This window comes from Protomyctophum bolini (genome assembly GCF_963924005.1).
Source record: "Protomyctophum bolini genome assembly, chromosome: 2".
Lineage (NCBI taxonomy): Eukaryota > Metazoa > Chordata > Actinopteri > Myctophiformes > Myctophidae > Protomyctophum > Protomyctophum bolini.
This window is the reverse complement of record NC_137863.1, coordinates 16,554,229-16,673,306: the sequence shown is the minus strand read 5'-3', so window position 1 is coordinate 16,673,306 and position 119,078 is coordinate 16,554,229. Positions and strand designations below refer to the sequence as shown.

Below are 119,078 nucleotides of genomic sequence, written 5' to 3'. Positions count from 1 at the left end.
ACAATACATGGAAACTGGAAAGAAAGGGACAATTCGCACTGGGTTTAAACAAACAATCACATTCACACGACCTCCTGACGTATACTAGGCTGAAAGTTAACGTGTAACACGGCTATATCTACATAGATAACGTATAGATAATGTAGACTGTATGCACATGTCATCACAGGTAGTCTGGGGGCGGACCAGCTTTTTTCTTTTTTGCTGACAAGCAACATATTTTTCTGACTATCTCACTCTATGACTTTCTGTCGGTCAATCTCTCTCTCTCTCTCTCTCCACCGCCACCATACCACACCACTTCTCGGAGTTCTCGCTGTAAGTAAGGCCCTGCTGCTAATCCTTATTCAATCAACCCAACACAAGGAAATGAAGTTTGAGCAAAAGTTTTAACTTAGAACAGAAATACTCGATCTGTTACTCGTAATAATCAAGCAAGTTCATCAAGGAGGAGGCCAGGATCGAGGGATTTACCTCAATCTTGAGCTAAATAGTAAATATGTCAATAGACCTACACAGCAGCAGTAGGCTACTAAATCCTGAGTGCTAATTTAGCTTCAACATTTGGCAGAGTTACAAATGGATAAATAAATTCAGAGGATATATTTGAGTAATTTAGAATGCAAGATATATCCATATGCCGCACAGCACAAAAAAAACCCTGTCTCTTTGACAAAATTATATAAAATCAATGTCATTCATCTGACCTCCATTGCGTTGTTTGGGTGTCTTTAGCCTACTAGTCCACTCCACACTATCCCCATGTCATTGTTGCCTTTCAGTGGTAATATGACATCACATAGAATATTATACAATTATTCACAAGACAGTGACAATCCACAGGATCAGATACTAAACTGACTATTATGATATCCTCCTTGCTGTAGGCTGGGGTGATATCATATATCCATTATATAGTTTAAATTATGCATTACCTAACTGTTACATAATTGTAGTCTAGGTAGAAGATACAAGAATAAGGTCAACAATGCACTAAGGGCTATGTCTGTTGACCTAAATCACAGATCTGTGGAAACTCAAATGTCTAGGTATGATGATGGGGTGTGAAAGGCATTTTTATTTTTAAGAATTGTCTGGGATTACTAATTTAATTTGTTTCAGATACTATATTAAATTGTGTTCACTAAAATGATGAACATTTTAATTAAGTAATGACGTTAGTCACACGATGGGATTTTTTTTTTTTTAATTCAGTGGATAAGGAGATAAAGCTGTTCTTGCTGAACTACATTTCCCAGTAGCTTGTGGGTTAGCTAAGATTCACTGCTTTCAGAATGATGTAAGCTATAGTTTTTTAAATAGTTCAACTTTGTTTTACCATGTGGCACAGACAGGGCAGATTGACAAAGGCTACCTCACTGATTTATGTTGCACGTCAACTGCAATGACGTGATCGAGTTTTGATGAGTTTTCCACATTCAGCTTTTACACAATGGTATATGTCTTATTCAGTCACTCACTCCCTGTCAAAACAACATGGCCAAACATGTCATAACATGCCCTCCGACACATGTTGTCAGCTGTAAAAGCTGTCTACTTTTACCAAGGAACTTGTGTTGTGTTGTGTTGTGTTGTGTAGCTTGCTTCTTATTTTGAAAGAGTCATTTTACTCTAGATATAAGTTTATGCAGTGGTGGAAAAATAAACTACGCTAAGCACATTTACTCAATTACTGTACTTACTGTACATCTCAAAGACAAATATTGTACTTTTACTATTTGTTGCACAGCAACACGTACGTTGTAAGCCTGTAAGATCTGCTATTTTAGTAGGATTTTTATACATTTGAAAACATGTGAAACTTGTGGACATTCTTGCATAATAAGAGTACTTTTTACTTTTGGTATAGGCCTACTTAAGTACATTTTGAATACCAAACTTGTAGAGACTTGTCTTGTACTATATATATATATATATATATATATATATATATATATATATATATATATACATGTATATATATATATATATATATATATATATATATATATATATATATATATATATATATATATACACTGGTAACTAGTAGCTTAGCTAGCGGCATGTTTAAAGTAGCTTGCTCAACACTGGATGAAGTGTATAGTATTTTCCCTCAGGCGGTAGGGGTCAGAGGTCAGGGAGCTGGCCTCTGCTAGCCTATATTTATACAGCCTTACTCAAAACTTAGCTCTGGCTCAAAAGGGGAAATGGAAACTCCTTTATCATGCATGACATGTATGGACATAACTTACCGATCAAAGGTCATCACTGCACATGGCATGCTGAAGAACTTCTGGTGATCTTTTTTTTCCTCTCCAAATGACATCATCATCAAACCCGGACGTTATGCAGGAATGCCTACTGACTGAGTGGCAAAAAAAATACTTATGGCTTTGACATCCCCATATACATCTAAACAGAAATGTCCTATATATATGATTGCATTAAACAACGTTAAACAATGTTAAACTCACTTTTCCACTCACTTTGCCATTCACTTTATGCATGCGCATACCCTCTACCTGATGTAGCCTACCTGGTGTAGCCTACCTGATGTAGCCTCCCTGGTGTAGCCTTCCTGATGTAGCCTCCCTGATGTAGCCTCCCTGGTGTAGCCTTCCTGGTGTAGCCTCCCTGGTGTAGCCTACCTGGTGTAGGCTACCTGATGTAGCCTACCTGGTGTAGGCTACCTGGTGTAGCCTCCCTGATGAAGCCTACCTGATGTAGCCTACCTGATGTAGGCTACCTGGTGTAGCCTACCTGGTGTAGGCTACCTGGTGTAGCCTATATGGCTGGGAAATGGCAAAGGCTGCATACATATAGGAGTTATTAACTATTGCTCACACGTGGGACAGTTGGTCTCAGTTAGTTTAACGCTATAGGAGGGCCTAATCCCTAAGGTTTGTCTGTACCAGGATCATTTTAAATTTAATTGTTCTGGGTAAATGTTGTAAAAAAGTGTTTTCAAATGCTTTCCTTTGATGGGCACTCAATGTATTGTTTTATGGTGATTTGTTTAACAATTCAAGTCATGAAAAAACATGAATTTAAATGCAGTCAAACATGTTTAAAATATAATCAAGCAACTAGTTATATATCATATAATATATCAAATAATATTATATTGTATATTGCATTATTACTCTTGTGTGATGTTCCTCAATAGTTTATTTATGTTCTGTAGGCCTGTTAAAGGATGAAAAGGCGTCAATAATGACAAGCCAATGGAAGTATTAGCCTGGTTTACCATCTAGTGGTTATAATAGGTATTGCATTCATGGTCCATGATGGAGGGACGCTCCAACAGCCCAAGAAGGCATAACCTGAGAATGGAATGAGCTCCCTCTCACACTGAGGGAGATCCCCACTTTCACAGCTTTTAAAGGACAATTGACAATTGAAACAATGGTTACGTCTTTATTACTTTTGAAATGTACTAGTTATTTATTTGTATGCTATGTCCTGTATGTCATTGTCAGTCCTGTTTGTATTGTTTGATGTTTGATGTCTGGGGACTGCAGATGGAAATGATCATGTTTTTCTAAATCTGGTATATTTACACTGCATTTTAAATGTAATGTTCATCAATATACAGTATACACTGTCCCGACTAAATAAACGAATAAAGTAAAGTAAAGAGTAATGCTAATGAGCATTATATTAATTAATACAGTACACATTTTACAAACAGCTACAGGCACGTAAGACACAAAAGGATGTGTGAGAAGTATGGTCAATACAACCGGGCAGATAAGAGCAGACAATCAGACATTATCTCCACTTGGGATTCTCATCTTTGTTTTGTTTTGTTCTCTTGTTGTGCTCTGTTTTTTGTTTGTTTTCTCTCCTTTTTATTTGATGTAATCATGGTGAAGTAAAATTAAGGTTGGTAGCAGAGCATCAAATTAGTTGATTTTTAATGATAGATAGGGGCAGGTATCAGTAAGATTTATCTTGTATTTTCTTTTAATAATAATTAATGAATATAATCATGTAAAACCCTAACTGAAATGAAATAAAAAAATAAAAAAATATATTATTACCACATCTATCTGCACCTGTGTGTGTCCGTACCTATGTCTTTGCAGGGCATGCCTGACACAGAACTCCATGTGTACGTACGTCTGTAATCCACGTAACTCGAGAACCGTTCGCCCCATTCGACACAAACGCGTTCCACACCCCCACAGGGAGTGCAGTGCCCGGTGTCGAGTCCGTCGGATAGCCGGTTGTCCAGAACCAGCACTAAAGCCTCTGCCCGGGCTCTGGACCTGATCACCCCTATACTGTATATGGAGCTGGCCTGTTCTGACATCACAATGCTTGTTCTGAAAACACAATGTGTTCTGACATCTGCATAGACTCCATATTTGAGTACGAGAGAAACAATAAATGATGTTTTCTAATGTGATGCATCCATAGGGGATGTATTTCAGTGGTAGAGCGCATGCTTAGCATGTATGTGGTCCTGCGTTCAATCCCCAGCATCTCCATTTTTTTTGAGTGGTGCAACCACTCCTACAATCAGCAATGTCCATGTACCTACCTGTGTGTGTGTGTACCTGTGCACATGAGCCTGAGTATGTTACTGATTTATACCAGTAGGGGGCGGCAGAAACAGAGGGAGGGGTAGTGCTGTGTAATGAGAGAGAGAGAGAGAGAGAGAGGGGGGGGGAGGGGGGGGGGGGGAAATTGCACCACTCAGTTCACACGTGTGTGATTTTTTATAGATGATAGAATACTGTGTGTGTACCCTGTGGATGGACAATCCTTCTTGCTGTGTTGAGGTCAACGGGCCCACCGGCTGAATGTGCTTGTGCATCTATTTATAACAGTGAATCTGTACGTTGCTCTTTAGTTGCCCTTGAGCTGGGAACTCCTGGGACATGTGAGAATGGTCCAGTGAAGGCACAGTCTAATTGCATTAACTACTAGTATGGGATTTGGTTTGTACCCTGTATCACTAATATTGGGGGAAATTCACCTGAACGCCTGAAAAAAACAAACAGGGGTGTGGGCAGGGAAACACCTACCTTAATCTATGATGTCACTGAGCATCCTGAAGGTACCCAAGGACCCACCCACCTCAGACACTATAGCAACATTGTGAAAATCACACAAACATGCGTTAGTGTTCTAGGGTTAAAAAAACAATGTTAACTCCAGTTGCAGAATGGCACCCTCTGCTGAAAGACCTTTGGCATACCATCTACTACTGTTTTTGAGCGGTGCATACCGGTCCAATGACTGGCCGCTTGTGTCCGTATGTCCGCATATCTGTCCGTTTGGGGTATGAACAGCTGCAATACCGCTGGGTGACCTAAAGTGGCACTGTTGAGCAGCCTAAAGGGCCACTAGCACTGAGCACCACAAGTATAACAATAAAAGTATAACTAACAATAAAACTCTACAGTACAGTTACGGTACAGTAACTATCACAATAAAAGTATAGCCACACAGGTGTGGATTTTTGCTTAAAGGGTGACTTCATCTTCTATATGACGTGACACACAAAGACAAACACATCCAACTCGTACTTCAGTATCTGGTGATTAATTACACACGTCGACTCTGACTACACCCACACTGTTTTATGTCATTATTTACAATGTTGGAAAGTAACTAAGTAGGCCTACTTTTACTCAATCCACTCAATTTTGAATACCGGCCTTGTACTTGGACTATTTCTACAATACCTTTACTTTTACTATAGTAAAACATGCAAGTACTTTTTCCATCATTTTATTTGTGGATGAATGAATCTACTCTCCTGAAACTGTTTGTCTGTTACTTTTGCCTCTCTGAGGTATTACCAGACAGGTATACTGTTCTATTCTGGGCGGAGCAATGTTCCAGCAATATTTACCCCTCAAGGCTTGAGGTCCCTGGGGTCAGAAAGAGTTCCGCCTTTCGGTTTGTCTTTGCAAACATTAAGAAGTCACTCCTGAACTTGTTTTATGGCATGAAACCCGCTCTGACATTGTCAGTAGTCGTGTTCGGAAATATGTTTATTTTAAAATAATATTTTAATAGAATCGTGACAGCATTGTCATTAGGACTACACGACGCAGGGGATATAAGCTTCCACGGTGTGACTTTGCTCGGATCTAGTTGCTACAGTTCATTTTTGTGGAATAAGGTTTCCGAACGCACATCTCCTTTTTCCTTTATCTTGGATTCAAGGATTTTTGGATAAAGTATATCAACCCCAATCTCTTGTTTATAGGCGATAGCACAAACATAATATGTTTAAAAGGCTGCACACAAACATGTTCAGCAGCTTCAGCCTTTTACCTTCGAATCTCTGTGGATGTTTTGGAGGCCGCAAAAGGAGGAAGAAACCCGGCACTAATATGAAAGAGGTGCACCAGTCTGGATCGCTCGCACCGCTTTCTAAACCTGACGAAGTCAAAGCGAGAAAAGGAGTGATAGTCAAGGTCAGTTTTCCAAGAGCATTGCAGATCTCATGAACACGAATGTCCCAGTAGTTATTTCTGCAGACAAAGCCAATCCAGAGCTCTGCGATGCTTAATGTCTCAAATAAGTGGATTGCAATAACTACAACATTGATGTTGACTGTATAGACACATTATGGCCTTTGGCCCCAGCATGGGACAGGCCGGTGCAGAAGCATCCTTATGTTTTTTTTCAGGATGGTTTAAACTGGCTGTGCAGATAAGTGCAGATAAGTCCAATCCAGGTTAGTTTGAGAGTACATCATCTTTCTTGGTAGAAAGCTGCAGACTATTTGTTTTTATATTGGCAGCCAAGGATGGTCGTTATAGGGTTCCAACAACTTGGGATGCCCAAAAAGTCTGGAGTATTGTGCTGTCTCAGCTATAATAGGCAGCCGCCACATATGGCGGAGATGCTGTTACTCATACTCATACAGCCAGGCACACCTTAGCATCATGAAGATGCCTAAAGCCGCTCGTGGCCGGCGTCTCTTCTTGGTTTTTAGACAGCTGGTGGATGGAAATGAAGCTCCACCCACACGGCAGAATGCCGCGGGGGCAAGCTTTTCCGGGAATCTGTCCGACGCGGGAATCTGTCCGACGTGGGAATCTGGTCGATGCGGCAATCTGCCTCGTGGGTGGAGCTTCATTTCCATCCACCAGCTGTCTAAAAACCCGGAAGAGACGCCGGCCACGAGCGTGTGTGTATATGTGTGATACATAGGTTGTGTGAAAATGTGGTTTGGATTCAGTTTTGGATTCAGCAGCCCTTAATACCCCTAAAAACATGTATGTCATAAATTAACACTTTAAATAAGCACATTTTCTGAAATCCTGCCTAGACTATGAGATTCAACGAAGATACGCCCGACTGCGACTCTGGACTCAAACCTGACCAAGACGTTGAACTGAACGAAGAAGAAGTAGCCAACATCGACCAAGGAGTCGAGGCCAACATCGACCAAGGAGTCGAGGCCAACATCGTCGTTGTGGAGGGAGTTAAATGTAGGTGATTACATTTCAGGATTCAAATTTAAGACAACAGCAACACAATGCAAGTCCAGGCCCCAGGGATCCCTGGGGTGTGTGACTATCTAATCACACATAGTCATGTGTGGAAGAATCACACTATTTTTAGATGCAAGTGTGTGTGTGTGTGTGTGTGTGTGTGTGTGTGTGTTTGTGTGCGTGTCAATCAAGTGCAGGTGTGAATATTAGCACAGGTGCTCTTGATGAGAGCTTGTCTTTCGGTTCAGAACAAGGACTAAGGAGAGAAAAACACCAGAAACACAGCTTAGAATGTGTATTTATTTTACGGACTTTTATAAGTTATAAGTTCACTACCTACCTAGTATTTAAGTTGTATGTGTCACAGTGTCACTGACCCAAAGTAAGTCACCCTAAAATATGTTTTCTGTTTCATTCATAGACTAATTATCACTATCAGCTTAATTTTTCCTTTGAAAATGTGGCAAACATGTGCTAAATATACTGTATTCCATTTTATTGTGATTCGAGTGAGATTGTGAGATTTGTTAGTAATGAGAATTCCTGTAGCCTACTGTGCTGTGTTACTATTAACAGAGACTTTGCCTTTGTGCAATACTACTGTTCTACCTAGCCCCTTTGGGGACCATCGGTTACCTTTTCTGAATTTTGGACAGCGGTACCCTTATCCTCTCAAACAACATTAGTTCAGTGCACATGCAGCCATGGGGAACACAATCAACCACTCATATGGGGTTATGTGGACTGTCTGATTCATTATTAAAGGTCTGACATTGTCTTGCAGTGTCGGGAGGGGCCATGATCCTTGTGAATCAACCAGATGATCCAGTGAGTATTGTAATTTTATGACACCTGTCACCACTCGGTCAACAATATAGGCTATAAATCCCACTGTTCTTTTGAATGTGCAGGTGGAGGGCATTTTTGAAGAGGATGCAGAGGCAGTACTGTATCATGTCAGTCATCATCTTTAAATAGGCTATTCTACTTATATGCTATACTACTTATTTAAAAAAATCGTCTACTCAGGCTTATGTGAACAACCCAGACAGTTTCTAAGTTGCTTGATTCAGTATTTATGTATTTGATATTCATTTTAGCTGCCCTTCTCCCTTCCTATACGAACCCATTGTAACTTCAAACTCCATTTTAACTATGATGGATTCATAATTTCTTCTGGTGACTGATACTGCCCTTCTAATACATGAGGGGCCGTGTTTATTATGATTGACTGTTTTCATTTATTTTTTTAAATCTTTTAGTCTCCTCTGGCCTCCTCCTGGAGGCGGTTCTTCTTTCAAAACAATTATTTAAAATAAATGAAAAATGTAAATGAAAAATCACGGCCCCCTCACGTATTAGATAATATCAGTCACCAGAAAACATGTGTGTTTTCAATTAATCTATCATGGTTAAAATTGAGTTTGATGTTACAATGGGTTTGTATAGGAAGGGGGCTGGGCAGCTAAAATGAATATCAAATATCTAAATACTGAAACAAAACTGTCTGGAATGTTCACATAAGCCTGAGTAGACGATAAAAGGACAAAGTTTTTTTTTTTAAGTGAAATATCCCGTAAGTCCATAATGGCTAAGGAGTCATGATGTGGTTGTCAAAGAAAACATAATTTCCTAACAGGAACCAACAGATGCAGAAGCTGGACAGATCCAACTTCGCAAAGCAGTGAGTATCAACATTAACATTTACCCCCAATGCACAATTGCTCCTGCTGTGCATATGCTAATTTATTTGATGTGTTTAACAGGATTCACAAACGATCAGCAGTCTGTACACCACACACTTAAAACAACAGATTGAGTTGGCTGATCTCCAACTAGAAAATGACAAGAGGAAGAGCCGAAAGTTGGACCTTGAAATCCAAATACTGGAAAAACAAGTATGATCGTCATTTCAATACACGCACTGTAAGCATGACTGTAATTTCTGTGTAGTAATAATATTTCTCCCCCCCCCCCCCCCCTCTCTCTCTCTCTCTCCCAAGGTTTTGGTGCAGCAGGGAAACGGCCTTAAACGGCGTCTGACATTCATATAGGGGTGAGGCTTCCCTCTCACTTGTTCTGACAGAATTACCAGTCTGGTAACTGCCTTTCTTGGATTGAAAGTCAAGTCCCTATAGCCAGCTATGGCTCGCAGAATGCTGGCTCGCAGAATGGGTTTTCAGACGATAGTAGAACATGACAACGCCCAAGAAAATCCCCACCAAGTAGGGGAGGGCTATAGGGGAGGAAAACCTCGCCCCTACGAGGGGTAAATTAAAGATTTGTATTATTACTTTTTCGTAATGTTTTGTCAGTTGTGAGATTCAAATAGGTCACAAGTGTTGTTTATTTTTGTTCCATTATAGCAGGGGTTTTCAACTGATTGTGAACGAGGGAGCACCACTCTGACTTAGGATCAACCTGGGGACCACTGTTTTGTTGGGTGGGGATATGGGCTAAAAGATTAGTGCTTTTGTATTACTTGCTATGCATCCCATGTGTATACCTGTACATCCCATTGTTTCTCAACCAATGGTCCATTGACTACTAATGTCCTAATAATAATGACTGACAATCCAGTGCACTTCCCCCTTTTGAGATTCTAACTGATACTGTATAGGTCACCAGGTCATTCAGTACATGGTTTCTCAAGTAGTGGAAAGACAGACAAATCCTAATATAATATGTATTAAATACATAATACTAAATGTATGGTCAGGGACCACATGAATTACCACCACGGACCACCTGTTGAAAACCCCTGCTTTATAGAGCTATAGTGGCCACCATTAGTTAGTTGTGAAGGATTATATAAATATTAAACCTTAAATGTTGTGCTTGTTCTTCCTTGTTCTGGCTTACTGTAAATCGCTCTGGATTAAGATTGTTGTCTGCTAAATGCCTGAATTGTAAATTGCTTCAATGCCAAATAAGAGACATTAAAGACTTCGTAACAGAAATGATGGTTTACTGTGTGGTCATAGATCTAGAAACCTAGATACCTCATTCGCCGCTGCAGTTCATTGTGAGCAACCATATCGCGGCCGCCATATTTGTGGAGCCTTACTGCCACTCAAAGTGATTACTTTTACAGCGTGTCTTCTCTGGGACTTGTCAGAATCTATAGGGTGCATACCGTGCATTTGAATAAACGAACGGCCAGAGGGCCCATCAGTGAGCTTAGTGACTATATCAGAACGCACCCTGGGTTACAAATAAACCGGCCCCCACCTGCCTCTGATTGGCCTGCCGAATGTCCCCTTCTGTGACGCACGCGGAAGCTTGCCTTCCCTAAAATGCCTGAGATACAGACACCCCAGAGCCTGAGGAGTCGTCTAGCTTTTTATGTCTGTGTGTAACTCTGAGTGTACAAGTGGAACAAAATGGACCCGTTATGTGGGTCCTTGAAATTAAAAAGTTTGAGAACCACTGTGGTAAGAAATGGAACAGAGCCTTTGTTATAGGTAAGACCTATAGGAAGTAAAGAAAAGGCCCAATTTCTTTCCAACACATCTGTCGTACCAAAATCCGTGCCACAAGATTGCATCCGTTGTCGTGACTCGAGAACACAACTCCTGAAACCCCTTGTCAATATGGACCACGCTGATGGGCAGGATATATTTTTGGACCACCATACAGATTTTCTGGGTTATTTCCTCTGCCCTCCGTGCATCACACAGTCTTCCCGATTTCATGGAGGGCAAAGTTTATTGTAGGGGCAGCAGTGCATGGCTAAGGGGTAGTGTGGCCGGTAGAGCACCATTTTGGCCTACTCCGGGGCCTGACGATTGCCTGTTTAGTGCAGGTGTTGCTGATGTACTAGACTAGAGCAATATTAATTTCATAATTTCATTGCACAAGTTACCTCATTATTTTCCTAATAACAACTATCCAAAACACCACTTCTCTTTGCGTGCTTCATTTTGTGTGTACTAGTTGACAAAGAGAATATAGTTTTAGTGGAAGTCACATGTGGTTGCAAGTGTAATGGGGCGGCTGTGTGGCACAGCTAGGAAGTATTATATAACAGGTCGTCCAATGATTCGAATCCCAGCTCCTTCTGTCCACATGTCGAAGTGTCGATCCCCACATTGCCTCCAGTGGTTGCCACCATTGGTGTGTGAATGTGGGAAGTGAGGACGCTGGTGATGGCTGTTCACCATTCACCTCCCAATGTATGAATGAATGGACCATTGTTAAAGCACTTTGAGTAACCACTCAAAATAAAATTCATATTAAAACGGCCATCCCTAATATACACTATGTATGTATTGACCTTTTTTGTGTCACACCAACAGACATCGGAAATAGGTACAGAAGTTGTCCGATACCAAAACCAAGTTCGCTGAACACACAAAGAAGCAATTAGGTTCAAAACATTATCATAGTGTAATTCCCTGTGCTTTAGTTCAGTTCACTGTGCTCCAAACCTGCAGTCCCTTGAGCCAAAAGTCCATGTGTAAACATTCACCGGGTTAATTAGGTCTCTGATGATACCTGATGTTTGTCCCCTTTGCATTAAAGCTTCAACAAAATGACAACAATAATCTTTGACTTAGTTTCTAATCATTTCAGTTTGTGAACTGTTTGTTCAGTTTCACTATTTCAGTCAGTTTGTCCCCTTGAACTTGAACTTTAACTTTTACTTGTCATTTTAAGTTAATTTAATTTGAACAATAATATTTGTGTGACATCACGATCATCACCTGATCTGCATACAGTATATGGAGCCGGCCAGCAACTCTACATTTGACCTCAAACTCTTAGATCTCCATATATGGAGCTGACCTGTTCTGACATTCCATTATGTTGATGATCCTTCCCCACTCGTCCTTCCTCTTCGATGTCTCCCTTTCGACTTGTCGATTCAAACTCTAGATGGACCCACCCCAAAGTTATTAGTGCAGCCGCGCTCGGCAACCGGAGTCGAAAAGTAGAGTTCTCAACAGGCCCCAAAATTAAGGCCCAGCCCTACCTGGGCCCTCATCAAACCCTGTACACTCAAGACACTGCCCCCGCTGCCACCCTTAGATCTCCATATATGAAGCTGACCTGTTGTAACATTCCATATGTTGATCTACCTCATCAAACCCTGTACACTCAAGACATGCTCCATATATGGCCAGTACAGAATTCATTCCATATGTTGATCTGACCCCCCCCATGCCAAAAGCGCCAGCACTCGCCCTGCAGTCTGCCGTCACCCAGGCGGATGCGTGCACACGACCTCACCCACAGTGTGTCTTCCTTTTTTTATGATGTTTTTTTTGCCTTTATTGATAGGTTGAAAGTAATCTGACCGGAAATGGGGAGAGAGACTGGGGGGAAGACACGCGGCAAAGGCCATCGGGATCGGGAGTCGAACCCACAACACGCCGCGAGGATGGCTCAGCAGCCAAGGTGCCCAGACGGTTGAGCTAACCGTCTGGGCCTCTGCAGCTCTTTCTTAAACAGAAAATGCAATTTCAGGTCAGGATACCAAATTTTATCGGGTGCGTAGCAATACATTACTAACCCTAACCGCACGCGGAAGCCACGGGTGAGTCTTAACCGGCCGAGTTTGTCATACTTACGAGACGTCGTACTAACGTATGCCCCCCAATTTATCCAATCAGGACAGAGAACTCAGACAGGATACAGATTAAACAAGTTAAATTGGAAGTGATGACACAAAGAAATGAGCAGACAAAACTGGAACATGATAAACAATGAAGCTGATATAAATGGGTACTCTCTCCTGATTCGCTGAAAGTTTGCAATGCACCTGCAAATGTATTTTCTTTTTATTGAAGAGATGGAGAGACTCCTGCTACTGAACACTCTATACTAGCAATGATTACTATCAGAACATTGTGCTTTAACAAAAACACATCACTTACCCTAGCTTTAAAATGTAGATTATATTTTTTACTTTTAGAATTATATTTTCCTAATATGAATTTGAGAAAATGAATGAGGGCTACTTTGACGTCATTCACTCTGACGCCCTGATCTTGTGGGAGCATGATTGCATCAATGAATACGTCAGAGAAAGGGGGACTGTGCTCTCAGTTTGAAGGCAATATAAACATTGATGATCGGGTGGCTGCTTCAGAGGAAGGACAGGAACTCAACAAACACGTAGAAGAGGACCACCCAACTACAAAAGACTTCACTAGGCTAATAAGGCTATATAATATTGACTAGGAATGGGTGCAGTGGACCCATTCAACTGTGCTCTTGGGAAAAACATCTCAAATTTAATTCATCCAAAATATTTCACAGTTTGTGGCTTTTCTGGTGTACCCAATGCAAAGTATTACTATGTCTTCTTGTTTTTTGTTTACATCGTCTCGGTGATGGGAAATTGTATAGTGATGGCTGTGATATATTTAGATTCCAATCTTAAAACTCCTAAATATATTGCGGTCTTTAGCTTGGCATTGTCAGATTTATGTGGTATGTCAACCTTGGTGCCAAAGGTTATTGACATTTTCCTATTTGAAAACCAACAGATCTCCTACAATAGTGGTTGGACGTACTACTTTTTCTTTTCCATCTTTCTGTGCATGCAGTCTCTTAATCTGGTTGCACTCTCCTATGACAGACTGGTGGCTATCACGTTCCCTCTGCATTACCACATGATCGTGAACCACCGGTCTATGTATGCAATGGTTGCCTCTTTCTGGTTCTTCAGCGTTGCTCTTATGCTTACAGCAACTGCCCTCCATTCCAGACTGTCCTTTTGTAAGCCCCTGGTTTTGAACAGCTTCTTTATAGATATCGCGCCCGTAATGCAAAAGGCCTGCAGAGACAACTACACATACATCAACTATATCTTTGGTAATTTCATACCGGTTTTAATACTCTGGCTTCCACTGCTGTTTATCTTGGCTACGTACTGCTGTATCGGCTATGCTCTGTCTAGAATAGCCACCGCTCAGGAGAGATTTAAGGCCATGAAGACCTGCACAAGTCACTTGTTATTAGTGGGTGTTAACTACTTACCATATATCATCACAATGAGCTTGAACCAACATATCCATCACAATGCTAGGATGATTAACTTGTCTCTCAACTCCACCCTCCCTTCCATGTTGAATCCGATCATATATGTCCTGCAGACAGAAGAGGTCAAGGAATCTGTGAAGAAGTTGCTAAGATTTAAAAGACTATCCAAAATCACAATGAAGTGAAGACATGAATCATAATGGGACAATCCAGCCATGTACTCATGTAGACCAATGGTTCTCTCTTTTTTCTTTTTTTCAGTGGTTATTTATTTTTATGTGCCTCTAAAGTTTGTCTCTCAAATTTGACAATTTGGCTAATGTTTTATAGTATAGTTTGCTTTTGCTGCAGTAATGGTCCTTCCATAATTCTGCTGCTTTGTTTTCCTATTTTGTATACTGAAATCACTAACAAATTGGCTTTGTTTTGACAATCTACTGTGTATTCCTGAGACGGGTTTCCTGAGAGAAACAGTGAATTTCATGTGATGTACAGTACACATGGAAAGAAGTGGTTTTGAGCTCCCTTAGCACCAGATCAATTTAGCATAGTTGTCTTTGTACTGATCAAGGTAACTATTGTTTATTCAGTTTACAATTACAATTTGTTCACTTTTATCACTGATGTACTGATGTCTAATACTTATTGTGTTAGTATAGATCACAATGTTTGCAAACAAACATGTAGAGTGGTGTTTGTCTAGAATATCTACTCTACAGACACAGATATTTACACAATATAAAATAAAGTATCCAGAACAGTCTAGTAGTTATCATCAATATCATAAGCGTCCTTCTTCCAGAAATATGTTTTAATTTATAATATTTTCTTTAAATCATTATTTTTCATATCTTGTTGCAATGCTCTGCTATATAATTGTGAAAGGATTCCTTTCTTCTGTTCTGTTCTTCTTTGCATAATAAACAACTGTTCAATATTGGATGGTTCCCTTAGCTTAGTATATTTTCCCACTCTCACCATTTGTCACTTTCCCTATGTACTCATAAAAGATATGAAATATTGTTTCCCCTCAGTCACTTGCGGTGCAACATAAAACATCAAGCCTATGCCTATCTAAGAAACATGAGAAGACCAAAGATAAAACGCAGCATAAAGAAACATTTTAAAAAGAGCCCCAAGTACAGTATGTGATATCATATGACGTGCAATTCATATAAAAGCTAGGTTACCAACACGCACATATAAAAAGTGCCATGGTGCATTCCTTTAAAAAAAACGTTACCTGCACAGTTTTAGTAAAGTGCTGTTGTGCACTTCAAAAGTGCAATTATATCATGTCCAGGCAAACAAGATAATGCCCGACTTGTAGATATTTGTATTGATCATGAGCAGATAAATGTAATTCTTGTTTCTGTTTTTATGTAATTATTTTAATACTTGTCCTTCAGAAATAGTTGACCAATATATAATATGCCAGCCCTCCATTTCCTAAAGCCTCTATCAATTCTAGCTGGGTGAAATTCTGGATTTATTAATATTTCTGTGGCTCTTGATATTGATTTAGAGATTTTTATGCCAGATTTGCATTCTGGCAGAATTAAATATTGTCCAGCAGGGGGAGTGGGTTTACCCAGGCTAGCTCTGAGTCCCTATAGAGTCCCTATAAAGCTACTTTGAAGTACAGTGTCTGGGAGTGTATACTGCCTAGTACAACTGCTGGTCTAAATCCTCTGTAAATCCTCTCTACTTTGAGTGCTACTAAAAGTGCTCTATAAAGTGCTCTAAACAAACATTGTATTACGGTATGCTCCAAGTCCATAGACTTGGCTGGCAAACGATTTACATCATGTAAGTGCTCTAAACAAACCCCCCCAAAAAATCACATAGGCGGCTTCCATATGATGTAATCTTCAAACGCCATGCATTGGCTTGCGCCCCTCCAAAAGAATAGAAATCTGTTCAGATCTTCATTGAAGTGTTGACGACGCAATGAAATACAGAAGAGCTTTTTCAGCATCATCAGTGTGCACACTATTCGTTTTTATGATACTTTTGCTTGTCTTGAACATGAGCAACTGGTGTGCATGCAGCACTACCCTCCTCAGGAGTGACTTCGTACTATAGTTCATACTCATTTTCAGGCCTGTTTTGAAGGAAGCCAGTGATCCACATTTTTTGAGGGATGGTGTCAGGGTATTCCATACTTTGGTGACTGAAGCTGAAGTCGTTAAATTGTGATAATTAGCACATAATAGACAACAAACCCATAGATTCAATATGGATAGTTGACCAGAGTTTCCATATTTGGACATGGTAGATTCAGGAATCCATATCTGGGCTTTGGATGACATATCATGACCTCATGACATGTATGAAGGCGGTGCAGAGATAGAAAAGAGACAAATGCAAACAAGTGAAAATGTCAATATGTGCCAATGATGGGCTTAAGAGAGCAGTTTGGAAGCGGTTAAAGGACACAATCATTACAGATTGCAAACGATCATCATCATGGAAGATATTGATGCTGGATCCGTTCACCACCAAGCTCCTGTCATTGTGCTGCAAAATGTCCCTGCTCATTTCAGAGAGAATCATAATTGTGGAGGATCTGCACAAAAACAGAGAACCTGCTCCAGGATTGGAGGCTATCTATTTCATGTCACCAACTACCAGGTCTGTGGGAGCCCTCATTGATGACTTCAAGGTCAAACCCAAGTACAAAGCATCCTACGTTTATTTCACTGACTACTGCCCCGACGACCTGTTCAAACACATGAAGCTGTACTGTGCAAAGTTTATACGAGTGTGTAAGGAAATAAACATCTCATTTCTGCCACTGGAAGCACAAGTTTTCACTTGTGATATTCCAGGGGCTTTCCAGAGCATCTATAGCCTCCACAATCAACACAAACAGAAGACGCTGGAGACCGTGGCAGACCAGATTGTGACACTCTGTGCTACACTGGACGAGCACCCGGTGGTCAGATACAAGAACAGCAACATAGAAAATGCCAAACAACTGGCAGAGATAGTGGACAACAAGCTGACCAGATACTTTGAGTCTGGTGGCAACAAGAATGGAAAGACCCAAGCTCAGCTTCTGATAGTGGAGAGAGGCTTTGACCCCATCAGCCCAATCCTACATGAGCTGACCTACCAGGCCATGGCCTATGACCTCATTCCTATCCAGAACAACACCTACAAGTATATGGCTGATGTTGGCTCAGTGAAAGAAGCCTTGCTGAATGAGGAAGATAGTCTCTGGGTTAAACTGAGACATATGCACATTGCCGAAGTCTCAAAAGAAATGTCCAAACTATGGAAGGAAGTACAGGTATCTGCAAAAAGCTTACAGCCGGGAGATGTAAAGATCCCAATAAGTGGTTTATCTCGGATGGTGGAGAAATTGGCATCCCGTAAAGAGGTGTCCCAGATAACAGATCACGTGCACCTGACTGAGGACTGCGTGAACCACTTCCATGATGTGGAGAAGCTCTGCAAGGTTGAGCAGGACCTGGCAGTGGGCTTAGATGTTTATGGTGCGAAGGTAAAGGACCCCATGAGGCGCATACTCCCAGTGCTTCTCCACCCATACAGCACTTATGACAAGATTAGAGCCGTGCTGCTCTACATTTTCAACTGCAACGGAACAACCGAGGAGAACTTAAGGAAACTCATCCAGCATGTAAACATCGACAGAGATTTGATCCTGAACTGGAAACAACTGGGTGTCCCCATCATCTCATCGTCGCCAACCTTGTCTCCACACAAGTCAACCCGGAGGGACCGCTCCCGTGAGCAGATCTATGATCTCTCCAGGTGGACACCGGTCATCAAAGACATTATGGAGGACGCCGTGGAGAACAAGTTGGACGCCAATACATGGCCGTATCAATCGGGATGTCCCAGTATGGCTTGGTATGGCTCAGGTGCCGTCAGTGCTCGACTAAAGCACAAGGCCAGCATACAGGACGAACGCCACGGGGGCTCACGCCTCATCATCTTCATCCTGGGAGGGATGTGCTATTCCGAGATGCGTTGTGCCTACCAGGTCACTCAGAAAGTGAAATCCTGTGAAGTCATCATAGGTTCTACCCACATTGTTACCCCCATCAGTTTCCTGGAGGACATTCAGGCTCTTAATAAAGGCCCCAGTGAGACCTACAATATAGAAGAGGGGAAAAAAGGTTTGGATTGTACAACCAACGGTTCAAAAGTTACAGGCCCCTGTTATAGCACCACCATGAAACCTACTAGAAACATTGGGGGAAAAGGTTCTTCCATGGCCTACCGTGTCAGAAAGGTTTCACGTCGATTGGTTCACCAGTGCCAGAGATTAGCTGCTCACAGAACAACGCGAAGAAATGACGACAAGGTGAAAACATAGTCTTCAGCTTTTGGCCTGACGGAGATAACTATAATTTATGTGTCGTCTGTCACTATCCCAGGTGAAAGTCGGAAAGGTTCTGACCATTTCGTACCATTCCACCCTTCTCTCTCATTTTCATTCATCAGCTCCTCAAAGTACTTACACCTTAACCTGTTGCCAACTTTGGCAGAGTTAGCTAAAGCCACTATTTTGGGATATAGCATTGGGCAAGAGGGGCCCTATCTTGTGCCACCCTTATCCCTTATCCCTAAACTTATTTGCCATTTTTTACTATTTTGAAAAACATTTGAAATAGTTCAACTAGCTGACCTATGTGAGCTTGTACATTAGAACATGCGTTGTCAACAAGCAGGTGATATAAGCGTAGTCAGTGTGCATTACCAGTGTATTCACAAAAGTGTCAAATTACTACATCCGGGCGTGCATGCATGCGTGTGTGCGTGCGTGCGTACGTATTGTTAGCACAAGATTACATGCATGGATAATTTGCATCCAGGGACTGAAGGAGGGAGTAATGCAAACAATTCCCCATTTGGAAATAAGTCTCTGTGGGAACATGCATGTAAACAGGTGTAATATACCCAGGGAGATATTAATTCAATGATCATGTTAATAACAGCCCCACAGACATGGCTGTATTTCTAGTAAATTGAGGCCTCAGATGATGTGGCTCTATAGGGTTATTGCCTATAGGATTTTAGGCACAGCACACAGAGACAAATTTAAACTATATAGCTTGACGAACCGAGTATAACATGGCACCGCTTCTCCATTGAACATTATGAATGTGTCCCACTCCCTCCTGTTCTATTGGGTTTTGAATGCCGTTCTCGGGCTTAAATGCAACATTAGAGCTTAACCCATTAAAACAGGGATTTTAGCGTTTGCTATAAAATCTTGAAGCTGCAAGCGTGTAAATCTGCAATTTCAAATATTTTAAAAACATCTTAAAGTGTTTGAAATATTTCAAAATTTTTTGAATTCTCTTCCGGGGGTCCCTGGTACAAAAGCATCTTCAGATGGGGTGTCCGTGGCCAAATGCATATCATTTTGGGGAGTCCCAAAATGATTGTCCAACAAGTTAGTTAGTGTCATAGTGTCCTTGGGCAAGACTCTGAACTCCTAATTGCTCCCGATGTGCAGGTTGGTTCCTTGCATAGTTAAATATGTCATCGGTGTGTGAATGTGTTAATGCTAATGCACAATCTATAAGCGCTGCTTTATAAATGCACCATTTACATCATGTACTTGAAACATACATGGTATCCTTTTATGACTATAATGCTACAGTATGCTCCAAAACGTTCTTTACACTGACAAAAGTATGACCTGAAAAATTATATATATACGTGTGTATATACTGTAGTAACTTCCATTTTAAAGTATAACACCTGAAAGACATACTGAAGTTGATATCAAAACAAAGAGTTGATCAACAAGTGATCACGGTGCTCCAAACCAGTCCCTTGCTAAATGTTCATGTCTAAACATCCACTTGCTACCAGCGTTAATTAGGTCTCTGATGACAGCTGATGTTTGTCACCTTAAATTTGCATTACACGTTCAACATAATGATGTAACAATTAAGAAAGTAAAAACGGGTCAGGTAGCAGTCCAGGCACCTTGGCTGGTAATCCAGCATGACAGTGTGTCGCGGGTTCGAGTCCCAATCACGAACTTTACTGTGTGTCTCCCCCCCATCTCTCTCCCCGTTTCCTGTCTACCTATACTATACATCTATCAATAAAGGCAAAAAGCCCCAAAAATATCCTTGAAAAAGAAGGTAAAAACGGTCAAGGGTCAAAAGGGCTGCCATGGACACACACACACACACACACACACACACACACACACACACACACACACACACACACACACACACACACACACACACACACACACTTTGACTTTGTTTACTTTCTAATCATTGCAGTTAGTGAAATGATTCACACTTAAGTGTCCAACATAACATCTTTATGTTACTTTACTTCTTAGGGGCCAGGGACAGTCCACACCAAATGTACCCTGAATCAGCCTATAAACTGTAATTCATACTTCAGCTCAGAATTGAGCATAAACCATTTATTGCAAAGCTATTGCATGCTAGTATGGCGGTGTGGCTCTGCTCATGTGATATCAGATAATCTGCGTATACCGAGACACAGGTCTGATATCACATTTGATATCTCCGATTATCGGTATACCGAGACACAGCTCTGATATCAACGACCCCCCAGAGCAGAGCCAAAGATGCAATAATCCATGAACAACAAAACACAGTAATAACACATGATTCAACACAATTAATCTACAAATGGAACATTCTGTCGGATTCTTTAGCTAAACGGCCCACCCACCCCATTTTCCCCTCACTGTATATGTTTTTTCCCCCTTTTTACCTCCTCTAGGATGATTTCCTGTTTTTGTCTATATATAAGAGTATATTTGTACGTCTCTAATTGTTATGATGAATTGAACATGGTGGGCCCTATTGTAAACAAGTGTAATACTTTATGGTGTCATCCACAGTTAACAGTTTTTGTATTGAGTTGTGCTTGAAATTTACTGTAATTCTGCAATCTGTTCGGCGCGCGACACCGCTGTACGAATGAAGGTCATTCATGTTGCCATGTCCGCTTATTATAAGCTACTGTGGGCTTGTTTTTCTAGATCCTATCTGGAGGGGAGAGAACAGGTGGTTGTGGTGGTCGAGGTGAAGAACAAGCCCCCAGTAAGGCTATCCATAGTATCCAACGTCGAAGCTGCCACTACTAGTACCTACTAGTGAAAAGTGGAACTGCAGCACGTTCATGGGATGGACGGACGTTCAGTGATGTAACGTGCATCATCCCGGACCTCAAATTTGAGGTCCGGGCTGCTCTTCTGCTTGCTCGAGCCATTGAGTTATAATGGCACTTCCGGCAGTCTTCTGGGTGCTTCAAATATAAAGGAACTTATATTGAAATATTTTTTTGTCACTCTGGTCCTCCCTCTATCCTTTATAACTCTACTATGGTGAAGAACAGAGCGAAATTACCTATCTGGGTTGCATTTTAGAGGCAAATATTTCCAGTGAAAGAATGGCCGCTAAAAAAAGTCAACCAAAGAACACTGGTCGACAAAAACACCTTGAAGACCCTAACAAGGTTTCTTCGACTAAATTAATTTCGCTCCTCCTATGCCACCAAAATGTGGAACGCCCTACCAACGGTCATTAAGACATGCAAATCCCTTGACTCCTTCAAATCCGCTCTCAAAGGGCACCTACGGATGGCTGAAATTCGAAACTGGCCCCCGTAAAATCTGAATCCCCCACCCACCCCTTTTCCCCTCACTGTATATGTTTTCTTTCCCCTTTTTACCTCCTTTATGATGATGATTTCCTGTTTTTTCGCTAGAAGTGTATATTTGTAAGCTGTCTCTAAATGTTATGATGAATTGAACAAGGTGGACCCTCTTGTAAACAAGTCTTGTGCTTTATTGGTCGTCCACTCACAGTTAAAAAAAATTGTTTGGAGTTGTGATTGAAATGTACTGTAATTCGGCAAACTGTTAATACATACTTCAATCAAATCAATCATGTGGCCTAGTCACTTCTTTTCAACTTGTTTTCATAGACCAGGTCGCTTAATTCTCTTGCGAAATCTGGCAACACTGAATCCAGGGGCCCCACCATGGCTCTGCCCACAATGACGTAATCACTAAACTGACTGGGGGCGGGCTCTCCTGTCCGCCGTCGGAAGGAAAGTAAAAAGCATTTTCGACGTCAGAAGAGTTGTTCGTCTTGTTGTCTTTTCTATTCTTTCCGGCTTTTTTTTTTACTCGTCAAGTCGCCAAAGTTTGCACACAATTAAAGTGTTTCGTGTCGGATCTTTAGCTTTGTTTTATTATGGTAATGTCTGTATTAGTAGTATCGCTGTTAGACTCGGTGAAATGCTCTTTCAGGAACCGGCAGACGGAGGACCCCCGTCGGCGCTAACCGCTAGCCGAGCCGCCGTTCACAGGTCAAGAATAGGACCATGCTAGCATGCTAAACAGCTTAGCCAACTTAGCACGTTTATCAAAGAGACCGCGAACGAAGTCGCCGTAGTTTTTATTATTTTATAGTTTTTTTTAATCTCACGTCTGGTGCCATTAGAACCTGCATATTATTTAGCCAGCTATTTAATTGTTGAGCGACCCAACTCATCAGAGCAGAGGCCACCTGAACCCAGGAAGAAGAATCAGTGTAGCAGAGAAAGAGACAAGTGGAGTCGGACTGTTGGGGAGAAACGGAGACAGGTGTATCCTCTGGGGGACATCAACAACAACAATGCTCTCCAACGCACAGAACCAGCCCCTGTTCCCGAACAACACGCAGCAGGGCCAGCAGCAGCAGAACCCCGCCGGCCAGCAACAGCAGAACCCCGCGGGTCAGTTCTTACAGTTCCACGTCAAAGCCGGAGGTCATCTCCAGATCAAGAAGAACGCGATCACGGACGAGTACAAGGTCACCAGCCAGGTGCTGGGACTGGGCATCAATGGCAAGGTGCTGGAGATCTTCCAGAAGAAGAGCGGAGACAAGTACGCGCTGAAGGTATGTTTATTTATGAACATGACACGATGGTGCACTGTCTGGTAGAAGTGATTGATTGATTGATTCATCAGACAGAAATGTAAACAGCACGAGAGGTACAGTCAGACATTTGAGCTAAAAGTATAACAAAAAAGTCCTGGGGACAGCATACAAAATAACCCAATCCAATATCATCAACAAATACATACAGTAACACTATGTAAAACACTGTACTGTGTCCTTTGATTTGGTTTAATATCCTCTGTTATTGGCAGGTAGATGAATAAACTGAATTAAATGTATACACCCGGGCTTTCCTTTTGACATTGATTGAATACTTTATTAACAGCAAAAAGTACAGTGGTACAGTACAATTATATATTATGCTAAAAGGATAACACAAAAAGCACTTTGGGCTTGTTGACACTGTGGTCCTATCTCCTATGTATTCAACTCATCAAGAAAGACATTTAAATTGATACAATAGTACAAGAAATCATCAACACTAGACTGAAAGTATATGTATAGAAATCATAGACTTGTAAATAATATATATCAAGCTTTACAGATAAACAACACGGGTGAAAAGTGAAATCACACTGCTGTCCGTAGAGATCACTTTATCTCGTTGTCTGGTCAATGATTAATCAATGGTAGACGTCATTGATTAACCTTTTCCCAGGTGGACAGTGTCCTACCAAATGAATCTCTGCCTCGAACCTTATACCTAGTTACCTACGTCATAGTCATAGAAACATATATGTTTGACAATGATTGGGAATATGCTACTGGACTGCTGTAAACACTAAACAAGCACTCTCACTCTTATTACACAATATCACCACCTGATGAATCAGAGCAGGGGAACATCCTGTTGATTCCTGTGCGATGGTTGGTTGGTACCTACGTTTGTGTGTGTGCGTGTGTGTGTGTGTGTGTGTGTGTGTGTCATTTTCTCCCCAAATGTGTGGTGTAATCCTGTGTTGTTGCAGTGTGTCATGTGGAAACCTTGGAGAATGGTCAGGCGTAAAGATTAATGACCATTTATAATTATATTCAAATGCATGCCTCTGGTCAATTGGGTCTTCTTATAACTTATGAGCCGTAGCCTTGCCAAGCCAATGAAGCCATGTGGCCATTAGGGCAGAAGCCTGTCTCCTGTTTCTGTAGCGTGACTGAGGCAGCTTGATGTACAAGTGTGTCCCCCTGGACATGACACTAGTATGTCTCCGGATTCTCTCTTTTCCTGGTGTTTCGCCCTGGTGGACGTGTTTTTGAGGTTAGGTTTGGGCATAGTTTCTGTGAGGTTAGGCATACGTTTTGGGAGGTTAAGGGTTTAGGCATAGTCGTTTTTTGAAGTTAGGGTGTGAGACACACCAATGAAAGAGGGAGACCCAGTATGTCGCAGGGATTTACCACCAATCCAACCCTTGATACTGAGTGCTAAGCAGTAAGGAGTAAGGACCTAACCTCCCAGTCTCATGGCGGACAGTCTAACCACAAGGCAACTGAGCTGAGGTTCTTATCAAAGCTTATTTGAAACACTGTATCATGCCACACTGTAACATGTGTGGCATGTTTACAAGCCTGCAACCAGCTGAAGTGGCCACATTAAATTGAGCATTGTGTCATGCATTCATTGAGAGAGAGCTGGGGTTTACAGGCTGTCACATTCAAGCTGGCACCAAACCACCAAAATGTATATAATAAATCAAATCCATTACAAATAATAAATAACCTATGGCCTAGTTACCTAGGACAAGAGTCAAAAGCCTGAAAGGGGTGATCTCTTGTCTTTATGTTTTCTTACATCTTTTATATGGCTCGTTTGCATTATAGACTAGTCACATTTTGTATCTTTGCATAGGTCCTTTCCTTGTAGTCTAGATAAAATCCTTGTTGTATTATTCAAATCGATGCAATTTGAATATTAATTTAATCCGATTTGAAACACTGGTTGTTGGAGGTGTGTGTGTGAGGTGAAATGTGGTATGTTTAAGTTGAGTAAGTACTAAGCAGTGAAGGGAGACCACATACACAAACTGACTGCTATGGTAAGCAACAGGCAATTTAGAATATGAAAGATAACGCATACAGATTTATGAGGTAATGGTACTGTTAGGGATGTTAATGGCTAACCGTAAACCAATATTATTATTGCGGTGTAAACACTCGGTTAAACAATGATTCGCTAAACTTTGATTTAAGTTATATTTTCATGTTGCGCAATCTGTTGTGAGCTTATAGATCTGCTATTTTTGACATTTAAAAAAATGGATACCTACAGTATAATGAATGATTGTGACACATTGGCTGCATAATTGCTATTACCGATGTAATAAAAACATGTAATCAAATAAATAATTGTCTGTGGTCCTAGACCACAAGAAGCCAATTCTACGTAGAAGAGACGTCATACATGATCAAGTCTGTGTTCATTTATTTGTCTGGAAGTGGTGCAAAGGAAATTGGAATGCTGTGTGTTGTTGACATGGCTATACTCTTTCTTATCATCTCTGTCACTGTCTATCAGGAGTCTGAGTCTCTGCTGCAGTGATTGCATTGCACACAATGTTGTACCTGATATCGTTGCTGTTGGGGCGGGGCATAAACCTCTTATCTCCGACTCCATGTTATAACTTTTTGTGCGCCATCCAAAAGTATCAAAAGTGGCAGATCTGCAAGCTCAAAATGTAAAGCAACGTGCTTCTTCGAGCTTAATGTAGATCTGCTACTTTTGCTATTTTTGAATTTGAATCCTGAAAAGTTATAGTTTTGGTTACAAGTTATAGCTTCCAACCAACAGAGATATATATATATATATATACTGTATGTACCATCTATGAGCTCAACCATCACGGACAGTTGTCACTTGTCAGAGCTGCTGAATGTCTACACACACACACACACACACACACACACACACACACACACACACACACACACACTGGAGCGTGCTCACTCACAGATTAAATTCCTGAGTTTTGGGATTATTGGGGATTGGGATTATGAGCCCCATAATATCGCATGTATGTTTGAACATCACAGCACATAAGCCTATAATTCTCTTTTTAGCTCTACTCAGATTTTTTATTGAGACTCTTGCGGTAAGATGACATTTTGATTCATCTGACAGACAGCCTCTGCACTGCAGTAAAATGCAGATTGAAGCTTATTGATGCCTCTGTGCTGGTGTAGATGGAAGGAGTCAAGGACGTGCTGTATATAGCCTAATAAGCGGATGCTGGGCACCTGTATTCACTAATGTTCTGGATGTCCCAGCGTTCCCTGGTGGCTGAGTCAGCCTACCTCTCGTCGATTCCATTTATTAGGCTGATATACTGTGCGTCAGGGCCAGGAATCTCCAGCGCATGGCCCGCGGTGACATCACCTGCTGTCAAAAACGTTATCTTTGTGCCAGTAATAATAGCTGAATCACAGATAGAGAGGGGAAATTGAATTGAGAGAGTGTGTGACTGTGACAGCTGTTGGGCTCTCAATCACCTGCTGCTATGCCTATTGTCGTCCTCCTCATAGCAGAGCAAGCTATGTGGAGATGGTGATGTCATGTCACCACCGTGGGTTTGGGTGTAGTGTTTGAGGTTAATGAACGTAAGCACTTATTCACTTCTTTAATCAAAAGCTTTTGTAGTTCCATCACAAAACCCAAAACAATCAGTGGCGAAAGACGCATCTGCCGTTCAAAATGTACGTTTTGTGTGTGTCTCACTCGGATACACGATGTTCACGGAGAAAAAAAACAACACGGACGGACGTGTGGAGTTAGACGTCACGTAGTACAATTACAATACCAGGGGTAACTCTGAGAGTGTACAAATGGAACCAAATGGACTAATGGAGGGTCCATTTGGTTCCATTTGTACACTCAAGTTACAGACTTTGTTAAGGGTTCATTTGGAACCGCCTCAAGTAACCCTGAGGATCCCTGTAGAACCAGTGAAGTGTAGGAATTTATAGGAATCGTTAAAGGGAACCATTAAACTCATTTACTGCCAGAGTTTATAGGACAGAGGTGCTACGTCCTCCTGGTGAACTGACAGGTGAACCAGGAGGATTATACAGCTGAACAGTCACAACACAGTGTAGTGTGTGGGGAGGAATGTAATGAAGAGCATGTAAATGAAGAGCTTCAACATTAGCCATTTCTGCCAAAGTTAGGAAGGGTGGCTTCCGCTGTCCGTCCATCAACCAGCCTTGCAGCCTCGTGGCGACAGAGAGGAGCTGTGCTTCTCAACAGCACAAGCATAGTTCATTCCAGCTCAGCACATTCACAAAATCATAGTAAAAAGGAAATGGTATTCATACAATGCTAAAAATAAGTAGTAATCATGTGTTGTACAACATCATACATTTCCATGGTTAGGCACTGGGAAAATCATGAATGGGCCAAACGAAAATGGATTAATTTGTTATCGGTCTCAAATTCACTGGGCTGCCAGTGATGCAAATATGCTGTGTTTTCACTGTACCCGCCAAGACCACCGCTGTACCCCCGAATACCGCAGACTTCCGAAAACTGTTTTTCCGAGCTTGTAGATCTGCGCATTTTGGCTAAAAACAGCCATTGCAATGATACCGTCTAACCTCAAATGAGAGACTGAGCTTGATGAGAGATTGAGCTGTGCATAAAAGCACCACACAGGCATACACTTTATTTAGCTCACTGAGTGTACCACAAAGTATTTAATTTACTTATTTTATTTATTTGGGTGCTATTTAATTTACTTTATAAACTGTTTGCATATACTTTGCACTGTTGTTTGCATAATTTGTGAGAATTGTGTTTCTTTCAGATACATTTTTATCTATGAATATAACCATATTATTATAACCATAAAGATGAAATTGGAGTTAAACTGCAATTTGTAATTCTTTTTTATATATATGTTTTTATACAAACTATGACTCCTAACGTCGTTGAAGTGGGACTCATAAAATGTCCCTGGGAGTGGGACCCATCTAAAAGACCACCCCTGGGTCCCTGGACCCAATACATTGAAAACCTATTTACATCACTGGGGCTATTCAAATATTTTCACATTTTCCCCAGAGCCCCAGGCCCCCAGACCATTGTGTCATTACGGGTTAATGCAAAATGTGTTTGTCAGATCAGGCATATATGGACGATTACAATTACAATGATGTAGCCTGTATGGTGCCTGGTGGAATTAGTCTTTATCTGTTTGGGGGACGGGGTGTGTGTGTGTGTGTGTGTGTGTGTGTGTGTGTGTGTGTTGAGTTGACTTTCATTAGGATTATACCACCATATCCACTGCTGTGCCACATGCTGATCTCCTTGCTGTGACCTACAACAGCTCAGCGTAATCTTTGTCTGGTCTGTCACTGTCAGTGACATTAATAGGCCCACTTATTGTGTGTCTGTGCCATGTGTATGAGTGAAAGATGGGGCCTTTGGCTATGAGGATAATTATTTTTGTTTTGTTCTTGTACTTACCATTCCTCTGTCCCTGTGTTTAGCTAACTAAAAAACATTCACTCGAGGCTATTTGCTGAATGAGTCCACTCTGATGTGACTCATTTCAGACAATGCCACTTGAATAGTGACATTGTCCCCACAATTAAGGAGACGCAATTTAGCTTCACGAGTAGAGGTTAAATTCTGAAATTGTAAAAAAAAGAAAATAGCAAAGTCTTCCTGGTCTGAAAGCTATGTACAAAACTGTGCCGTGTCTGCTGTGACACGACACATTTCACCTGTCGCAAACCCTGGCCTGGCTGGAGCCCGCCCATTGTCAATGTCAACATCACTGATGAAAGGCTTTTTTACAACGGTTGGAGAGGAAGAAACATCCTGACAGTCATCATGAGACAGTGTGAGGAAGGAAGGGAACCAGAAAGGGGAAGGAAGAGGTTCCCGGTCATAACTTCATGCCCTCCTCCATTCCTTCTGTATATCCATAAGGTGGTTCGACCGCCGCTGACAGTAGCATGTAGTCTAATAAATGTCAGATGATCATGATTTGTGGCTATCAATTATTTTCCTGCTGCGAATATTGCATCGATTATTTTATCGATGAATCGAATAATCAAAAGCCCCTTTAAGAATAATAATATATTTTATATTTCAATCAATCATTAACCACTTAAGCCCTTCTTTATACTTTGTCGCACAACTATGCTGTGCAAGAATAGTTGCAACTTGCCACGCACTGAGCTTGTAGATCGGCTATTTTCACTGTTCAAGAAATGTAATGTTTTGGGGCAGATTTTTGCCAAGAAGAATGAGGCCAAAAGAAGGGGTGGATTATTCATTGATTATTTTATAAAATGAGCGATTATCAGTATAATCGATTAGTTAATTAAAATTAGCTGTTGCACCCGGTCACCCTAGTATAGTTTAAAATCAAACCAGTGTTGTTGGACTTCCTTTCTGTCACTGTGCACCTGAACAAACTTCTGAATTTCTGCTTTTGAAGATACATTTAGATGCAATTGTCTTTGCAAAAGTTTTTGTGCATCCGGAACTGGCATTTAAAACACACTGGTGGTGACTCTGGTGAGTGCATCCAAAAAGGGTAAAGAAAAAAAGTAAATGGCAGAGTCACATAAAGCAGTTTGACCTGTTCCAGAATGGTGGATGAATTCTTGAGTTCCTAACACTATAATATTCTGGAACCAGAAATGGGACCCTTGACAAGAACGTGTGAAGCGGAAGTATAGAAGTTGCTTCTAAAAGTAGGCCATAGGCAGACTTCCCTTCCATGATGAGATGACATTTATGAGCTTTATCGCACACGCACGGCCACGTGCGAGCACGCACATGCGTGCACACACACACACACACACACACACACACACACGCGCACACACACACACATTGTATAATCCAAGATAATTATTATTTTATATGGAAGTTTAAAATGTATACTCAATTTAAATGTTTTATATATCAAAAAGTAATTTGTTCTCTATAATTCTCATTATAGAAACTTGATTTCAAGATCTTGCACTTTATTTTCAGTCAAAAACATTGGTATTCTATTCGGTGGTCTAGGTTAGGACTCTCCAAAAAAGCATCCGAACCAGATATCTTGTTGGCTCTAATCCAGTGGTTCCTAAACTGGATTATTTTTACATGGGCTGGTTTCCATAAAGAGCGTCTTTGCAAATGTTTCTGGTTTTATTTCTGTTGCAGCTTGTATACAACTTGATTCTTGGTTTGCCGTGTGATCCTGTTCTGACAAACTGTCGAACCAGTCTGCGTCTTCCAGTCTAACCTGTAAGCATGGGCACCCAAGCACAACGTTTGAAGTGCACTGGATGCTGTGGAAAGAATATATACAGTATATATGTTTATGCAGTTCTCAAGTAGTCTCCATTTTGAGTAAAAGAACGGTCAAATCTGTCGACCTAGGAACGGTAAACGGTTGGCACCAAAACCTACTCAGCCCCGGGAGTACGCATTCTCACTCCAGAGACGGCAAAGGTTTGATGTCTCGGGGGTACCGAGACATCAGACGATGGGGGGATGATTTATTATTCTGTCCCCCTTTGCAGCGTTCGGCCACAGTGCCTCTCGTGGCCTCCGCTAGGGGCTGTAAGTGTTCCACCTCACTGGCGCCGACTCACAAGCACCAAGCGTATTTCTAAACGTTCAAAACCAAAAATGGGGACGACCGGCAGGTTACCTTAATTAGCTTTGTTTAAAAGAATTGTCAACATTGCATAGGCATTTTGCCTCATCCCGGCATTTAAGCTAAACAAGAAATGTGAAGATTTATCTTAAAGGGATGCTTTTTTCACGTCGATGACAACCCTATGTGTCGACTGACTCGAGACTTCAATATAGAACACGGTTGGAATTTCCCAAACGGGTCCATGGAAAGGGGGGGGGGGGGGGGGGGCACTGCACTATAGCAATGCTCGGTGTTGTTCCAGAGGAATGTGTGTGTCTTATCTCCAGTGACAGTGGACTGAAGGGCTCAAGTGTTTATATACTAGTGTGGCAGACCCGGCAGGCATGATAGTTTTACGTGGTGTTGAAAACAGCTGACCTACAAGCTCACAACACAGTGAATGTGCCGCGCGCGCTGTGAGCTTGTAAATCAGTGTGCGACAGAGCAGAAATTAGGCTTGAGATGGACAAGCTTGCTTAATGGTTGACTGAAGAACGTGGATATTTGCTGAGTTCTTCCCGTAGAAAAAAATTGTTTTCTCTTCTCTAACGTAGCACTGGTTAAGAGCTTTGCTTGTAATTACTTAACCACCACTTTATTTTGAGCATGTCATTATAGGCAAAAAAACCAAAAATGATAATTTCTTTAAAAGCAGATCTACAAGCTAATTTCTACAGCTATTTATGCTATCCATCGTACAGCATATGCAGAGTGGTCCAATCGGGCTTTTTAGGTAGGATGATTTAACCACTGAGTGTGAGCTGTGGTGTCTGCTCTGTGTTAGTGATGTTTATGGTCTGGCTCACTTACCGACCCCCCCCCCCCCCCCAGATTACTGAACTGTATGACACAAAACAAGCAGATCAGCTCGTGGCAAAAATACTTAGCTTGGCGATGTTAAGCTTCTTTGACTAAACAGAGATTTTGATTTGTTTTGTACTCATTTGTTATCTCATATTTTGTACTCGTATTGTTGCCATGTCCGCTTATAAGTGACGTTTGGCTTGTTTTTCTGTAGGGACACTTGTAAATATTGGTGGTTGTGGTGTTTTTGGGTCTTGTTTCTAAAGTGTAGTTGCTTATTTTGGCTTGTTTCTTAATGTTGTTTAAACCAGGGGTTCTCAAACATTTTCATGTCAAGGAACCCCACATTAATATGTACACTCCACGGACCCCCATCTGAAAATATTTTGTGCCAGGGAGGTGTTGGGGAAATTTGTTTGAATAGCTGATCTACAAGCTCAAAACGTGTGTAGATCTTTTTAAAATAGCTGATGTTTCCATAGGTTTAAACTAAGTGCTCATGTGGCCGATAGTCACTTATTTTGGCCTTGTTTTCATAGACCAGGTTGCTTGTTTCTCTCGCAAATCCTGCCAACACTGATTCCTGTTGTTGATGCCCAGTGCCTCCCTCGCCCCACTTCAGAGTTCAGACCCCACCATGGTGTTTCTGTCACCTCCTCCTTTCCTCAGTTTTGAGACTGTGTTACTGTTTAGGAGGATGTGGCATTGTGGCTGTGCCTTGGTGGCAGACTAGTATTTAATTACTGCCTCCTACTCTCTTTTCCCGAGAAACGTACCCATGATGAGCTTTCCATGTTGAATGTGAACACCCACAGAGACAATTTCACTCTGTCTCACTCACTTGTTTTTTAATGAAAGATTGAAAAGGTTATACCTCACAGCCTAATGTTTGACTCTTTGCCTCTTTTTCAAATACATTTTGGGGCTAATGTTTGTTTGTTTTTTATTGGGAACTAGCTCATGACAGTATAAAAATCTAAATATAAAATAGGGCGTAAGCGGTTAATGACCCAAAAATGCACTATGTTCTTTTCTTTTTCATGTTGATTCATTCATATAAAAAACAACACCACACTAATTAATTAAAAAGAAAATAATAAATATTTGCTTAAATGTTTGCCTCTAGTCTGAAAGTGTAAACCTTTTCCCCTGCTGGTTGGTATCATGCTAATCTGGCTAAGCCTCACTTTTTCTGGATCTATTTTTGTGTTTGTATGCATCTCCTCTCCGCCTGCATTGGCCTCGTGATGTGTCCCTAATAAGGAAGTGAAGTGGTTGAGTGCTGCTGAATGGTCTTATCAGAAAAGGGAAGTGGATGTGATTGTGTTTTTCTGTAGCATCATTCAGACAAACTGCTATGAGGTGATTAATGCTGTGAGGCTTAGGCCTACCACGCACACACGCACGCATGTATGCACATACACTCTCGCAACCCACAGCACAGATTCACACTGCTCAAATTATGTTTGAATGGAACGTATATTTATTTTATTTAAGTCTGACTGTCTATGGTGCCCAACTCCCGGCCCATTTCCTGGTGTCTATCTTGTTGATAGGTTCTTTTTAAACTGTCCGGTTAAGGGGACGTGTCCACTGTCCACATAGAACGCCTTTTGAGTTGGCAGCGCCAGTCTTCCATGTATTGAAACACACTCTCACTCGGTGTTGAATTGTTACTGTAACCATGTTTACATTGTTTCAGCTAAGCTATTTGTGCTTATGAAAACGGATGACGGGACATTTGAGCAGTGAGCACCTCAATGGTTGATGGGTTCAAACTGTGCGGGCATCTGCGAGTGCTATGGACATGATATCCAAAGTGCGTTCTCTGTGGACACGGACCCTAATGGAACAGAGAATAGTATTGACTATTACTATTTGTCGATGGATTTTCCCCACACAGACAGACACACGCATACACGCATGCACACATACGCACAGTCGCACACGCACACTCACTCTCACTCTCTCACCCCCCCAAAACCACAGCACAGAGTCACACGGGAGATCCCCATATCATTTGAAAACTGTAGGAGACTGCAATAATTAGTAAATAACACATCATTCTTAGCATTTTTCTGTATCGAAGTGATGATCTAAACGATACAGAGGAGGGAATTTCAGGTTGTTTGGACAAGCATCTGTGAGGTGGAACTGAGATTAAAAAGTAATACACATGCTAAAATTCCCATCGTTGATCATAAATTAGTCACTCGTCTCCTCTCGCACCTCATCTGATTTCCTAATCCTTATCGTCTCACATCAGACCCTCCTCCTCGGTCGGCTTTCTCCCCCCCCATCCGTCTGTGTGAGGAAGTGAGACAGCTGTTTTCTACGTGCGATGTACTGTAGTCTGTAGATGTAGTCACTCGCTGCGACTCTGTGCCGTTCCGACTGATGTGAGTCTTATCTTTAATGACGGTTGTGTTGCGCAATGGGACACCTGTTAGCCAGACAGAAAGATGCCTTGAGCAAGGTGTCTGGCTGCCTTTACGTCGGATGCAGGCAGCCACTTGACTCACCCACCTGTGAGTCAAGTGGCTACTAACAAACAAACACCTGACACCACCTGACACCACCAAAATAATAATATATTTGAACTGGCAAGTTCAATATAGTTGAGGCAATTACATTTAGTTTGACTCTGTTCCACAGATAAATATTGTGAAAATAGCTCGTCTACAAGCTTGTGATATACTGTTAGATCTGCTACTGTATGTGCCACTATCGTACAATGAAATACAAATGCCTTACTGCCTTGCTGGAACTCTGTGACGTCACAAATAAAGGTCAGGGCACAAAAGGGCAATGCAATGGCAGAAGTGACGCCACTGACAACCCCTGAAGACATGCACCATTAAGGTGACAACCCCTGAAGACATGCCCCATTAAGGTGCTTATGTCATTGTTTTTTGTCCGTTTTATCTGTGTCACAGACGACAGGTTTGATGCCTCTCTTATAAGCTGGTGCACAATGCCCTAGCCTCAATAACAGACCAAAAGCTCATCCCCATAGCTGATTTAACCCCCATGGGTCACAGGGAAACCCACAGGGAACCGTATCCCCATACCACCCTCTGTCATACCGCCTCCACTCATACCTCGTTCCATTGTGCCACCGCCCTCCACTGAGCAGTCTATCTCTATCTATCTTAAACCCTCTTCCTGCATTGACAGAACCAGTCTTAACCCCTTCCGTGCGTGTCCCACACAGGCAGGTGGAGGATTGAGCCTTCAACCCCACGGTGTCCCACCCACCCAGCCCCCCGTCCGACCACACCCCCTGTCCTCCAGCCCCGGGCTCAGGGGGCTTTTGTGTCGGCTGGAGGGGTTTATTGTATGTCCATCTGCCCCCACCACGTCTCCCCCTCCACAAGGCTCACAGCTCACTGCTTTAGCCTCAAAGGGACCACAGCAGATGTTGGCCTGTGACGCCACACGACACTAGGTGGAGAGGTGTGTGTGTGTGTGTGTGTGTGTGTGTGCGTGCGTGCGCGCGCGTGTGTGACTGTGTGTGTGTGTGTGTGTGCCTTTGTTTGCGGAAAGAGGTAGTTGTATTCGGAAGGGTTGATATCAGTTTTAGAGCACACTCCATCTCAGTTCCTCTTTGACACATGGACAGCAGGCTAATGCGCGTCAAATATATCCACCTTTTTATTTTAAACTACTTCCCAATGTTTAACTGAACCCAGTCCTTGTTTGGTGCTCGGTGGCTGTGTCACTATAAGCCTGTTGTTATTACTCAGTGTTTTGAGATTCATCTGCAACAATGGCTAACTTGTAAATCACACCAGTCCGGCGTGTGGCTCTTGTCTCGTGATGGGTTTATGCGGTTACGGTTCATGTCTTATATTGAATTTTTTGGCAGTTTGGTGACTATTTGGTGACCCCAAGCAAACTGCCGTTGCTTGGGGAACAACATAGCGCACCATAAAATTGGTGGTTTTACCGTGGTTACTTGGCCAACTAAGATTTTGACAACCACGGCCTCTTGAGGCTTATCTAGCTTTATTTTGCACTTCCACTTGGCTATTCTTAAATGGCCCCGCTGAGCGTAAACACCTAGGAGGAGGACAGGCTCACGGCACTTATTGACATTATGCAACAACATCCAGGTCAGGACAGGGAAAGTAGGCCTCTGGGCCTGGGTGTAGTGGTGTAGCACCGGGAATGGGTGAGTGTGTCGGGGCTTTGTGGCTCTGTGTGCACACCAGACCAGAGGACGATGTTGTTGTTTCTAACCCATTATTAGACCTGAGGCCAATTCTACAAATGTCTTAAAGAATTAATAAATAAACAAACTGTTTTCAGTGGTGCGCAAACGTTTTCATGTCAAGGACCCCCCAAAATGATCTGTATTTGGCTGTAGACCTCCATCTCAAAATGTTTTTCTTCCAGGCAGGGATCCTGCAGGGATGTTAATAACATCAAAGATTTTCACAAAAATGTATGTTCACGCTAAAAAGAAAGGAGATCTACAAGCTCATAGCGCTGGTTGAAGGAAGTGACGTGCAGTTAAAAAAGAAATCCTCTTCTTATCTCTTTACTAATAACTGTACTATCCTGTTTTTCATTCACGCTGCAGTAGCTCTTATGACGTTTGCATTTCCCCCACGCGGATCAATAAAGGTTTACCTAGTATCTACGTAAATCCTTGTGTGCGTTAGTAGCTGTGTGTTTTTCCCTCAGATGTCAGCTTTGACGCAAGCAGTCTGAGTCAGCCAGTCCTGTTTATTTTCTCAGGACGGGTGCTTGAACTCCAGTGTGTGTTCCACTCTCTGAGTAACGACAAAACCAATGATAACGTCTGTCGCATATGTCCAAAACTGTTACTTTTCAGGATTCAAATAAAAAAAAGTGCAATATAGCAGATCTACAATACCAAACGCATCGCTTCACGCTTCAAGCTTGCAGATCTGTTACGGTACTTTTGATACTTTTGTGTGGCCCTGTAGTTCAAATATGGACTGACCACAACGACATGCTATTCCTGTTTGCAAATAACGCAAAAATAGCCGGTTTAGAATGTATTGAATTGTGAGCATGTATGTATGTGTAGAGATTGGCTATTTTTGCTATATTAGAGTTTCCTTTTCCTTTTCTGTTTTTTGTGTATGTGTAAATTTGTCAAAACCTTCTCCCACAACGACATGCCCAAAACAGCGACACCTGGTTGAAAGAGAGCAGTGTCAACCCATGCAAGCTCGACTGTTGGCTACTCACGATGTCACTCTTATGTTGCGTTCACAGTGGGCGGATTAAACAATGCAGTCTACCATTCATTGTCAATGGAAGCCAGCGAAGTGACGCAAATTATGCTGAGATGTGTTTTTGCATCGTTTCCATCTGCCTGTCTGAACGCACCATTACATCGTCGACAACATGTCATATGACAACATTTTGAATCTCAAATTGCACATTTACATCTATTTGATCACACGTCATGCGTGATCACATGTCATTTTCTCACAAAAGCACTCGTTGAGGTTTTTGGATACTGTATGCATGAAATTTGGCATCCAGTTAAATTAGTATGATGGTAATATTGTTGTTACTGCATTTGAGGTCCACATGTAATGCTCAGCACAGTGCAACTGGCTGCTTCTTACATTGATGTCAAATTGTGACTCATGATTGTCCTTATATTGAGGGCATATTTGTCTCCACACTCATGGAGACGCACACACAAACACAGATTGCTTGGCTTGTATCTTGTCGGACACTGCCAAGAGCAAGACATTAGCCAGATGACTTTGTGTGCAGACTAATAGTCAGCCTATAGTTTCAAACATGCCATTCAAAGATTGTGGGAATCAACAGGTCTCAACATGTAGGAGGGTGTGTGTGACTTATTAAGCAACAGAATGTGACTGCTCTCTGAAATCTCAGCTAGTGTTGTGTACAGTAGGCTTAGTCCATGTCTAAATTCTTTCCTGACATTTCACTGAAATGTACGGTATATGATACTTATGTAAACAACAACAAAACTAAAAACCATAAAAGCTGAGGTGTTGGTGATGAAAGACGATTAATATGACATTGTCTAGTCTACAATGCCCTGCCATGTTTAATATGCAACTACTAAACTACCTAAACAAATCTTGCAGAGTTCAGATCTATGGCAAATAATTAGGAGTAGATAGATAATAAGCACTCTTTTTTCTTTCTGGTGGCATGTGCCATGCACTTTAACCCATTCAAACTGAGAAAGCATTCTATTCCGTGCCATTTTGAATTTTAGTGTTTGCTATTTTAAAATGGCAGATATACAAGCTCATAGCGGATCACTTCGTGTCGCGCTGCGAGATTGTAGATCTGTAGATCTCCAAAAACACAATAAAATCGTTAATCACAATTATTTGTGTGACAATTTATCGTCAATTTAAATTTGCAATGGGGACTGACAGCCCTAAAGCCCAAACCACACCAAAGGGTCGGGACAAAACGTTTTTTAAAGTAAAACACACCAATGCAACTCATTGACCTGCATTGGTGTGGTTGACCACACCGTTTTGTCCCGACCCGACCCTTTGGTGTGGTTTGGGCTTAAGAGGGACTGGATCAAAGGTCATCATCCCCCGGTTGAACTGGGTGGGGTAGAAGTTGCTTCCCCTCCAAACGTCCGTCCGTCCAGACAGACGGCGCAGCAGACTGGACTCTCTTCTCATGGCTGTGACACTGGAACCAGTCCCAGAGTGGCTGTGGTGGGCAGTGCTGGAATGCCAGTCCAAACACTACTTGGACAGAGCCCAGCTCATTTTGAAGGATACAGAATTGTGCACATTGTTTTTCTTTATTTATTTAAACCAGGAAATTTTGGTTGTTGTTTTTTTTGCATTGGCTATTCAGAAATAGCAGATATTATTACAAGCTCACAGTGTCACTTTGTGCCATGCTGCGAGCTTGTACATCTGCAAAAAATAATAAAGAAAAGACTACTGATTTAGAGAATCGGCCTCAGGTCTTAATGGGTTAATACATTTAGAGGATGTAAGTTTCTTTTGTTCACAAAATCACATTTGATTTGTCTGTGAATAAGAAATGCACTTTTCTGTTTCTACTGGTAAGAATGGAACCCTGGAATGTACTCTTTGCTAGTAGTGCAGTATATGTTAGTTTATAAGAATTATAATTATAAAATGGTGTATGTATTATTTTGGGGTGAGAGGTGGTGATGTTGTAGTAGTAGCTCTCTTAAAGTTTTAGTTCACAAGAACGAACCAGCCCCTTAGATTGTTTTACATGTTGTGGTGTATCTAGCCCAAGCTTTTGAATGGACATCTCTTTCAATTCCTTAAGCCAGCACAATCGCCACATTATTGCTCCTGTCGTACACCCAACAATATCAGTTTTTGCTGAACGAATACATTTGAGTAAGAATTATGAAATTTCATGAGTAGTTTAGATGAGTTGAGTAGAATTTGTTGTACAGCGTAAAAAGTAACCAATTAATATATAGCCCAAGGCCACTATGATTTCCAAATCTAGTGTTTTATCATTAAACTATGTTCTCTCTGCGTTTATTTTTATACATTTCTTTTAACATCTTACTAAACCTTTGGTCCACAAAATCTGCAAAATAAATAAATATACACTCTACTAGTTTCTTAGTTGTGTTATGGCTCATTGTTGCACAAAGAGGGCGCTACATTCACACAATTCTGGAAGGGGAAGATTGCTGTTGGTCTGTCTGTCTGCCTGCTGATGGCAGCACTGCACTTCTACACTGTATGCTGTGAATTAAGCTAGGAGTTCAAGTGATGACCGTGGAGCCAGTGAACATGGCCTTTGTGAAATATGCATATTGTAGTTGAAAAGGAGCCATAGTTGATGCTTCTGTAGCTATAGTTTTATTAATTTCCTCCCCTGTGTGTGTGCCCTTCTCTCCAGATGCTTCAGGACTGTGCCAAAGCTCGCAGGGAAGTGGAACTCCACTGGAGAGCGTCGCCCTGCTCCAACATCGTGCGCATCATCGACGTCTACGAAAACCTCTATCAGGGCAGGAAGTGTCTGCTCATTGTCATGGAGTGGTGAGTGCGCAGATGCCTTACTATAACCGCCTCTGAGTGCACATGGACTATTATAAAGCTCCCTGGTGCACTTGCACTACTGTACATATACTGTAAGGTGGGCAACCTTTTATGGCACCGGAACTAGCAGCTTTCTAAGGTTGGTGAGGTCTACCATCACCGCTTTTGCATCTGATTCATATTTATAATAATCCAAACGTAGAATAAGTCAATAATGTAATAATAAAGTACATCCTAACCTATCATAACTCAATAGTCCAATATGAACAATAAAGGCTGTGTGTATGCACATCAAATGATACGCAATATATATGGGACTTCTAAAATTCCGATGACAGCCACTTAATACAATTTCAGATCAAGATCAAATATTGGCAACACAACAGTACAGGATAAATATATTGCACTATTATTCTGAAAAAAAAGATGAAGAAAAACAAATAAATACTCCAAGCAGGTGTTACTGGACTTAAAATGAGAGGCGGGAAAAAAACACAGTCCTGCCAAAAGAAATCCAATTTCACACACTACAACTATCTTCTGTGTGACAGTTGTAGGCACCAACGGCACAGATAACTTTTGGTTGCCAGTCCATTCAAATCATGCTGCTTGCAATTCTCAAAGAGGCCACAAGGTGGTCACCTGTCACTGATGATGATGATCTGTATACTTTGAAAGTGAGAAAGCAGACTGGCATGGCATGAATGGAACACGCTTTCACCTTCACGCATCATGTCTTTCATATTCAGTGTTTTCTTAAACAGTGCTTGCTGCTGAATAATGAGCGAGGAGGAACTCACAGGTTTGTGGGCACGGCTGTGGCTGGGGCACCGTCTGTTGTTAAAGGAAACGAGTTTGAAATGAGGGGAAGTTTAGTTCTGGTGCTCCAGACTTCTCCACAAAGGGGCAAGTAAATGGGTAACAGATACAGAAATTATTTTTTAAATTCTGTTATCCATCCACATAAATGTAATCGGGTAATAATATCAGATACCATTACCAATCAACACCAATAAGCAATAATGCAGTGGTTTTCAACCCTTTTCATATCAAGGCGCATTATTTATTCGGCTTTTGAGACCCACAGCCACAACTTGAATAAGATTTTGTCCACAATTCCATGCTGTATTGAGGTGGAACCAGTAGGAGAGACATCGTTGGCAAACGTTGATCAAAATAACAATTCTTCTATATTCTCGAATTGACCCCCCCAGGGAATCCTGTCATGTGACCATCCTGGCCCAGGATACATCCATGCAGCATATCAAAAACAAAGACTCCTGTAACTAGCTGCTCCCACCCCACCTGATCACCCACAAAATGACAGACTTCATGCATTAATATACCCAATATACCCATGTAAATGAACAAAAACTACAGACTGCATGTGCACATACATGCACATACACTAGTAAATCCAATCAATGCCATGCCTTCTCAGTTATTGTAAACACGGTCACATTAGTTATTGTAAAGTGTGCGTGCGCCATGAGACTTAACCCATTTCTTCTAAATGAGGTGAAGTGTTTTCTCTAAATTTGATTTTTCAGGTTCAAGCCACAGCACGTGACACATTTCCAGCACTGTCTGAGGAGCGCGTATAGCTCAGACAGTATAGACTCTATCCAGTCTCTCTATACTATAGAGAGACTGGCATGTAAAGAAACAAACAGAAAAAAAGGTCATTCTGATGAAAGAAATTAGCTTTTCCAAGAAAATCACACGTTGTGAAATACTAGCTAGCTTTAGTGTTGAGCTTCAAGTTTACTCATCTTCTGAGATTGCAGATAGATGTTGACCTAGTCGTGGTCTCTACGAATGAGGTTTCAGTGTTACTATAGGTCACCATGTTCTGTTTCAAATCGAATCACGTCGTCTTTTTTAAACAAGATTTGTGGTACCAAAGTGCTGTACAGAACCCATGGGGCTGCAGCCTCAGTCCTAAGGAAACTACGGTGGCACCAGTTTAATGTGCCACTGTGTGAACAGTCTGTGGTCCAGTGACCTCTGCTGAAGGAGCACGCCATGTCAAACATGACAAAAGAGAGAGAAGAACCTCTGCCTCCAGTCACAGCTGCGGCAGATGGTTTGAGTTTCTAATGGGTCGCCTTTCTTACTCATTCCAGTTGTGATACTAAGTGCACTCCTGCTTGACATGTGCGGCAGCAGTTTTATCAGGCTTAAAGTAACCCAGCATTTCACACGCTTTCAGCAAAGTCATTCAATTTGTAGCTTTCGGTTTTTGTATGGCTGGCGAGTGTGTGTTACTGACCCGTTTCATGCACAGCGACCACACAGTAGCTTACTGTATAGTAAATAATCCAGATATGACTGTACTGCACTGTACTCTCTCTGGTACACACTGTTCTTTCCTCAACCCACGATGTATTAACTTGTGATTCTGTTCCTACCGCCAGCCAGCATCAGAGAATAAATGGCATGCAGTTATTTATAGTGCCTATGTCAGTAGTGGTGTCAAAGATAATAATATATGGGCCCTTTAGGGTGAGATAATTCTAAATAAAACATGTTGATCAGTAATCTGACTGCTTGTATTGACTGATGAAAAATGTGCGATGTTGTGCAGTAATATAGAAGGCTGTGATTAATTGCAATGCATCGTATAATCAAATCGTTACCTGGGGAATCGTGATCGAATTGAATTTGTCAGCGAGGAACAAGAACATTAAAGCTGCAGTCGAGGATTTGTTGGAATGAATGGATCACAGCTTTAAATTTGTCCTGTTACTGTCGATGTTATTTGTGCTGACTCCTGAATATTGTGTGTGTGTGTGTGTGTGTGTGTGTGTGTGTGTGTGTGTGTGCGCGCGCCTTCCAGCATGGATGGAGGAGAGCTGTTCAGTCGAATCCAGGACAGAGGGGACCAGGCCTTCACAGAGAGAGGTAAAGTTCTGGCCTCATAGCCAGTTAGCAACGCCGGCCCTTATAGACCTCTCCTGTGGTCGATTCTACAAACTAGACCGAGACCGGTACGTGCCCGTCGGCCACCGGCCTACTTGAGAACGATGCAACTTTGGAACCTAATAATACCTGTCATAGCACCCGGTGTGGAACGCGTGTGTCGAATTAGAAGTCGGTGGTACAAACTCGAGTTAGGTGCATTACAACCGTACACGTACGCAGACACACAGAGACCGTCGTGGCGCATTTATAGTAGGATGTCTTCTAGGTCCTAACAGTTTTATGAAAAAATGTGCATGTTGCTATATCCGTGGTGTACTTAATGAAATTAAATATGTTTTGGGAGTTTTATCAACTTGGTATTTTTTGTCTTTTCTTTTTATTTTAGAAGCGTCCGATATCATGAGGAACATTGGAGAAGCCATCCAGTTCTTGCACGCTATCAACATTGCACACAGAGATGTGAAGGTTTGTGTTACATCGAACAATCACACAGAATTTGCGTTAGCATCAATATTTCTACACTGCTGAAGCTGATGTGATGTTGTAAACGTTTCCAGGGACTATCCCTATGCATGCAAAGTGCAGTATACTGACACGTTGCACCTCTCATCCTTTATCTTGTGGCCTGCCTGCCGCTGTCTCCCTGCAGCCTGAGAACCTACTGCATACCTCCAAGAAGCCCAACGCAGTGCTCAAACTCACAGACTTTGGGTTTGCTAAGGAGACCACCACCCACAACTCCCTAGCTACTCCATGCTACACACCCTACTATGTCGGTAAGGATCTGCAAAGCACGCACGCACGCACGCACGCACGCACGCGCGCACGCACACGCACACACACACACACACACACACACACATATACACACACTTATTATGAAGGAGCTTGTACTGACAAATATATGGCCCAGACTATGGTTGAAAATGTGCCTTTTGGTCAAGTTCATTGTCACATCACAAGTTGTAAAGGAGTGGGTGAAATTATTTTCTGTATATGTTTTGAAGTAAATATAGTCCTACGAATTTAGAAGAAAGAAAGAAAAAGGTAAAAATCATATTTGCATAAAGTGTGTTCATAGTCCTATTCACCCTTTTCATATAGCCCATAAGTCTTTGCGTTTGTGTGTGCATAGACATATTAACGTAGACACCCTTTCCGGCTCTGGAGCGTATGTGCTAAAGGGGGGGCAAAACATTCCCGAGATTCCTTGCGAAGCCCCGCGGAAGCATGAGCGTGCGTCACAGAGCGCATGATATGATATATCTGATATGTCCCGGAAAAGATGCGCTTTGATTGGCCAGTAATCACTTGAGTGGCAGCGTGACGTGACGTGCCTTCCACACTTCTGGCGTACTTCCCCCAGTGTAACACACATCGCTCCAACGAACTGCAGCGACCAATGAGGCATCTTTTTTTTTTTTATATATCTATGTGCATAAGTTCCTCTTTCTCTTTCTCCGTTTTGCCAGTTTTGCAAGAGAAACAAGTGGCCAGGTCTATGAAAACAAGCGCAAATGAAAATAGCTGATCTATAAGCTCACGGAAATATATTTAAAAATATCTTTAGAGCTTATTTTTTTATTTCCTTTTCTGCTAAGCAACAAGCTATATATGCTTAGATGTTTTCTATTTATATTAGGATAAATGTGCGCGACTGTAAAGACGAAACGGAAGGGGCGAGGAGACTCCACTTCCGCTTTATAGTTTACTCATGACAGCTCTTCCGTTGGCCGTTGGTATGATGAAGCATTTGGAAATTGTGGAGGCAACAGTCTGGTAACGCAAGACTAATGCCAGTGGGATGTTGATTAATGTTCACTCTCTCTCTCTCTCCTTCCTCTCTACAGCTCCAGAGGTTTTGGGTCCAGAGAAATATGACAAATCCTGTGACATGTGGTCATTAGGAGTCATCATGTATATCCTGTAAGTCTGTTTTACTGAATGCTTCTGTCATGTTCAATTTATTCATACTTTCACAGTGAAACAAAAGTGAAAATCATTTGGAAAATGAATGTTATTATGTTGTTGATGATCTGAGTAGACAAAGCATTATTTGTTCCGCCAACAAGAAGCATTTTTGCAACACTGAACTGGTGACCAGACACAAACTTAATGTATCTGTGTCCCGTTCCTGGCTGCCCCTCAGGGATCCAAGTAAGGTATGTGGTATGTTACTGTTGATCTAATCCTCCACAGGTTGTGTGGGTACCCTCCCTTCTATTCTAACCACGGTCTAGCCATCTCTCCTGGGATGAAGAAGAGGATTCGGATGGGACAGTATGAGTTTCCCAACCCAGAGTGGTCCGACGTGTCAGAGGAGGGTAAGGATTACTTTGCATACTGTACATACATAGCATTACTATTGTGACGTAGGTATTCACAAAGTGGCAATGTCTCCACAAATTTGTTTTGTTGCTAGTTGGAGTTTACTGGTATAGATGTTATGTTCCTTATTGCAGATTGTCAATAATACCATGTGTGATTGTCCCTTTATAGCCAAGCAGCTAATAAGGACCCTCCTGAAGACTGAGCCCACCCAGAGAATGACCATTACAGAGTTCATGAACCACCCATGGATCAATGTGAGAACATTACCATCTCTCTTTACCTCTCTCTTTCTCTCTCTCTGATACTTGATGTGAATTGTAGTGCTTGTTGGGAACCTTTTGTATTTAAATGATTCCGGGTCCTTAACTATTCAAAATCTGGTTCCATTTGTACATTCTCAGAGTTATGGGGCTGGGGTTCCTTAAAATTAAAACATTTCAGAACCGCTAGTATTGTAATTGTATAGCAGACAGACATGAAATCCACATACAAAGCTCTGACAGTGTGATGGGACCGGTTCTGGAAAGGTGTGATGGAACCAAATGTGATGGAACTGATTCCTGGTTCCTGAATGTGAGCCTGGCTCCAGCCCCTGAATCGCTAGCAGATCTCTAGCCTCACATTCGGGGTCTGGTGACGCTGTAGAAGGTGTTTTTTCCGTTGAAAATCTAACCTGCGGCCCGGCCAATCTGGATCAGGATAATCCTATATGAACCACAATGCGCCAAAGAGTCCCACTTTGGCCACACCCTCCCCTCAGCAGCACTGAAAGGGCTCTCAGACTGAATAATGGAGTAAAACTAAATGTTTTTCATTTATGCTTACTTCCAGCAGTCGATGGAGGTTCCTCAGACCCCACTCCACACCAGCCGTGTGCTGAAAGAAGAGAAGGATGCATGGGAGGACGTCAAGGTGAGATTTCCCCCTTTCCATATGTCTCGCAAACATATGGACCGATCAGTGCCAATGCATGCTAGTCTCTCAAGACAGACTGTTTGACGATGGGATTCTCAGATTGAGTGCATGCTGACAGTAGGTCAGGGAAACACATTCCCAAATATATTTTTGACCATAATTGGGATTATTTACTTATTTTCTTTTTATCTTTCACACTTTTCAAAATAATTAATTCGTCCCTCTATATTTGGGAAAGACTGTTATCAATACGACGTCATCAACATGACTTTATTTGTTATCCTTTTGTCCTTAAAGCAGCACTATGTCACTTTTTAACAACTATATTTTTGGGATGCACCGATATGGACATGCTTGTCCCTGTTAGGGCCTTGACTATATTATAGGGGAGACAATGAGTTTTATCCTGTTAGGGCCTTGACTGTATTATAGGGGTCCCTGTTAGGGCCTTGACTGTTTTATAGGGGAGACAATGAGTTTTATCCTGATATGGACATGCTTGTCCCTGTTAGGGCCTTGACTGTATTATAGGGGAGATAATGAGTTTTATCCTGGCATTCGCCATGGTATCAAACCAGAACTGCCAGTCAAACAAAGACTGACCAATCAGAGCGCGTCTTGCAGAGACTCTTTGGTAATGAAGTCGAAGATGTTGGCTGCCATGTTATTTGTGTTCAAAGTGGCCACTGATACCCCAAACTACATGCCAGGTGCTGCTTTTTATGTCTTACTGTACCACGTGCTGTACATTTCTGAGTAATAAAATATTCAATCAATAAAAATTATTATAATTATATGATCATTTCACAATGATTTGTCTATCCCAAAACCCTGGAAGCGCAAGGTGGACTGTTATGACTGAAACAGGGAAACTGCTGGGGTTTCTACGTTAGGTGGTCTTCTCTTAACAAGCTGTTTTTGCACCCTCCGCAGGAGGAAATGACCAGTGCCTTGGCGACCATGAGGGTGGATTATGAGCAAATCAAGATTAAGACCATCGAGGACTCGACCAATCCACTGCTAATGAAGAGAAGAAAGAAAGCCACCAACGCCATTGCGGATGCACAGTCACCCGACCACTGAAAGATGCACGCACACACACACACAGGTTGTAAAAGAAGAAGCAATAATTGTCGACACGTGGGAATTGGGAGGCACATTGCATGTATTTTCTTATCGTTTTATTGTCCTTGGCAAGTTCTAATGTTTTTGTAGGAGTCTTTTATTTTTTATATATATATGTATATATATAATTATCACTGTACCAATGTAACAAGCCAACCACTCTGCTATGATAGAGGGGGAAGTCTAATTTGTGTTTCGTCGTAAACCAGTCAAAGAGATTATTAGTTACAAAAAAGAGGAGGGGGGAGAGAGAGAAATCGATCTCTCCTCTCTTTTCCCCAGCTAACACATTGTACTGAGAGGGGGATGGAACCAACCAACAGCTTTTGCATTCGCACTAGTTTTAGTCTTCCAACCCCTCACTTCTAGCTCTAGACCCGAAAACCTGTGATTGTTTTGAGATCTGATGGCTAACCCCCACCCCCCCACCCACAAATAATGCAAGGGAAAATGTACCTGGTAAACCATCCCGGTCGCGTGAATTCACATTAACATGTGAATTAACGCGAGTGGGATGGTTTACCAGTCTTATGGGAAAATGTTTTCTTCTACGTAATTGCAGAGTATTTTTGAAAAGACAAATGGAATGTAAGTAAGCGCTCTTGTCTCTGGCCCGAGCAGCAAGGAGGAGACTTCCTTAGCTCATTCTTTGTTCCAGGGGGGTCAGGAGCGTCTGTAAAGGTTCAATTTTAATTGAATGTAAAGCCGAGGCCTTGTCATCATAACGCCACTTGATGGCCGCGCCTCGTTGCTGAGCGCCTTAGTCTCGCCATCTCTCTCTCTCTCTCTGCAACAGTAATACTAGGGCTGGGCAATATGACTTAAAATATCAAATTATTGAATGATTATTTCAAACCTTAGCCTGGATTGTTGAACGATTGTTTAAATACCGATAAATAAATGCATCAATAGTGTAAATAGGAGATCTACAAGCTCACATTCTCACAATGCATTTTGCGACGCATTGTGAGCTTGTAGATACTAGGCTATATTTGTACAGTGAAGTACAATACAGGGTTAAGTGGTTCATCAGACTAATCAATATAGTCGATTAGAAAGAAGCTATTAGAATCTTTTGTGTCGATTCCTTGAAAAATATATACTTGTGTATATAAAAACACCTAATTTTACGTATCGGTCAAATTTTACGTATCGGTCTATATTATTTTGGGTTAATTGCCCAGCCCTAAGTAACACACACTGGTCCAGGTACAAGTGGTGAGGGCAGAGAGAATGGAGTCAGAACCTGGACAACACCTCCTGCAGGTAGCAGGAGAGGTTTTTTTGTTTGTTTAAATCTGTAGCATAATTATAGCTGTTGTTCTCAACCTGTGGGTAAAGACCCCTGGGGGTGGGGTCGGGTGGGGGATTCGCTACATGATTTTTGGGGGTCCCCAGATGTCAGTGGAGTGACAATTTACTTTTAAGGCCTTTTTAAAAAGGACATCACTGCATCAAAAGTAATCAATAAACTATACTGTAAAAACTGGTCAAACATTGACCAAAATTTTCAAGAAAGAGGCAAACATTTTGAAAATACTGAATAAACTTCTTATCAGGTTGGGGGGGGGGGGGGGGTGGCCTGAAAAGGTTGAGAACCACATATAAACTGTCATTGTTGCCATGATGCAAAGCAACGGTGGACTTTTAACCTGCACACAGTAAAATCCTGAGTGTTAAACACTCCAATCCTAGCCAGGGTCCCCCGTTGGGCTCTGTACTGGTTCCACTCGTATTTCCCGCTACACCAAATGGCTTTGCCGAAAATAGCTTGACGCATTGTGAGCTTGTAGATCTGCTGTTTTGTAGATCTGCTATTTCCACATGTTCGCACCACAATAGGGATGCCAGGTTTCAAGTGATTTTAAAGGGAAACCTAAATCCTGATTTTGTGTGCATTCCATGGAAGAAATGCAAAGTAAAGACACAGGGAAATGTTCCAACACTTTTATTGTATGATCTCACATCACAACAACATACACGCTCAAAAGAATCGGGTGACATTTCCCTTTAATTTAACTGATAGTGTTATCAATGGAAATATTAACACTGAGGAGTTTTACTGTTCACACATTGGTGCAAGCTTTTACCAATTTGATGCTTTAGAATCGTCTCTCCACACAGTGTTTCAGGTTAATGCTATGCAGATCGCCTTCATCAGCGTAAATTACTATTAGGATATTTTTTTATGCTTTTATCATTGATTTATCTGTGCAAATATGTTGGGAGAGACTCTGTAGCAAAACAAGTGTGTGTGTCTAGCAGCACCTATAGGGTGACACGATGATTAGGGTTGGGAATCCCTTATTCTCGCTTAATGGTGCGATTCCATTACGGTTCCCTTTAACCATACGGTTCCTAGAGTATAGGAACTCCGAGATTGTACAAATGGACCGTAACGATTCCTATAGGGTGTTCCTAACAGGTCTGCAACTCTGAGACTGCGCACACTCATAATTATGGTGGTTCCTTGAAATTATAAAAGTTTGAGAACCACAGGTATTGTAATTGTACAGCAGACGTGAAGTCCACATACCACCAGCTCTGGCAGTGTGACGAAACCAGTTCCAAATGTTATGGAACCGATTCCTGGTTCCTCACTGTTGGATCTGGTTCCTCTCCGATTCCTCTGGGTCCAGATCCCAACTCTGATGACGATGACCCACCCTGTTTACTGTTAGTTGCACGGTAGCACTGTAAAAACTGCAACTGAAAAAGCAGCTCAGAGGAGCTCAAAGGGACTGTATAAACCAACGTTGTCTGATACTGTCTGTTCTCCAGCCTTTTGTAGAGAATAGCAAACTCCACACACACACATGTCCTTGAAGATTTATTATAGGAAGCAGAGTAGCAGCTCCACAAATTCCACAATACACGACACAAGGTATTTCTTAGGAAGTAGAGTGTACTTCAGAACTGCTCTCCACACACTTCCTGGACGCTTCATGCGAACTAGAAAAAAGTACTTAAGAACTGCTCTCTCTCCACCATGGAAGCAAGTTCTGACATACCACCAGCACGCTACGCTACTGTATTATTAACATTCTGAACGGTTGTCAATCAATGTTTAATTGTTTATAGTTCTTGTCTCCGACCTTTACCGTCGACACCTTCACGCAAAAAGGAAACCCGCCCAGCTTGACCTGGGGGATCACAGGAAATTATTATTCTTTGTCTTCTTTTTTGTTGTTTTTTTTTCATCGAGTTTAGTTTAATTCCACTGTGTTTTTTGTAAGAAATCACGTTTTTGTTTTCCTATCCCCATGTTCCCCATCAAATCTCTCACCATAAAGACAATGTTTATGTGACAGTTATTTTTTTATGTTTCCTATACCAGAGGGGGGAGCACAGTTCAGTCCTCCTTGCACAGTTAAATCCAGACCGAACTCTGAGCAGAGTTACATTTAACACTGCAGATTCTCGCTGAATACTTTTATTTTTATTTCTTTCCTTTCTTTCATTAGTTTGTTGAAGTCCAACTGCTGTTCTTTCTGTCTGCTTCAGCTTTGGATTAAAACAACATGTAAAACACATCTTGCCGCATTGTCAATTTCCTTTCCTCGAAATGAATGATTATATATATTTTTCTTGTCTTGGCCTTAAACCCATACCTTATGGGATTATAGAGCGTTGCAGTTCCGCCCCCTTTCAGAACGACGAGTGGCCCAGGAATTTTCCCCCATAGGCTTTTCAAAAAGTATTTATTTAAAGACGTTTACGCCATGGACAAAGCCAACTCGAGTTGTGACAAATCATGACAATAAACACAATGTTTTGGACCGATCAAATAATTTGAAGAAAGTAAAGGCAGGGTACAAAACTTTTTCTCAATACTAATTATTTGATCAGCCCAAAACATTGTGTTTATTGTCATGATTTGTCACAACTCAAGTTTACGCCGTTCAGTCACGTGAGAGACTCTGAGTAGAGTTGCTGCTTCTTCGCCTGGAAAGGAGCCAGCTTAGGTGGGGAGGTCCTCGAGGCATGAGACCCCGGGGCAGACCAAGGCGCAGTTGGGAGGAAACACATCGACTCACTGGCCTTGGAACGTCTTGGGATCCCCCAGGAGGAAGTCACTAATATTGCTCTGGAGAAGAAGTGTGGAGCTGTTGCCCCCACGATCCGACTACGGATAAGCGGTTGAAGATATATATATATAATTATAATCTCTATATGACCCCTGTGAAGTGAGGGCCGCTCTAATCATTGTACACATCAAGAATGGTGATCCCTTCTTGGGTTCCCACCAATATACATACCGGTATGCCGATTTGCTCAGACACATATGACGTAAATTCATTGTCAGTGGCATTTTTAATGTTTGTTCAGACAACAAACTTTAACGCTGTATATAGGAGGGGCTAGTGCCCCCCAAAAAAGAAAAGAAAAACATATATGGTTAATTCCCAAATCAAATGATATGTTTTCTCTACATTTTCTGTGCGAATATCTTATATTCAAAAGTCCATACAAGTCTCTCTGTCACATCAAATCTAGGTTTTGTTTTATTTTCCATTGAAGAAGTAATATAGGCCTAATAATTACTAAATCCATGAATGTGTCTTTGTCTATCTGCGTTGGTTATTCTGTTAAAATTACAGTAACATAACTACAAATGCAACTTTGAACAAAATGATCAGTTTCACAAGGTAGCCTATTATATTCTTCACAACACTTGTATTCCCCCTAATCTTCACAAATGGTATATTCCCAGGTTCAGCGGGTCAGCACGGGGTCAGCATGGGGTCAGCACTCAGCGCAGGTGCAATGCATTGTTGTTATTAGCAAGGCACTGAAGGCAATGGCGCGTTTTTTCAAGCAAGTGGCACTGGCAGAGAGTTTGGTTTACTTTAGGACTGATGGTAAAATGAAAAGGAAGCATATTTGATCGTGCCGACAATGGATGAAGTTCTGGAATTAATTAATTTGGATCGAAACATTGGAGCAGAAGGATGGAAATGGACAACGCAACATTCAGACTTTCACTCTTATCTGAAGGCAAATTGACCGCGCATCACAGACATCAGAATCGGTGAGAAATACAATTGCATTGCAGGTTCCTTCTCTGTATTTGGTCGCTTGAAGACAGTTGGAAGACAGTGCTGCCGCTTGTCCATTGGGGACTATTGTTGTTGGTCGTGGGCGGCTTAATTGTGTTGGTTACTTTGCCACGTTTGCGGAAGGTTCGACTGCAGTGCTGCTGGTGCAGGTAGCCTAATGTGGTTATTTATTGTGCTCTGTTGAATTGGAAATGCATTGGTTCAACTGTAAATGTGCAGTTGTGCATTATCTGGGATTGATGTTCAATTGCTTAAGTGTATTCTTGATGAATGTTGCAAATGTCTCAAAATAGGCCAACACAAGAGTCAAATAAAGCATACATAACCGCCTGATGCATCGTGACCTTGCCAAGTTTCCATACCTTAGCTATTACTGAATTGAACATCTGGGCCTATACTAGGCCAAAAGTAGGGCCTATGCACACACTTATAGAAAGTGTGTCTCTAGTCTAAATGTTCTGATTAATTGAAAAAGGTGGACCCTGTTAACAAGTGTAGCCTAATGCTTTATCATGGTTCGTCCACTAGTAACAGTTTTTGTATTGACTTGTGCTTTCATTTGAAATGTACCCATTCTACTAGCTCTGGCCCATAGCCTTCTACTGCTTCTACGATTCCTGCAACGCATTAGAGCTATGGATCAGAGCTACCATTCTACATACTGTGAAATACAAAAGTTAAATCATACTCATTATGCAGAAAGTCCCATTTAAAAAATCCTTAGCAGATCTACAAGCTTTTTTTTTTTTTTTTTTTTTTACAGCTGTCCGTACTCACTCAAACAGACTAGCCCCTCTCGGAACCCTACATAAAGCTTTTATGAAATTTGGACTTTAACTTGCTTTACGTTGGGTCCCTGGTCATGCTAAGATTTTCCAATGTGATTGTTGGAACGCGGATATATACAAACTCAACCTTTCTTCCATCGGCGCGCTATTACCGCGCTTTTTATTGTGTTTGCTTACGGATGTGCGAACTATAAGTACCTTACATACCTCTGATAAAATCTCCTGTGTCGCGGAAGCCGTTAAGTATTTTTAATCCATGTTTGATTAAAAATGTCGCTTTGATTTCTTCTTGTTTATTTACCGCCTCCCGATGTGCGGTTGGCTTTGCGGGCTACGTCCCTCCCTCTGATCTGCTCCGTCATAGCTGTAGCACCACTAGCTAGCCAGACAGGCGGTACAATGAGGTGTCAATAAACAAGGTAGGAAGAAGCGACATTTTTAATCAATCATGGATTAAAAATACTTAACGGCTTCCGCGACACAGGAGATGTGTCGGTATGGTATGTAAGGTACTTATAGTTCGCACATTCGTAAGTCAATACATGAATAAACATGGTAAAAGCGCGCAGAAGTCCGTCTCATGGCGTGTTTACATTGTATTTGTGTGTGCGTAACTGGCGGCAGCCCAGCGTGGAGCAGGACCCAATGGGTAAAGTCATAAAAGTGTCAGAAACTTTACTACATTCGGGTTCTGCTTGCGGGGCTATCAAACAGACATACATACATGTGGACAGACACACCAGGCCCGGCGCCACGGGGGTGCCAGAGGGTGCCCAGCACCCTCCATTCCAAATTCTGCACCCTCACTTTTATGTACATACAGCATAGTTTTACTATATAAAAATTAGATGTGCACCCTCGCCATTTTCAAATGCCCCCTCAGTCATTTCATCCTGGAGCCGAGCCTGAGACACACGGCAGCTGTTCATTGGAGCGGTTAGGCACTGCTCAAAAATCTGCAACATTTTGGTATAGGTATGATTCCGATATTGCATTTTTATTTATGAGATTACATCCCATACCAATAATTATGATGAACGATTATGTGTGTGTGTGTGTGTGTGTGTGTGTGTGTGTGTGTGTGTGTGTGTGTGTGTGTGTGTGTGTGTGTGTGTGTGTGTGTGTGTGTGTGTGTGTGTGTGTGTGTGTGTGTGTGTGTGTGTGTGTGTGTGTGTGTGTGTGTGTGTGTGTGTGTGTGTGTGCGCCTTTCTCTTCCTGGAAAGTTAATAACAATTATTGTACAGTGTGTATATATATATATATATATATATTAAAATACTACAGTTATTCTAGTGTCCACTTTACAGTTCTGTGTTCTTAAATCTCTAAATTAACAACTCACAATTGTAGGGTTAACATCTACAGCACATCCCAAATATGGTCATGTTGAGGATATGACTGGTGGTTGCATAATATCTGTGCGTCTGTCAGTGTCACTTCTGATTTGGCCTCCTAGTAAAAGTTACGTCACATCCTTGGACTTTGCAAACATTATTTCCGATAAAGATGCTAGCAGCCGGTATACCCCCCCCCCCCCCTGCAACCTTAGATTGCAAAAGAAAAAACACGAAACAAAACTCTAACCCTCTCAGAGTTAAATTAATTCCTCAGGATTTAGTTTTAGTGGCGCTTAACTACCGTATCACTGTAGGAAGCACTGCAGTAGCACGTAGGGATGTACATGTGAATGAACTGTTTGTAGAACACAGTGATGCATGAGTGGATAAGTGTAGTAGTGTATACGCAACTACGGTATGCATCATCTTTCTAATATTATACACACCTCTGACTGCACCTTTCCTGGTTGTCTATGGAGGGGCCCTCCAATGTCTGGCTTTTGAAATTACGTCATATGGCAGCCAAGTCTATGGACTTTTTATGTTTGTTTAGAGCACTTAAAAAACAGTGGCAGCCAAGTCTATGGACCTAATGTTTGTTTACAGCAGTAAAGGCCATGTGAGGCAATATAAATACATCTTGCACCCCTCACTTCACAGTTCACACAAGTTTGAATTTTCACTTTGTTGACAAGACGTGGACCTAAGCTCTGTCCCCACTGAATTAGTCTGGCGTTGCCAAACTGTTGCCTCCCTCACAGAATTCGGAGATTGTGGAATAGTTGTCTGGCTACACGAGACTACCACTGAATGGACAGCTTCCCTTATATGCAGAGCTGATGTGACAATGACAATCACTTGATGGCAAGCAAACACTTGCCATGAGGTATAATATAATGGTGTAATAAACAGTCAAATCTAATCTAAAATCTAAAAATCTTAATTAATCAATGTGTCAACTAACTCAAACTGCTCTTGAGATAAATGGTTCAGATTTGGATTTATGGATTTAGCTTCCTCTCAGTGTGGAGCATCTTCTCTCTACATCCCTGCCCAAAAGGGGAAAAGGAGAAACGTGACTGCGGTCAGTGCGGTGATCTATAGAAACTGTACATATGTGTACTAATGTATACGCACTTACAAAAACACCTCACTTTCACTTGCACACTTAGTTGCCACCAGAGTGGTTTGTGATACTTACTGACGTCACCATGCCTGCATGGAAATGTACAACACTCAGTTTCCCAAATGATGCATGAAGATGAGATGTACTCTCCTTGTGATTGGGGAATTGTTGAAGATATAGGAGAGAATGTTGCATGAGTTTTAACCCATTATGACCTGTGGGCGATTCTAAACATGTCGTCTAAATCAGTTTTCTGTAAAAAAAAACATATGTTGCTATATCAAAGTTTTTCATGTCAAGAACCCTCAAAATTATATGTACTCCAATCTCAAAATATTTTGTTCCAAAGACCATGAGCGCCCGCCCAGAAGCAAAGATTAGAGTTAAAATGTTCTCTTAAAATATATTCAAAGATTTGTTCTTCAGTGATTTCACTTAAGTGTGCTGACCATATAAGGAGTTCTTCCCTGTCCCCAGTTCACCCCTGGGGTCAAAAAAGTGTAGGTTTCGTTTTTGGCTAGACTCATCCAATCAGGATAGAGAGGGGCCTTCCTCCAATCATGATCGAGCGGAGGCCTTGTTGTGCGTGTTGTTGGCCTGTTGCGCGTCCCCCCAAGAGCGTGTGCATGTGCACATTTTGTTACTGGGACGGACTGGGGTTTTTTCACCCAAATCACTGAATGCTCCTTTAAAGTAGTTAAAATCTAATTTTGACACGTACGCTTTCCCGGTTTGAATGGGTTTAGACTGACATTAGATTGAGATAAGAGCTATTTATTTTTATTTATTTATACAACCTTTTAGCTTTATTTAAGCAAGCAACATTACGAGACAATAAAATACATTAGGCGTACAAAACGAGATAAAACTCTCGTTTTATCTCTATCAAATGTCATCTGTAATTTTCAAAATTTAGAATTGTAATAAAGCAATGAAGATAATGCATATAATGCAGTTTCTTGAGCAGAAATATACTCATCACATGACAGAATATCCTTTTTTTTATGTAGAAAATAAAATGGTTAAAAATCACTACTGTGTACGACTTACGGTATAGTACCTTTTTTTTGTCTTCATGTTAATCTGAGTGGATAGCGCACCAGAAAACAGAGCACGGTGGTTACAAGAAAATTCACACTCTTTTCACCATCAGGTTACTGGAATGCTGATAAAAAAATGCTATTTAAGAATATGAATTGGCAATTGTAAGTTTTCTCTATGGAGAATAACATGGGGTCATCTTAAAGTCGTTTCATATAAGCATATGTGGTCCAAGAATAAACAAGCTGTCTCTGCGTTATTGTCAGGGAGGTGTCTCTGTATCGTTTGCGACAGTCAGTTACTCATATATGATAGTCTGTTTCTAGCGAAAATCAAACTAATTCAGTAGCAGTAACAATAGCGTTTCTCTCAGTCAGTTGATTCTTCATATCCATATGAGTGAAACGGCCGAGATGACATGTTTATTTTTCAAACACAGTTCTTATTTGAGGCGATCTAAAATCCCCCTATGGGGATTACAATGCAAATAAAAAGTATATGAACCTGTGGATTTGAACCCTCTACCGATATTGACGTCAGACTTTGGTGCTCTATGCCTCCCTTAGCATCACGGGTTGGACTGGGGGTAAGTCCAGGGGGTGTTCTTGTGCATCACCGCCTCTCGCCACAGAAACAGGAGATAGGCTCCTGACCTAAGGACCAGATGGCTCTGCAAGGCTACTTAAGTGGTTGAAGTTTCATTATGTCTCTACAGAGAGTAGGGCTAATATCATTATTATCCTGTTACATCCCCTAAACATCACACATTGACTAAGCAGGTTCCTGCATGATGAAATGTATTAAGAGTACTTTCACTGCAGTAACCTGAGTCAAGTCAAGAATAACCTTGTTGAATGGTCTTTGATGTGTGACGCAAACCACAGAGACAACATGATGGTAGTAATTTACTCACAAGCAGAAAATGCACTTACAGTCAACAGATAAATCTATTAATACATTTGAGGCAGATTGCAGAAGCATGCGGAAGTGCCGCATACGCCACCGACCCTACCCTTGCATTTTCAGCCCAGCTCCATGGTTTCCCTTTCCGTAATGCGCTGGCCCGAGAATATACACGGAGCAGCGGACACACAACATTCACGGATTAACAGCATCACAGAGCAGCAGACACACAACATTCACAGATTAACAGCATCACAGAGCAGCGGACACACAACATTCACAGATTAACAGCATCACAGAGCAGCGGACACACAACATTCACGGATTAACAGGATCACAGAGCAGCGGACACACAACATTCACGGATTAACAGCATCACAGAGCAGCGGACACACAACATTCACGGATTAACAGCATCACAGAGCAGCAGACACACAACATTCACGGATTAACAGCATCACAGAGCAGCAGACACACAACATTCACGGATTAACAGCATCACAGAGCAGCAGACACACAACATTCACAGATTAACAGCATCACAGAGCAGCGGACACACAACATTCACGGATTAACAGCATCACAGAGCAGCAGACACACAACATTCACAGATTAACAGCATCACAGAGCAGCGGACACACAACATTCACGGATTAACAGCATCACAGAGCAGCGGACACACAACATTCACGGATTAACAGCATCACAGAGCAGCGGACACACAACATTCACGGATTAACAGCATCACAGAGCAGCGGACACAACATTCACGGATTAACAGCATCACAGAGCAGCGGACACACAACATTCACGGATTAACAGCATCACAGAGCAGCGGACACAACATTCACGGATTAACAGCATCACAGAGCAGCGGACACACAACATTCACAGATTAACAGCATCACAGAGCAGCGGACACACAACATTCACGGATTAACAGCATCACAGAGCAGCGGACACACAACATTCACGGATTAACAGCATCACAGAGCAGCGGACACACAACATTCACGGATTAACAGCATCACAGAGCAGCGGACACAACATTCACGGATTAACAGCATCACAGAGCAGCATCACCCCCCCTCCCCCCGAACATTGTAGGCTCTACAGCGCCGAACCGACTTTTATTCGGCTCTAAAATAGGAGTATGAATCGGCCCTTAGACCCAATCAAACCACACCAGGGGCCTGTTTCACGAAGGCGGGTCGAGCTTCTAGTATGTGTTACATTCAATCTAAGTATTCTTCAAATTTTGAGTTCTCAAACATTTTTATGTCATGGACAGTCTTTCTGTGCCTGGGACCCCTCATAAGAGACTATTTGTGTTGTTAAGTTGCCTTAAGTGGGAACTCCTGCAACTGGCTCTGCTGTGCCAGTCTCAGCCATAATATACTCACAATGATGAGCACATCATCAGGCCCACAGCACTGGGTTTACATAACCTAAACCTACCCAGCATAACTGATCTGTTTTATGCCTATATTATGTTGGTGTCTGTCTTTGCGCATGGAGGTATTATGGGGGTGATGTTGGGTAGTTGCAGTTTATGGTAAGTTAAATAGATTATAGGTTATACAGGGCCGGCTGCTGGTAAGTGGTATGTTTGAGGTTACGTCGACAGTCTGCACGTGCAGACTGCAACACTGCAGAATGTGGCTATCAATACCACACACTCTGCCAAGCCAGAGAGCAGAGGTGTAAAGTATCTAAAGAACCAAAGTACAATTTTGAGATTTTTCTTACTTTACTGAAGTATTTCCAGTTTTCAGTATTTTTGCTTCTATTGCGCCACATCTCAGAGGCAAATATTGTACTTTTTAATTATTTGAAAACTTTAATTACTTTGCAGATTTTGATTATTATTACAAAACCTACATTTACCACGTCAACCCTAGTATACTGTTCGGCCATTTGAAAATACCAGAGCTTGTAGATCTGCTATTTTCAAAAGATCTGTACTGTATACATTTGATTTGAAAACTTGAAATGGGACATTCCGTGTAATGAGTAGTTTGAGTGTTACATTGATACACATACTTTATTCATAATAAATAAATACTGAATACAGACATTAAATTAGCACAGAATAGAGGTGGTAAAAAAATAAATATCACAGGATACACAGTCAACAATGATAAATAATGCAGCATTGTGTTTTAGTTGCACACTCAACTTTGGCAACACAAAAAGCCCTACAGTGTTCTACATTGGTCTCTTGTTCTCTTCAACATTAAAGGTTTCAATGCAATTTACAATTTAGGCATTTAGCAAGTCTACTTGACTTACAGTCAAAAGTAGGTAAACACGAGGTAATACAGTCAATACGTCAATTGCATAGAAATAGTTATCTAGGATAGGATCATAAGTAAACCAAGAATCTATCAGTCTAAGCAGTAAAATATCAAAAAATAAATAATCTGTCCATTGAAACTATACAAACTATGCCAGGTCAACAAATTAACCCGACATCTGTCTACAAAACATCTAAAATAAATTACATTTTAACCTTTGCATAAGCCTGAAAGGTGCATAAACAGTTTAACCTATTAAATAAATATTAATATATTCGAAGGACTTGTACAATCTCTAGTCTTCATTTAACCATTTTAACCACTTTTGGCAATATATCTCAGGCACCAATTCATAAGCCCTGAGCACAGTGGCTTAGACCTTTTCGCATAGTCAGAACTCGTCTCAATATTATGGACCCAAAATGATGTTTGCCCTCAGGACAAAATAGTACATTCAAACGACAGCAGAATTCCAGGCTTCAAGTAATCCAAACTGTATCAATAAGTTCTTCTTTGACAAAAAAACAAAACTTAAAATGTATATAAAGGATTGGATTGCTTTTTTCTTCTGAGATGAACGGATGAAGAACAACTTAGGGTAGTGGACCATCTCTAAGCTCAGTGTCTCAGTTTAGAAGCCAGGTATGTCTCAATGTAATTAAAAAACACATCCAGCTCTCCCATAGCCTTATAAAGACCTCCATTATTCTCTATCTGTGGAGTGGACAAGCAAAAAATACTCAGTTTAGCAATGTTGTATGAATGCAACACAAACGCTTGAAGAAAACATAATTATGTTTAATGAGATTTTGAGATATCAAGCACTTTTGACTGACACTCACCTCGTTGTAAGTGGAGTTCAGGTTTTTGATGTCAAAGGGCCTCTGGCAGGAGAAATAGTTTCGCTGCAGGAAGAGAAGAGATGGGATTTTAGTATCGATATAGCCAGCAGAACAGATCAAATTGACACTGACAGTGTCATGGTGTTTGTGTGAGTGAGCAGGCGCTCACTTTCTAGATCAGTAGTAGTAGTAGTATATTTCAAAGACCCCACACAAACAGACTCGTACAAATTAATTAAATAATGCCAATGAGTATATGCACTGACAAAGGCAAAGTCGTAAATAGTGTGTTACGACATAGTAAAAAGTGGATATATTATATTGTTAAGCTCCACCACATCAAAACACAATATAACCCAAACTTCCTATATTGTGGGTTTACAAAAACAGCAAGTTGTGGATCATTAACCTATGGATGCATGAGTTATAACCTAATTTAAAGAACGAAAGAAAAAAAGGATATCTATTAGGCTAGCTGCACAGCACAGCCTTGACTATACATCATTAGCCCATTAAAACCGTGAAAGCATCTGTGTCATTTTATATTTTAGTTATATATTATAGCAACATAAGTCTTTCAGAAAACTCTTGTACTCACGCATTGGATCATCTCTCTCTTGAGCTCATCTAAGATCAGCTCTATGGATTCCATATGCTGTGTGAAGTCCATGATCTCTTCTGTCAATCCAGTCTTGGCTGATGGAAAAACTGTCCCCAAGTAAAACTCCAGAATTTTGTTCATGGCATAGCAGCCGAATGGACTCTGATGAAGAAATTAGTACATTTAATAATTAGTTGATTAGTTTGATAGTTGATACTAACTGATAACTGATACCACTAATTTCTTTTTATGTTTTTTAAATTGTACATTTGGGTAAATTTGCCACATTTGCAAGTAAATTTGAAATCGAATCAATAAAAACACTTTAACTGGGCCTGGGGAGAAGAAGACTGTAAGAAAATGACTTAACAATAGAAGTGATACTCACTTTAAAGTAATTTTCCACATTCTGGTCTAGCAGTGCGATCTCGGAGCCGTCTTTGGCTTCCTGCAGAAACAATGGGGTGTCAGTCACATTGAAAGTGAGAAAATCATATAGCCTACTATTGCACAATACATCAGTTTGTAGTCTACTCTACATACAGTAGGCTAGGATATACCCATTAAGAATTAAGCAAAGTTTAATGCACCAGTGCTGCAAGACAACAAAAAATATTATGGTCTGTGGTTGGGTTTTTCTAATTTAAAAATACTTACATAATAACCTCTGATCTCTGAGAAGCTCTCTCGCAGCTTTCTGAGTCTCACAGGGAATCCCTCCAAGAATTGGCAGCACTGGTCACGACACAGCGGCGTGCACCACAGCCCCGACAGCAAGCACAACGCAGTCAGCAGTGCCAAGGGTAGCGAAACAAGGGAAGTCATGCTCTGACCGTCTGCTATGGAAGTAGGCTAGTAGTGCGTCTGCAAGTGGAAACCTTCTGAGAAGATGCTTGCTTGCTGGTTCTTGGACGGAAGAATAGAGGGTAAAAAAATCTTCTTGTCAAATGATTGGCAGAAGAGCAGATGTTGTATACCCTGCACTGTCCTCGGTCGCTGCATTTATAATCCTGTCCAAATGGGAATCCCCATTTGGGGGGAGGGCAGTAACTGGAATTGTTTCGGGGTTAACATAATATTCATCATGCAACCTCCTTACAAACATTAACGTGAATTGAGATAATCCTGTTGATTAATTGGCTTGAATATAATGTGATCATTATTATTAATTCGTTTTTCATCATAAATGAAGTAATAATTATAGCCTAATCATTTGCATAATTATAATAGCTATATAATACGTAATATTACAAACTATTATTGTAGGTGGTGTACTAGTGTAGCTTTGCATCTATTGCATCTGCCCGTGTGAAAGCAGCATAACGTCGTGGCAGGATACGAACGTCTGTTTAGTTTAGTTTATTTCGCACAATAATAAAAACAGTACAAAAAGGTAACATCAATAAAAGAAGTGTGTGCAGGTGAGAAAAGAAACCCAGGGAGGGCTTATATGTGGTTCTCACCAAAGTTAATATACAATTTAACAAATAGTAATATACAAATATTAAGACAAAGTAATCAAACATAGGTATGGAAAATAACAAAAACAAAAACAAGAAATACATTATTTACACTTGTGAAGTGTGTGTGCCTGTGTGTGCGTGCGCGTGTGCGTGCGTGTGTGTGTGTGCGAGCGTGTATGCGCTACATTACGTTAAATTGGAGAGGGTAACTTCAAGAGGCTGGCCCTCAATCTATGTTTAAAGTTACAGAGTGAAGATTGTGAATCGTGAATCTGTAAACCCCCCCCACTCACTCTTGAACGAAGTTGAACGAGAAAAAGTGACGTTCACACACGCCAGAAATGAACGCGTTCACAATGACGTTCATCAGGCAGAAATACAGTATGTTCAGTTCACGTTCAGCCCAAACGAGAACACGTTCGTGAACTATCGTTCTTTGAACGTGTTCGGGTACAACACTGCTCATCAAGCCATTCACTGTCCCTTCCAGGCCATTGGATGGTGCATGCAGGCTTTGTACATCCTGGAATATAGATCACCAGGATAGAGATGTTTCATGATATAGAGAAAGGTCTCAACTTTGTACTGAGTGACCAACTAACCTCTGGAGAAGGAAGGAAGGAAGTTGACACATGCTATAGAAAAATGTCCCCATAGCACTCTTTGCATCTCGTGCATGTCAGACATGCACTTGCCCACCCCATATATGGTCACCTCATCTGACCCATATAACCTTTTAAAAGATCTTTGTAGTCCAGTGCCTAGGATTCTTATTAGTGTGTAAACAAAAGTGTGTAAACCCAAACATTGAGAAGTCAAAAGTGAGGACGCAAATTGTGATTGGCCAGCGTTTGATTGGATGGGAGATGTGCCATTGGTTGAGAATGAGATGATGTTGTATGATGATATGATTTTTGAACCTGATTAAGGTTGAATGACCGTCCGAAACGTTCGCCATGCAACTCCCTGGGTCCAAACGGTTGCAAGGAGTTGCATGGTGACCCTTTGGTGTGGTGTTTGGGCCATTGAATTCCATGCGTTGAATCACTTGGGACAACTTGGGACGACGTGTAGTGGGTCAACGTGCAACAGGACATATCACACACCGCTGGGACAACGCTAAAACCGCCTCGACCCTTTGATGTGGCTAGGGCTTTACACAGTGTCATGTCAACCCTATACAATAACCCCACTCTCTATTTTCTGACTCAGAATGACCACATACGTAAGGCACGTTTATCTGAGGAAATTGCTCAAGTTGCTCAATTTCCTCAAATATCACAATAATGCACGACCGTCATAGTCATCAATTCTCTTCTTTCGGCCACAGTTCCTGACCATAATATCCAGTAATGTCGGAACTACAGACTGAGGTGCAGATGTCACCACTGTAGTCGGTTGTTGCTATTGAAACATTAATAGCCAGATGAGCATTCTTCTATACTTCTACTAGATATACTGTACTATGTGTAGTTTTTTTATTGATCTCTCTCTGTATTCTCCTTAACGGAAACAACAACGTTTTACACCTGTTTTACACAGGTCTGTAAACCTGTGATGTGACAAGTTGATTTAGCTGCATTGGACTTGAGGATGAAAAGTGAGGACCCCAGTGACTGGCCAGAATGTGATGATATACGTATGATGATGAGAGCGCCCCTCACGTCACACAGGTGTTTCTTTTTGTAGTAACTCATGTGCAAGCTCATGCGTGCGTGTTTGTGATGCAGTCAGTGTGTTTGTGTTTATTGGAAGTGAGTGGATGAGTCATCCACTCAGCTAAGCAGGCATTAACTAAACTCTGTAGCATCTAATTACTAATACCTCTGGCTCGACTGGTTAGTCACTGTCGTTATCGCTGACAGATATTGAGATTGATCATTTGACTCCATCTCATATATGGATCACTCATATCTGTGTTCACACTATGTTCTGTTCAAGGTTGTACTATATTGTTACATCTTGTGTACGCAAGTACATAGAGTAAAACTTATTTTTGTTTGGCTTCCTTCAGACAATGCAGCAGCATAGATGACATCAACCAGCAAACACAGCAAACAAAGGGATAGAACAAAGAGTTCAAAGAAAAAGAGCAAACGGAGTAATAAAGAGTATCATAAGTAAAGTGTGCATGTTTTCCCTGTAGTAGCAAAATTAGGTGAAGTCTGTGTCTGTCACAGTAGGCTAGCTCTGGTCCATAGCCTAATGCTTCTATGATTCTGCCCTGCATTGGCTATGCTACTTTCACTTTTAAATCTCACATGGAACTCAGACCAGCCTCTCCTCTTTAGTGTAAATAAAAAGAACGATTTTGCTACTCACCAAAACAAAGGTGGGTTGTGTCATTAGAAAGCCTACTTTCCTTAGTGGGAGCACTCTGAACCCCCCACCACACGTATAAACAGTACTTTTTGGCCAGAAAGGGATTTTTTTCACGGGAGGAAAAATATTCTCTATGAGGCAATTCTCTGGGCAATATCGGTAGAGGGCGCATTGGAGTAACTAAAAGTATTTTTTTCCCGGTGGAAACAAAATCCCTTTTTGACCAAAAAGTACCGTTTATACGTGTGGTGGGGGGCTCAGAGTCAATATCAGGTCTTGCATGGGTTATGCTGCTGACACTGCTGTTGACAGGATACACAGCCTGTGAGATTGGGAAAGACGTCAAGTGATTTTCACTTGACGTTTTCTCACGCGCTATTATGACTGAAACCAACCTCATTTCTACACGAGATTCTGCACTCTATACCCAATAGTGATGGGAGATTAATCGGCCGATTCTAGTTGTTTTTAGATTAATCGGTATTGGTTTGATTAATCAATCGGACCGATTAATTAATTGGTCTGTCTTTACAGATAAACAAGCCCAAAGTAACAGCTTGAACAGATCTACAAGCTCACAATATTAAATAAAGGTATTTGTGACCGACTAGTCCCCACCCAGGGCAAGGAAGGACACAACACAGGGCAGCTTCCTTAAGTCTGTAGCTTTATTCCTCCAAGTCAAGGGAATAACAATTTGAAAGCATCACTATTAGTTTACACAGGAGAGCAGATAGCTCTCCACTGTCCGGACAGAGGATCTCTCCTGAGTGTTTGTGGACATGACTGATTTAACCTGTTGTGCCTTGATCAAGTCCATGATGCACAACAGGTGCGCAGCCACACCCAGCTCTGAGTCCAGTTCTAGTTTGACTCAGGCCTTACATCAGTCATCGTCCATCTCACAGTATTACATTTAAATCTGACTTCCCTAAGCCTGCAGTGCAGATACCCTGTTACATGTATTTTGGACAGAATTATTGTAATTATTTTAACATATCGACATCGCTAATATCGGTTATCGGCCATACCAGCAATTAATTATATTGGATATCGATATCGGCCAAAATGTCTCATCGACACATCCCTACTATACCTATTCTAGACAATTATGCAGCTATGTTTCTACATCCTTATACAATTATTTACTAGTCACCCTCGTTAATTTACAATTCACAATTTTATTCACAACTAGTCAAGTCAAGTTCATCTTTTGCATAATCTCAGTTCCATAGGCTTTACAGGCCTGCATGTTTAACAAAGGAAACAAAACAATTCCTAAGAAACGAAAGAAGCCCTTGACGGGAAAAATGCTCAGAGGAGCGAAAAGGAAAGTGCCGGGCAGACAGGAGTGCAATAGGTGCTGACTGGACACAGTCCAATCAAAACAAACGATGTCGTGTTGGTGAGTACGCAGGTCAGAGTGCGTTATTGTCAGTATCAGCCGGGCAACGAGGGCATCTGTATCCTTCACAATGCACTATACCATGGAATGCTGAAGTGGGACACCACACCCATTCAGATCCTAGTGCTTATAGTATTATTTACCCAAGCCCTGCTACTCATACACTGTTGGTGGTATAGATTATGATAGTAATAGTCTAAAAACACAAGATCATAAGAGAGACGAGGTCGTACAATGAGAGATATCAAAGTTTCTATGCCGTCCACAGGGCAATTGTAAAATACGGTACCGTCTGATACAGATCAGTTGAAGACACAGTTATTTTATTTAGCGAATGCAATCCTCCTTTTAGTCTTTGGACAGGGCAAAACGTCAATGATGTGCTCACTGTGAAGCTTGGGGGCCAAGCAGGGCCGCAATAAGCAGCAATAACCACCATAGTGGTTTTGTCTATCTGCCAGGAATTTGCCTTATTTTTACACATAATACATTTTATTTTTATTGCACTTTTCATTCACATGGAATCCCACTAGTTACAACACAATGTAGATCAATCACAGAACATCACACACGTGGTGCGTGTTACTGTCTGCTTCACAGCACGTTTTAAATGGGGTCAAATGTTGTCATCATGTGACGATCACTGAGTGGTGAGTCTGTAGAATCCCTCTCTCTCTGCCAGTATCCCATTGCCTCTTTCAACTTCAGTAGCCTACTGCACAGTCAGCACTATTATAGGAACACAGTAGTTCTTGGCAGAGACGGGATGGATTTCTCACCTGAGGGGAACAACTAATCCTGTTCAGTACAATACAACATTCCAATGTGCTCTGTTAGTGAGCACGAATAGAGTGTGTGTGTGTGTGTGTGTGTGTTTTTGGGAAAAATAGCAGATCTACAAGCTCACAGTGCATCGCAAATACGTCGCGTCGCGACACTACCTTTTCGAATGAAATGCAGGTTGAACTGGTTATTGTATGTTTTGTAATAACAATAATCTAAATCTACTAAGTAACTAGTCACCATGTTACTTGTCACCATGTTTTCGCTTTCTCAGAGTATCTCTATAGGGCATGGGATAGGAGGCGAAGGGTGACGTATAACTAAATTGTATTATATGAACGTATGGCTGTTGTTATTGTTTTGTTTTTGTTTTGCTGTTTTTGAATTGCTGTGTCTGATAATGTGATGTGGGATGGGTCAAGAAATTGTCTGGACACGAAAATAAAACTTAATTCATTCATTCATTCATTCAGTAAAAAAGGTTTGCAAATAATAAATATTTGCCTCTGAAATGTAGTGGAGTAGAAGTAAGTAGTACTTATTGGAAATACTCCAGTACAGTAAAAGGAAAAGAAAAACGCTTACTGTACACCACTGGTGTATGATGTGACAGTTCATCAGCAGATAATCAGTAGTACATGGGCGTGGACAGTAGGAAATAGCCCAGGAAACTATGTTCACGCAATAATTGACCTGCTGCTGACTTCATCACAAAACTGAAGTCTGCATGACCTGCATCTGAACTCTGTTCTGTACTCTCTTCTTGACTCACATTGATGTGATGGTGATATCAGATGGTGGCATGAGACAGAGGTGTAGGAGATGTAGGAAAGGTGATTTTACATCCACACCAAAGCAAACTTATTTGCTGAAAATAGCCGATCTGCAAGCTCACCTAGCAACTCCTTGCAGAGCGAGGGCAGGCATTGAGTTGTATCTGCAATTTTTCGGTGGATGGCTAATGTAGAAGACAAGTGGCTAGCTAATGTAAAAAAAGTTCCTATCATGCAAAGACTTGGCTGCCCCCCGTCCCGTCCCGTCCCTGTAGCAACTACTCTGAGGACCTTTCCCAACGGTTCCCACCATCCCGGACCCCGTGTTGAAGACCCATGTTGTAGAAAATCATTCCTTGCCTGCATCTAAACTCCCATATAGGCTACTGTTATACCTCTTACATTGCTCATACAGTATATTGCATGTCCTCTTTAATAATTTAATATCCTCTTTTGGGGGGTAGAAATGCACACATCAGCGAGAACTATGTGGTTTATCTACTTCTAATCTTTCTATTTAATTCTGCTGAGTAAGCCAAATTAGGAGACATACTGTACAGTACGTAGTGCACGTGAAACTAAATATACTGAGCCAGCAAACCCACACCAGAAAATGGCACTTCCACTCGATCATGAACTATTTTCCTTTTTCGCAATACAATAATATTGATGGTTTAAAGTAAACCATGATGTGTCACTGAGCTATGCTTTACGGCAGGGATATAGGCAACCTACATCCTGCACATAACATTCATTCAAACTCCCATAAATCTGAATGGGGAGGGAGTGTGGGGGTCTAGGAACCCTGTTCTGCGGATCATACTGTACATATGTTATTTACATTAAGCATAATGCTTACTATGCACATTATATGTGCAACTTAATGAGCACACCGGCAATTGGCATGTACTGTACAGTACATCTCCATGTGTGCAAAAAACATCTGTATATGTGAAGGTGTTAACCACAATTACGTAAGCCCTATTTTGGTGGGCTAGTTTCGCAATGTATAGGCATGAAACTTTTTTTTTTCAAATCTTTTTGATGAATCGTGCGAGGAATCTTTTGCTGAGACATCAGTACCAATATGTACTGTACCATGCCAGAATGATGATTATGATGGCTGATGGATTTAATACTTTATTATGCAGAAATGTAAACGTTACAGAGTACAGTCAAACACTTGACTTAGTCACTTGACTAAGGGAGGAGCAATAATACATACAATTTATATAGCGCTTGTCAAGGTACTCAAAGTCGCTTTACAGAACCGAAAAAACTAAAACCAAAAATTAAACTAGTTAAAAAGTTGAAAAGGTTCAAAACTAGAGACCAAAGGTCTGAAAAGGTAGGTTTTGAGTGTGCTTTTGATCGTTTCGAAGGTGGGGGCAGCTCTGATGTGAGTTGGGAGTGGGTTCCACAGTGAGTGGACTTGTGGGGTTCCATTTGGTTGGCAGTGCTTGACCTGAGGGAGCGGGTGGGGGCATGGCGTTGGATTAGTTCAAAGAGGTAGCTGGGGGGCCTGGTTGTTTAGGGCTTTGTATGTGATGCTGAGTATTTTAATTCTATACTTGACTGGGAGCCAGTGGAGTTCACGTTAGGACAGGTGTGATCTGTGATGTGGTCCCTGGATCGGGTCCTGGTGAGCAAGCAGGCGGCAGAGTTTTGTACATACTGTAGTTTTTTGAGAACCTTGGTGGTGACGCCATACAGGAGGCTATTGCAGTAGTCAAGTCTGGAAGTGATGAAAGAATGAATGAGTGTTTCAGTGGCCGTGTGTGATAGCATGGGACGAAGGCGGGCGATGTTGCAGAGGTGAAAAAAAAGTCCATTTTGTCAGGGGGGGGCAAGGATGACACGAGGTTTCGAGGAGGGGGTGAGTGTGGCGAGGCCAATGATGAGAATTTCAGATTTATTGCAGTTGAGCAATCATTTCCTCTCCCTTTGGCTAAAGGACACCATTCATTTTCTTTTTTTTAAGGGAAGGGGTCAGGGCAAAAAAACAAAACAACGTATCAAGTTATTAAAACATGAAACCAGGGTTTCTTACCAAGACTAATTTGCGATCCCTGTCCCTTATTTAGGCCTTTCTATACAAATATCTACCTGTTAAATGAGGCATCCAATTGTTCTGAGCATCCACTGTTACATTAGTTATGACCATGTGATGTGAACTGCTATTGTAAGATCCCTTTACCTAAATTATCAGATTATTGGCTCAGGAATGCTTGAAAAAAATATCCACAAATCCTAGGCTTCATGGGGTGTGTAATTGATAGAAAATACGTTATTTTTAGGTTAAATTGCTGTCCTCGGATAAATATTAAACACATTGGATTACTAGAGAAAGGCATTACAATGCATGGAAGTCAGTGACTTCCATGCGTTGAGTTGGAAGTGTTGAGTTTCCATTCTTGATAACTGCATAATACACACAATAATATAATTCTTTCATTAGCTGTAGCTCCTCAGCACCATCTACAGGTCAGGACATGGACATACAGTTGATGTGGGAGTGAGTGAGGATGGAACCATATAAAACTAGATTAGGCAGTTGAGAGTGAGAATTGTTGAAGTTTATGCTACTGCTGCTGCAAACACACATAAACCAGAACCCCAGTCCGTGGCAGCCTGGGATTGTCGGTTATATACCGATTAAGTATTCTTTACTTAAGTAAAACGCAAAAGTATCAATAACCTACTGTAGAAATAGTCTGTTACAAGTTCGGTATTCAAAATGTACTTGAGTAAAAGTATAAAGTAGCCTATTGGCATCCACCAGTTCTCAGAATCTTTGTAAAATATGTATAAAAATCCTTTGAAAATAGCAGATCTACAGTAGTTGTGAGCTTGTAGATTGCCTATTTTCAAGGCTGAAGTGGTTTTGTAATAGCCTAATAATCAAAATATACAAAGTAACTATAACTAAAGTTGTCAAGGCTACAACATTTGCCTCTTACATGTAGAGAAAAAAGAAAAGTAGTAGTAGGAAGTATAGGCCTACTCCAGTAACGTAAAGAATACCTCAAAACTTTACTTAACCCATTTTGGGCGGGAACCCCTTTTGGTGTTAGCATTATGTTATGCTTTAGCTATTGAAAAATAATCTACAAGCTCACCGAGTGGCGCGCTGCGAGCTTGTAGGTCTGCTATTTTTGAAAAATCGAAGAACGTCTGACTGTCTCTCATAGAAACATAGCTTTTTCAGAAAACTGTCAGGATGTAGAAGACATTTTTAGAATCTGATCTCAGGTCAGAAATGGGTTTTTAAGACTGCAGTTCAGTGTGAGTATTTAGTTACTTTCCACCACCGGAGAATCCCTCCGAAACGGAAGCTCTGGTCATGACATTGTATTGTATACTTTATTAGTCTCCCGAGGAAGAAATGTGTCTTAGACAAAGGGCCCGCATGCAAGCGTAGCCCTAGTCCATGTCGCCGCAGTGCAGCGCCAAATACATCTTTCTTGCATCATAGAAGTAGAGTAGCCATGACATGACATGACACACACCGCTGTGAAGCTCTGGTCATGACATGACACACACCGGTGTGCGCCGCAAAGACATAGCGTTTCACCCGCTAAGTAAACATTAAGCAGTGCCAGTGGGAAGAGAAAAGGAAGTCCATGCTTGAACCTTCTACTATGGAAGTATACTGTCGTGCGTCTGCTCTGCATTGGAATTCTCCTGGCTGGAGAGAACAAGCAGAGGAGCTGCTGGCTGGGTCTTGGACGGGATATCCGGTCTTCTGAATACAACCTGTTCTTGGCAATAATTGGCAAAACAACAATGTACTGTACACCGTGTCACCGTACGTACTTTGTCCTCGGCTGCCACAAGGTGGGGAGGGCTATTACTGGAAGTGATGGCTGATGTTTTCTTTTTTTTCGGCTTTTCTGCCTTTTTAGTGTGGCAACCAGATTCTAGTAACACTTTATTATTCCACTAGAGTAACCTTTTTTTTGACGCGCTACTCCTCCCACAGTTTTGACTGTACGCACTTGAGCCATATCTCAAATTGACCGGCTTCATCTTTATGAATAATATTTGCATGTTTGTTATGTTATGCACAATATGCAGCTTTTATGAGCACAGCACACCAGTAGCCTAATTGGCACGGGCTGTCAGCTGTATCAAACCCTAATTTCATAAGCTACAATGTAACTTGTGCATATTAGACGCCACGAGGCAAGCTTTCAAATGCAGTCTCTAGAATGCATCCAGAAATGACTGTTATATCCAACTGAGAGAACACATTACTTCATGATTGTTTACAGTAATGCACCGCACTGACCTACCACTGACCGTGACTGGTGGAACATACTGTTTGATCAAGTGATGAGGGAAACGTTCTGTAATGCATGAGGAAGGCAGTGCATGCAAATCCTTGGCTCAGGTTTAACCCATTTTAAGCGGGAACCCCTATTGGTGTTTTAAACATTATCTTATAATTTAGCTATTGAAAAATAGCAGATCTACATAGCGAGCCACCGAGGGGCTTGCTACAAGCTTGTATGTCTGCTATTTTTGAAAAATCGTTAAAATGTGCCTCAAATCTTTCAGAAATTGTATTTCGACGTCAGGCCTGAAAAGAGTCTGCATTCGCTGTATTTGTATTCCGTTTCAATTCAATCAAATCTTCATCAGGACATATACATTGTACAATGTACCACTTACTTACTTACTTTACACATGTAACACATTTCATGTGAATTTCAAATGTATTTTCATTGTTTACCACTAGATAGAGCAACCACTGTTACTGTGTGAATTATGACCAGTTATAATATGAACATGAACTTGAACATTGTAAAAGTGCTATGAGCAGAGATAGAAAAACCAAACAAAGGTCAAGTAAAAATCACATTTTTAATAGATATATAAATATTCTACAGTCTTTATATTGCATCATGAAATTAGAGTAACAGCCACCCCCGTCTACAGAGAACTCTACTGGACCATTTGATTCTTCAAATTAGTGGTTTACACGTACAAGTACATTCAAGTATTTCACATACAAAACAGCAACAGCTTTAAACTTGCTTACTTAAGTAGTGTGTCAGATAATGCTAACTTCATTCTCTAGTCTCTACTGAATCTTTCTTTGAAAGTACTTAAAGGGGCCCAGGCGGTGGCGTAACCGTCTGGGCACCCGACTGGTAATCCAGTCGCAGTGTGCCGCGGGTTCGACTCCCGAGCCCGACACGGCCTTTACTGCATGTCTTCCCCCATCTCTCTCCCGTTTCCTGTCAGCCTACTGTCTGTCCCTTCAAAAAAACCAATAAAAGGCGTAAGCCGCAAAAAAAGAAAGTACTTAAAGGAAGTCATTAACTACGACCGTTCTGTGATCATTTGTTTCAGATCCACATGGCTCCTACTAGTGTTAAAATCCCTCCAGATATCCCAGTATGGTGTCCAGCTCCCCCAAAGCCTTGTGGACCGCCTGCTTCGTGTCCAGCTGCAGAGAGACGGACGGAGAACAGGTATTTCTGTTAGACATCCTCATTATGACAATCCCTTCTGCATGCAGCCAATATTACTGATTTACATCTTACGATTAAATACATGTCCTCAGAATCAGGCCAGAATTAGGCCAGAGGTATTCAGGGTTTTTCAGGACCACTCAGCTGAGAGGTCACACACACACACACACACACACACACACACACACACACACACACACACACACACTACATATTGTACAAAATTGTGATGCAGATTAGATTATAATTTACACATTATCTATTGTGTTATTTATGTTTGATTCATGAATGAATTTTCATGAATTTAGTCGATCTGCAAGCTCACGTCGCAATGTTTCCCTCAGAATATGGATGCTATAGTACCATACAGGTTCAAGTGGCTAGCTAATGTAAAATAAGACCCATGCATTATAGGCACATAGTGTCGCAGTCCCGCCCACTGCGAGGGCACCGGAAGATAATTTCCCATAATTGTTTTCCATAGACGTTTCAGAAAGTATTTATTTAAAGACCTTTAAGCCTAGGACAAAGCTAACTCGGTTCCTGACAAATAAACATAGGCCTAACAATAATAAAAAAGAATTGGGCCAAATAAATAATTAGAAAGAAGAAAAAAGGGCAGTCTACAAGACTTTTTTCTTTTTAGTTTTTCTTCTTTCTAATGATTTATTTCACCCAAAAAATTGGGTTTGTTTTCATGAATTGTCAGTTGGCTTTGTCGGAGGCTTTAAAGGTCTTTTAAATAAATACTTTCTGAAACATCTATGGAAAAATGAATGGGAAATTCTCTTCTGGTGCCCTCATTGTTCTGAAAGGTGGCGGGACTGCAACGCTCTATTAGACTGCCCTTATGGAAGTCAATGAAAAGCATTCTGGCCTTCGGGTCAATTACTTCATTATTTCCGTAGCCAGCTCCTCAGCACCATCTACAGGTCAGAACATGAACTGTTGATGTGGGAGCGAGGATATACTGTACACTACAGTAACTGGCTGAGTGGGTGTTATAATAATCTAAATGGATATATACCTTCAAAAACTCAGCGTGCAGGGAGTCCATTGACCTCTGGGTTTCTTCTCCACAGTGGCAGTGCTGCACAACAGACAAAATTAGTTGATTCCAACAATCATGTCAACAAAATTTGTAGAATTGAATGGGTGCAGTACAATTTAATGGATCACTTTTTAATGTTTTAATGTGTGTAGTGTGTGTGTGTGTGTGTGTGTGTGTGTGTGTGTGTGTGTGTGTGTGTGTGTGTGTGTGTGTGTGTGTGTGTGTGTGTGTGTGTGTGTGTGTGTGTGTGTGTGTGTGTGTGTGTGTGTGTGTGCGCGCGCGCGCATCTTGATACATGTTATTCAAATGGCTTAAGGGTTGGATTAGCAGCCATTCAGGGGCGCTAGGTAGAGTTTAGTTAGGATAAAAAGGTGTTATTTCTTTCAAGTATAATGTTGAATGTCTTTGAACAAAATGTGACAAGTGTGTGTGTGTGTCTGTGTGCACGTGCGTGTCTACTTACACATAGTTTAAGCTCTTTTCTGATGCCGAGGAGAGAGTTAGCCAGTGCGCTAGCAGAGCGCCGGTGGTGTGGCTGAGACAAGCGGTGGCTGCTGAACACTCTCTCGATGTAGAAACGTAGCAGGAGGCGCAGGTAGCAACACGCCTCCCCCTCCTGACAAGGACGGGCCACAGGTCAAAGGTCAGACACAGCACATTATGTGCTACTTTATAATCAGTGGTTTTCCAAACCTTTTAGCATGAGACCCAAAAGAGAAATCGGACGTTTGCCTGGGATCCAAACATAGTGAAAATAAACTTCTATTTATTTGTTTATGGAAATGATGCGATTGTTTCATTTTATTTATGAAATATAATTTTGAAATATTTTGAAATAATATATATGTAGGAAACACAAAATAAATATATTTTCTCGCGACTCACTGGAAACAGTGACTTACATGAATGATCACGAACCCAAATATTCATGGCTATACACACGCACACGTCAGTCACTCGCTTTGGAGAGCATTGCTGAATGAATATTGATATGATTGGTTGGTTGGTTGATATAGCGAGGTTCACATGGAAACAGTGTGGCTCCATCGTGGATCAATGGGTATATAAAGCCAGATAAAGAATGCTTGACAGAGGTTTGAATCAGAAAGGACAGACAAAGCTATATGCTCACCTGGACACCCTTCATCAGAGGTCTGTTTAGAAGTCTCACTGCCATCTCAGTGTCTCCAGCGAGCTGCATGTTAAAAAAAACACAATGATCGCAGGTTAGCTGGACAGAGGAAGTGGTGTGCCAAAGCATGGTGACTTTTCTTTTGAATGATTGTGTATTTTGAGTACACAGGAACCCCAATGGAAACAAGCCATATAGGCTTTCTTGGGAAAATAATAATTTTAGCAGACCTACAGGTTACCTGTTCCCTCTACCTGTCAAAGTATTCAATCAATCAATGTTGTTGTGTGTGTGTGTGTGTGTGTGTGTGTGTGTGTGTGTGTGTGTGTGTGTGTGTGTGTGTGTGTGTGTGTGTGTGTGTGTGTGTGTGTGTGTGTGTGTGTGTGTGTGTGTGTGTGTGTGTGTGCGCGTGTGCGTGCGTGTGCATTTGATTAAACTCACAGCGGTCTCTCGTATTTCTGTGTAGTATCTTCGTAGTTCCTGTGTGTGGACGCTGACTGTGCAGCTGTCCACACTCAGTCTGCGGCCCTCTGCCACTTGCCACAGGTAGACCAACAGGGTGAGACTGAGCACACACCGGAGAGACTGGCCAAACATCCGTTTATTCTGCATGGTATAATCTGATGGAGAGAATGAAACGGAGAGAGAGACTTGTTGAAACTTAATTTAAAGTGTACAGATGTAACCAAATGGACAGCTACACATTTTTTTTTCTCCACTGTTATATTCATTGTTATATTCAAAAACATAAACTAAATAATATTTTATAGCATGTTTTATTTTCAGACAGTTCTGAAAAACTAAAATGTCAGATTTAGGTTCTAAATTAACGCTGACAAAATGGCGTTTTTGGTCGAAATACAGTTAATTGTATGTTTTTCAGGTTCAACTTTGATTAGAGACATGTGTTGCATGCAGTTGTATTTTCTGTCTGCGTACCGACAGAATCATTCAAATTGTCTTTCTTGTATGGTTAGTCACAACACATATTGCACAGCCGTCCCAAACAGAAATGACATCATGCTCAACACGGGTTACAAACATGCACTTTTCCTTTTCGTCACAACATTCCAGAATATTTCAGATGAACATTGTTTTGTGAGAAAGTAGTTTCAACTTCCTACTCCACCTTCTTGCATCTAATTAAAAATAATTAAAGGGTCATGAAAACCCGACCCGTTGCGAGCTTGTCGATCTGCTAGTGCCAGAAGTCGGCCAGTGACAATAAATTAGTGAGTGTTACAGAGGCACAAGTTGACAGGTCTACATACAGTAAATCCCAATCTAGGATGGCGTAAATTCGTAAAAGACCTGGCACTAGAGGTCGATTCATTATTGTAAAATACTTTAATAAAATGTATCATGCAACATATCAATAAGCTGAGTGTTTTCTAACCTAAGCTGCTTCACAGACCAGTTTACCCAACAAACGCAGTGAATGAAAATGTATATATTTTTAAGAAATCTGTTATTGAATTTATTTTCCTCCCATGTGATCAGACACTTTCCTAATGTAGGCTATAGCTTTGTTGTTCACAATTCAACTTTAATTCAAAGGCCAAGTTCAATAAACGTACTGACAGTCAACGTACTGTAGAAAAGTGCTCATATCAGTACCTAAAGGTACAAGTACTAATATACTACAATGTATAAATGGTAAGAATCCTAAATACTTGGCACACTTGGGCTTAAAATTAGAGACAATTTAGCATCAAAATATACTGTAAATATAAATATTACGGTACTTAAGTACCAAAAGTAATGGATACATCAAAAAACTATATTATGTTTACTGAATTATAATTATTGATGCATTAATGTGTTCATCACCTTGATATATTTTAGCTTGTAAATATCCACTACAGATCAATAAAGTCTTGATCTGTTGATTTGTATGAAATAAGAAATATTTGTATTGTCGGGAAATGGTAATACTAAGTACATCAAGTACCTCAAAATTGTAGTAATTGAGCAAAGGTACTTAGTTACTATAACTTCTTCCACTGCAAAAACACAGTATTTAAATTCAGTATTTTCTTTTTTTCTTTTTCATAAATTAAAGCCCTACTTTCAATTTGTATTCCCATAACCCCATTATCTGAGCACTGTCCCTGATTGCTATTTGACCGAACGGTCTAGATGGAAAGATGGGTCATATTTTAACTTAAAGCTATTATTATGGAGCACATCTTGACTCTATTACAGGACAAAAACTAATTTAAAAAAAATGTTTATATAAAATAAAAATTCAGATCACATCTCTTCCTCCAGTCGGTCAACATCTTGCTGTTGCCATACAACTGAAATTGTCTCAAAATAACACCCACACTATGTGTGTTTCTGATCTGCGTTTTAAAGAATGTGAAAAAGGATCCTCTAAATGTATCTTCTGTCCTTCCATCTCCCACTGTACATCTATAGATACAGAACACACTGAACCACCACCAAATAGGTATCCATGTATCCTTACCTGTTTGTGAAGTTGTTTGTCAGATAAGAAGTGTCGTGATGTGTCTCTGTGTGGCCATGCTGGGTCTTCTTATAGTCACAGGTGGGGGATTCACCTGGTGTTACACAGGTCACACAGGCACGCACTCGAGCACTTGCATGAATTGTTTTACAGGAGAAGGAAGTAAATTGGATGGGGGGAATTTGCCTGATTTGATCAAAGCGAGGCAGTGGGTCTTCTTATAGTCACAGGTGGGGGATTCACCTGGTGTTACACAGGTCACACAGGCACGCACTCGAGCACTTGCATGAATTGTTTTACAGGAGAAGGAAGTAAATTGGATGGGGGGAATTTGCCTGATTTGATCAAAGCGAGGCAGTAGGTTAGTAGGCTGTTACTGTAAGACATTTTGACATCTGAGCTTTCAGTTTCACTGAAATGCCGTATGGAACTACGGTATGGATCATTACTGTATATAATTTTAGTTCCTTGACTTAATGTCCTTACCTGTCTTGCATCATACTATATCGGCTGTGAACTGAAATATGTTTACTTTCACTGTTTGTGATGGATGACTTCCTCTGGTGACGTCAGTGACAGTGGAAACCAAAGTTAATGACATGTTGTGTACTTTCGTCACGCCCGGGATTCGAACCCTGGTCTCCCGCCGTCCGCGGTGCGTAGTGAGCCAACATCACCAGTAGCCTAAAGGGGAATAGGAGAGATATTAGGGTTTTGTCAGGCTGAGATTCTGAGCCATGCAGTACTGCTACACTCACCCCTCCTTTTGACCTCCCTTCACCAGGAAACCTGATCCGGGTCACGTCCGTCCATCCATCCATCTTCAACCGCTTATCCGTGAGTGATTGACTTTGCTGAACCTAAAGTTAGAAATGGAATTCCTTTCCTTATGAGCTTCAGGCCAGCAACCCTCCGATTCACTCGAGGACAATGATATAAATTCCACTAATCGCTTTTTATCGCTATTTTTGTTATTTACGTCAATTAAAACACCCAACAGCCGCGATAGGTAGATGCATAACATGGAAATACAATTACCTTAATGTGTCTTATCTTACAGTATATTCCTTTTCAATTTGATTCTCCATAAGCCCATTAAATGAGACCACCCCCCAATGGAAAGAGGGGGTCAATTGTTTTCACTGTCTGCTTTTTCTTATTCCTTGAAGTGTGTATTATAAGCTCAGGGGTGGCTCAGGGGTAGAGTGGCCGGATGGCAACCGCAAGGTTCCCATTTCGAACCCGGGCTCCCCCAGAGTTAGTGTCGAAGTGTCCTTGAGCAAGACTCTAAACCCCCGATGTGCTGGTTGGTGCCTTGCTCCGCCATCGTTGTATGAATGTGTGTGAATGGGTGAATGTAATGCACCATCTATGTAAAGCACCTTGGATAAAGGCGGTATATAAATGCACCATTTACCATTTATGATTCAAGCACATCTTGACTGTACAAAAATCTCCAGTCGGATCTTACAGTTGTCATACAACTGGAATTCTTTCAAAATAATTTCCCAAACACACTTTCCGCGTTTGAAAGAATGTGAATAATAAACTTTCCCACTAATTTTCTGACAAACAGGTCCTTGTTGACCCCTTCACTGTACAGTAGGCCTACTGCTCGCCTATACCCAGCTCAGCCCACAAGGACGCTGTCAAGTCATTTGGAATTGAGTCAGTGAGTAACGATGTTGGAAGTCCAACGGAACTGGATTGACCAGTATGGTGGAGCAGCACTTAATATCGCCCACAGTCATATTGTGACAATAGCAGATCAACAAGAGCTTGTAGCTATCGGCTATTTACAAAAAAGAAAAATCTTATATTATTTGACAATTAGGTCAACGTTTGACTTCAACGTTAGTTTGTTGATTACTTTAAATGCAATAATGGCCCTTTTCTTTTTGACTGGTGCAACCACTCCAAGGGACAACAATGTCCCTATGTCCATCCCAATATGTCCATATGTTTATGGTACCAACAGGGGGCGCTGTTTCACCACTCACTTCAGACAGTTCTGACTTTTTGTATTATTAAATAGGTCTTACAACAAGTCCTTAAATTGTTACTTCACTGTCATCTGGGGACCACCCCCTCCAAAAAAATCCTGTGGGGTCCCTCCCGACCCGTGCACAGGTTGATAACCACTGGGTTAGAACACTCATTCAGTGGTCAGTGACCACTGGAGGATTCAGTGGATGTTGACCATGGGGTCCACTTGAGGATAAAGAGGTCAGGCTCAGAGTCAGAGAATTTATTCATTGGCCCTAACTTTGGACACCACTGTACCGTTCATGCTTTCAATTTCACGCAGTAGGCCACACATACTGTAAATGTGTCCCTCTGGATAAACGGCTTTGCATCGTAAACCTGTAACATAAACCTGTAACATACAACCTGTGACATACATGTATCTACATGTCTTACAGTAAGTGTTATGTAAGCAACTGCTGTGGAAATGAATTTCCCAAATGCACTTTCAAATTTAGTTTCTTTCCTAATTTTAGTTAACCGTAACCAACCACATTAACCCTTGCATCCTCATTTGGGACAAATTATGGCAAATATACAGTACACAAAAAAATCTTCTTTTAATATACATATGTCTGGCATTGCCTTTCTCAAAGTCATTAAAGACATTTCAGAGCTTTTCTTCTTTGTATTCAACGTTGCAGCGCTTCTTATTGTATTCGACATTAAAGGGCACGTCCCCCTGAGATTTGTATATACTTACTTGTAATACTTGTAATTCAAAAGCCTACACTAGAGGGCAGGGCACACTACTGAAGGGCACACTGCTTTCACCATTACATGAGCATTAATGAACACATACAGTAAATGACTGAAGAAACAAATTTATTTCCTTTTTTTGGTTTTGTACAAAGCTTCTTTACACATAAGGATAAAAAGGTCATTTTTACATGGGGTAAAAAACACGGGTACATCAAGGACATGTGTACTACATGGTAGTAACCTTTTGAACCTGTTTCTCTCCCTGTATTTTGTCACGTTTTTTTCCTACTCATTTTGTAATTTGCTAGTTGAAGTCATAGAAAAGAATGGACACGGGAGCCCCATTGGACTGTTTTTTGAAGAAACATTTTCAGCTAATTCAATTTGGCCATCTTTGAACTTCTGGTCCCGAAAAGAAACCGTAAACGACTGCTATGGGATGGGCTGGGAGGGTCTTCACTCGGTAGAACCAGTAGAAGCCCTAGAAGCATACTATACTTTATCATAAAGAAATATAATGCATGGGACCAGAATTTAATAAATGCATATAATGGTAATTGAAAGAAGACTTTAAACTAGCGACTGAAAGCAAAAGTATTTATGACAATATGTATTAACCCATTCTGACCGGGCACCCATTTTGGTGTTAGCATCATGTTATGCTTTAGCTATTGAAAAATAGCAGATCTACAAGCTCATAGCGCGCCACCGAGTGGCGCGCTACGAGCTTGTAGGTCTGCTATTTTTGAAAAATTGAAGAAGGACTGACATTTTTAGAATCTGATCTCAGGTCAGAATGGGTTAATCAGACCAGTGTGTTTCCAGTGGAAACCTCGTATGAATCTGATCTCAGGTCAGAATGGGTTAAGGTATAATGGTATGGCTTCAAATCAGCACCGATTCCTTGGCGCCTGGTTGAAATATTACAAGCATAATACCCTCTCTATCTGTAATATGTCAGTCAATGTAACTGTATTTCCCTCTCTATCTGTAATATGTCAGTCATAATACCCTCTCTATCTGTATATGTCAGTCATAATACCCTCTCTATCTGTATATGTCAGTCATAATACCCTCTCTATCTGTATATGTCAGTCATAATACCCTCTCTATCTGTATATGTCAGTCATAATACCCTCTCTATCTGTATATGTCAGTCATAATACCCTCTCTATCTGTATATGTCAGTCATAATACCCTCTCTATCTGTATATGTCAGTCATAATACCCTCTCTATCTGTATATGTCAGTCATAATACCCTCTCTATCTGTATATGTCAGTCATAATACCCTCTCTATCTGTATATGTCAGTCAATGTAACTGTATTTACAGGTCATTCTAATCTTCACAACACAACAACAATCCGGAGTGTGTAACACTTCTGGATTTTACTGTCTAACTATTGTATCTGTGTAATAAACAATACAAAACAAAAATAATCACACAAAGAACTGTAACAACTCCTACATAAACCATAATCTTAAAATGTAAATAACTCAGTATTTCAAGGACAACAAATAAGATGGTTCTTTGCCCTATTATTGTTCTGATGCACATTAAATTATGTATCAACATTTATTTAGTTTGAACTTATCGGAGCCTTCCATTCAAGTCTCTCTGACAATAATATTGTGGTAGGAAAATTGCATCACTTTTCGTCTACCATATACTTCCAGCAAGAACCTGTTGACTTTAAAGGAGTAGTTCACCCAAAAATGTCTTGAATTCATTGAGATTTATCCCCCACCCCCGCATCCCTACGCCAATAATTTGATGACTGGGTGGTTGCTCAATATGCAGGAGACTCAACTGAGTCTCTGCCAGTCATCAAATGATTGGCTTAGGAACGCGACAAAAACATTCAAGGATTCATGGAGTGTGTAATTGATAGAAAATAAGTCACTTTTAGGTGAGCTGCTCGTTTAACTTGGTCTCTACACTGTGTGTGTGTGTGTGTGTGTGTGTGTGTGTGTGTGTGTGTGTGTGTGTGTGTGTGAGAGAGTACATGCACGCATGTGTGTGTGTGTGTGTGTGTGTGAGAGTGCATGCACGCATGTGTGTGTGTGTGTGTGTGTGTGTGTGTGTGTGTGTGTGTGTGCGTGTGTGTGTGAGAGAGTGAGAGTGAGTGTGTGCATGCACGCATGTGTGTGTGTGTTTTCTGAGAGAGTGAGAGTGAGTGTGTGCATGCACGCATGTGTGTGTGTGTGTTTTCTGAGAGAGTGAGTGTGTGCATGCACGCATGTGTGTCTGTGTGTGTGCATGCGTGCGTGCGCCCTAAAGCCTCCAGGCATGAACCTAGATGACAACAGCGTGTAGGTGTCTGAAGCACATGATGACGTCCATAGGGACAGGTGGGCTCAGGTGATTCCCGTCCAAACGCAGATACCTGAGGGTGGAGAAAAAAAATACCCATCGTCATTGTCAGCATTCTTAATTCACAGATATCGCTATCGTTCCATACTTCCTTGTCGCCGCACCAGTGGATATCCTTTAACAGTTACAGTATGTCATCATCCTTGCGATCACATCACATTCCGTTCTACAGCATGTGTACATTTTCACATACCACACATTTATTTTCTCTCACACAGACCGTAACACACGACATTGTGGTAATTAAAACCTGTACAACATGTACTGTATGATATCAAATTTTAGATCATGTTGCAGAGGATAATGGGGTTTACGGGAATTCATACGGAACCGTCATTGTTTCTACCTCATTGTGATGTGACCTACCTTAGTCTTGGCATTGAAGTGTGATCGCTCAGGTCACCCTGCAGGCTGTATGGGCAGATCTGGGTGCCATTGATGCCTGGCATAAAAAGAAAATACCCATTAATGTATTCATTCACTTCATACTGTTCATACGGTATGAGTGAGATGTTGGAGTGGCTGGCACTGCGGTGTATTCTAAAGATAATAATAACTTGAATTGTTCATTACTAGTCCTTACCCGTTCTTAATATATGAACAGCAAATGTGGGTAATGCGATGTAATAGATCACATTACTGATGGGGAGGGAATTGTTTTCAGATGATCGTGGGAAATTGGGTTGGGTTGGCCGTGGGAAGATATTTACAGTAGGAGGTGCTGAACGTAACAGAAATCTGTTTTGATTTAAATTATTATTATTTTCCCCCTCCTGTCCGAGGGGGGGCTGTGCCTGGGGTGGAGGGGGTGCTCCAGCCCCCCCAGCACCCCTACTTCCCTCAGCCATCGTTGGGCACAAAAGCAGGCTAATAGAGATGGATGGACGGACGGACGGATAGATAGATAATGTTGCTGGGTGGCCAACTGTGAACCGATCAAATAAAACCAAAAGCCTTTTAGATTTTCCTATGCAAGGCAATGGGAAAAATGTATTCACTAATAGTAGGCCTATATAAATTAAACTTTTCTTTGGAAATAATTCCTGTAGTATAATCATAAGTACACCATTGATGTGTGATGTAAATTTGTTGGCAATATTCTGCATAATTATATGAAGTATAGTATATGAAGTTATTGAATATTTTCACTTTCGGTGTTGCACTTTGTAGACGGTCCCTAACCGCTCAGCACAGCGTCTGCTGCCAATATTATCTATTGAACTCGGAGGTTGGCTGTTTGGGCTTCAAATCAAGTTGTAGTTTGTTCTTTATCTAATCAGGATAAGAATGACTGAGTGACAGACAGATATTTTTCGGAGCATTTAGTGTAGATGGTGATTGAAATTTGCCTAATTTTTTTGCCAATCTCCTATAGTACAGTACATGCATGGTACTGTATGTTCAGCAATGTTTGAGATGTGCGTGCTTTCTTGCTGGTTCCTATTTCTACTGTATACTATTACTACTGTATGTACACAGTTCCCTACACCAGTGATTCTCAACCATATTCTTTATATTTAAAGGACATTTCAATATGCATTAGGTCACATATTCACTACTTTTTTTATCCCTGGGATTTTTCCTCAGTGTTAATGTAACTCTTGAGTGTACAAATGGAACCAAATGGCCCTGTCGGTTCCATTTGTACACTCTCAGAGTTACAGACCCGTTAAGGTTCCTATAATCAATCATTTAGCTAGCTGGGACCCCCTAGAAGAGGATACGCCCGGTTTTATGCCAGAGCCTCTGGAAACTCAGATTAGTGTCCTACTCAGTGCTGGTATAGAAGTACTCACATGTTTTTACTTAAGTAAAAGTATCAATACCACCATGTAGAAATATGCAGATTTATCAGATCAACAAGCTCACAATGTGTCACATCGTGAGCTTGTAGATTGGCTACTTTCAAATTGCCAAAGTATACAGGTATACAGGTGTATAGGCTACTGTAGGTCTGATTGGATTGAAGTGCTTTTTAAAATAATAATCCAAATGTACAGTGCCTCATTGGAAAATAAGTCATATTGGTTAAAATAAAATTTTATTCATTAAAGTTCCGCGTGGCATGCTCCAACAGTGAGGTTTTCCCAGGTGCGCGTCGAGGCCCGTGTGTGAACTCACTCTCGATGCTGTTGTGGTTGAGGTGCAGGTGCTCCAGGTGACCGTTGAACAGCGGGACGGAGGACAGCTGGTTGTGGGCCAGGTGCAGGTCCAGCAGGGTGGTCACGTTGAACACGGCCTTGGGGATGCCTTTGTCACTGAGCTGGTTGTAGTTCAACCGGACGAACGCCAGGTTACTGAAGCCTTGGAAGTAGTCTCTGTGGACACGACAGAGAGAGAGAGAAAGTGTCAATGGCCCGGTTTCCCAAAGGACACCTCTTATACCATGGTGTAAGAGGTATGGCGTGTTGCACATGCTCAGTTGCCCTCTAGGCCGCACATGAAGCCTATGAACATAGACATTCCGTGCATAGATGTGCCACGCAATGGTAGGCCTCAGGCCTGAGGCCTGGTATGGTATAGGCCTCAGGTCTACCACTCTGAAATTTAATTTAATAATATTTGGACTTCTGACAGCTGACAGTAGGCTCTCTTCACTCTTAATTTCTTTTTTTCAATTTAATTTCTATGATGCTGATGTGGGCCTTAATTTCAAAGTTTTTATATTTAAATGAGATGAAGAAAGTCACCACTCGCACCACACATTTCTCGCGCACCACACATTTTGTGCGTGCATGCGTGAGTGAAGAGATGCATGCGATCATCAGTAAGTCAGTGGTGAGGTGACTGCGCTTGTGTATGAATGGTATACGCCAATGTATGACGGAGTCTGATGTCTTTTCCAGGTGAAACTGGAAATAATTATTTTGCATGTTGACGTTAGTCTGTAAATGTGGACATTGCATGAAATACTTGCTTTGGAATGTCATCAATGCTGTTTCTGTCCAGGAAAAGCTGTACGAGGCCATTAGGGACTCCGGCAGGCATCTTCCTCAGGGCGTTGTGGGCCAAGTTGAGCTGCACCAAGTTTTTGAGGTCCTTAAAAATGTTCTTTCCAATGTTGGAATCACTGAGCTGAGAGAGAAGGCAGACAGACAGTGTAGTGTCACATTCCATCAACAGTAGTAGGCCTAGGCCGTGAATAAAGCTTGTTTTGATTAGAACCGGAATCTGGGATTTGAATCCGAGATAAAAGCACTTGAGTCAACGGCCGCGGCCATCCAGGTACATGTTACCTAGTTTCCCTTTAAGGTTGGGTAGGCATAGTTTTACAGAGCTTACATTTAGGAATACAGTTACTGTAGGTTTAGGGCATAGTTTTACAGAGCTTACGTTTAGGAATACTGTTGGGTTTAGTTTAGGATTAACTGGTGGTGTTCGTTCTGAGGTTGCCGGTTTTGCCCCGGGGCGAGCATGTTTGGGCCGAGCGTTCTTCTGTTCCAGTCAGAAGTGCAATAACTCATTGCTTTATTTATCATAATGCCCCGCTCATCAAAACCCAGTGGCTGTATTTACAGAAAGTACCAGTAGACCATTAATCACTCTCTCTCTCTGTCCCAATGTTCCCAGTTGAGTCCAGGCATTCAAACTGGCAGCTTGCCAGTCACCAGCTGTTCCCGATAATAACTGCAGTAGACTGCGAGCTGACTCCGGACACAGCAGGTGAGTGTGAGACCACTGCTGGGGGAGAGAAGGGTTTACCTTGTTATGGTGCAAGTCTAGCAAGACCAGGTGGTCCATCTTGCCGAAAGCCCCGGGAGGGATCTTTGAAATCTGGTTTCTGCTGAGTTGCAGCTGCTCCAGGCCTGCTGGGAGGTCTGACGGGACCTCCTTCAGCTGGTTACGCTCCATGTACAGGAACAGCAAGCCGGGGATCTTCTCAAACACCTATAGGAAGAATTACTCATTAGATTGCAACGCTGTAATGTTTTTTGCACTTCCAGAAACACCAGATTGTATGGGTTTCATTACATCATTATCTTTGTAGTTCTGTGGGTCCAGGGACTCCCATGGGTCCTTGGACGGGAGCGCCCCAGCTAAATGTCTGGTATACATACAGTAACATGACCAATACTGGATGCTGTAGAAAAATGAGGGGCGCCTCAGTCTCGAGATGTATTGACTCACATGACGTTTATTGACCCACATGAGGTCGCATAAAGTGTACTGCTGTCAAAATGTCCATTTATTTGGCTGCCATATGACGTCATTTCAAAATCCAGATGTTTTGTTCTAAAAAATAAACGACGCAGCGTCAAACTGACCTTCTTATCGACTCGCTGAACGCGGTTGTTGGCCAAGTTGACCCACTTGAGCTCGGTGGCGTTTTGGAACGGTTCCGCCGTCACCTCGGAGATGTAGTTGTTCTGCAGGTACAGGTAGTGGGTCCTGGACGGGATGGTAGGGATCACCCGGAGGTTCCGGTTCTCGCAGTAGAGGGCGCTGGGGAAGGAAGGGGGGCAGAAGCACTCCCGGGGGCAGTCGTCGAACATGGAGGGTGGACCCAGGATAGGCGGGGGGAAGTCCGTGGGCTCCTGCGGCTCAGCAGCCCCTCCCACAGGTGCAGCAGGAGAAGGCTTTCGTACAGGGGGCTTCCTACTGGAGGGAGGGCGCTTCGTGGGTTTCGCAGGCTTCTTTGGCCGAGGTCTCTGGGTGAACACTGTCCCCACCAGGAGGAACAGTGCCAACGCACAGAAGAGTCCCACACCAGCCTTCATCGTCCTGTAGAGTGAGAGAGTTTAACACCCATTAAAACCGGGAAAGCAACAAAGCATCCATGTGATTTTCGATTTCAGACATAATTGTACTTTGACTATTCAAAAATAAAGCTCATACTGTAGACCTTGCATATTTTGGGACTCCTTGACATGTAAATGTTTTGGGCACCCTGATGTTTTAAGCAAGTCTAGGTGTATAGGAGAAGACTAAACGAGGGCCCCAACATTCTACTGAAAGAAAATAAATCCTGTACATTGTCAAGGAGTTAACGCTAAAACCGTCTCGACCCTTTGGTGTGGTTTGGGCCATTGAATTCCATACGTTCAATCACTAGGGTCAACGTGGGTCAACGTACAACAAGACATATCACACCGCTAAACCCGTCTTGACCCTTTGGTGTCGCAGACATTCCAGACATTCCGAAAACATTAAGCATTCCAAATTGAAACGTCATTCCCTTGGGAAAAGTACTTCTTGTACAACATGTACAGTACATGTGCTTGCATTATCGCCATTCGGGCCTCACCATGTACAGTAGAATGCCATCATGCTTGTTAAAATAAAATACATAGGCCTCCGACTAAAACATCCTCTCACAGGAAAACACTCCTCCGACTTAACACAATAAATTAAGCTAGGGAATGTACAGTGTTGACATTGCAAAAAGGGGGGGGGGGAGTAGAAAAGAAAAACACAATCAACACTTCCACTAGCCTGGAAAAAAGCAAAAAAAATCCCACTGGTTTGTCTCGGAGGGCTCATTTGGGGCCAGAAAGCTGTCTGTACCATACCTACAGTACGTCTCCTCCTTTTGGTACTTATTATTAGTATATTTCAATGCCAATACTGTTACTCAAGTAAATTATTGATGGCTGGACAGAGTATTTCTACATTGCAGTATTGATACTTTTACTCAAGTAAAACATGTGAGTTATTTTTCCACCACTGCCTACACATCCACCTATACTATAGTACCTCCTACACTACAGTACAACTCCAGCAATCACTGACCACTGGAGGACCCTAGAGTAAACACGTCTTAATGCTTTTTCTGGTTTTATCCTCTCAGCAGTTTTTGTATTGACCTTTACCTTCCTTGAACTGTACCCATTCTGCAATCTGTTAATCAATCAATCACGTCACAGCGCCAACTGGTATCCATAGCAGTGTAACCCACCTTCATAGCCCACCACCAACCCATCCTCTTGCATCGATCAGCACAGCTGATGATGGCTTCATTCACATGAACACGAACAGGGCATTGAAGTGAATAGTGATGGAGGACAACATCCCTCCACCACTGTACAGTATTGCCCTGAAGATGTCCTAACACAACATCTAAGAAAAGGAGCAATACTTGTATTGCATTGATATGATATAGTACTTTATTGTCAGTTCACACTGAAATTCGTCTTGCGACCCAGCATCCATGTATGCAGAAAGAAACACATATACTGTACACACATTTGACATGGCACAAAGAACACATTGGGGTTATAAAGTGCAGAGCTGTGAGTGGGCGGGATAATATTTCCCAGAGGAATGAATTAATTAATTATTAAAGTAATGGTAGAGCTTCTGTACAAGCAGTCTAACCAGACTTCATGTGTGTTTTCATCTGTCCCAGCGTTAAAGGTGGTTCACCCAAAATAAATACTTGTTTTCTATCAATTACGCACCCCACGAAGCCTTGATTTCATGGAGATTGCTTTTGTTTTTATTGCATTCCTATACTGTAAGCCAATAATTGAATGACGGTGGCTGGTCAGTAGGAGACTCAATTTCATCAAATTATTGGCTCGGGAATGCGACAAAAACATGAATTCAAGGCTTTGTGGGGTGTGTAATTGATAGAATTAGTCTATCAAACTACTCCTTTAGGGAACAGAAGGAGCTCGGGGCTGGAGAAAGTTGGAGAGAGAGAGAAAAAGAGGCGAGTAACGAGTTAGAGAGAGAGAGAGAGAGAGAGAGAGATGCGATGAGAGGAAGTATAATATTTGACTCGATGTAATTAGAGAGAACTAGGCAGATATTGACACAGGGGAAAGAGTCCATGCATGCATATGAGAGAGGGAGGAAAGACTGGAGGATAAAGCCTCCATTGTCAGCACCGGTCCAGAGGGAGTAGTTATAGCATGGAAAATGGCCAGTAAGGTTCTCGGGGTTACGGCTCTTTGACCCTTTGGGAGGTCCAGAGGATGATGGAATCAGCACGCAATTATATACGTAGTCACAGCAAAACTGCACACACATCACCAGTGATGGAAGAAGTACTTAAGTTTTTACTTAAGTAAAAGTGCCAATACTGTAATGTAGAAATGCTCTGTTACAAGTAAAAGTCTGGTATTCAAAATCTACTTGAGTAAAAGTATAATAAAGGTATTGGCATTAAAGTATATTTTAAGTACCAAAAGTAAAAGTACAGTATATGCAAAATATATTTCTGAAAATAGTTCTGAAAATAGCAATTCTACAAGCTCACAACTTGTTGTAGATCTGATGCAAACCTTTTCAAATAATTGTAGTGGAGTAAAAGATTTGCCTCTGAGAGTAACGTAAAAAATATACCTTTACAGTACTTGAGTACATGCACTTAGTTACTTTACATCACATCACCTCTGTACTTGGCCTCGATTCTTTGGCTCCCAGTACAGAGTAGAAGAACTGATATTAAAGTGTCTGTTTCTAAAACTGAATGGATTATCTCTGGTCCCCCCGGGGCCCCCCGCGGCCTCGACACCTCTAGGTCACTCAGATCCTCTGCCAAGATGCTTCTTATGATCCTGACTGTGAACCCGGTTGAAGCAAAAGGGTGATCATCACGCTTTTTTTGTTGTTGCTGCCCCTAAACTTTCCTGTTAGGTCTGCTACCTCTCTGGATACGAAGATGAAGATTCAAAACATGGCATGCACGGCAGTTTCTTTGTATCTTCTTTGTGTTTTGCGAGCAAAGGTCACAGTTAACTATGGAGTCGTGCATTTCCCGTGTCTTGTGACATCATGTGACATCATCAGGTGGAGACCCTGATGTCATAGTAAATGCGACCTGCTGTCACAGTTAGTCATATGGAGATCCCTGATGTCATCAATATTCGTCAGCAACTCTACATCTGACCTCAAACCCTTAGATCCATATATGGATATATGTCAGAACCTGGTCTCACATTCCATATGTTGATCCTTCCCCAGCCATCCTTCCTCTTCGATGTCTCCCTTTTGACTTATACCTATATATTAGTGCAGCCGCGCCGGGCAGCCGGCAAACTAGAGGCCTGAAAATTAAGGCCCTACCTGGGCCCTCATCAAACCCTGTACACTCAAGAGAATGTCCTGGCTACCACCCTTATATCTCCATATATGGAGCTGACCTGTTCTGACATTCCATTTGTTGATCTGACCTCATCAAACCCTGTACACTCAAGACATGCTCCTTATGGCCAGTACAGAATTAATTCATTCCCCCATGCCAAAGCGCCAGCACTCGCCCAGCAGTCTGTTGTCAACGAGGCGGATGCGACGTTGCTCTTTAGGGCGAGGTCGCTTCTCGCCCTCAGGCGTCTTACTGGCATTAGTTATATCTAATATATGCGGTTAATACATTGGATTTAACATTATAAAATGCAAACTTAAAAGGACACACACAAGATCTTTCACGTGTACCAGGGAATTAGCAAGTGGTTGCAACTTGACTTCAGCTGTTAAATTAATAAATGCGCTAAGTATGCTAAACAGATGTGTTGTACACTCTACCGGAGACTGTCTCAGCTCTGTGTACAGTATATACAAACTAGAATGATCTGGATGGTCGTTGCACTGGGCCTGCTCTCAAAACGGATCAATGTGATGATGAGTGTTGGATGGATGCCCAAAGTGTGGTTTGGGGTGCATTAGTTGGAGTGTACACACATACAGTACTGTACACGTACATATGCGCACGAGTGTGTGTGTGTGTGTGTGTGTGTGTGTGTGTGTGTGTGCGTGCGTGCATGCGTGTGCGTGCGCACACACACACACACACACACACACACACACACACACACACAGAGAGTGAGCGCACTGGAAGGGGATATTATGCAGATGTTTTACTGTTGTATTGCCATGGAAATGAACCTCTGAGTGATGAGGGTCCTCGGCAATACATCTCTGTTCATCTCCACTAGATGCCTGCACAAGGAGGGGCTAACATTTATTTATGTTGATCTTACTTTACTGTGTGTGTGTGTGTGTGTGTGTGTGTGTGTGTGTGTGTGTGCGCGCGCACATCTGCAGTAAGCGTGCATGCACACACACACACACACACACACACACACACACACACACACACACGCATGTTTAGCCACAGCCAGCTGTTGTTTCCTATCGCCAGCATCGATCTTTCGCAAACAATCACAAAACACAGCTGTCAAAATACACAAATACAGTATTGTAGGCCCTACCATTCATTTGTAATCACTTTGCTTTTCTTAGCGAAAGCTTATTGACCTATTTCGATAAACATCAAACGTCATGAATCATGGGACTGGAACGAAGTGCACTGTATAAGGGAGACGGGTTTTGTCCAGCCAGGAAAAACAGTGCTGAACTTTTCTCCCGGCAGGCTGACTATGGTGATGATGGTGTTCCCTGCCACTGCCCTGTGGACCGTGTGATTCCACTTTTCCTCCTCAGTCATCCAGAACCTCTCCCAGACCAGACGCATGCAGAGCTTATTAAGTAAATAAGATTGGGGGTAAGTAAGTCCCGGCAACATACTAGCGTCATGTCCAGGGGGTGTACTTGTACATCAAGCTGTCATCATGCTACAGAAACAGGAGATCATCCTACTGCACTATGGGCCTCATGGCTCGGCAAGGCTTATACTACTTACTTAAGTAAATGCACTTAGTTACTTTCCAGCACTGCAGTCTAAGCTCTCAGTCAGTGATGAAGAGATGATGTGCTGCTGGCCCGTCAGTCTTTGATTGATGAAGCTTTGTCGCTCAACAGTACAGTAATTCCTGCAGGTTCATGACTTCCCACTAAAGCATTGCTTTCCCACGCACGGCTATACCGAATACAGTCGGAGGCATTACAGATGTCCCTGGCCTCCTCCCACCTTCTATCCTGCATTACTGTTATTTGGATTACCAAATATTTCCTCTTGTGGGTTGGGCCGTGCTGACGCTGGACCAGATCAGACTTGTTATGTTGACTAAATATTTATCTGACGATTAGATATTGGGGATATAGTCTGTATTACCAGGTCCAGGCAAAGAAATAGATGCATTCTTATGTCAAGTGGGTTGAGATAATACCAGCACCCGGGCACCAAGAGATAAAGGACAATCCAGGATGTTTGCATCTAGCTTCTGTATAGGCTCCGGGCAATCTGTCCTGCATCCTGTCTGCTGTCTGGTCAGCCCTGTTTGTCTATTCTGACAGTCACTGCAGACAGGCTAAAGCGGAGATCAACATAGATTTCCCCTCACATTCTTTGCTCACAACCATAGAGGAATTTTGATCAACACTCTATTGCCCAATATTTTTCCTTCCAGCCGTTTGCCACGGTTTTGTAAAAACACTTTGCATGCCTGATATTTTTCCATCGTTCAAATATTTTTTCCCCCCCTCAAGCTGACTTTGGCCACTGGCTGACTCCCTCTCTGATCAACGATTATGACCTAGCAGATTATCTGTCACGAAAAGATGCTTCAGTTAGAGCGGTTCTTTGCGAAACATGGAATAAGAGTCAGGACCAAAGCATAATGGTTGGATTTGTGCCTCAATGCACTGACTTTCCGATGTAAACTACAGAACAGCTGGAAGTGGAACAATTTACACTTTCTGCACCCATTGCCAGAATGAGAATCATTACAAAAGACGTATTCAAGAGCCAGACCTCGGAAACCTGTATAGTGCACTGCCCTCACGGTCCTATACTTTAGCTCTATTCACTCACTGATGGAAAAAGGTTAAATCATTTATACACTGTAAAGTTCTGAGTTTTCTTTTAATTCTGTTAAAAAAGTACCAATTTCCCCTCCCTCCTAGTTAAATTAAGACTCAGTGGCATGAGTGAGGGGGGGGGGGGAGTCCTGTAATGCAGCTTCCTGGCAGAGAGTACCCCTCAGTATGGCACAAGGTTTCTATAGAAACACACAGGCATGACTTGAGTGTGCCACTGCCAAGTTTTTCCTAAGGTCCACAGACACACACACACACACACCCCTTTCTGTGTGTGTCTCTCTCTCTCTCTCTCTCTCTCTCTCTCTCTCTCTCTGAGTCAAACACACACACACTGTTTGTATCTCTATCATTCTGACACATACACATAAACAAACACATCGGCTCCGCTTACATGTTGTTGTTGAGCGTGTAATTTGTTAATCAAATAATGCATGTCTTACCTGCCTCTGGTACCTGCCCTGTTTTGTCAAGTCACACGTTTTGTGCCTCTCGTCTCTCTGCCTCTCTCACTCCGTTCCCTACCCCTCCTCTCTCTCTCTTCCGTGCTCCCTCTCAGTCCCCCACCAATCCATCCCTCCCTGCCTCCCCCCTCACTCTCTTCCTCCCTCTCTCTTTCGTGCTCCCTCTCAGTCCCCCACCAATCCATCCCTCCCTCCCTCCCTGCCTCCCTCCCTCACTCTCTTCCTCTCTCCTCTCCTCTCTGCGGAGGACAAGCCTGGCTGTTGGTTCAGTTCCCTGGTGTTTTTCCCCCTCCTCTAAAGGTCACAGTGCTCTTTTGGTTCTCGTCTGCCCCGTCTCTCTCTCCAGGACAGTGAGATTTAATCTACAGGACCATCGACTCTGTTAAAGTGTCTAAACTCCCCGGCTGTCACACTTTGTTATTCAGACTGGTCTGAGTAGGCGTCAGGAGGATGGGGCTCACATGTGTTGCACTTGCACAGAACTGCATACAGTGCGCATCGTCGTTCACACTCAAGTGTGAAACACTTGAGTGTGCATTTCTGCAGCGGTTTGCGTGCAAGAATGCATGTGTGTGTGCGTTTTTACAGTGTAAACAAAGTGGGCTATTATTATTATTATCATTCACTCATATCTCTCGATAGCGGGAGCCTTTTATGCATTCCAAATCACGATTACCGGAAGTAGCCGATCTACAAGCTCACAACGTGCACCGCGATGCGAGTCAGTGTGAGGTTGCGGATCGGAGCGCAACACTGATGTGTAACCAAAGTATAAACGAGGCCTAACTGTGAGAACAGAACCGTGGACCCTCATATTATGAACAGAACCGTGGAGCCCCATATTATGAAAAGAAGCAACTGTAATTTCATCTCCTCCATCCTCTCTCTCTCTCTCCTCTCGCCCACTCGGCGATTGTTTACATGACCCACAGCGATCCCACAGAGATCACAGCATGTGCTTGTCATTAGCAGCATCCCTCTGCCGTGCTCTCTGCATCTCTGGCATGTCTGTGGTGCCATGCAGTGCAGTTACAGGGACGCCCAGGCAGGGTTTCCACAATGTGATGATTCAAGGCTATCAGGGGGCATGGGGTGTTAGGGTCTGTCGGGACGCTGGGGGGTGGTGGTTAACGAGGCGGGAAGTCTGACTCAGCCTGTCTGCCTGTATATGTACTGTACTGTGCTGTACTGTGTGTGTGTGTGTGTGTGTGTGTGTGTGTGTGTGTGTGTGTGTGTGTGTGTGTGTGTGTGTGTGTGTGTGTGTGTGTGTGTGTGTGTGTGTGTGTGTGTGTGTGTGTACGTCCATGCGTGCGTGTGTGTGAAACCCTTCCCCACATATGTTCACCTCGTTACCTTCATGCTGCAGCTCACAATCCAAGAATGCCTTTCACTCACACACAGACGCACATAAATTTAAATACACATGCGCACACACACACACACACTTTCTCATTTCTCTCACACAATTAATTCGATATAGACCCCCCCAATAACCCCCCCCACTTCTCCAACACTCCCATGGAGCCCCAGATCATGAGCTCAGTCCAAACCCAAGACATCTGGCCCCGACTGCTCAGAACACAGGGAGGTGGATGAGTGAGGCACGACAGAACAATTCCAATGAACAAGGGAAAACGTGAAGAAAAGGAAACTGCGTTCCCTCAACATTGGTGACATGCACCTCCCTACGCTCTGCGTTTGAATCTGTATTTATTCATTGGGGTGGATTCAGCTCGGATCAAACTACTGTGTGCTTTATGAGACTCCCGTGGAGATGACATCATTGGAAGTAGTTTGGTCATCAGGGCTGTAACAATAACTCAGTGATGAGTTCATGATAAACTATGAAATCCTCAGTGTTCAGTCAAATCCGAGAGTGTACAAATATCAAATGGATCTACTGTAGATGGTGATATCACACATTACATTTGAGACGAAAACAAATTAATTTGTTTACCGTATCTATATGCTCAATACACATACAGGTCTGCCTCTTGCCAGGTCTTGCTACAGTTTTAATTACAAATGCACCAACCATAGTAAAGGGCATTTATTTTCACCAATTCAACCATGACAAGTAAAGATACAACCATTACTTTTTGTGACTTGCCAACTACGTAAATATCCGTCTATGGGATGTTATATGCCAGCTATGGATATTTTCTTCGTAACCCCCCCCCCCCCCCCCCCCCCCCCCTTTACACCATATGAAGTGGTTGAGCCGAAAATCAGCTTTTAACATTGGTCACCCCCAGCACCAGGATCTTTGCACACGCCCTCCAATTACCTCCAGCCAAAGTAGGATTTTCAAAGTCTTATAACTCTGAAAATACGAGCGCTGTACTTGGTGATCGGCATCCATCCAAGGTTCAGATGTCATTTGTGATTTTGTACTGCATCACTCCCGACGTTAAAGTTTCTGGCCAAAGATAAACCGTGTGGGTTAACGCAAATAGCCAATCGTTACCACGGTGGTCTCTAGGTTGGGAAACGGGAAATTAACAAAAATAGAAGAATCCCCCTGGCAGGGTTTACCTACACTCTGCTGCCACCTAGCGTGGCACAGAAAGAATATTATTAATGACCTAACAGGAAGAAATGTGGTGGTTTTTGTTTCTAATGCAAAAAAACAACCACTGTTGTCTTCTGGCTCGTAAGAGAGAGGCTCGTAACTATGTAAGTAAGTACATTTTATTTGTAAAGTACCTTTCAAAGAGTCTACTGACTCAGCATTTTTTTAGCATGAGGGGCAGGGCGTTCCAAAGAGTAGGGGCAACCACTGCGAAAGCCCGGTCGCCCTTTGTTCTTAGGTTAGACCCCGGTATCTTCAGTAGATATTTGTCTGAGGACCTAAGGGGTCTTACATTAGACTTTGGGGGCAGTAGGTCACAAATATATGAAGGGGCCAGCCCGTTTAATGCTTTGTAGGTTGTTAAAATAAATTTAAAATCAATTCTGGCCTTAATTGGAAGCCAGTGCAAAGAGCTGGTTCTGCAGCAAGGTTTGGGGTCAAGTATGAATTGAAGTTGCAGATTTTCACAAGCCTACTCTTTATTTGGCTAGAACCCACTATTAGAAGAGGCAATATTTAAGCAGCAGTCCCTACCATCATTACCACATAGTAGCAGCTGTTTTCCAAACAGATGAGGAGAGGGAGTCAAGCCAGGGCCCGACCCAAATCGCTTAACAATCTGATCCAGGAGCTGTCATTTTCACAATGACTCAAGTTGTGAAATCCTGATGTGGGTCTCAGTCAGAGCCACTGGCAGAACAAATCCTAAATGCTTGTCTGTTTCAAAACAGGCAACCTGATCCAAGGCCAGGGGATGTGGCACAGTGTCACTGCACTTAAAGAAGATGTTCAAAGCTTTTACACTGTATAAAAGCTCAATAAATAAGTGTAAGGGCAAGGCAACCTTTAGGTGTATAAAAGCTTGTGATCTCTTGGCTGATTGTGTTCTGTAATATAAGACAAGAACATTGTTTCGCCTTCTCAAAAAACCCATGAAACCCGGTTGTTTATAAAAACAATGATCGTGATGAACATGATTTTAGTATGTTTTATTCGTCTCTAAAACTTGCGTTTGGTAGTAGCACATGTCCTAATAATAATAGTGATGTATGCAGTTAAATCTAAAACCATGCAAGAGTAGCACATCATGTGAGTATGAGTACGTGTTGTAACGTGTAATGTTGTGAGCTATATTTGATTTGATTTTGCAGAGGTTTTTCTGAATATAATATACAGAAGGGTTTAAGTGGTTAATAGCTAGAGTTTGCCAGGATGAAGGATGGCCAGAAGAATCCCCCCCGTAGACTCAGTGAATGTGAGTTATTACTTGCGCAAGCAGAGTGTGCAAGTACTGGTCAGTGTTGTCCACTGGCCAATCAGATGTACAGTATGTATGTCGGTGTTGTCCACTGGCCAATCAGATGTACAGTATGTATGTCGGTGTTGTCCACCAGCCAATAAGATGTATATATGTCGGTGTTGTCCACCGGCCAATAAGGGACCACCATTCTTGATGACGCAACTAAGGTATGTTAATCGGTTGCGGGTATGTATTATGTATGTATGTCGGGGTCAGAATGGTGGTCCCTTATTGGCTGTTGATGGTGACGTAACTAAGGTATGTTTCAAGGTTGGTATAAGGTCAATAACGGGTCTAAAGGATTTAGAACAGCCGTTGTAATAGACATAAGTTAATAGAGTGCATTTCTAGTTGATTATTTTAATATTTAATGCAACGGGCAGGGCAATGGCATTTTCCTATTGCTATTCTTTCCGTCCAACAAAAACAAACCATTATGTGCTGTTGAGTTGTTTTGCAAAGTGCGCCTAAATAGTTTCTGCACTAGTACACAATGTATTTGTGCACACTACAATACACAATGTTGTAAATAGTTTACTATTGTGACAAAAACATTGATGTGATACAAAATTCTGAGGCTGTTCTGTCACGATGACCGACACAATAACAAAACATTGGCTGTTGGCTCTGATAGTTCACAGCTGGTGACCGTGTGGATTTGCCCAGTGGCCCCGCCTGCCCCTTGAGACTGACAAGCCCTCGCCATTTCCAGGTGCGACGATTGCAATGCGCTTGTATAAAATGAAAAAGAAGAAACTCCCACGCAAAAGGTTTTAATGGGAAACAAACAACATTTCCGTATATGTTAGACCTTCATCAGGTTATCATTAGAACCAAACCGAACCAAAGAGAGAAAGACCATCTTTATATGCTGTCTATAATCTATGGTGGAGCAATCGGGTCACAGCAAAAAATGGCATCACTGTTTTTAAGGTGACAGGTGCTTGTGGAGGGAAGTGTGTTTATGTCCTGCAGTGAATAAAGTGAGTTAAAACTGAATAAACGTCGTTTATGAAGTCGTGATCAACATCGAGATCTGCGACACAAGCTGCTTCCACTGGTCTCTGTTGCTCATTGCCACACTAAATTCATTCACAGTCAGTCCTGACTGAGTCCCTACTCAACATCTGGAAATGTGAGTGGTCTGGTTCTCCACAGAATCTGAAATGACCTGGTCTTTTGCTCTGTGACAATGTCCAGAAAAGCGGAGCTTTTAGCCTAAATGTATTGTTCAGCAGATAAGACAAAAGGTCTCCTTGTTTTAGTGTGTAAAAGAAAGGAGGGGAATATTTGACTTCATCATCATCAAAAGTGTCCGAGTGCAGATCCAGTCAATCTAAAGAAACAAAATCAGCCTGAATGAATTATTCTATTAATTTTCATGTATTTTAATTCTCTCTCAAACATATGAATGATAACAATGTGGACTATCGTGTCACATTGTATTGCAATTGTGATGCCTGTGTAACACACATCTGACTTTATAATTGAGTCAGACAGATATTATGGATGATAAATGATTTGAATGATAAATGATTTCCTTTAGTCTAGTGGCTAAGACACATTGCATTGCAATCGTGCTCCCAGGCTGCAACACATCAGACTTCATAATGGAGTCAAACACTCTGCTCTGCAGTTGAAGTCAGTCAGAGAGAATGAATAAATAACCTACTTCTGTAAAAGTAGGTGTGACTTCAAGGGAGCGATCTTTATACTCCTCCATAGGATGCAGACAGAGCACATTCCCACATGAGTATCCCATTACTTTATTGTCATGTCCCTTCAGTCTGCTGAGGACAGTCTATCATACTTGGGATCAGTGTTCCCAGATTTTGCGAGAGGAAAAAAAAGCAACCATGTCTATGAAAACAAGCCCCAAAGAAGGGACTATGCCACATGAGCACATTAAACGTATATAATATATATATACTGTGTGTGTACCACCACATTACTTTAGCCACCATGAGCCAGAGCCACCATAGCACTTGGAACGAAATCATCAATCATTGTGCGACTGAGCTACCCGGACATGAATTGTGCGCTTGCAGATTCTTTCTTTTATGTTTGTTTTTGTGTGGCTTTTGCCTTTATTTTATATTTTTTATGGAGGGACAGACAGTAGGCTGACAGGAAATGGGGAGAGAGATGGGGGGAAGACATGTAGTAAAGGCCGTCGGGATCGGGAGTCGAACCCGCGGCACACTGCCAGACTGGATTACCAGCCACGCTGCCTGGACCACTGCATGAGTCATGGCCCAGGCCAGATTTTGGGATGTGGGATCCATCCATATTACACATTAATAATAATAATTACATATTAATGTAATATCATTACATATTATTGTGGGGGTCCTTGACATGAACTGCCTACCAAATATCAACTACAAAAGCTACTTTACAGAAAAACAAGCTCCAAAGTCCCTTATAATAAGCAAACATGGCAACACTGGACAGGACCAGGCTCAGAATTAAATTCACTGTATCTTCTGTTTAGTTAAAAAAAATATAGAAAAAAAAATCAAGACTGAGACAGTAGTGACCTGTATATTTTAATTGAGTGCATATTTATTTTGGTTGTGATTTCATGTCAAGTGCAGAAGATTACGAAAAGTAATCTCTATAATTAGTCCAGTGTTTCCACTGCTATATTAAAAAAAAGCACAACTGCAACCTGATAAGAACTGATTAAATTTGGGATTGAATTCAAACTAAATGAAATGAAACCTCTTCAACTGATCCTGAATTTCTCCCTTTGAAATGTGAGGCAAAATTGAGTAGTATCATTTCTGTGAGCTGTAGACTGAGGTTGAAAGTTTATGCACTCCCTTCAAAATGGATGATAAATTTGCTGCTCTCTTTCTTCCAGTTTCAACTTTCCCTCCCAACAGTTTTACTTTGTGTGACTTTCTTTGGTGCTGTGTATTGTAGCGCTAAAGTCTCAGTGACCATTGCCAGACGGTGATTGTTCTTACCACATTTGGCAGTAAATTCACTATGAGTCAATGTTTGGCAATGTCTAACAATCTGTGCTCCGCTTTTCAGTCCATCTCCTGTCCATCTCCTGTCATCTGCAATCTTGCACACAAATATGTCATGTGGAAACCTCATATATGTCCATAACTGTTCAGGATTCAAAATTAAAATAACCAAAGTAGCACATTGGCAAACTCAAAACCTGTCAATTCGCGACACGTTTCGAGTTTGCTACTTTTGATACATTTGTGTGACACTGCAGTATGGCAAGTTCATTCATTTATATAAAAAAAACACAAAAGGTTGAAATATGGAGAGGTTTCTGCCCGACAGCGACGGTGTAATAAACATCTTAAACATTACTTAAACATCTGCATTACTTAATTTATGATTTACTTTAAGAAGTCTACACAATTAGAGAATGTAGAAGAATTGTTATTTTGGTCGTTGGCGTTGCCTGGTTAAAAATCATCGGTGAAATTAACAAACAAACAAAGGTGCTTGAAGTGCTGTGTGCATGCCACTTATACAGACACAATGTTTTGCTGGTGGTGTCACAGCACGAAAACCTTGTATGAAACCTCATTCTTAACTGTTTACCAATGATGGTTTAATTGAAAGTGATATTGAACCAACTGAATTGCACATCTAGATTTCTATCTAGCAATTTATTTTAAGGCATACCCATGTCCAAATTAAGTCCCCACAGTTTCCTTCCTAAAATGTATTATTTATCCGGTATAAAACTATCATTACATATGTACACCTACCTATACTAGGCTGTGTTGTGACAGGATATACTAGGCTATATGTACTGTAGTGTATATACTACTAGACTATGTTGTAAACGGAAGGATGCAGTATACGGTAGTTACCCCCTCTTTTGATTTACATCAAAAGGGCATGTGAGCTCAAACCCACAATTCAACATTTTGGTTTTGGTTTTGTATTCATCCTTAGCACCCCTAATCACACCTTGGAAAGCATGAGTGTCTATTTCAAACAAAGTGTTTTTTGACTGGGGGGGGTCATATTTTGTCCCCCAGAGAGGACGTATAGGGCCTTAGTCCTACTCCTCCTCCCAGCCTACACTCCCCACTGACAGGTACTGTACGTAATTACACAGGCTATGTATGCTGTCTGCTGTTGCTAGTGAGTTGTGACAGGGTACAGTGTCACAACTTGGTCAGCTCACGTTCTTTCTTTCTTTTTACCTTACTTACTTATACTCAAAGCTTATGTTGTCTCTCTCAACCTGCTCCACAGGTACACCAGCCAGGGTGATGACCCCAGACCCCTAAGCTCAGCTTCTTCTCAGCCCTGAGTCCATTCTCCTGTGACATGCTATGAATGCTGGACCCTAGAGCCTTGCCCTAAATCCCGGAACACTGCACTACACCAGAATGCTATGTGCAATACTAAACATCCACGGCTGAGTGAGAAGATGGCAGCCAGGAGGATGAGGCTGGTAGGTGCCATTGATAGTGGGAGGAAAGTGCTGGCCAGCTAGCCAGATGTATGGAGGATGGAGATGACTGGAGACACCGCTGGATTTCTCATCATGAACTACTAGAGATAAGTTTGACCCTGGCATCACTTAAACAACTGATAAGTGAAGTAGAAGACGGCTCAAGGTAGGAACCTTTTCATTTTTTTAATTAAATATTATAATTCTTTGCTTCTTTGCTGCTGCTTGTATGAGATGAGATGAGATGAGATATACTTTATTAATCCCCGAGGGGAAATTGAAGTGTTACAACAGCAAAGTGCATAGAGCTAAAAACTAAAACCTAAAAAACTGCTGGACAGACAGAAAAAACACAGAAACAGACACAAAGGACATAAACACACAAGACCAGGACCATATGGGTGGGGGGCAGTTCTTAATGCTTCTATGTATTGTGTAGTCTGATGGCAGTTGGCATAAAGGACTGTCTGTAGCGTTGTATGCTGTGTAGTGTGATTCAAGCTGGTGTGCTATTGCTGTCATTTTGGGACCCAATGACTGAGTGACAATGAAACATGTTCAGTAACGTTTGTGGCTCTGGAATTGAATGCTGATGTGAGATACAGTTTGTATGTTGTGTATCCTTTTAAGGTATGTGAGTTGTAACAGGGAACAGTATGTGTATGTGGCTCTTGATCACTTCAATTATCCTATGAGTGAATTTGCTATTTCCTTTTAATTCGAGCTAGATGTTTTGGGCTTTATAACAGCCATCAATTCCAAATGTAAATTTTCAATTGAAGACTGACAAACCGTATTATTTATGTTATGTGAGTTGTGTTGTGGTTGCTGAGGTTTGTTGTGAGTTATTTGTTCATTTGTCAGGCAAAAGATGACAGAAAGAAAGAAAGATGTACAGTATAGATTTATTTACCAAAAAGAGTAATGTTATTCCTTGTAAGAGAGAAGCTTACAGTGCGTTTATGATTGAGGAGCTCATTTCCACCAACCATTTAAATGGCCACATCTTTCCCCAGTGTATTTGTACTGTGTATCTCTGACGCGGTCGACTTTACATCCGCTCTATTTAATTAACTTGGGTTTGAAAATATTTACTTTTCACTAAGCCATGCAGTCCTTCATAAAAAAAGAAAGGTGCTGTGTGCTCGTAAGTAAAAAACAATCAGACCCGTTTGAACTGAGTGGTGCTGTACTGTACTCGTGCTGTAGTATTACGTGTGTGTGTGTGTGTGTGTGTGTGTGTGTGTGTGTGTGTGTGTGTGTGTGTTACATGCGCAGGATGAGTAATTAAAGGGTTGGAGGTCTCAGCCTTGCTTGTAAACAGGCCTGTAAAGCAGCTCTCAGCCCCCACAGAACATCTGGCCAAAACCACTGGATCGTGGAGGTCTAGCGTTTCCCCACCCAGTGACATGCCAACTCTTCATTTGGCAGACATTATAATGAGCATTGGTGAGGACCAATTATATGAAGATAGCCTGCAAATTGGTGAAGTCATCCTTTAAAGGAGACAATTGGCCCAGACTGATCACGACGGCTTTTCCTGTGTGACACACCCCATCCCTCTCTCTCCCTGTTTCCTGTCTGACTTCACTTCACAGGCATAAAAAAATAATCTTAATAAAAAAAAACACAATAAAGTACTTTCTTTACACTTTCAATAATATAAGTCTCAGAGATCATAGGGCAGACATAATGAAAAGACTATGTTGTTGTGCAAAACATGCCCCTTCAAGACAAAAGACATTTTCTCCCCTTCAAGTCCCAATTTAGTAAGCCCAATTCCCAATTCCCCAGCTTCTCTACGAGTACTCCATCTCTGCTAACCCCCACAATCAGTCATTGGGAGGGTGAAGAAAGCCTCTGGTCTCCTCCGATACCCGGGCCACCAAGCCACCATCTTCTTTCCACCTGACAGTGACGGGGACACAATAAAGTACTAATGAGGCAATAACAACACACTGGTAGCATATCTCTGTGTGTTAATTAGAAGGCAAGACAGACAGACAGACAGACACAGTAGAATACTGTAGATAGGTAGGTAGGTACAGTAGGTATAGGTTGGCACATGGCAGTGCTACTATTTTTCTATCTATCTTCTATGTCTAGCTCTGGAGTAGCTAAGAAAGACCGAACACTATCTGCATATGATTGGAGTGTCTGCCACTGATCTCTGTGAATGCGGAAAACCACAGACTGTTGAACACATAATTGATGAATGCCCAATCTTCACCACGTGGAGTCAGCGGCCTAATTGAACTGGACGACGATACCACTTCTTGGATGATGTCCAAATTGCCTGTGTGTGTGTAGCCCTACACGAACGAACGCTATGTCTAGCTTAACTTACACACATGATTATTTGGACTGGTTAGTGCCAACTAGGGTTGTCCCTATCCAATCACGTGATTGGAAATTGGGGTGGATCATGTCATTTTCAAATGAACTGAATCGGATCGGGAGAATATGCAACGCGATCGGGACATCTCTAGTGCCAATCTTATATCCATATCATGATATTAGACTGGATATGGTCTGTGATTTTGGATATTGTACTGATATGACATAAGTGTAAAAGTGTACAAATATAAATATCGGATCAGGAAAAATCGGCATCGGCCGAAGCAAATGATCTGAATCTTATCGGGTGCAAAAAAAACGTGATCGGGACATCCCTAGTGCCAACTATTGTTCTCATTGTTTAGGATAATAATTATTACACAGGATTGAAGACCTGTTCTCCAGTCAGGCTAATGGTGGCTCTTGGTGAGTGAGTGTAGCAGGGTGTTGTATGTCTGTGTTTCTAGGGGCTGTACATGTTGGTGTTATTATATGATGACACTACAGGGAGATCACAGCACTTTGTTTTGACTGTCTGTTTCCACGGCAGAATTTCTTTGAGGAGAGAGGAATGTCTGAGCGTGCTTCTGTATGATACCAAATATACATGATTGCTCCTCCAGTCATTCTGTCTTTGGAAATGCAAAGAATAGAATACTTTTATGATTCTCAATTTACAATTTTGGTATTTAGCAGATGGTCTAATATCCACAGTGAAAAGGTGCAAGATCAAGTAAACGGCACACACCCTAATAGTCAAACAGTAACTGGGCTTGTGGTCAACTAAAAAAGGGAGAAATTATTTATGTCCTAGGATCATCAGACCAGCATAAGTGAATAACATACTTAGCATCTGTGGACAAGCAAACAGCATATATCATGCAACATCTATTTAGATTATCTAAATAGCATCTGTGATTGTGAACAAAACATCTGTAACCTACGGCATATATCTGGAAAACATAATTACCATATATCTAAATAGGCAACACAGTATCCGGAGAACTCGCCAGTTTTCTGACTCACCGCGGTTTAGTGAATTTTAGTTTTACTTCACCTTCATTTAAACTGCATTGAATTGAGAGAGAGAGGATAGTTGTTTAGAGTTTATACTAGATGAAGTAGGAATGCTAAAGTTTAAACACCAAAGTACCGAAACAATGTAATTAATCAGTAAACAATATCCTGCATTGGTAGGCCTACTATCATTGGTATTCACATGCTCAACTTTTTATCATCATACAGCTGACCATTTAATTGCACAAAATAATGTTATCACTTTGGAAATGAACTTATAACAGCTGTGGGTTTGACATACTACACAGCATGTTAACATAACGATGAAGACATTGATGAAGATGAAGATGTAAGATGTAAACTGGCGAGTTTTCCGGTATCCGGCAACACATACAGACACAAATAAATAAGGTTAGTATTGGAGTACTGTACACAAGTTCAATGATTTGTTTTTTGTCAAACTTTGTAGCAGCGATAGCATTAAACAAGAACAAAGAAATTACTAAAGAATAGGGAAGAAATATAGCAAGAAAAAGTATGTACTTTTGTCATACATTGGTTATACATTGGTCACTGAGAGAGTGAGAGAGAGAGAGAGAGAGAGAGAGAGAGAGAGAATATACGGTATGTATTTACACATATTTTTGTGTAGGTACTCAGTGGTTGAAGAAGTATACTCATATTGTGTACAAGTAAAAGGACCAATACTACAGTGTAGAAATTCCAAATGTACAATTCCAAATTTAAAATACAAAAGTATTTGTACTAATTTCCAAATGTATAAACATTTTGAAATAGGCTAAATATGCATAGGGTTTAAGTGGTTGATGTATGTTTTATAAGAAATAATCAAATCTACAACGTAACTAGTAACTAAACTTTTGTAGTGGAGTAAAAAGTACAATATTTGCCTCTGAGATGTAGTGGAGTAGAAATTGGAAACACTCCAGTAAAGTAAAGATTCCTCAATCATGTACTTAAGCACAGTACTTTAGTACATGTACTTACATTACAGTAGTTACTTGACATCAATTTACATGCATTTCTATGTATAGGTACTTTACGGTACCTAATGTTTTGTATGTGATATTAAAAGGAGTGCTAGGGGGTGAGGGTGAGTGACAAAGGGACATCATTCTCTTTCGAGGAATAAACTCGACATTCTGGAATCTAGGATTTACAAGAGAATAACATTGCGTTCTTCAAGTGAGCAATTCCGTATCAGCTCCAGGATACTACTGACTGTGACCGGTTAATTTTTCCACTTCCATTTTCCATCTCTTTCATTTCCTTCAAGCCTCTAAGCTGGACTTGATGAGGTGGCACCTGGCTGAGCCCTTGGACTCACATGTTAGCCAAACAGCTCCTGATCTTCAGAAGTGCTTTGGCCTTTATTGGAGAACCAAGTCTTCCATTCCTTCAGCAATATGCTGCTTCGTTCATTTGAACATTCCATGGAGGCTTCAGATATTTATTTGTACTGACTGACATCCAGTTCTTCTAAGCATTAATAAAATATATTCTGTGTTAATTGTGGAAGAATTTATGCCTGAGAGCTATTGTTTTAGTACAGCCTGTCTTGTTATGGTACAACTTGTCCTTGTAGCAGAGCTAGTATATGGTCTGGTCTCTCGTTGGCAGACCTGCCTTACCACCAGTCTGTGTCAGACTCTGTCTAGTGTACTTCTCCCCATGATACAACTTGTGGCGATCCGCCAAAATAAGAGTAAACCAAAATAATATGTTCAAGGAATGACAGCACTCACACGGAGATCCACGCTATTTTGGTCAGTGACGTTGCCTGTGCATGGCTCTGGTTGGCTGCTCGATGAATGCCCAGCCTCTAACAAAAATGGAGACGACTTCCAGTTTTTGAGTCGGTCGCGGGAGTGAGAAGTGTGTGGGACAGACCGGTGCTGTATTTGTGAGGACAGCAGTTGCCCAGTGAACGTATCTCAGAAACCCCGTAGTGAGCTTTTCGAAAACAACGGACGATCGCCTGTCATCAATTCAGGGACGACCGCGCCGCTGCAAAACCTCATCTCGCTGTCACGTCTACCGTCGCCGCTGTCTTTTGAAGAGGAGCCGTGCCACGTAGTAGAGAGCCGCTGAGCGGAGAGGGTTACTGTGGGTGAGCGGAGTACGGAGGCTAGCTGCATAGCTAACACACAAACACACACCTACACACACACGCACGCCAGAGTGCACGCGCGCACACACATCCCTACACAAGCGCCAGGACGCTGTTTTGTTTTGTTTCTTTCCTTTTAGTGTGTTTTGGTTTGACAGTTTAACAGTGGTGCACGGCACCCGGGTTCATTTGGTTGTTGTGAAACCAGAAGTGGAGTTTAAGGATGCCATGAACTAAACTGAACTGCCCTTCTTTATTTCAATACAAACCTTAAATTGACTTTCTGTGTGTCGTTTGCATTTCTTATTTACTGGTGAAATGAGTGAGTTTATTGAAATGTACTGATTTATTATATATATATATTATTCTTATATATATATATATATATATATACCCTGAGTTAACAGGTAGGTTGCTGTATATTATACAGTGACCTCTGTAGGGTTCTCCCTGGGATAAAAGGTTATTTGGGAAACCGCTACATAAATAACTGGCGCCCGATGTTTAAAATGTTTACCATGTCAAGGTTATGATGTGAAAAAGGTAGCCTTAAAGGCAAACAGAGTTTTTTTAATTATTTGGTACATTTCTGGGAAAACTAAAACTAAAGGAACCACAACGCATTCAAACTGTACAATAAACATTGCTACTCAAACAAACTGGGAAATTCAAAATGGCAGCCGATAACTCTCTCTGGGAGTTCGGAGACTTAGTGGAACCACTGCTGCACCCACCTAGTGCTCCACAATCAGGAGAGGAGAATGTGTTCAATCAGCAAATTAACCCACCAATCACCCACTACTCATTGTTGGACCTGGATGCTCTCTCCCATGAACCACAAGGGGCTGTTGCCTCTAGAGCAGCGGGACCGGCAAATGTGCATCTGACTCCTACGCAGCCACAGGGTGCTACTGGCCAACCACTAGACACTGGTGGTCAGTCAGTTGGGTCGCTCTCTCCTGGGAATCCATTTTCTGCTGCACTTCCTAAAACCCCACCTATTCCAAAACCCAGGAAGGGGAGTGCACAGTCACCAAATGTTCCCCCATCACCACTTAGCCATCAGGAGATGGAGAGGATGCTAACCAACTTCTCAAACAAAATAACCATTCACTGCGAAAATCAAATGCAAGCATTCCACCGATCAATAACCCGGCAACAGGATTTCATGCGAGCACAAATGGACAGTTCATTAAATTGGCGTCTGAAAGCACTCCACACTGACCTACTGAAAAGTTTAATGGATGACTATGACTGTAAGGCATCTGCAGAGTGAGGTACAGAAAAAGGACATGGAAATGAACACAAGAGCCCAGACACTGCGCATGACCTCTCTTGATGCCACAAACCTCAACGCCCAGACCATGCCCATGGCTGAGCCAACCACCACACAAGCTCCACTGCATGACTTACAGTCCACTATGGATCACGGCACAGTACACTCACCTCATTTCCTTCCTCCCACTGACTCACACTTTCGGACTGAACTAAGAGGTAGATATGTGGGGAAAAGTCCCATCAAGATACAATTCCCCTGTTTTGGCCGCATGGAGGACAGCCAGGACCCCCTGCTGTATCTGGAGAAGTGTGGTGATTTTCTCGCACTAAACCCACTAAGCGATGAGGAGCTGATCGCTACCCTGCGCAATGTGCTCCATGGTACCGCCAGAGACTGGTGGGAGGTTGTCCGCCTTTCCACCTGCACCTGGGCAGACTTTAAGGAGAAGTTCCTTACCTCCTTTCTTTCAGAGGACTACGAGGATGAGTTGGCAGAGCGAGTGAGAACACGGGTGCAAGGAGAAAATGAAAGCATCCGTGATTTCTGCTATAAATATCGCTCCTTGTGCCTGCGCTGGAACCCTGAGATGTCGGAGACAGGCATTGTCAAAATGTTGCTGAAAAATATCAATCCTCGCTTGGCTAGCCAGCTCCGGGGAAGAGTCGGGACTGTGGATGAGCTAGTGCGATTGGGACAGCAGCTGGAGAAAGACAAACAAAGTCAAGCGCTGTACAATCAGCGGGTAAAACAGGGTAAACCCGGCACAAAAGGAGAAGCCACCCAGCAATCTACCTCAACACAGCCCCCACCACCAAAACCCGCCACCGAGTCAGATCCGTTTTTTTGTTGGAGATGTAAGGGGATTCACCCTCCAAAGTCCTGTCCAGAATGGAGGCCACGGAACAAAAATTCCTCCAATCAAAAATGTACAGATCAGCCATGGGAGGAAAAGACAGCTGTCCACATGTCTGTCAATGTCTCTACCCCTTCTTCTACTCACACCACACCAGCTGTGACCTCACAGAGTTTCACACCTACTACTTCATTCAACCCTAACTCTTCAACCTTTGGCAGTCCAATTCCCCAGCAGCTGATCATACCCTTGACCATCAGCCAATGGCAGGGAAATGCCATTCTGGACACTGGGTCCTCTTATACCCTCTTGAATGAGCGCCTGTGGGAGGTTATTAAGGCCCCAAAAGCCACGCTCAACCCATGGACCGGGGGCCCTCTGTACCTGGCCGATGGAGAAGGAAAGCTGCCCCTTGGATGGACGGAACTGGAACTATGGCTGCAAGGCACGTCATGGAGGCTGGCTGTAGTCGTTCTATCACCTCAGACTCTAGCCTTCCCTGTGGTCTTGGGCCTAGATTTTACGTTCTACAGTGGACTGCAAATGGACGTCGCTGGTGGAACTTACTGGTTCCGAGACAACGTCCAAGACAAATATCACTTCCTTAACTACCGGTCAGCACCTCACATCGCTTTCTTCTCCGCCATGGCACCATGGAGTATGGAGCTACCGTCTTCATCCGATCTGGCTGAGCTTACGAGTGCTGTTCAGGACTCTCATCTGGACGTACCCATGAGGGAGGCGTTAGTGGAAATGCTACGCCGTAATCTGGATGTCTGCACCACAAACGTTGGTCGCACCAGTCTCCTGAACCACCAGATCTTCCTCATGGACGAGATGCCCATTAAACAGAAAGCGTACCGTCTGTCTCCGCCCAAGCTGAAAGTGATGAAAGAACTCCTGGATGAGATGCTGGAGAAGAAGGTAATTGAACCTTCCTCGTCTGCATGGGCCTCTCCAGTGGTCATGATCCCCAAGAAGAACGGCAAGATCAGATTCTGTGTAGATTACAGAAAGCTGAATGCTAAGACTCACACGGATGCCTACCCATTACCAACTATACAGGAGATCCTGGAGTCCTTGGCTGGAGCCACTGTGTTCTCCTCACTAGACCTCAACAGCGGTTATTGGCAGGTGGAGATGGACCAGGAGTCAAAGGACAGAACTGCTTTTACCTGTTCCCAGGGCCTGTTTCAGTTTAATGTGATGCCCTTTGGATTGAAGAATGCTCCGGCCACCTTCCAGAGGCTCATGGAGACAGTCCTGGGAGAGCTCAAGGGATGCATCTGCTTCGTATATTTGGATGACATTATCATCTACTCCAGCAGTTGGCAGCAGCACTTCCTTGATGTCCAGGCAGTCCTGAATAAACTCTCGTCGGCAGGCCTTACGGTAAACATGAAAAAGAGCAAACTCTTCCGTACGTCTTTGAAGTTTCTGGGCCATATGGTCTCTGCAGCCGGTGTCCATGTCGACCCGGAGAAGACTGATGCTGTCCAGAACTACCCGGTACCCACCGATCTCAAGGCACTTCAGCGTTTCCTTGGTGTAGCCGGGTGGTACCACAGATTTGTACCCAACTTCTCCATAATAGCCGAGCCTCTCCATGCTCTGAAGAGGAAGGGAGTAAAGTTCCACTGGTCTACGAAATGTCAGGATGCTTTTGACACCCTGAAGGAACATCTGACCAAACCTCCTGTGTTGGGACATCCTAACTTCCAGCTTCCTTTTATTGTGTACACTGACGCCAGTGAAGTTGGTCTTGGGGCAGTCTTGGTCCAGCAGGCAGAGGCAGGGAGAGAGGAGGTCCTAGCGTTTGCCAGTCGCAGCCTCATCTCAGCGGAGCGGAATTACTCTGCTACGGAACTGGAGTGTTTAGCGGTGGTTTGGGCCCTGGAGAGATGGAGGGTATATCTGGAGGGACGCTTGTTCAAAGTGGTCACCGACCACAACTCTCTGCTCTGGGTGTTTAAGACCACAAAACCTAGCAGCCGTCTCATCCGGTGGGCTATCAGGCTCCAGGAATTCACCTTCACAGTGGAGTACCGCAAAGGTCGATATAACACCGTGCCAGATGCTCTCAGCCGAGCCCCAATTGGATCTCTGAACCCGACATCTCCCGGTGTGGCTACCATCTTGTCTGCAACCCCTGGTCGTGCCACCGACTTACCACTATCGGTGGAGACCATCTGGGCCGCACAGCAAACGGATCCCGAATGCCAGACTATATACCAAAGTCTCTTGGAGAAGGGGAAGGACCAGTTGAGTCCTGACACAACCTTCATCATTTTGGACGACCTCATATACCGCAAAATCCAACTGCCTTACAAAACACTCTATCAACTATACATTCCTGATGATCTGCGACCCCAGCTAATGGACCTGTTTCACCAGGATCCTCTGGCCGGCCATCTTGGTCAGTATAAAACCTACCGCCGAATGAAGGATCTGGTCTACTGGCCCAAGATGAGCCTGGATGTGAAACAGCAGGTACAGAACTGTCAGGTCTGTCAAAAATACAAACCCGAGAGCAGGAAGCCTGCAGGAAAGCTGCAGCAAACTGAAGTTCACCGCCCTTGGGAAATGCTGGGAGTGGATTTGATGGGCCCTTTCCCGCAGAGTACGAGCAGGAACCTCTATCTTCTGGTTTTTGTAGACTACTTCTCAAAATGGGTCGAGCTCTTCCCTTTAAGGAAAGCCACGGCGGAATCCATATCCCAGATCCTCACCAAGGAGATCTTAACACGCTGGGGTGTCCCTAATTATATCCTGTCTGACAGAGGGGCCCAGTTTGTGTCTTCCATCTTTGACTCCACCTGTAAAACCTGGAAAGTCACCCATAAATTAACGTCTGCCTACCACCCTCAGACCAACTTGACAGAACGGGTCAACCGAACTCTAAAGACCATGATGGCAGCCTACGTCGGGTCCAATCACAAGCATTGGGACAAACATCTCCCTGAGTTCCGCTTTGCTATTAACTCTGCTGTGCAGGAGTCAACAGGAGTTACACCCGCTGAACTCAACCTGAACCGTCCCCTCCGAGGCCCTTTGGATGTGGTGTTGGGGCCCAGAGAGATAACCCCTGACTCTGTAGCCTACAGTAAGATCTCTCAGCTAGAAGAACTCCAGACATTCGTGTCGAGTAACCTTTCAAAGGCTCGAAAGCGACAGAAAAGGAACTATGACAAGAGACGGAGAGACGTGGAGTTTGAGGAGAAGGCTCGTGTCTGGCTACGGACTCACCCATTGTCCAACGCTGCCAAGTCATTTGCAGCCAAACTGGCTCCAAAGTGGCAGGGCCCGTATCGGGTGGTTCGACAGGTTGGCCCTGTTAACTATGAGGTTGTTCAAGAGGAGACAGGGTTGGACCTACGTGTGGTGCACGTCTCCCGCCTGAAGCCCTGTTTTCCTACGGCTGAGGAAGTGGAGGAGCAAGAGCACCGTAGGGTGATGGAGATCTTTGAGGAGGAATCAGATGAGGAGTTTCTTGGATTCCCAGATCAAGTCCACACTTCACTTCCTTCACCTTCACCCCCAAACCTGCAGCCTAGCGTCCCCAGAGACCAAGACCTGGAGAAGCAGGAACGCAGGCGGGTGATGGAGATTTTTGAAGAGGAGACCGATGAGGAGGATTTCATGGGATTTCCAGACACTCAGCCTGCTTCCCCTCATAGACGAATCATAGAAATATTCAATGAGGAAACTGACATAGAGGATTTCCTTGGGTTTCCCGATACGGACAGTTTCAACCGGGATCCAGGAACGCCTTCCTCACTGTCAGGCTTTTCTTCAAGGGGGGGAGAGTGTGGCGATCCGCCAAAATAAGAGTAAACCAAAATAATATGTTCAAGGAATGACAGCACTCACACGGAGATCCACGCTATTTTGGTCAGTGACGTTGCCTGTGCATGGCTCTGGTTGGCTGCTCGATGAATGCCCAGCCTCTAACAAAAATGGAGACGACTTCCAGTTTTTGAGTCGGTCGCGGGAGTGAGAAGTGTGTGGGACAGACCGGTGCTGTATTTGTGAGGACAGCAGTTGCCCAGTGAACGTATCTCAGAAACCCCGTAGTGAGCTTTTCGAAAACAACGGACGATCGCCTGTCATCAATTCAGGGACGACCGCGCCGCTGCAAAACCTCATCTCGCTGTCACGTCTACCGTCGCCGCTGTCTTTTGAAGAGGAGCCGTGCCACGTAGTAGAGAGCCGCTGAGCGGAGAGGGTTACTGTGGGTGAGCGGAGTACGGAGGCTAGCTGCATAGCTAACACACAAACACACACCTACACACACACGCACGCCAGAGTGCACGCGCGCACACACATCCCTACACAAGCGCCAGGACGCTGTTTTGTTTTGTTTCTTTCCTTTTAGTGTGTTTTGGTTTGACAGTTTAACAGTGGTGCACGGCACCCGGGTTCATTTGGTTGTTGTGAAACCAGAAGTGGAGTTTAAGGATGCCATGAACTAAACTGAACTGCCCTTCTTTATTTCAATACAAACCTTAAATTGACTTTCTGTGTGTCGTTTGCATTTCTTATTTACTGGTGAAATGAGTGAGTTTATTGAAATGTACTGATTTATTATATATATATATTATTCTTATATATATATATATATATATACCCTGAGTTAACAGGTAGGTTGCTGTATATTATACAGTGACCTCTGTAGGGTTCTCCCTGGGATAAAAGGTTATTTGGGAAACCGCTACAAACTATCACCACATAGACCTACCTTACCACCAGTCTGTGTCAGACTCTGTCTAGTGTACTTCTCCCCATGATATAACCATCACCAGTTCACCACATAGAATATTGTCTCCGACTCCTCTTGCCTCATCAATTATTGATTGATGCAGAATTCCCTAATTCCCATTCTGGGGCAAACAATCAGTGAAAAATAACAGATATTTTCAGAGAATGGATTTGGTGAATTGATTGGAATTAAGGGAATTAATGGCTGACCTGGGATAGAACTCTGGGGGTACCTGGAAAACTAAGTATAGTGGTTTATGTGGTACAGTATATGTCTACTACGTAAGTTTATGTGGTTAAATTTAACCAAAATGGACACTAGGCCATTGTGTTTTTGCTCTGAGCCGTGTGCAAATGAATGTTACATCGAGACATTAGGTAATCGCTACTGTAGCTAGCTAATATTTTAAATGAGTACTTACCAAGTAAGCACCTCCCAACAGACTACACATAATTTGTAAATGTTTGTACAGTACTACAGTTTCTTTGGTGTAATGCACCACCCACCTCTCGGAGAAGAACATACAATTACTCATACTGTTCTCCGTGAGCAATACAAAAATATTCTGAATATTAATCACGAATTGGGCACATGGCTCTACTCTTTCAAGTCAACTTGCAGAGGACAGTCTGAAATACTACCACAGGACAACATTGTGGCTCAATGTTTTACAATGTTATTTCAAGCTCCCAAAATTGACTGTTATGTCAAATGTTTTAAAAGCCGTCAGCCATAATATGTTATGTTGTCAAACATGTCATACAATACAGTACTAAAGCATATTGCCGTAAAAATGACATACAATACAGTACTAGAGTATATCACCATAAAAATGTCATAATATGCTATTGCTATAATGACCAAACTACGCCCTACGATATTTTCTTGAACATTGTCATATTATTAGTATCGCAGTCCAATATTGATAATAATAAGACTGAGGGATATGAGTGGTCGGTAAGGGTTACAAGACAACTGCCATAAATATGGTGCTGTCTCACGCAGATCGGTTGAGGACACACTGCCAATACTGTGGTGCCAATAAAATGAGATATTATACTACTGCATGTCATAAAAATATGTCATGTTATATCCTTTAATGCCCAAAATAAGTCATAATATACCATGTCATCAAAAAAGGACATGCTGTTTACCCCTTAATAAATGGCATGGCTCTCAGTTGAGGGACTTGAACGCTCATCCGCACAGCCAAGTGCTGCTGAGACAGACGGAACCTTATTTTTTAAAAACATCTGAAGATGTTCAGGTAAAAAAAATATAATTTAGCCACATAGTCCTGAATGTCTGAATGATGATCTGAAATATTGTGTCAAGGCATGCTCACAACCTTTGGACTTTAACAACTTAGACATTTATTAGGTCTTTAGTTGTGTTTGCCTGATTTACATGGTCATATTTAGTTATCTGTGTTCTGTGTCTAGGTCTGCGGTCTGTTAGTATTATGTTAATTCCCCAGGTTCCGCTTGTGTATCTTATTTTGTAGTAGTGTTATTGTGCTTCCCGTGTACCCTTGTTTGGTATTTCCTGTCTTGTCTCTGCAACCTGATTATTAGCAGGCAACAGTGCAGCACTGTCTCTCTCTCTCTGTTTCTGGCACAACAGCGCCCCTACGCCTACTGGTACTCATAGTCATACTGGTGCTCATTATAGTCACATTGGTGAACCAACACATAGATGAACACGGACATTGCTGTTCCTTGGAGTGGTTGCACCACTCAAAAATAAAGCCAAGGCGACGGTGAAAATGAAGGTCGCATTAAGACACCAAGGATTCGTCAGTGATGTCACTGTCTGGCTGGTTTATAAACAGTTTCAAGTCTGTACTACTTCTGTGTAGGTAGGCTACCAGTTTGAGTTCTTGTTTATGTTTTGTCAGTCCTTTTGACTTTAACCTTGCCTGCCACAAACCGTCAATGGTTTGTCCTATCCCACACTCATATCCTGACAGATTGTCCTCTGGTTGCTTTTCACTCAGCATGTTAGCTTTCAAAACATTTTAGTACTTTGGCCTGAAGTGTGTGTGTTGGAGTTGTAGATTTTGAACAACTTGGGGCAGAATGTAGCACTTTTTACAGTATACAGTATCTTGAAAGCATCTCTCTAGTTTGAGACGGATGTGTACTTTAGGATAAATGATCAGGAAGCTCGCTGCTCTAGCTGACTAATCACACACAGCTGATTCAAGTTTGGGGCCTGCCCATTTGTCCGACAGCCCAATAGTCCAAAGAAATGTTACGGTTAGAAATAATAAGCAGTAAGCACTGTGAGCGCTGCATGGCACCAGCGGTTTTGCCCTCTGAATGCATGCACACCCAGCAAGGTTTGTTAGTCAAATAATATTTATTTTCTTATTTGATAATTAGAGTAGACAAGCATAATACGCAAGAACAATAAAAAAAAACATAACTACCACCCCTTCCTCCCACCTCCTACAGAGAAAATACACAGACAATTGAAAATCAAATGTACAACAGTAATGTTTGAAATATGCTCTTCGCTCTTATGAAATAAGAGAAAAATAGCAGCCATGTGAATTTGGTCAATTGCCATATTCCATATCGCCACCACTTACAAATTGGTGTCCCTATTTTGTCATTATCCAAAAGCTGAGAAAATAGTCGATCTACAAGTTATACAGTGCATCACATTAAGTGGTTAAGATATGATGTACCAGATGTTTACATAAAGTTGCCAACCATTTACCAACACCATGGAAAGCAATGAGCTCAGCTGTGACTGAGTTCCTTCTGTTAGACTGCAGGCCAGTCACCCCTGAATCACACACACTGTTTATGGTTAATATGAGTCCCTGTCTAGCTGTGACTGAATTCTGAGTTCTGACTCTGGTTTATATGAGTCCCTGCTGTGACTGAGTTCCGACACTGGTACAAGTGTCTTCATGAACCACATATGGGAGATGTCGGATCATAACATCAGGCAACCACACGTGCACGCATGCATGCACGCGCATGTTTCCACCTCCTTTCCAGTGTCACCTGGAAAATATGACAGTGGGTTTATTATTAATGGTAGAGGCAACACTGACAGACATACACACGGACTCGCACACGCTTGCTTGCTTGTTTGCATGCATTCACGTGCACACACACACACACACACACACACACACACACACACACACACACACACACACACTAACTAAGCTACTTCATTCAAGTAGCTTCTTCAAGTGTATTTATGCAATGCTTTCCAATGTACATACGTACATGTTTATGCATTTCAAGCAATATATCCAAAAAGTAACACCTGCCATGACGTGACGAAATCAGCCCTCAAGGGCTGGCGGTTCTCTCTTCATTCTTAAATCATTAGTTGGCTAGCTTAGCCGTAGTTTTGTCCTTAGTAATATATCGTATATACTGTAGCTAGGTAAGTAATAAGCTAACAATATAGTTTTATGAGTGCTAGGCAATTTATGTGTTATACACATTATGCGATTTTTCTGGGCACCATAGCGAACTGGCTGCAGCCAGCTGCAGACACATGTTAGGCCCTATATCGTATGTATAATAATATTTATAATGTCTGCTATTGACATTGCTGTCTCTTTGTGTCACACACTATTTTCTTAGAACACGTCAATCTTGAAGATTTGTTGCTGAATCAATTTGGCTAGTTTCCACTAGGCTATAGAATATTTGGCTTCAAGGGAAGAATATGGAAAGTACATGTGTGATAAATCTAGAGTATATGAGGCACATGGTTTCCTCTGGGCAGCTTGAATTCACGTTCTCATACCTATTATTCATACGTGTGTGTGTGTGTGTGTGTGTGTGTGTGTGTGTGTGTGTGTGTGTGTGTGTGTGTGTGTGTGTGTGTGTGTGTGTTTTTTTCTCTTCTCTTCTTGTCTGAAGTAATAAAACTCTTAGACATTTCTGCTGGTTTCAGAACCAACATGTCTAATGCAATTTTTCAAACAATGGATTGGATCTGCAAAATAGCTGTTTTATGTTTAGCCAAAAACCTAAATCTATTTCCATAAAAAATTGAATTCTTACATTAAATATGACATATTGTTGCTGTCGGGCAGAAACCTCTTATCTCCATTATTTTGGACTTGATCACACTACAGTGTCACACAAAAGCATCAAAAGTG

At 42.0% G+C, this 119,078-nt stretch overlaps 6 protein-coding genes across 8 annotated transcripts; 3 read left to right on the top strand and 3 right to left on the bottom strand.

The window, feature by feature from the left end:
* Positions 1-14,014: 14,014 nt before the first annotated feature.
* Positions 14,015-14,641, top strand: LOC308333051 (olfactory receptor 2A14-like; the record flags this gene model as incomplete). Its single annotated transcript, XM_080789248.1, has 1 exon — positions 14,015-14,641. The coding sequence occupies one exon, from the start codon at positions 14,015-14,017 to the stop codon at positions 14,639-14,641; it is 627 nt and encodes a 208-aa protein (XP_080645374.1).
* A 2,195-nt stretch (positions 14,642-16,836) lies between these two features.
* On the top strand, positions 16,837-21,220 carry LOC308333043 (syntaxin-binding protein 3-like; the record flags this gene model as incomplete). The annotated part of the gene is made up of 2 exons (XM_080789235.1): positions 16,837-18,604; positions 21,216-21,220. 2 exons carry the CDS (start codon positions 16,837-16,839, stop codon positions 21,218-21,220), a joined length of 1,773 nt encoding a protein of 590 aa, XP_080645361.1.
* Positions 21,221-22,548: 1,328 nt separating this feature from the next.
* Positions 22,549-50,683, top strand: mapkapk2a (MAPK activated protein kinase 2a). 2 transcript variants are annotated; one of them, XM_080788840.1, is made up of 10 exons: positions 22,549-23,383; positions 39,715-39,854; positions 42,694-42,758; positions 43,165-43,244; positions 43,429-43,555; positions 44,630-44,705; positions 44,979-45,103; positions 45,279-45,364; positions 45,945-46,022; positions 46,959-50,683. In XM_080788840.1, the coding sequence occupies exons 1-10, from the start codon at positions 23,120-23,122 to the stop codon at positions 47,106-47,108; spliced, it is 1,191 nt and encodes a 396-aa protein (XP_080644966.1). In that variant the 5' UTR covers positions 22,549-23,119; the 3' UTR covers positions 47,109-50,683. The 2 variants fall into 2 exon arrangements, with proteins under 2 accessions (XP_080644966.1, XP_080644965.1); XM_080788839.1 differs by having other exon boundaries at positions 45,942-46,022.
* A 9,637-nt stretch (positions 50,684-60,320) lies between these two features.
* Positions 60,321-61,970, bottom strand: il10 (interleukin 10; the record flags this gene model as incomplete). Its single annotated transcript, XM_080789222.1, has 5 exons — positions 60,321-60,416; positions 60,545-60,607; positions 61,143-61,307; positions 61,534-61,593; positions 61,803-61,970. 5 exons carry the CDS (start codon positions 61,968-61,970, stop codon positions 60,321-60,323), a joined length of 552 nt encoding a protein of 183 aa, XP_080645348.1.
* An 11,153-nt stretch (positions 61,971-73,123) lies between these two features.
* Positions 73,124-76,066, bottom strand: il19l (interleukin 19 like). The gene is made up of 5 exons (XM_080779844.1): positions 75,996-76,066; positions 75,555-75,617; positions 74,886-75,038; positions 74,399-74,461; positions 73,124-73,346 (listed from the first exon to the last, which is right to left on the bottom strand). The coding sequence occupies exons 2-5, from the start codon at positions 75,597-75,599 to the stop codon at positions 73,272-73,274; spliced, it is 336 nt and encodes a 111-aa protein (XP_080635970.1). The 5' UTR covers positions 75,600-75,617; positions 75,996-76,066; the 3' UTR covers positions 73,124-73,271.
* A 5,678-nt stretch (positions 76,067-81,744) lies between these two features.
* prelp (proline/arginine-rich end leucine-rich repeat protein) lies at positions 81,745-94,378 on the bottom strand. 2 transcript variants are annotated; one of them, XM_080780278.1, is made up of 7 exons: positions 94,231-94,378; positions 87,391-87,847; positions 86,828-87,013; positions 86,043-86,200; positions 85,247-85,443; positions 83,492-83,567; positions 81,745-83,138 (listed from the first exon to the last, which is right to left on the bottom strand). In XM_080780278.1, the coding sequence occupies exons 2-7, from the start codon at positions 87,841-87,843 to the stop codon at positions 83,048-83,050; spliced, it is 1,161 nt and encodes a 386-aa protein (XP_080636404.1). In that variant the 5' UTR covers positions 87,844-87,847; positions 94,231-94,378; the 3' UTR covers positions 81,745-83,047. The 2 variants fall into 2 exon arrangements, with proteins under 2 accessions (XP_080636404.1, XP_080636405.1); XM_080780279.1 differs by having other exon boundaries at positions 94,235-94,346.
* Positions 94,379-119,078: the final 24,700 nt, after the last annotated feature.

Bases quoted from the DNA above. Each gene is read 5' to 3' on its own strand.
- il19l (XM_080779844.1), bottom strand. From the start codon at position 75,599: ATGGCAGTGAGACTTCTAAACAGACCTCTGATGAAGGGTGTCCAG. The intron at 75,039-75,554 runs GTGAGCATATAG...CGTCCTTGTCAG, and splicing joins CTCTGATGAAGGGTGTCCAG to GAGGGGGAGGCGTGTTGCTA. The intron at 73,347-74,398 runs GTATATATCCAT...GTCTCTCTGCAG, and splicing joins TGCACGCTGAGTTTTTGAAG to CTGGACACGAAGCAGGCGGT.
- prelp (XM_080780278.1), bottom strand. From the start codon at position 87,843: ATGAAGGCTGGTGTGGGACTCTTCTGTGCGTTGGCACTGTTCCTCCTG. The intron at 86,201-86,827 runs GTAAACCCTTCT...CTTCTCTCTCAG, and splicing joins TAGACTTGCACCATAACAAG to CTCAGTGATTCCAACATTGG. The intron at 85,444-86,042 runs GCAAGTATTTCA...TCGTGTCCACAG, and splicing joins AGCATTGATGACATTCCAAA to AGACTACTTCCAAGGCTTCA.
- mapkapk2a (XM_080788839.1), top strand. From the start codon at position 23,120: ATGCTCTCCAACGCACAGAACCAGCCCCTGTTCCCGAACAACACGCAG. The intron at 44,706-44,978 runs GTAAGTCTGTTT...AATCCTCCACAG, and splicing joins GGAGTCATCATGTATATCCT to GTTGTGTGGGTACCCTCCCT. The intron at 45,104-45,278 runs GTAAGGATTACT...GTCCCTTTATAG, and splicing joins GTCCGACGTGTCAGAGGAGG to CCAAGCAGCTAATAAGGACC.